The following is a 144,179-nucleotide window of genomic DNA, read 5'->3' on the forward strand; positions in this document are numbered from 1 at the left end:
ATAGCCAAGATGAGGCCAGGATGAGGTCATAAAGCAACAGGAGCCAATGGATTACCAGCCGAACTATTCAAGACTGGTGGCCAGATGCTGGTCAGGAGCATGCAGCAGCTGATAAGTACAATTTGGATAGATGAATGCATGCGCAATGATTGGAACCTCAGCATCCTGTGTCCCGTGCACAAAAAAGGAGACAAGACGATATGTGCCAACTATAGAGGAATAAGTCTCCTTCCCATCGCATATAAAACGCACACTGGATATGTGCTGTGTGCTGATTGAAGCCAATGGTCAATGACATCATCGGACCATACCAATGCGGCTTCAGACCTGACAAATCCAACATTGACCAGATTTTCACTCTGCGCCAAATCCTGGAAAAGACCCACGAAAAATACATCGACACATACCGCCTATTTGTCGACTATAACGCCGCATTCGACAGCTCTATCCGTTCAGAGGTGTTTAAAGCCATGTCTACGTTCGGCATTCCTGCAAAATTAATACGGCTATGCATGATAACTTTAAGTGGCACAAGGTCAGCAGGAAAGGACCTATCGGAGCCCTTCAATACCGAACGAAGATTCAGACAAGGTGACAGTTTGTCGTGTAACCTTTTTAACATCCTGCTGGAAAAGGTCATACGAGACGCAAAGGTGAACAGAAATGGCACTCTTTACACCAAACAACACATGTTACTCGCCTACGCCGATGACATCGATATAATGGGTCGAACATTGCGAGCGGTAACAGCCACCTTTGAACAAATTGAAAAGGAGTCTGCCAGTAAACGGCGAGAAGACCAAGCTGATGGTATCAACGCGCAAGACGTCCAGTAGACTCGGACCAACTGTGGAACTTGAGAACTACAGCTTCGAGGTAGTTAAAGACTTTATATGCCATGGTACCGCCATAAATAAAACGAACGACATCAGTTTTGAAATTCGGAGAAGGATTGTGATGGCCAACAGATGCTACTATGGTCTAAGTAAGCAGTTTAGGAACAAGGCCACATCTCGCCAGACCAAACTCACACTTTACAAGACGCTGATACTACCCGTGCTATTATACAAGACGCTCACACTTTACAAGACGCTGATACTACCCGTGCTAATATATGAATCAGAAGCATGGATACTTGCTCAAGCAGATGAGGCAGCTCTGGGGTGTTTGAAAGAACAATTCTCCAAAAGATCTATGGGCCGATCTGCGTCGACGGCGTCGAATGAACCACAAGCTTTACCATTTATACGCGGACATCGACATAGTCAGTCGTATTGAGCTGCAGCGACTACGGTGGCTAGGCCATGTTGTGCGGATGAATGAGAATGCCCCAGCTCAAAAGGCATATTAAAACGAGCCTACTGATGGTTCCCGTAGAAGGGGAAGGCCACGAATTAGATGGAAAGACCAAGTAGAAAACAACATCTTGGAACGTGGTCTTCCAAATCGGTGGATTTGCGCACAAGACCGACGCGCTTGGAAATCTTTTTTAAACTGGGCTTATGGAACAAACGTTCTGTAAAAAGCCTGCTAAGTAAGTAAGGACGAACGGACATGCATTAATCGACTTAAAAAGTGATTCTATATTCTTTAAAAATCCAAGACTCTTAGGACGCTTGAAAAAAATCTTTAAAAAATTCACGCCTCTTATGTGGTTGGAACAAATATCTTTAAAAGTCCACGCCTCTTAGGATGCTTGGAAAAATATTCTTTAAAAAATTCACGTCTGTGAAGGCCATTGAAAGGAAAATATTTCTCTCAAAAATATTTTCAAAGCAATTGCCTCAATGCCGCCTTTATTCTAACTGCTGGCCATTTGTTTATATTATCCGTTCATTTATGTTATGCTATGTATGTCTGTATGTATGCCTTTCAGTTTGTCCATCTGCAGCAGATAAGGCAATAACAAAAAACCCATAGCATGGGTATTTTGTTGTTGTCCAAAGGAATTCCAAATAAATTAAATGTTGTAGCTCCTCTAATGCACAACAGAAGAACCACGGGAGAATGAGCGGATTTTAATCTGAGAGAGCATAGTATCATGACGGAGTGAGAGAGACCTCAATCATTGTGGGCGAACAAGTAAACGACCTGCTGCTGCTCGTATCTCTTTCGTGTATCTATGAGATACATTTTTGTGTGTTCACTGCTCTTTTTGTTGTCTGCCGCTCAATGAATGTGTATGGCTGACTCTTTGCCGTTGAGTTGATTGAACGTTGTATCTCCCACTGTGTGGGCATGCAGGCGAGAGTGTGTGTGCATGTGTTTGGAAATAGCCAAGCACGCAGTAATCTGTATGTATGAGGATGACAGCGCCCCCAGTTATAACGGCCAATTGCTAAACTACCAATGGAATGCTGAAGTGAGTTAATGCGCTTGTTATAATATCGATGTTGCCATTGTTGTTGTTTTTTTGTTGTTGTTGCTACTCTGCTGTCGTTGTTCGTTCATGTAAATGTGTTGTTGTTGTTTTTCATTATTCCATGAATGTTTATTTGTATTTCAATTTACGCAGTGAACTTTAAAAAGAAATTGGATGGAGGAGTAACAAAAACAACAATGGGGGCCAATAAAATAAAAGAAGAAAAAAGGTTCTCACCAGCAACCCCCGCTCTCGTAGTTCTTAAACTTATCGTTCATAAATCGTGTGGCTCGTCCGTCGTCTGTCGGTCGGGCTTCTTAATAAGAACGATTTTATTTTGTTGCTTTATTGCTATTTAGTCCACGATTTTAATAATAGTTTGTTGTTGTTGCTGCTGCATTGTTTTGGTTATTATTATCGTCTTTATGTTTTAGTAATCCCAAAAATTTTATGTTGTCGTTTATATACCCTCCACCATATATTCACCAGAGAACCAATGATGTTCTCCGTGTATAGATCGCGATAGAACTCGCAATATTTCATAGAGGTATCACTCCTAGGATGTTGGTATTCAAAATGGAATATAATGGAAAGTTTCTAACACATTTGGCTGTAACTTTTTATTTTGGATAGCTAATCTTTTAACAAATAAGTACCCATATATAGGTCCACTTTTTATGGGCGACCAACAGAGGTGTGGATTTATTAAAGAATACTTTTTTCAAACGACCAACAGAGGCATGGATTTATGTACACTAATAAATAGGACCAGTCAATGACTTACTAACTGACTGATATGCTGACCGACTGAAGCTAGAATCTTGAAATTTGGGGTGAGGGTCACTCTCGGTCCAAAGGGGTCATATAAGGCTGGGTTTCTGAAAAGATGTACCAGAACGGCACGAAAAGTACTATTTGTGTTTGGCGAAACGGTGGAGCTAGAACTGTTAAATTTGAAATTAGGGTCACAGATGGAGTGTAGAATAGATGTAGCAAAGGGTTTTATTGGACATTCGAACTGTAAGTATCCGAAAAGTACTAAAATGTACTAAATTTGGTACAATTTGTAGCATGTGAATTGGATAGTGCTAAAAACTTGAAATTTGGAATGCGAATTAAGGTTGAGAGCTAGGGTCGATAAAAGGAGATGGGTTTGGAAGTGTGTAGTCATGTATACGAATAGTACTAAACAGTACCAAATTTGGTACAATTTTTAATTGGAGGTACAAATGGAGATTAGCTTTGCCGCTGGAGTGTTGGATTGGAATATGTACGTAGTTTTGAAAAAATTTTACTTATGTGTACGAAAAGTACTAAATCGTACTATAATTAGTACAATTTGGATTTGAATGAACCAATAAAACTGGGATCCTAAAATTTTTAGTTAGGATCATTGTTGGGATGTAGGATTGGGTATGTAGGAAATTTTGAAAATTCGTACTAATGTGTACTATATCGTACCAAATTTGAATTGGGTGGACCGATAGAGCTGGAATCTTGACATTTGGAGTTAGGATCACTGTTGTAGGCATTTAGGAAACTTTGGAAATTCCTACTAATGTGAAATAAATTTGGTACAATTTAAATTTTGGGTGAAAATTTGTACTGAATGGTACCAAATGTGGATTTAGGTGAACCGATTGACGTTAGGATCACTGTTGCGGTTTAGAAGTGGGTTTTTTTAGAATCTTTTGGAAATTCGTACTAATGTGAACTAAATTTGGTACAATTTAAATTTTGCGTGAAAATTTGTACTGAATGGTACCAAATGTCGATTTGGGTGAACCGATTGAGCTGGAATCTTGAAATTAGACGTTAGGATCACTGTTGCGGTTTAGATGTGGGTTTTGTGGAAAGTTTTGGAAATTCGTACTAATGAGTACTAAATTTGGTACAATTTAAATTTTGGGTGAACAAATACTGCTGAAATCCTGAAATTTGGAGTTAGGGTCACTGTTGGGTTGTAGGATTGGGATATGTAGAAAGATTTGGAAATGTTGTACTAATGTGTACAAAATGGTACCAAATGTGTATTTGGGTGAACCGATAGATATGGAACATAGAAAAATTTGGAAATAAGGTTACTGTTGGAGTGTAAGATTGGAGTATGGATTTAGTTTTGGAAATTCATACTTATGGGTACAAAATTGTACTAAATTTGGTACAATTTGAACTTTTGAATTAGGTTCAATGTTGGGGTGTATGATTGTACTATGTAAAAAGTTTTGAAAATTCGTGTACTAAATGGTACCAAAATTGGATTGGTCGTTAGAGCTGGAATCTTCACATATGGAGTTAGTTACTTTTGGGGTGTTGGATTGTGGTATGTAAGAAGTTTTGGAAATGTCCACTAATGTGTACAAAATTGCCCTAAATTTGGTACAATTAGAATTAAGAGTGAACCGAAATAGCCGGAATCCTGAAATTGGGTAATAAAATTCCCATTTGTTTGCATGATTTAGGTAATAATGAAAATTTGTACTTATGTGCACTAAATGGTACTAAACCTGAAACAAATTCGATTTAGGTGAACCAATAGAATCCTGAAATTTCGAATTAAGATTGGGGTATGTGGGAAGTTTTAAAAATTCGTACTTATGATTGTTGAAGTAGGTAGTTTTGGAAATTTATTTTAATGTGTACTATATGGTACTAAATTTGGATTTGGTTGAACCTATATTTGAAATTTGGATTTTTTCAAAATTTGTATAACAATAGGTAAGTATAACAGAGGGTAATAATGATACCAAATTTAGTATAGAGCTAAATTTCTGTTTCAGTCAGAATTGGTGTGTAGAGTTGAGATACGGAGTTAGTTATGGAAAAACTTACTATAAGAGAGCATAGGTACTAAATGGTTCTAAAATGTTAATAATAGTCGGTATTGGGTTTTAAATACTTCCCACATTCGCTAACAAAGTAGCGGGCATATGCTAATTAGAGAATATTTTTTAATCGACCAAAACTTATCAATATAGGTCCAATTTTTAGTGTATTTCCCAAAATTTCGATGATTTGGGAAGTTTGGGCTGATTTCTAACCCAATTTTTTATAATTTAGTACTGTGGGTTCTCATTGGATAACAAATATTCATACCAAAAATTGTCAATGAAGGTTCAATTTTTATGGTAGCCACCATATAAGGGTAACTCCAAAATGTCGGCAAATTGGGGAGTTTGGGCACTTTTTTGGCTACCTACTAAAAATGTACCATTACATAGCCCTCATAAAAAGATTTCGATGTCTACCCCATGGTATAAGGTATATAAGTCCGATTTTTCCTATTTTGGTTATAATAATCTTTATGTTAAAGTATTCCCAAAAATTATTTGATGTTGTTATTTGAATAAAATAATTTAATAATAAATAATTTCTTCACGATAGCCGTAGTAGAAGTAGTCACTGTTGTCGCCTTTTCAGTAAGGCCCAAGCAAGTTTTCTTGTATTCTTGATTTAGCTAACATCCCCCGCCAGTCCATTGCTCCACTCACTTGGCTCATTTGTATGCTTCGCGTGCTTGTTTAATGGCAAAACTATGACGCTGGTATGATGGTATTTTTGCAGGTGTTGAGACATGCCGTTCGTTTGGTTCTCTTAATGGAAAAGAAAAAAAGAACAAACCAAAAACAACAAAAATAAAAATATCAGCCCATAATACAAACGGGGCAGCAGCGCGCCAGCAGTTCCCCCCAACAACATTGATGGTGTTGTAATTTTATCTCAGCGCAAAAAAAATGAAAACAACACATTCGTACACACAAACAATCAGCACAAATATTTAAGGTTAAATATTTGCAAGTTTACTACATGCATACCTCTACCTACTTACTACTACTACTGACTGCTGCTACTACAGGTCCCGCTCAGACCCCAACCAGCTTGAGAAAGAACGAGAGAGAGAGTGAGAAAGAGCCAGCGAGCGTGGTAGCTGATGAGTGAAATTTGACATCTGCAATTAAAAAAGAAGAAAACGAAAAACAAAACTGAAGAGTAAATAACTCCGCAAACAGATCATCATCCGAAATGAGAGACCAAACAAAATTCCATTTCAAAAATTTATTTTTTTGGGGCATTAAAATTTACGATTCCGATGGTAAAGGTCTCTCGTTCGCCAACAACGAACCAACCAACCACCAACGACATTCCAATCTAATAATTCTGATAGGAGCTCAAATAAACCGTTAACCGGCTGTCGGACAGGCAGGCAGGCAGATATTGCACGTTATTATTAATGACGAATATTTGTATTTTTGTTTGCGGTTGACTAGGTTTGTTTTTCGGTTTTTTTTATATTTTTGTTAAATTCCAAAGTTAATTGTTAATTGAGCCGACACAACAACAAAAACATTGTGTTTAAAAGCCGCTGATATTGTTGTTTGTTGTTAATAATCAATGAAATTTTATTTGTTATTTAATCTATTAGGATTAATACTGGGTGTAGAAGGCCTATAGAATAATTTCGAGGCACATGAACCTATGGAATATTTTCTAGCTTTATAAGAAATATGGAAGTTCTTCGAACCATATGAATCCTATGGAAGGTCTTCGGACTCTTAAAGGCCTATGGAATTTCTTCGAACTATTAAAGACATATGGAAGGTCTTACCTCCATTGAACGCCTTAGAAGGTCTTCGAGGAATTTTGAAGAATATTGTTTTATGGACCAAATCAAACGTGAATTTTTCAAAGGACCAAAGGGTTTTAAAGTGATCAATATTGGTCCACTTATTAGTGTAGCCTACACATAACAATATCGATGTAAATGGTGCACCTAAGTCCCTATATATCTTTCGACTGAATTAGATCTAGAATGATGTGTGTTAAGTTTCCTGAAAATCGGTTCAGATTTAGATATAGCTCCCATATATATAGTTTTGTCCGATTTTATGTTAATGGTGCACCAAAGTCACTATATATCTTTCGATTTGCACGATATACGGTATAGCGTACTCAAATAAGTCTAGAATGATTTAGATATAGCTTCCAGATTCAGATTTAGATATAGCTCCCATATATATTTTCGTCCGATTTTATGTAAATGGTGTACCAAAGTCCCTATATATCTTTCCATTTGGACGAAATTTGGCACAGCATACTGAATTAGGTCTAGAAGGATGTATGTTAAGTTTCCTGAAAATCGGTTCAGATTTAGATATAGCTCCCATATATAGTTTCGTCCGATTTTATGTTAATGGTGCACCAAAGTCCCTATATATCTTTCGATTTGCACGAAATTCGGCACAGCGTACTCAACTAAGTCTAGAATGATGTGTGCAGAGTTTCGTGAAAATCGGTTTAGATTTATATATAGCTCCCATATATAGTTTCGTCCGATTTTATGTAAATGGTGCACTGAAGTGCCTATTTATCTTTCGATTTGCACGAAATTCGGCACAGCGTACTGAATTAGGTCTAGAATGATGGGTGCAGAGTTTCGTGAAAATCGGTTCAGATTTAGATATAGCTCCCATATATAGTTTTCTCCGATTTTTTGTTAATGGTACAGCAAAGTTCCTATATATCTTTCGATTTGCACGAAATACGGTATAGCGTACTCAAATAAGTCTAAAATGATGTGTGCAGAGTTTCGTGAAAATCGGTCAGGGTATATATGTATCTCCCATATATAATTTCTTCCGATTTAATGTAAGTGGTGCACTGAAGTGCCTATTTATCTTTCGATTTGCACGAAATTCGGCAAAGCGTACTAAACTAAGTCTAGAATGATGTGTGCAAAGTTTCGTGAAAATCGGTTCAGATTTATATATAGCTCCCATATATAGTTTCGTCCGATATAATGTTAATGGTGCACTGAAGTGCCTATTTATCTTTCGATTTGCACGAAATTCGACACAGCGTACTGAATTAGGTCTAGAATGATGTGTGCAGAGTTTCGTGAAAATCGGTTCAGATTTAAATATAGCTCCCATATATAGTTTTGTCCGATTTTATGTAAATGGTGCACTGAAGTGCCTATTTATCTTTCGATTTGCAAGAAATTCGGCACAGCGTACTGAATTAGATCTAGAATGATGTGTGCAGAGTTTCGTGAAAATCGGTTCAGATTTAGATATAGCTCCCATATATAGTTTCGTCCGATTTTATGTAAGTGGTGCACCGAATCCTCTATATATATATATATTTCAATTTGAACGAAATTTGGCATAGCTTACTCAATTAGGTCTAGAATGATGTGAGCTGAGTTTCATGAAAATCGGTTCAGATTTAGATATAGCTCCTATATATAGCGTTGTCCGATTTTATGTAAATGTTGCACCAAAGTCCCTAGAATGATGTGTGTTTAGTTTCGTGAAAATCGGTTCAGATTTAGATATAGCTCCTATATATAGTTTTGTCCGATCATATGTAAATGGTGCATAACGTCCCTATAAATCTATCGATTTGCACGAAATTTGGCATAGCGTACTGAAGTGAGTCTAGAATGAATGTCTGTTAAGCTTTACGAATCGGTTCAGATTTAGATATATTATATTACGTCAATGTTCTTTCGAAAATGCGGAGTCTGTTAGGAGACATATGTAAAATATACCTAAAGTGGTGAAGGGTATCCGACTATACTACTTTCCTTACTGGTTTTTTTAATATTATTTTTCCAAGGGAAGGTTCAGATTTGGATATAGCTCCCATATATATATATATATATATATATTCGTCCGATATTATGTAAATGTTGCATGAATTAGCCAATATATTCTTCGATTTACACGAAATTTGGCATAGCGTACTGAACTGCGTCTAGGGTGATGCGTGCTAAGTTTCGTGAAAATCGGTTCAGAATTGGATAAAGCTCCCATATATATTTTCGTGCGATTTTATGTAAATGGTGCACCGAAGTCCCTATACTTCCTTCGATTTACAGGAAATTTGACTCTAGTATAATGTGTGCCAAAAATATTTTTTGAAGGTCTGTATAAGATGTGAATTTTTAAAAATAATCCGTGGATTTGGTATAACGTATTTTCATTGGACCCCATACAAAGTCCACGTGACAGTATTATCAAGGTCCCACCCAAAAATTTGCCAACCTGAGTGTCTATAGTTTAGTGATTTCTTTTCTTCTGGCTTAAGAACACGCGTAAGAGTGAATATTTTAAGGGTCCAAGGAACAGAAATAGTAGAGGATTTTCAAAATATTTGTTCTACGACAAACATGGCTTTAAGCGGGGATTTTGAATTAATAATTTTCCAGAACCAACTGATTTACAAGTTTCTGAGGACCAATGCAAAGATCGAACTGATGCGAATATTTTTCCAAGGATTCTACTGAGCGCCGATTTTTAATTAAAATTTTCAATTTATTTGGGGAATATTTTGTAAGGACTATATGTCTAAATGTTTAAGGACCTACCGATTTTTATGAATGACCTATTGATCTGAGCTAAAAAAAAACGTCTTCTTTTATTCATTAGCCTTTTATAGTCGTATTGATTATCTTTCGAAGGTTCCCCCATTTGCAGAAAATGTTTCTACTGGTCCATACATAAATCACCTAACACCTCATTCTATAAAAATGTTTGTTTTTAATATTTCATTCGAATCTTTGTTTTATTTTGAAATTCAAATACATAGGAAAAAATTCCCGCATACACAATTTGTTTACTTTCTCATTAATTGCAACTAATTTTTTCCCTTTAACTGAAACAATTTTCGACATTCCAATAAGATTAGATGAAGAATTCCCAGTAAAATTCATTGTTTTACTGTTTCGGTTTGTTTCAAATCCAGGAGATATACAGATATAACTACTCGTACAACTACAACATTGTAACCAATAGACAAGAAACTGTAATGCTGCGAATGTGGCATGGGTGCCTGATACGTAAATACCATCCCAAAAACAAAAAAAATTAAACACCAACAACAACAAAAAGAATCAGCAGATGCTTTGATAATCACAAAAAATATGAAAATATAAATATAAACATTCATGCATACGTACTATGTACGTACGTACGTTCGTACAAACAAACAAACTGTCAGACAGACAGATAGCAAGCCATCCAGCCAGCCAACAAACCATACACACAGATACACCGATACATACATGCATATCACCAAAGGAATGCGGTTGGTATATTCATTGTAGTCGAAAACAAAATACAAAACACAAAAAATGCAAAACACCGCTCTTCGACTCTCCCCCAACTGAGAAATATAAGCACATACCACTCATACTCATCGAGTGATGAGTGTATGGCGAGCGTCCGTGTGTGTGTTGTGTGCTTTTGTTGCGAGTGGATACAAATTTTGTAACAAAACTGAAAAACAAAAAAAATACAAAATTTATCTTTTTAAACGATAACAACAACAACAGCAGCAGCAACAATACACAAAAATGTATCTTTGTTGTGTATTCCAAAGAAAATACAATTATTTTAAAATCAGTGTTGACAAGTTTTGGATATATAAAAACGTCGTAAATAAAACTCGACAAACTGAAGTGATGGGGAAGATACAAATGATGCAAATTTTTCACAGTTATTACTAAATGCAGGTTTGTATCGGGTTTTCGGGAAATAAAATTATTAGGGTCACTCCTAGTCAGATAAGACGTTCTATAACGCGAAAAGTACAAATAATGGAACCATTTGTATTTGGCAAACAGGTAGAGCTAGAACTCTCAAATTTTGAATGAGGATCACAGATGGAGTGTTGGATAGATGTACCAAATTCGAACTATAAGTATCCGAAAAGTACTAAAATGAACTAAATTTGGTACAATTTCGTAGCATGTGAACGGATAGATCCAAGAACTTAAAATTTGGAATGCGAATCAAGATTGAGAAGTCGGGTCAACATACGAAAAGTACTTAATTTGGTACAATTTAAATTTAGAACAACGAATGGAGGATTCATATTTAAAATACCGTCGGAGTATAGGATTGGATATGTAGGTAGTTTTGGAAATTTGTTCATATGTGTACGAAATGTATAAATGGTACTATATTTGGTACAAATTGGATTTGAGTGAAACAATACAGCTAGAAAACTGAAACTTGGAAATGCTGGTATTTTCGGAAATTCGAACTTGTGTGTACTAAATGGTACTAAATTTGTTACAATTTGGATTTTGATGATCCTATAGAGACGGTATCCTAACATTTGGAATTTAATGTAGAATTAGGGTATGCATGGTGTTTTGGAAATTTGTACTTTTAGGTACTAAATTTGATTTAGGGGAACCGAAAGAGCTGAAATCCTGAAATTTGGAGTTAGGATCACTGTTGGTGTAGGATTGGAATATGTATGATGTTTTTTAAATTTCTACCGATGTGTAATAAATTGTACTAAATTTGGTACATGTTGATATTAGGTAGACCGGTAGAGCTGGAATCCTGAAATTGAGAAATAATATTTATGTCGGTTTGTATGATGTAGGTAGTAATGAAAATTTGTACTTAACGGTACTAAGTTTTATAAAATTGTGATATACGCGATCCGATAGATATCATTTGAAATTAAGTTTACTGTGTATAGGATTGGGCGATGGATTTGAGTTGGAAATAAGATTTATATTGTACTGTTGAGGTGATACTACTATAAGAGAACAAATGTACTCAAATTTTATTTATGGTCGATATTGGTGTGTAGGTTGATTAGGTATTCTGTCATATGCAGATTTCTGTGAACACAACATAATATGTTAAGACATGTTTAACAATTTCCCACATTCGCAAAAAAAAGTGTCCAATGGAAGTAGCAAAAATCTCCATTGAATGGGAATTAAAATTTATTCGGCCGATATTATTCTAATGTGCATTTTAGGCAAATTTCACAAAAATACCAAACGCCCAGAATAAACAAAATAAAAAATTAGAAAAAAATTGCATCTGGCAACGCCGTACTAAGAAATTACTAAATTGTAGCTATATTGTCAGGGTATTATTGCTTTGTGCAGCCCCAGGAGTTTGTAACACCGCGAAATATTGGTCCTAGACCCACCTTTATGTATACCGATCGTCATATCTCAACTAGCTGAGTCGATCTAGACATGTGTGTCCGTCCGTCCATTTGTCCATTATAATTTGTAAACACGATACAGGCCACAGTTATGGACCAATCATCGCGAAATTTTGCATGTAGGATGGGTTCTAGCCAATGAAGACCCCTATTGTTTTTGGTAAAGATCGGTTAATATTTAGGGGATGAAATGGACCAAATACATAATTTTTGTCGGTTTTTCTGGTCGCTCCAGAGGCCGCAATTATGTATGGCCCAAACATCTCGAATTTTTACATGGAGAAGAGGATTTGACCAAGGAATAATCATGCCAGTTTTGATAAAGATCGGTCAATATATAGCGGTTCAAATGGACCCTGAAAACTTAATTTTTTGTGTGTTTTCGAGTCGAATATAATCCGAACATCACAACACAACCCACCGTGAAGGGAATCTGGGCAAATAATTAGAAGGGCTTTACTGAATATTCGAAAATGCAAGGAAAAGGTTCTGTTGACCTCTAATCGGGCAAGGGGATGCAATATCACGAGTAAACATCGGAGTAAACTTCCGCAGAAAGTTAGAATTCCGTGGTAATTGTATAGGGTATCGTATGGTCGGCCCCGTCCGACTATACTGCTCCGCTCACTGGTTTGTAAATAAATTGGTTACGAGAATAATAGACATGTGAGGTTATTGTTTTACAATTAAATACCGAAAACATTTTTAGTACTTGTTTTTAAATCTGTTTATTTGTTTTATTTCAATAAATAAAATAAATTAATTATATTAAAAAATAAAATTAACTACATACACTACAAACTTTTGAACGAGACGGCCGTGTGTTTTTTGTCAAAAAATAAAATATAAAAATTGAATTTTTTTTCATTGAATTTTTGTTCTGAGCAAATTTTCATTGGGATTGGGAAATGAATATTTATCCATTGAGCAAGGACGCTCGCGTTCTTGCAGAGAATATTCCTCCCGATAAAGGTAGCAAAAAAGCGAAATCCAAGACAACTATTGGCAAGCTCTTGCACGATGCTTGTTTTAATGATAATGAATCTGATGATCGAATTGCGGGATATCGCGGTGAAGACATTGTTCAGCCAGACTCATCACATATGGCTTCCAAAAGCAACGATGCAAAACCCACTACCCTTGTAACCAATATTGAAGAATTGCCTTCAATTGACGTCAACAATTTAATGAATGCTAACTCGGAGCAAATTCGTGCAATACCTACTGCAGCAGAAACGGTGTGCAATATGGATCAGGAGGAAAATATCCCGACTGAAGACGAAGATTTTCAACTTGTGCAAAAGAAACGAAAAATTGCAACTATTACCAGAAAACCTAAGGTAGATATGTCCAATTTTGGACTTCATGTTCCAAAAAAATCATCCGAACAGTCGGTGCTGTCAAGCAACAGATTTTCCATATTAGGTGATTTGGATATTAAATCTGACAAAGCATATAATAGGCCTGCTCCTTTGAAAGAAGTAGTAGATAAACCTGATAGGAATAGAAAATCGTTCTGTCCCCCTATTTTTCTTTTTGGCATAGACTTGCATAGTTTGTTAAATGATTTAAAGGCTAGGAACATCGAATTTAGAATTATTAATAAAAGCAGACACAAAAGCAAACTTTATCTACAAGATCCAAATGTTCACACCGAATTAATGAGCCTTCTACGAGAAAAAAAGTTGGACTCGTATTCTTATACTCCAAAAGAGTTGAAACGACAAACCATAGTTCTCCGCGGACTTCTTCATGAAACTCAAATTGATGATATTAAGGCAGACCTAGATATGTTAGTTCCAGATACGGTGCAAGACGTCTCTAAATTTACCACTTCTTACTCTAGAAAAAATGATATTGATACAGGGCTTTATCTTGTAACTCTACTGTCGGGTAAATCGGTATCAGAATTGAAGTCGCTGAGGTATGTATTGAAGCAAAGAGTCTATTGGGAATTGCCGAAAAGAAACTTGGGGGATGTCCAATGCTGGAGATGCCAAAAATGGGGTCATATGTCGCAAAATTGCAATAGAGTATCTGTTTGTGTCAAATGTGGTGAAAACCACGCCAAAGGCGAATGTAAAATCGTTCAAGGTGATGGGAATCTACCCTACTGTATCAACTGTGGGAATCGTGGTCATCCCGCAAGTTTTAGGGGTTGTCCTGAATATAAAAAGTATGTTGAACTGAAGAAGAGAGCTAAAACAGTTGCTTTGGAAAGAAAATCGAAAGTAAATAATAATGTTTTTAATGCTTTATCCTCTATTATACAGCCGGATATTTCTTATTCAGATGCATCCCGTAAGTGTTCCGCTAACCTAACTTCAGGCTCTTCACAGAGACCGAGACTTATTGAAGATTTTTTAAAAATCGCTAAAGAAATTTGTCCCCCTAAGACGATTTCATTAGAAGATAAAATTTTGAATTTCCTAAGAAATTATAAATCAATGTCAAAGGATGAGGCTATACAACAGTGTGTTAGTCTCTTGCACGAAGTTAATATCACTTATGGTCCGTAATATGTTAAATCTCATCACATTTAATGTTAGGTCATTAATTGAATATGGCCGTAAATAAGAATTGTACAAGTTAGTCAACACCCATGATATAGACGTTGCATTCATCCAAGAAACGCACTTGCGACCTGGTGCAAATATTAATTTTGAGGGCTGTCAATTTCTCAGAGACAATACCTCACAAGGGGTAGCTATTTTGCTAAGGAAAAATTACAAGTTCAGTAAAGAGATTATTTCGGGTTTTAGTTTCCCTAGTTTATTTATCTCGATTGATGTTTATATTAATGGCGCCCTTAGAAAAATTTTGCTTGGCTCCATTTACTTACCGGGGAATTCTGATCAATCGCAGATTTCACGTTCTCTGATTTGTTTAGGTCAATATTCCAGGGATTTTGATCTTATCTTTGTTGGCGGCGACTTTAATGCCAGACATGTTTCATGGGGGGATACCATGAATAACATAAATGGGAATAGTTTTTATGATCACCTCCAACAACATCCACATTTCTTTACCAGAATATCTTCTTCTTGTCCTACTTTTCCTAATGGTTCATCATATTTGGATCATTTTCTTATCAGTTCTAATGCTATAGACTTGCCCAATCCTATATATTCTACTTCCTGTTTACCAAGTTTTTCAGATCACTATCCACTCAAGCTTAGCGTTAATCTTCCAAGTGTCGAAATTATTTTAAAGCCACTACCTACTTTTATAAGCTACAAAAATACGAATTGGAATGATTTCAAATATGATGTAGCTCAAGGTATTTTGGACCATTATCCCAATGCTGATAGAAATTTGACTAACGATGAAATCGATCAGTATGTAGATCACTTTACTTCTGTGGTTAATTCGGTCTCTGAATTTCATTCTGAAAAAATTGACTTGAAAAAGACAATTTACAGTATCAGATAGGATAAAACAGCTGTTCAAAATAAAGTATAATTGGCAAAAGGAGCTTAAACGGATTTACCGTATCTCCAATAACAGGCGCAGTCCGGAATATCTGAGATTATCGAAACAGATCCAATTATTAAGTATAATGATAAAGAGACAGGTAGAACTTGAGCAAGTTTCGAATTTCCAAGATAAACTTAAAAATATTAAACCGGGGCCAAAGGCGCATAAGGAAGTTTTTAAGATTATTGGTCATCACAGATCCCGTCCGATAGACAAACTTGCCGTAGATGGTACTGTTATAAGTGATGATTCTGAATGTCTTACGCTTTTAAAATCTTTTCTATAACATTTATAATAACGCTGCTAGCCTCCCTTCTGTAAGTGAAGATTTTGTAAACGGGTATATTGCAAACGTTCCACAGAACTGTCACGTATTTTCCAGTGATTCAGATGCTAGAAATCAAACAGGATGTGTAAATTTAACAAATTTAAATGAAATTCTGGCTGTTGCTAACACTATTAAAAATAAGAAATCTTTCGGAATAGACAAACTTTCTAATTTCACAATTCTTAAGCTTCCAACAAAGGCCTTTGAATTTCTTACCATTATCTTTAATAACTGCATTTCAAACGGCTATTTCCCAGAATCTTGGAAAGTCTCTAAAATTGTTCCCATAAAGAAAAAACACAATAATGATGACATATCTAATTTGAGGCCTATATCCTTGTTATCTAACATTGGTAAACTTTTTGAAATGATTGTACGTATTAAAATGGATGTAGGAGTCACTTTACCGTATATACCTAATTCACAGTTCGGGTTTCAGAAAGGACATTCCACAGTTGATGCAATGACTAAATTCACAAATGATATTGTTCTGAACCTTCGTGAAAAGAAGTGTACCGTTGCAGTTTCCCTAGATGTTGAGAAGGCCTTTGATCATGCCTCCCACTATGGAATATTGACCAAAATGATAAGAATTGGATTCAGCCCTGAGGTTGTTAAATTATTTAAGAGCTTCTTAACAAACAGAAAATTTTGCGTTCTATATAAAAATCAAGTGTCTGAATTGTCACATATAAGCTCTGGCGTCCCGCAGGGATCTGTGCTAGCACCGCATTTGTACAACATCTTAATGTACGATTTCCCTCATACCCAAGAAAACGCTTCGGGTATTCTGTACGCTGACGACTCACTTTTGTACTCACACCACGAGTCACCAGTTTGTGCTACTGACAATATCTCACAATACCTGCATAATGTTAAGCAATTTTATGATGAATGGGGAATCAAAATTAACACTTCCAAGAGCGAAGCAATTTGCATTAGAAATGCATCTGGAAAATGTAAACGTTCTGTAGTTCCCGAGAGTAAGAATTTAAAACTGGCATTAAATGGCATTGAAATTCCCTTTAGAGACAAAATTACGTACTTGGGAGTAAAGTTTAACAAACTATTTAAATTTAATTCACATGCTAGAAAAGCATTAAATAAGGCCCGAGGAATTTTTATTTTATTTTTGAGAATTCTGAACAATAAAGCTTTGATTGCAAGTACAAAATTAATGTTGTACAAGACATGTATAAGGCCTGTTATTTTGTATGCCTTTCCTGTCTGGTTTAACATATCACCAATTGTTGTGAAAGAGCTAGAGGTTTTTGAGAGAAAAATTTTGAGACTTTGCATCGGAAAAAATTTTATATGTGTCAATAAGAGATATTCGAATAATTTTATTTATGAAAATTCAAAATTGCAACGTATGTCTACCTATATCTGTACGATCTTGGATAAGTTCAATGCAAGATTAGAGTTTCATGAAAATGTGCATATGAATGAAGCATGTAATAGTCAAGTGAACATTGGTTGGTATAACACAAATTATCCATCACCTATAGGGTATAAGTACGAGTCCGAAGCGGGTATTACCCAGTTTTACGAAAAGGCACTGACCGGTACGCATCGTGGGTAGTTATTGATTTACCTACTTTTACTTTTTTGTCTGTTCATTGTTTTGTTTTATTTTTGTTTTGTATCATTAGTTTTAAGTTCATAAACCCTGGATAAATTATCCCTTCTTATTGTATTAGTCTCGGGAGCAAGGATGTACGTAACTTTATCTGATGTATACCCACATTTTATGTCTCATTTCATGTAAAAGCTAGGTGCTGTAATGTCTGTCACTGCATTATGATAATTCATTATAGTCATAAGTCCTTCATATTATGTATCTTATTTATATATTAACATTGTTTAAAAAAAAAAGACTCAATAAATATAAACTAAACTAAACTTATTTAATACAATTGTACGTACAGGAAAGAATGAAGTCAAGCTTAAAGCTTGTAGAGTATATTTCCTTTCGGAAAGAACATACCAGTCATCCCGAATAGGCTAGGCAATGAAAAAAAAAAATAAACTAATTGACAAACTATAAAGCCACAGAACAATACATCCAGAAGGGATTAAAGCTATGTCCGCGTTCGGAATTCCTGCAAATTAATACGATTATGTACGATTACTTTAGGGCGGAGGAGGATGCCCTGCACTGCGATCTACATGCAGATGGACTGCGAAGCTGCAGGAACCTACCTCCAGGGGCGCTATCGCAGTTAATGGCAGCTGGTATACTGTTTGTGGATGGAGAGTTGTAGTTTTACCACAGGCGGTACGCAACGATGGATGTGGAGAATATTGTATATAGTAATATACAATAACTGGCTTTATTAGGAACTTAATTTTCCATTACAAAATAAAGCCAGCTTGTATACATGTAAATATTTTTGTAAATAGTACTTTGTAGTCTTTAGATTTAAGTCGATTTAAGTTATTAGTTTTATGTATTCTCGCCCATTCTTTAACATTGGCACAAGTTTAGCTGTTAAAGTCGGAAAAAAACTTTCGAAACCCTTCAATATCGAACGAGGGTTCAACGCGTAAGATGTCCAGTAGACTCGGACAATCTAGAAAACTACAGCATTGAGGTGGTAATTGATTTCATCTACCTCGATACATCATAAATAAAACAAATGATAACAGTTTTGAGATTCGGAGAAGGATAGTATTGGTCAACAGATAAACAATTTAGAAACAATGTCAACTCTCGCCAGATCAAACTCACACTCTACAAAACGCTGATAGTACTTTCGCAAGCAGATGAGGCAGCTCTTGGAGTGTTTGAGAGAAAAAAGTCTACGAAAGATCTACGGGCCGATATGCATCGATGGTGAACATCAGCGTCGAATGGACCACTATCAATGCCATTTATACACGGACATTGACATAGTCAAACTTAAGTCCCATTTTTCAACAATATATAGGCTTTGTAAAAATATTAGGTTGTGCAAAGTCAAAATATTACGTTCAAATTGGATAGTCCTTTCGCATGATATTACAAAATTAATATTCAGCAAAATGTTGAGCATTTTGTGTGGGATGTGTCAGAAATAGTGGGCCGATATTCCTCATCTTTGAACTGCATCATCCAAATTTTACGATGTGCAAAGTTTGGATGAAAGCGGTTACTCTCTTCGAGAGTAATCGTACCCTTACCGCGTGAAAATTTGACACAAAATATGAATTCAAAATACCAAATTGTAGGGAATTCGGTTGAAAATGCGCTCATAAACCTCAAAATTCCGAAATTTTGAGGGTATGGGTAACCCCAAAAAATCGGAACAATATTGATAATTCTTGGAGCGAAGATTTGGCCAATTCTTGTCCAAAATCCTCATGATCCCCATTTGATAATTTTTATTAGAGAGATTTCATAGCAAATGGGAATCCCAAATTCAATCGAAAAATGCGATCAAACCCACAAAATTACATACATTGGATGGTACCGTTACGAACTTCACCTGCCTGCAAGACAATTCGATTCAAAATTTTGACGATCTACTCAATTAGTTTTGAGGCTAGAGTGATTACAACAGACAGTCGGACTTGTGTCGAGGGTATAATAAGGGAAAAATCGCCAAATAGGCATCACAGTTCAAACTGGCAATAAATGATGACTGGTAGGCAAAGTATGCAATGTACACATACTGAGTGAGAGAGGCGGAGAGCGAGAGCACACGAGAGCGAAAATAATTGCCCTCAACAAGATCTTCAGATACAATTTTGTGCCTGATTTTGGTATTTTATAGATAAAAAACACTACGAATGAGTAAAGTATCTGAGAGTGAAGTATCTACAAGAGAGCGAGCGAGAGAATGAGCCAATGGAGGCACATTGGAACAAAATATTTGAGTGTAACGGGCAAATACAATTCATTTAGTAAACGGCTTCACGGCACGGCGTAACGCGTAACGGATGGATGGATTAACGTGAGCACACTGCTGTTTTTTTTTTATTAAAAAGAAAATAAATAAAAAAGAAGAAACACAGAAAAAAATAAAGAAACAACATACATGAAAGAATTTATTGGAATAAAAAGAAGTAAAAAAAATCAAATGAAATGAAAAATAAATTAAATTAAAAAATATATTGAGTGAAGAATTGTTTATATTGAAAAAAAGAAAAATTAATGGAAATAAATATTTGATTTGTGAAGCAATAAAAATTTTGTGATCGAATGTGAAGCTCTAGGGGCTGCGTGTGTTATAAAAGAAAAAATTAAACAATTTTTTTTCTGTCTGTGAATGGAATGGAATGCAGCAAAAGAGATAGCGAGCGCGAACCCCGCCGCCGTTACAATTTAAAGTAAAATAAAATCTATGTGCCAGAAAGAGAGAGACAGAGATTTTTGTTGTTAAAATTACAGCAAAACATATCTCCTCACCACACCACACCGCCGCAACCAGCAGCAGCACCAGCATTGATTAAGATCCCATTGTGCACAGACTCTCCTCATAGATACATACAATCAAAGCAGCAGCAGCAACTTGAAAACTACAAACACCAACACACACATACACACGTGTACTCTCATATATAGGCAAACTAACAAAGTTGTATGCCAGCCAGCTATCGAGCAATAGGAGAGATACAAGTCCGTTTTATAGATCGTCGATGTTGTTGTTGTAGCATGATGAGATCGTTATTTGTTATTGTTGTACAATTCAAGTAAATGTTAAGATACAACAACAATACTTCTCGATGTAATCGTTGGAGTTTTTTGTGTAACAAGAACAACAACAATAGAAAAAAATTAAGAGGAAGCCAAGAATTTTTCGATATCGTTTTGAGAAGAGTGAAAAAGTTCATCTGAATAGAAAATTAGAAAAAAATAATTTTTTGTTTTGAATACTACAAAAAATAAAAGCAAATTCCAAAGAAAAAAGCAACAGAATTTAAAAAAATACACTAAGTGAAACAAAGTGATTAACTAAGAAAAAATATAAAAAATAAGGTCAATATTAATTGAAAAAAAAGAAATAGAAAAATATTTTCAAAAAAATCCATAAAAGAGAGCCTAAAAATTTTTGTGAAAAAAATTTACAATATTGGAAAAATATCCAACCAAAAAGCAAAGTAAAAAAAATATTTATGTCAAGAAATTAGTGCCCAGTGATAATGAGCTCGCTCTAGTGTTGTCCAACCTAAACCGATGAAATATGTCATTAATCTTCATGTGGAGAAATTAATATTTATGACAAAAAATATACATATTTTTTGAAAACAAAAATAACCTCAATACGCATACAAAAGGTGTAGAAGGTGTAGAGGAAACAGAAAAAAATAACAAAAATAAACCAAACACAAAACGAAATTTGAAAAAAATCGGCGCGCACCTTTTTTCAAAACCAGCAACAACAACAAAATCCGAAAAAATAGTTTTTGTGATAACAGCAACAACAACAAAAAATCAAAAATTCAAATAACGTTTTTTCGGACGGTCCAAAAAAAAACGAACAACACAAAAATAAAACCAAACGAAGCAACGGTTTCAAACGCGTTTTCAAACACACAACAAAAAAATTTGGCCAAAAAAATAAACAACAACACCAAATGTGGAGGTTGACAAAAATGCGGTTGTGAAAATTTTCGAATTTGAAACAAGTTTAAACGATTTATTGTTGGCCAGCAGGCCCAAACCAAACAAACAAGCCGATTATCAACAACGTAACTATAATGGGGTTTTAAAGTTCCAATCCTTTAAAGAGCGAAACGAAATACCCCAAAACGAAAATTTTGCAATAATGACAACAAGTGAACATATTCGGGATTGACTAACTGGCACTTTTCGTTTATTTTGGCAAAAGATCACATATTTTGGATTAAGATCTTCAGCTTTGGCGAAGCAGCACACCATCATTATTACTATTACAACACATTTAGTTGGTGTTGTTCTCTTACAAATATTATTTCTTTTACTGTTGACAACGTGCAAAATTTTCAAAATTGAAATTATGCCAACTCTACAGCAACTAGCCAGCAGCAGCACACACCACCAGCAGCAACAACAACACCAACAGTATCAACAATACAATCACAGCCAACCGCAACCACCACATCAAACAACATCGTTGACAAATGTAGCCGCCATTGCATCAACGCAGCAGCACCATGCCAACAATTTATCCTCATCCACAACGCATATTTCTCCACATCCTTACCAGCAACCGCCTCAACATCATCACCCGCATCAGTACCAAACAACGTCACAGCACCAGCACCACCACCACCAACAGCAGCAGCAACATCATTCATCCCAGCAACATTTACATCATGGTGAATTCCCGCTGCCCGATGGTTGGGATATTGCCAAGGATTTCGATGGCAAAATCTATTATATAGATCATAATACGAAAAAGACAACGTGGCTGGATCCGAGAGACCAGTAAGTACCCTCAATATTATTTTATTAAATTTTTAGCATTTTTTAGGAGGGAGAATTTTGTGTATTAAGAAAATAAAAAAATTCAAATCTATAGAAAAAATTCAAAATGAAGTTTATAGAAGGTTTTCAATACGAAAAATTGGGAACTGAGATTCTGCGAATTTTTTCTATAGAAAAAATTATAAACTGACGTTCTGTGATTTTTTTCTATAGAAAAAATGCAAACTAAGGTTCTCCGAATTTTTTCTATAGAAAAAAATGCAAACTAAGGTTCTCCGAATTTTTTCTATAGAAAAAAAACAAACTAAGGTTCTCCGATCTTTTTTATAGAAAAAAAGCAAACTGAGGTTATGTGGCTTTTTTCCTGTAACAAAATTTTTTTATAAAAAAAATCACAAACTGAGGTTTGGTGATTTTTTTCTATAGAAAAATTTAAGACCGTAATAGAAAAACTTAGAGCCAAGGTTCAGTGAAATTATACAAAAAAAATTTGACCCAAGGGTCTGCAATTTTTTTCAAAGGAAAAAACATAGACCCAAGTTTATGAATTTTTTCTATAGAAAAAAAACTTAGACCTTAGTGGCTGACATTTTTTCTGTAGAAAAAGGGTCTGCAATTTTTTTATAGAAAACAACTACGAACAGAAATTATCCGATTTTTGTTTTATCAAAAACTACGACCAGAGGTCTCCGTTTTTTTCTCCATAGAAAAAACTTCAACCTAAGGGTTTCCGATTTGTTTTCTATGCGAAAAAGACTTTGAACTGAGGATATCCGAATTTTTCCCATACATTTAATTTTAAGGGGGGTCTCCGAATTTGTTTTCTATGAAAAAAAAAAAAAACTTCGACCTTATAGAAACAACTTTGGCCTGAGATTTTCCGACTTTTTTCTATGGTAATAAACTTTGAACTGAGGATCTCCGAACATTTTCCCATAAAACAAATTTTCAGAGGGTCTCCGAATTTGTTTTCTATAAACTTCGATTTGAGGATCTCCGAATTTTTCGATAAATTTAAAAAAATAGGATCTGAAGGTCTTCGAATTTGTTTTCTATAGTAAAAATGCGATCTGAAAGCCTCCGAGTTTTTTCTATAGAAAAAATTAGGAACTGAAGGATTGTTTGTTGTTTGAAAAATCTTGGCACGGAGGTTCTGCGAATTTTTATCTATAAAAAAAAACTTAGACCCGCAGGTCTGTGATTTTGTTTCTATAGGAAAAAAATCGATCTGATGGTCTGCGAGTTCTTTTCTATTGCAAACAAATTGAGAACATAAGTTTTCCGATTTTTTCTATAGAAGAAAATTGAGAACTTAGGTTATGCGATTTTCTTCTAAAGGAAGAAAAATTGAGAACTAATGATCTGTGATTTTTTTTAATAGAAACAGGTCGTAGATTTTTCCCATAAAGATCAGTACAAGTACAAAAAAATACAACAGGTGTATTCTATAGAGAATAAATTCAAAAATTTTTCTAATAGTAAAAAATTTCTGAATTGGGTTTTTGGGATTTTTTCTATAGAAAAAAATGAGAACTTAGGTCATGCCATTTTTCTTTTTAAAAAGGAAAAATTGAAAACTAAGCTTCAGCGATTTTTCTATAGAAAAAGAACATCGATTTATCTATAGAACTTAGACCCAGAGCTTAAAACAAAGAAGGAACAGAGAGAGGTTAAAACAAAGAAGGAACCGAGGTTTTGCGATTATTTTCTATAGAAAATAACTGAGAACTTAGGTTCTGCGATTTTTTTTCCTTAAGAAAACATTGTGAACTAAGGTTCTGCAATTTTTTTTCTATAGAAAAAGGTCGTCGATTTTCCTATAAAGAATAATACAATCTACGGGTATTTGTCCGATTTTTTCTGTAAAGAAAAATAGAATCTAAGGGCATCTAAATTGTGTTCTATAGAAAAAGGTAGGACCTAATGTTCTTCGATTATTTTCTATGGAAAATCGAGGATCCATTTAACCTAGATTTTTCTAAAAAAAAGAAAAACCTTAGGAGATCCTCAGTTCCTACTTTTTTTCCTCTTCATATCCCAAGGTCCTATTTTTCTATAAAAAAATTAAAATTTTTCGAGGGTCTATTTAAAATAACTACGATGTGAAGTTTTGCGATTTTTATTGAAAAACCTAAGTCCTCGCAACTTCGTGTTTTTGTCTAAAGAAAAAATGTATAGACCTCAGATACCCCTGTCCATATAAAAGGCATTTTCATTTTTGTATTACAACAGCATATTTCCCAATCTGAAATAATTTTTGCAAAATAAAATTTCACCATTTTTTTTTTTTTTTTTTTTTTTTTGTACAGAAAAGAAATATTGAAATTTCAATTCAAAAAAATAAATTGCATAACATTCAACGGGATGACCCCCTTTGGTACAAATACGGATAACAAATATTTCCCATAAATAAAATTAAGGCCCCTCACTCACTGTTGATGGTGTGAATGTGTGTATTTTACAGTTTTTTTTTGTCGAATTGTTGTTTTTAATAGAAGCGGAAGGCGAAAATCCAAATTACAACCAAAATAATTGTAAACATTTTGTTTACTTTCAAAATGTTGTTGTTGTAGATTGACTTTTCATTTTAGCCAATTCTCCACCACTTCATACATACCACAAGTTTATCTGACTGACTGTCTGTCAGACCGGCCGAAAAAATATTTTGGGCTCAAATAAACCAAGCAATTGTCAGCCAAATATGCCAGCAACACATTCACATGTGGTGCGCTCTTTTTTTTTTTGAGGCAGTCATTCACTCAGTCAGTTAGACTTCTTGTTCGGTCGATCGGCTGACTGGCTGGTATATTTGTTTGTTTGCCTCACTTAAACTTTTCGGTTTACGTTTTCATGTAATTGTAAATATCTCTGAGCAATTGTAAGATTGCGGTCGGTCGTTCGTTCAGTTCAATTTACAGAGATCGATGGTGGGGTGCTGCTATGAGATCGGGGGCAGGGTTCTGATGGCCGCCGTTGTTGTCCCCCATCGCTTGTTGTGTGTGTGTGTGTCTGCCTGTGTATGGTGTTTAGTTTTGCAAGTTGTTCGCGTTTAATTTTAGCTCTATTTTTGTCTTAATCATCACATCGGAATGTTTTCGCTTCAAAAGCTTTTTGTTGTTTTTTTTTTTATTTTTTGCTGCTTCTACTTCACTTCATTTATATTGTGTGTGTGTATGGCGTTTTTTGTTTATTTTTCGCTATGTTGTGTTCATTTTCAAGATTTTGTTTTTTATTATTATTTTATTTTTTCATACAAATACCAGTAGATTTCCGATGCGAGGAGCAAGAGAGTCGGAGAGGTGATAAAGGTGAAGTGAGTGATATGGAATGAAGTATCGCCAGGCAAGTACGTATACGTTAGTACGTACGTCAGTATGTATGTTTGCATGGCTTACACACATTGCCAACAACAGTAACAGCAGCAGTCAGGCGATCTCAAATGATCGTCGTTGCCGTCATTGTCATATTTGTGAAACTAGTCAAAAGAGCGAGAGATACTTCAAGTTTTTTGTTGTTGTATTTTTTTCGCCAGCCATTCCATTCCTATCCAGCCATGCATTGCACATGCATACAACTTTTGCATGAATGCATGCAGATCTAAGTATCTATGAGTTGGCGAGAGTGTGTATGTATGTTGGCTTTGAACATATTTCTGTGCTCAAAAAAAAACGAACACACAAATAAATTGTTGTTGTGTTTAAGTGTTGGTGAGCATTTTTGCCGTCTCTACAAATAGTTAAAAAAAATGTTAACAGATAGACAAATTCCGCAATACACCAAAAATGTGTAGAGTGTTTTGTTGGTGTTGTTGTAGTTGCTTTTTGAATATTTGGTTGTTGACTTGTTAGCTTTGTTGTTGTTGTTTTTGTAGCAAATAATTTTAACTGTCAGCCTATTTGGGCAATTTCAATCAGCGTTCGAAAATAAACATTATGGTACCGTTCCATAGTGTTCTGTACCGTACCAAGGTGGATAGGTACACTAAAATAACGTACTGTACCGGTACACAAACACTAAAAATATTTTTAGCGTTACTGTTCCGGAGCACAACGAAAATCTTAGCGTACCTGTTGCGGTACACTAAAAAATCGTAGTGTACCGACAGCGGTACACTAAAAATCGAAGTGTACCGGCAGTGGTACAGTAAAAATTGTAGTGTACCGACTGCGGTACATTAAAAATCATTGTGTTCCACAGGTCGGAACACTAAAAATGTTAGTGTTCCGCTGGTAGGAACACTAAAAATATTAGTGTTCCACTTGCCGGAACACTAAAAATCGTAGTGTTCCGGCAGTGGTACACGAAAAATCGTAGTGTTCCGGCAGTGGTACACGAAAAATCGTAGTGTTCCACTGGTCGTAACAATAAAAATCGTAGCGTTCCACTTACTTGAACTGTACTGGTAGTGTACCATACACGCATGTTTTTTTTTTCTTTTTTTGTAGGTAAAATGAGATCAAATAATAAAAAATAATACTGAATATAACTTTATTTGCAATTACAAAAGTGAAAATGTCCATCTGAAATAGGTATTTTAGCCAGTTTTTGTGACAAAATTATACAGCTGGGGATAAAATGTTCATTAATTTACACAACGAACATGATTTTTCCCATAATATTGGGAGATCTCCTTGTAAAATGTTAGTACGAAAACATTATTTCTTAAAACAAATATATCTGCATCCATCTATGATTCATACTTTTAGGAAATTTTAGCAAAAATATTCAAAATTTGGTGATTTTCACACAATCAACATAATAATTACCTGCTTATTCATTAAAAGAAGTGTACAAATCACGCGGATATGAAAAACATATTTTTATGATTTTGGGATAAATATTACAAAACCACACACAGGTACCATATCAAAAACGAATTTCATATGCATATCCATTATTGGAATATTCTTCCTTTTTATGATTTTTGCACAGGTAGTCTTATGCAATACATTTTTCCGATCAGCGCAATCGATTATCATCAGAGCATCAGATTGAATTTTCACTAGACGAGCTTTTTTATTTATAAAATATTTATTATGTTAAACGGTTGATGCTAATAAAATATTACTAATTTTTAATAAAATATATAAAAAATTAAAAAGTTTTATATTTATTAAATCTATTGAAAAACAATAAAAATATAAATTTTATTCATAAAAAAATAAAATATAACAACTACATCTTTTTGTGTTCCGACAAATGGAACCCTACGATTTTAAGTGTTCCGTCAAGTGGAACACTACGATTTTTAGTGTTCCGCCAAATGGAACACTACGATTTTTAGTGTTCCGACCGCGGTACGCTACGAGTTTTTAGTGTTCCGACCGCGGTACACTACGATTTTTAGTTCTCCGACCGCGGTACACTACGATTTTTAGTGCTCCGACAGCGGTACACTACGAATTTCGTTGTGCTCCGGAACAGTAACACTAAAATATTTTTTAATGTTTGTGTACCGGAACACAAACGCTAATTTTTTTTTAGTGTTTGTGTTCCTGGTACGGAACACTACGATAGTGTACCGTTTTTTTGCGAACACTGATTTCAATGGACATTGCTTGCAAAAAAGCAATAATAAAATATTTTTTGTTCAGTTTTTTTTTTTTAATTTTTCAGATGGCAACAACATTTTTTCCATTTGGAGTGCAGTTTTAGTTGTTGTTGGAATTTTTCTTGTATTAATATATTTTTGGTATGATACAATACTTCATGATTTAGAGGGGACTTTCAGAAATTGATTTTTTGTATAGAGGGTCTATAGAAAAATCTTGGAACCGAGGTTCCCCGATTTTTTTCTATAAAAAAAACTTGAAAACAGAAAAAATTTCGAAATGAAGTTATACGGATTTTTTCTATATAAAAAACTGAGAACTTAGGTTTTGAGAATGTTTTTCTATAGAAAAATTTGTTAAGTGAGGTTCTGCTATTTGTGTCTATAGAAAAATTTGGGAACTGAAGTTCTGTGAATTGTTTTCTATAGAAACAAATTGAGAACTGAGGTTCTGTGAATTTGTTTCTAAAAAAATTGAGAACTGAAGTCTTGTGAATTTTTTTCTATAGAAACAAACTTCGAACTTAGGTTCTACGAATTTTTTTCTATAGAAAAAAGCTTCGAACTGAGGTTCGTCGAATTTTTTTCTATAGAAAAAAGAACTTCGAACTGAGGTTCGGCGAATTTTTTTCTATAGAAAAAAAAAAGAACTTCGAACTGAGGTTCGGCGAATTTTTTTCTATAGACAAAAAAGAACTTCGAACTGAGGTTCGGCGAATTTTTTTCTATAGAAAAAAAAAGAACATCGAACTGAGGTTCGGCGAATTTTTTTCTATAGAAAAAAAGAACTTCGAACTGAGGTTCGGCGAATTTTTTTCTATAGAAAAAAAAAGAACTTCGAACTGAGGTTCGGCGAATTTTTTTCTATAGAAAAAAAAAGAACTTCGAACTGAGGTTCGGCGAATTTTTTTCTATAGAAAAAAAAGAACTTCGAACTGAGGTTCGGCGAATTTTTTTCTATAGAAAAAGAACTATAGAAAAAAGAACTTCGAACTGAGGTTCGGCGAATTTTTTTTTTCTATAGAAAAAAGAACTTCGAACTGAGGTTCGGCGAATTTTTTTTCTATAGAAAAAAAGAACTTAGAACTGAGGTTCGGCGAATTTTTTTCTATAGAAAAAATGGGAATTTTTTCTATATAAACAAATTGGGAATTGATGTTCTGCAATTTTTTTCTAAAGAAAAAAATTGGACCTTAGAGTCTGTAATTTTTTTCAACAACAATTTGGCAAATAATTGTTCATATAGTATGTAATATTGAAATGAAAAATCTCAGTTTCATTTACGCCAAATATTTTTGTTGTTGTTTGTATTTTTGTATTCTTCACATTTTTACAACACCAACAAATCAAGAGAGAATAAATACAACGAGGCAACGTAATAATGCGCATACCAGCACGAGGCTAATGCTGACGTTAATTTTTCAATTTGCTGAAATAATATAACCAAAAAAAAAATACGAATAAAAACAAAATATTTCTGTTGAATATTTCCACTGTTTATAGAATAAAAAAGATGGACCATATATAATACATACACAGGGTTCAATGAGTGTGTGTAGATGTATGTATGAGAAATGTTAGCGGGTGATTGGCAATTGAAAATATTTTTTTTCTAGATTTATGAAATGGAATCTTTTTTCTGTTGAGGGGGATTTTTTTTTTTTTTTTTTTGAAACCGGCAAAACAATGCCAACATTCCAATCCATCAGACATTTCGACATTATTATAATAATAATAAAAGAATACAACAAAAATATTTTCAAATATTTTTAGGAATTATTATATTTGTATATATGTAAAAATAAAATGGGAATTCATTAAAAATATATATGTATGTGTGTATATGTATATTTTAATAACGATGATGATGTTGAAAAAAATTATATGACGACAAAAGAATCGAAAACCAGACCATCAGACCATCAGAGTCAAACAATCAAACACATCTGTTGGCATAACACCAGCAAAAAATATTCATATAAATATTTGTCTTGTTGTTTTTGTATTTTGTCTGTATTCAATTTTGAAATTCCTTTGAACAAAAACAACAAAACATATTAATACTAATAATAATATACAAAATGTATACATATGTATATAAATATATTTTTATATGTTGTGTAGCGTCTTCTTATTCTCGAGACGTTTGTATTATTTTTTTTTCAAATTCTAAATAAAAATAGGGAAACTTGTTTTGTGGTATGTGATTTGTATGTGTCCCTCCCTTCTTTCTTCTCTCCCCATACACATGTCTGTTTACCTATCTATAATTCTTTCTAATCTGGTATTGAAATTGACAAACAAGTTGTTAATATTTCTTAAATATTGAAATAAATATTTCGTATTTTTTTCAGTTTTATTTTTTTTTTTTTCGTTCATAAATTTCTTGAGTGTTTATTTTTATGATTGTTTGTTTGCGTTTTGTGTTTTTTGCCGACTTTAACGTAATCTGATCTTAAATGTCATTTAAACCGGGTTCTTCGTATTTTTTCGTTTGTTCTCCTTTTTTTGCCAAAGCATAACTTTGTGAAAAAATTCTTTTTTTTCGGTATTATAAAAAAGTATATCTCAATCACGTTGTAATCAGGTGCATTTGTGTGTACAGCCATCATTATTATTATATGTCACATTTTTTTCAACTCCAGCTTAATTGTCATATAATAATATCTCTCTGCAGGAAGGAAGTAATTATTTGATAAATAGCATTTGCTAATTAAATGTAACTGGTTTTTCGAAAGAAAAAAATATAAGACAAGGTCCAAACAGCATACCAGTGTGTGGCGGCGACTAATTAGAACGGGTGTGAAGATATTTTTTTGTTATTTATTTGAGCATTTTTAAAGTGGGTTAGGTAAGATCAGTTGATCTCCAAGTGGTACAAGTTTTTGGATGTTGAGAACAAAAAAAATAGATAAATGAATGAGGAATTAGTTCCGAAAGGGTTGGGAGATTTGAAGTAGAGTTCAGCGAGTTCACCGATCGGAACTATTTTTCTCGTTCCTTTTCTAGAAAGAAACTAGTTCCTTCGCTTCATTTAGTTCCTACTCACAGGCATTTCATTGAATCTCTTTTGTTTATCGTTGGTGTATAAAATAAGGAATTATTGACATGTATTTAACAATGTGGCAGCATCTGAAAAATGAGCGACAAAGAACGAAGCATATGGGAATAATTGAATGAGATCAGAAAAAGGAAAATACTAGAAAAATGAACTAGATAAACTAATGGAACTATATGAACTAAAGACTTAGATGATAGTTCCGATAATTCCTTACTTTGAATAGTTTCCAAGAGCTTATCCTTCTAGAACGTTCCAACTTGGTTCACATGGTTCCTTTCTCGAAATAGTTCTCGTGAATTCATCTATGAATATTGAAGCCCTTTTTATGCTTATTAATGTTCATTTTCCTTCAATCGTTCTTTGGTACACATCAGTTAATTCAATCAATGAACAGGAATAAGAACCATAGCAACTAGATGATAGTTCCATTTGCGGAATAGTTCCATTGAACTATAGTTCAATCCGGAACCACACAACTCTATGGGAAATGAATAAAATTGATATGGGAATAAAGAAATGAAATGAATGAAATGAATAGTAGGTTATGTTCAAACCTTAATCGAATTATGAACTACATGTTCACTATACATATAAAAGATCTGTTGAAAATATTGAATATATTTCATTTATTCATAGAACATAAAATGAAATTTCCTTGGGAGTTTTGAATGAATTGCCGAATTTTTTTCCTAATTCTGAACATAAAGTTCACTTTTAACCTACTAGAGTTGGGAAAATCTAGTTCACAGAGCGGATTGATCGATATTAAATTGACGAGCAAATCTTTATATATTTTTAAGAATGTGACAGCATCTGAAAACCGATAACGAATGAAGAATATGGAAAGAAAGGAAGGAGATCACAGAAAAGAGCGAAGAAAAAAGAACTATACGAATTAAAAACTGAACCTAGTTCCTATCGTTCCTTTATGTGAATATTTCCAATGAACTAGTTCGTTCCGGAACTACCCAACTCTATTACTTAACACCAATAAATATTGTTATCCAATAGATATTCGTTCGAAATTAAAAACAAAAAACCTCTTTGCTTCAGCTCGACGTCTCGATTTAAAAGTAGATGGCAAATGTATTCCTTTTTTCTATGATGGCTAAATGCAATCCACTCCTCATTGAATGATCACCCGAGTATCAAATCGCGCAACAAAAATGTGGAGTTAACAATCCTGTTCGTATATTTTTCGGTTCACTCGAAAGGAACTAAGTCATTCGTTTAGCTTCATTTCATTTTCAGTTCATTTTCTTTAAATCATTCATTGATACACATCAATTAATTCTAACCATGAACGGAAAGATCTAAATGAATGATTGGACCAAAAAGGAGCTAGGCGAACGAGGGCAAAATTGAACGATTGGAGCAATAGCGAACTAGATGAAGAAATGAACCATCGGATCTAGAATCGATCGTTGCTTTTGCGGAATACTTCCATTAAACTAGTTCGTACCAGAATCGAGAGCATAATTGAACGTCTGGAGCAAAAGGGACTAGCTGCGAATATTTGTTCGTTTAGAAAACTTAAGCGGCGATGAAAAAATGTGTATTTATTTTGGTGAACCGAAGACCTTTCTATTGACGAGTTATCTGAAAGAATGGATTATTTTATGATTAAACTCTTTAATTATTCCACGTTCAAATATTCCAAAACTTGACCATGTTTCATATTTAAGAAAAAATGTCTTCTAATCTCAAGAAAATAAAATGAAAGTCTGGCGTAGGTGTCACCATATTGAAAGTAAATATCGTTTCTTCTCTATGTAGGCGAATCTTATCAAACCTTTTAATGGTGTTTTTTACAAAAACCTCTTAAGCTGATGAACCACTTTTTTCCAGCACTTTCTATTATTTCTTCTCTATTCTAATAGAGCTTAAGAAATGTCCAAGAAGAAGTAGAAGTAATAAAAGGAATTATAAAGAGGTGAATACCAATGGACAACCAACAACAGCAGCAACGGTAATGCCGTAAACTTCTTGCGTAAAGCCTAAGAAATGTTTGTTGCCGGTCCAGAAACCTTGTCACATTCACTGTAATACTGGCATATTGTAATGGTGTTGGTATAAGCCAAATAGAAACAAAATCGGTGTGTGTGCATATATGTGGAGTACAAAGTTGTAATATGGCCAGGCCAATCGATGTGTCCAAGAGAGGATTTAGAATCAAACAAATGCTGGGTGATAGCACCATACTGTAGTTAGATCTATATTCCACTACCATGTATGGCTGGCCAAGTCTTAAGTATGGCCAAGTCCATACTTAAGACTTGGCTATTATGTACCTGCAAACAAGTGGTTGGAAAAAACTAACTAACGAGCAAAGGCAATAACAGGTGCATTTTTTTCTATTTCACCAAAAACAAAATCCAAAACACCTTTTGCTACAACAACACACTATGATGGCAGATTTTATTGTAGGTGGTTTTTAAAAGGGGGATTTGTAGATTATTTTTTCCATTTATAAAGAAATTTGTGTAATTTATTTTATGAGGGGGCGTTTATCGTTCGTTCAGCTACCTAAGAAACACACAAAAAGGAAGAAGGCGTTTTCTTTTTTCTCAAGTGGGAAATACTAATCTGCTAAGAGAACATCCTTTATTCTTTGGCATGGCGGCTGTTGGAAATCTTTGTTGTTGTTTTTTTTTCATGTCATTAACACCCGGTGTCTATTTTTAGTGAGTTCCGGAAGTCAACCAAAAATATGTGGGATTTTTCATTGTCGAAGATAATCTAGATTTTATGATTATTTAGAAAGGAGTTATTCGGAGAGGATAATGGATTTTTTGAGAGGATTAATGGAAGGAGTACTGTGGATTTTTATAAGATTTAAGGAAAGTGTAGTGTGTCATAAATTTATTTATGATATCTATTATTCCATATGGTATCCACATAGAGATTAGCAGGCAAGATTGAGATTTTGATTTTTTTTTTCGAAGAAATTTGTCTTTTGGGAATGCCATACTTTTTTGACAATTAATTATATGATTTTATCTTACTAGAATTTTCCACAATAATAAATTATTTCATTGTTTTCTATTTCACATTCCCATAGAAGAGAAGCAACATACAAAAAAAAGTCTCAGAGAATTTCCCAAAGAACTGAAGCATAACATTTGAAAACCCTTGTTCCCCCCTCTGTATGGAATCCAAGTATATTAGAGGAGATCATATTGCATTAATGAAAACTTTTCCATGCTATGTGCAATAAAATTGCAACAAACACACATACATTACATACTATATGTGTTCTAGATTACATATATACACACATCATATATGTACATATATTCTATGATAAGTAAAATTAAACTTAGCGCGCATATTCTTAGATATAACTCTCCGTGTTCTCTCCTTCCTTCCCTCTCTCTTTTTCGGTTCATAAATCCAGCAAAAATGGCTGAAATATTGCAAGACACGCTTATAATTATGCGCATTTTCTATAGTAGCTGCTGTTGCGAATTCTTATTTTTCTTCTTCTTCTACTCGTTCAGAACGAACGAACGACGCGGCGAACAAAAATGAGACCGGGATTGTAAAACTTGTAAAATTCACACACAATATATTATCATTAATAAGAGGAAATAACACAAATAAGAATGAAACTGAATGCATGGCAGCATTGCCTGGCATTGCATAGAAGATGTGGAGCCAAAGAAAATATATACAGACACACACATACACACAGAAAAATATATATTCCGAGATGGTATGGCAGCGTAAATTACAATGCAAGAGGCCTGAAGACTGCAATTGAACAGATGCTGTTTTTTTGTTTCATGACAACAACAACGACGATGATGTATGGTTCAGAAAAATGTTCTAAAATATGTTTTATACCATTGTGAGGCGGCATATATATTTATTTGGAAAATAAATTTTTTATTGAATATAATTCCCATTAAGAGAAATCAATATTGGGATTCAATTTTACCTTTTCATTCGTCAAAGATTCCCTTCTTTCCTCTCACATTCTCTTCCTGGCAATCTATAATTACTATTTTATGAATTACATTCATAAAATGCAGAAAATCGAACATTAATCAATTTTTAAGAACACTATTCACAATATTTGTGAATGACTTTATTTGACTATAGTCGAGTTTTACTTGTACATTAAAATGTCAAAAAGTCCAAGACTATGTTTAATCAAAATTTTTTTCTCTTTCTCTCTCCGACAAAAACAGTATTCTCTCTCTCTTTCCGGCAATCTGTAATATTAATTTTATGAACTGCGTTCCTGAAATGCAGAAATGTTTACATTAGCCAAACTTTATGAACACTATTCATAATATTTCTGAATTCGGCTACAATCGACATTTATATTTTATATTAAACATTTCTATCTCTAAAAGTCGAAGACGATTTTTAATCAAAAATTTTTGTCTCTCGCTCTCCGACAACAAGTAGTCATAATATTATGAATTGGGTTCGTAAAATGCAGAAATCCGAAAATGAATAACTTTTTTGAAAAAATTAAAAGTAATGGGCGTGGTTTTATGATGAGAGAAATAACAAAGTAAATTTATTGTTAAATATATTTTTTTTTTGTTTATTCTAACGAGAAAAACAGAATTTATAGTTTTATGAATTCTGTTCCTAAAATGCAGAAATCCGAACATGAATAACTTGTTTCGACTAGAATTGTCTTTATATTGCAAATTAAAAGTAGGGGGTCGATTTTTTATCATGAGAGAAATCACAAAGTTAATTTATTGATAAATACTATTTTTTATTTATTACTAAAATATTTTTTATATCTAGTTAACGGAGTGGATCGACTTTATTCATTTCCTTTTCTATAAAGAAACTAGTTCCTTCGATCCATATTGTTACGACTCCTAGATAGTTCATTTGAATCTCTCTTACATCGTTCCTGATAGTTCCGTGTTTATTTGTTAGTGCATAAAATAGGTAAACTAATTGACAAAGGAACGAATTTAAATAAAGGAACTAAAGAACTGGACCTAGTTCCGCTTGTTCCTTTTTTGGAATACATCCAATGAACTGACATATCCCAGAGGATATTAATTCATGTTGATACGGAAACGGTTTCCAAATCAAGAAAAATAATCCCAAAAACGTTTTAAAATTCATTTAATTGCAAAAATATTTTTCATTAAAAAAAATGTCTATTGCAAAATATTTTCCCCCAGCAACTTATTTTTCATTTCTACAAATTTCATCAGATTTATCAGCAACAGCAGTGGAAAAAAAAACAAAAAAATATTACCAGTTACCTGTAAAAGCGTTAAAATAAAATGCCGTAAAACCGCATTCCTTTTTTGAATGAAATTTTAGTTTTTTTTTTTTTGTATTTTTTCCACTTACCACAATTTTCAACAAAATTTTCAACGTTGAATGGTTGAATTTTTGTTTTCTCAATATATATGGACACTACTATACGTCGAGGGTAAAACTTGTAGAGATACCAAAGAGAAAATACAACTTATTACATACTCGTTTTGTTGTAATGTACAGTGTGTATTGTTGGTGTTGTTGTTGTTGCTGTTATTGAAGCTGGGATAGATCTATAACCAGATACATTTTATATAAATGTATATATGTATGTATTTTATATATATGTTTATTGCAATGTATAATAGCATCGATGCAAGCAAGCAAAAAAGATAGATGCATTCAATGGATACTCAATGGAATGCAATGGCTAAATAAATGGCATGTTATTGCAACAACCGAACAAACATCGACATACAGCATACGTACATTAGCTAGCTAGCCAGTAAAGTTAGCTGTTGCTGCTGCAGCATCATGCAATGCAACAGTTGCAACAAGTATTTCCACTTTATTGTACAGCGCAAAAAAATGAATATGTACAAACAAAATGCTGTAGACAAGCAAGATTTTTTTTGTTTGCGCGAAAGAAATTCAAAAAATTTTTTTTAAAAAGAGTAATATTTTTACAAATTAAAACATCCGAAATCCAAATTAAAACTTTTTGAAAGGATCTTTCCTCCTCCACTAGGATTTCCACCCTTATGGCAGAATTTTTATTGCTGCTATGTAGATGATGATGATCTGATATATTCTGTCCTAGATGGCGGTACTGCCATCTATAGTAATCTAAAAGCAAAACCCCTTGTAATTGTTTTTATTCCATGATAGAAGAATATTGATCTGTAGTAACATGACCTAGCTGACGGGATTGCCACCAATCGTTTCCTAGAAACAATGTATCCTTTGATTTTGCGCAATGGGTGGTAACTTCATATACACCATGGGAAAAAATACTGAACCTAATAATGGCTCCAAGAACTGGAAAAATAATTTCTGTCAAGAAATGTGGTTAGGTTTTGTCCACAGTCCTTATCAAAACATTGTAAAAAAATATGACCACAATCCTTGGACATTATTAAATAATGTTTCCCCTTAAGGACTCTGTAAAAAATTTGACCACAATTGCCGGAAAATATATTTTTTCCTTAGCAGAATATGTTTCCCACTATCTCTCAAAGAGTTGACTTTTTTGTTCTGAATTTCAAATCTAGCAGTTCAATATCCTCAATTTTAATACTTCTCTTCCAGTCAAATTTTTCACTGTCAAATTCCAAAACCCAAAACTAAATCGTTTTATCACAAAATAATTGGATAATAATCGTTGCCACCCAACCTATTATTATAACCCAAAAATTCTTTTGAGAATTGGATGGAACTCCTCTCCAAATGCTACTAAAATACAAACATACTTACATACACATATCACGATCTAATAATTCAAATATCGATTTGTAATAATTCAGCTGTCATTCGGTGCACAAAAAAACACACACACACTCACAAATCCTTTAAACTATGTTTGATCGAACAACCAAGTAATAACATTTTTTATAGTGGGGCACATATAGTTTGGATGGTGGTGGTGATGGTGGACATATTATGGACTACTAATATGTATGTAATTGATGATAAGCTGTTGCATGTTGCACTAGAGCACATAGCTATGGAATGCTTTTTTCTTTATGTTTTACATTTTGTTTTGGATTTCTTCGTTTTGTGCGTTGAGGCTTCCCCCCCTTTTTCTCTCTCACCCTGGTCATACCGATGTTTTGTACAAACTGCTGTGTTATGGTATGTATGTCTTCTTATGGTGTTTAACAAACGTGAGCTGGAAATTGAGTTTTACCACCACCACTACCAACATCATCAACATCATGGCCAGAAGATACAATCATACACACACATACATACTCACATAAAAATAATACGCAAAGGAATTTTTATAATAATTTTTGTTGTGTGTTGTACATTGAAAATTGATCACGGTGTAATGCAAGTATGTATGTAAGTTGGGTATGGGGAATATTAGGGTGAACGGAATTGAAATCATTTAATTTTTGGAGGGAAATAATATAACAAAAAATTCTGGAGAAGTCGGAAATAATAAGGTTGTGTGTATATGTCAAACTTTTTTCAATGGGAAAAAATCTGAGATCTTTGGGTCTATGTTTGTTTATATAGAGAACACTTGGTTTCAACGCTTTTTGTATAGAAAAAAGTCACAGACTATTGGGTCTATAAAAAATAATCCCGAGACCTTGCCTATAAGTTTTTTTTTCTATGGAAAAAATTCACAGACCATTGGGTTCAAGTTTTTTCTATAGTAAGCAATTTGGAGATCCTAGGATTCATGTTTTTTATATAGAAAAAAAATTCGGAGACCCTTGGATTCATGTTTTTATATAGAAAAAATCGGAGACCCTTGGCGGGAAATAATATAAGTTTTTTCCAAGGAAAAAAATTCGCTGACCCTTGAGTCATAGTTTTTTCTGTAGTATAAATTTCGTAGACCTAACCCACAACTCTGTAATATACCATAGGTCCCTCAACATATTTTCATGTAACAACAACAAGAAAAAAATAATAAATTTTTACATCAACATTATTTTTTCTGATGGCTGCCTATCAAGGCATCAAAACTATTTGAATAGAAAAGAAAAACCAAAAAATCCTTGAAATTCCTTTTCATTGTTTCGCTCCAACGCACACACTCACACACAATATTCAAGTCAATCACTCCATCAGACATATCGCCAGTCAGACGGGTGCCAACCTACCTAGCCAAGGTATGTCGTGTATAAATTTTCATCAATGTCTGTCTATCCACAAAAAAAAAAAAACATATAAAACATTTATCATGGTGTGTTACCTCAAGCAAACATTACATATAGACATACATACATAAATATGTATCTCCTGTGACTCCATGGTTTTGGTATTTTTTCGGATTTCGTTCCTCCCTCATTGGCCTTTTGTGATAAATCGCCCGAAGGAAGTTACCAGCAGATGTGCAGCAATACAATGTTGTTGGAATTTTTTTGTCGTCATTGTAGATCCAGTCCAGTGTGTGGGACAAGTATTCGATGATGCACTCAGGCACGCACGCGTAAATACAATTTTTTATTATTGTAGATATTGGAGCGCAAGCTGCTAATTCAGCCAGTCGAGAAATAAGGCACCAAACAAAAAATCGTATGGAGACAAAAAAAAAACGGTAGGACCTTAAAACCGGCAGCATATTTTTGAGATTATATCTTGAAGTTTACTGTGAGGGAGCATTTTTTTTAATGTACATATATACATACGTATATGTAGGCATATAGATATGGCATTGCTTGGTATTCTTTATTATAGTGTAGATTATGTTAAATCCTTTTGGGGCATAGAAATATTTTAACAGTGGGTCCAAAGAGATCAGAAAAAAATCTCCGGATCTCAGTTCGCAGTTTTTTTCTATAAAAAAATTCGCCGGACCTCAGTTCAAAGTTTTTTCTATAGAAAAAAATCGCCGGACCTCAGTTCAAATTTTTTTTTCTACAGAAAAAAATCGTTGAACCTCAGTTCGAAGTTTTTTTCTATAGAAAAAAATTCGTCGAACCTCAGTTCGAAGTTTTTTCTATAGAAAAAAAAAATCGCCGAACCTCAGTAGAAAAAAAATCACAGAACCTCAGTTCGAAGTTTTTTTCTATAGAAAAAAATACAAGGAACCTCAGTTCGCAGTTTTTTTCTATAGAAAAAAATTGGCCAATCCTCTGTTCGCAGGTTTTTTCATTAGAAAAAAATTAGCAGAAACTCAAAGAAACTAATTTTTTCTATAGAAAAAAATTCTCAGCCCTTTGGGTCTTAATTTTTTCTATAGAAAAAAATTCACAGATATTAATTAATTTTTGGATATTAATTTTTTCTATAGAAAAAAATACACACCCCCTTGGATCTTAATTTTTTCTATAGAAAAAAATTCACAGACCCTTTGGTCTTAATTTTTTCTATAAAAAAAATTCACAGACTCTTTGGTCTTAATTTTTTCTATAGAAACAATTCACAGACCCTTGGGTCTTAATTTTTTCTATAGAAAAAATTCACAGAACCTTGGGTCTTAATTTTTTCTATAAAAAAAATTCACAGAACCTTGGGTCTAATTTTTTCTATAGAAAAAATTCACAGAACCTTGGGTCTTAATTTTTTCTATAGAAAAAATTCACAGAACCTTGAGTCTTAATTTTTTCTATAGAAAAAATTCACAGACCCTTTGGTCTTAATTTTTTCTATAGAAAAAAATTCACAGACCCTTGAGTCTTAATTTTATCTATAGAAAAAAATTCACAGGATCTTTGGTCCAACTTTTTTCTATAAAAATAAAACCCCGTCCCTTTGGCCCATTTTTTTCAATAGAAAAAATCGCAGAAATAGAAAGAAAATGCTCAGACCATTGGGTCCTAGTTTTCCTATAGAAAAAGTCGTTGACCATCGGGTCCTAGTTTTTTTTATGGAAAAATAATCTTTGGCCCTCATTCTGATACAGATATTCCTTCCCGAAGTTAGCAACTGGAAATTCCGAAAAATGCCACATAAAATTTAACATTTCTTGTTCTTCTTCTTGTTACTCTTTCCATTCTGCAACCAATGTGAATAATATCTTATGATTTTTATCCAGTAGCACATAATTTTTTCTCCTCCACCTCCTCCTCCTTTTTTATTTCAGTTTCTTCGTTGGTTTTTTATCATTACATTATTGTTGTTGTTGTATGGGCTTTTGGGGCTATTGTGTATGGCCTTAAAACATCATATTCGTTTTGTTGGTGTTGTAGAATTTTGATTTTTTTGTTGTTGTTGTTGTGTTTGAGGCCTTTAAGCCGTTGTGCTGATATTGTTCGTGGTCATGCATATTTTTGTTGGTGGGACAGGCTGGCTTGTCTGACAGCCTGACGTTCGTTCGCTATCCATACCCGAGTGACTGGGTGAGTGCCTTGACTACTACTTATAATTCTAGTATGGAAGGAGGAGGATGAGAGTAGTAGGAGCAGCAACAACGATCGGAAAGCAAATGCCTTTGGGGTAGAGAGAAGCTTCTTCTACTCGTTCGACTTTAATCGCATTCCCTCGAAACAACATGGCCCCCAAAGTCATATAATTATGACTCTGTTGATAACTTCAACAGATATTTTAGGTTTGGAAACATAAGCTTTGAGGTTTAACTTGAAACTGTTTGGGCACATTCCTTAGTAGCTTGGGCTACGCCAGGCAGATGGAGTATGAAGATGGTGTGGGGTTGGTGCTCTTGGTCTTGTTGTTTCTTGTATTGGTGTTTCATATGGATTGATCTTCTTTTTTCCCTTGAAATTTATGATCAAACCCAAATACAACAACAACAGAAAAACAATAAAACTATACGATAAGGTCGTGTTGTTGTTGCTTGGATTTTGTTTATGTTTATCGTATGGACATGAAGAAAATAACCCAAGAGTAACATCACTATCAGCATACATTGGGAATTGCCATAATGATGGCAGCCAGGAATGGATGGACGGACAGACGGGCACACAACAAATGTATGTCTGAACGAACCGGACGGACAGTGGACGAAACAAAATATGTTCGTTCACATTTTGTATTGGAACAGAAAAGAATGAATGCAGCAACAGAGCATTTTATTGCTGTGGGGGCAAACGACGATGCCCAACGATGTCGTCGTCGTCGTTTTGGGAAGCGAATTCACTTGAAGTGCATATGGATGTGGTTTGCCTTTAAGACTGCATTCTTGAAATTCTTTTCAATAACAACCGAAACCCATAATTTAGGTTACCTTTTTTTTGAGAGTTGTTGTTTTTTTTATTCGTTTGCTGCTGCTTCCCCCAAAAACCGATTACTGGGATGTGGTTATTGGTATTTTGTTGTGTCTTCCTCTTCGAATGGTTGTTTATTTGTAAATATGTGAAGAGGATTATTTGTTGTTGTTGTTGCTGGGGCACTTTGTTTACATTCGAACTCTTATCGAATTTCACATAAAGTTATTTTTGATTTCCAAAGTATGTTTGTATGTATGTGGATTATCATGAAAGTATAAATTATCATTTCATAATTTTTGGAATAAAAAAATGCATTGGAGTTTTTTTCTTTTTGGATTTTCTATAAAGGAATGTTGCCTTATCTGTAAAGCGGATTACGAAAAAACAAAACATGAATCTTGTGACTCTTACCAGAGGAATGCCAATGGAAATGGATTGCTCAAAATATTTTTGAGATAATAATTCAATAAAAAAATAAAATAAAATTGAAAATGGAGCAGGTTTTAAAATATTATGATAAAATAAAATTTTCTATTCATTTAATGTAATGGAAAAAAAATGCTGACTCATAGATCAACATTTTTTCTATAAAAAAAATCAAAAAACCTTAATTTTTCAACAGGAAAAAAACGCAAAATCATACAAAAAAATCACCGAACCTCGGTTTGAAGTTTTTTCTATAGAAAAAAATCGCCGAACCTCAGTTCGAAGTTTTTTCTATAGAAAAAAATCACCGAACCTCAATTCGAAGTTTTTTTTTCTATAGAAAAAAATCACCGAACCTCAATCCGAAGTTTTTTTCTATAGAAAAAAATCACTGAACCACAGTTCGAATTTTTTTTCTATAGAAAAAAATCACCGAACCTCACTTCGGAGTTTTTTTCTATAGAAAAAAATCACCGAATCCCAGTTCGAAGTTTTTTCTATAGAAAAAAATCACCGAACCTCAGTTCGTTTTTTTATAGAAAAAAAATCGCCGAACCTCAGTTCCAAGTTTTTTTCTATAGAAAAAAAATCGCCGAACCTAAGTTCGAAGTTTTTTTCTATAGAAAAAAAATCGCCGAACCTAAGTTCGAAGTTTTTTTCTGTAGAAAAAAAATCGCCGAACCTCAGTTCGAAGTTTTTTTCTATAGAAAAAAAATCGCCGAACCTCAGTTCGAAGTTTTTTTCTATAGAAAAAAAATCGCCGAACCTCAGTTCGAAGTTTTTTTCTATAGAAAAAAAATCGCCGAACCTCAGTTCGAAGTTTTTTTCTATAGAAAAAAAATCGCCGAACCTCAGTTCGAAGTTTTTTTCTATAGAAAAAAAATCGCCGAACCTCAGTTCGAAGTTTTTTTCTATAGAAAAAAAAATCGCCGAACCTCAGTTCGAAATTTTTTTCTATAGAAAAAAAATCGCCGAACCTCAGTTCGAAGTTTTTTTCTATAGAAAAAATCACCGAACCTCACTTCGGAATTTTTTTCTATAGAAAAAATCACCGAACCTCACTTCGGAATTTTTTTTCTATAGAAAAAAATCACCGAACCTCAGTTCGAAGTTTTTTTTTCATAGGAAAAAATAGAACCACCTTCGTCCCAAGTTTTTTTTTTCAAAGAGGTTTAGTTTTTTCGTTCCCATATTTTGTTATAATACTTCTTCCTTCATTCCATCCATCAATTACGCATATAGGTAGATATAAAATGTAATTGATTTCTATTCCATACTGCAACCAATGGCAGCAACAAGCAACAATGTTGCCAACAACAGGCAATCGTCGACCATCATCATCAAATTGCAGGTTTTGGAAGACAACGACCACAAAAAACCCCAAACAGGCTAGGTGGCAGGCCATGGAGCTGGTCAACCAAACAACCACCACTTACATTCCCGTGGTATCCACAATGATCAGAGCCAACACTTCCATCTTGGCACATACTCAACCCAATCGTTAGAGTAACCAGCATTACAGCACCACAATCAACGCCAGCACCATCCAACCAACCAACCTTCCAACAACAACATGATCAGTAGCCCAGGAGACAGGCAGGCGGGCGGCAGTTTGTAATAGCAACATTTGTTTGTTGGTGTACAATAAGCTCGCGCGTAATTACATTTAACGATGTTGTGTGAGTGTGTGTGTGTGTGTGTTGCTTGTATGTATTTTCGTCGATCAATGGTGGCTGGCTGAGTAGTGTTGCTGTTCAGGTTGTTGCTGTTCGAACACCATAGTCCATAGTCGTCGTCGCCACCGTCGTCGACAGAGTACCAAAGGAATGTGGTTTTGACAAGTTCTTCTAAATTTATACAAAATAAAAACAACTTTGCTATTTCTGCTATGCTGCTAGGTTGCTGTACGACGATATATACCCGCTGTCGTTGTTGTCCACCAACCATTGCCATAGTCGATGGCTTGGCTTATACAAACAGTATACCCCACCTCAATAAAGTCACCAATGGCAAGGCATAGTCACAGTCAGATACAATACAAAAAACCAAACACATATTTTACATTTATCTAGTCTTGATTCTTATAAATATGTAGGTAGGGTTGTATGTGTGTATATCGACGAAAACGCATTGCATTCATTTAAAACACTGGGAGAAAAAGTTTAAGGATCGAGGGTCTTAGATTTTATTCTAAAATCACTTGGACTGTGAATTTGTTTCTTGGAAGTGATTTTTTTCTATAGCAAAAACTTCGAACTGAGGTTCGTCGAATTTTTTTCTATAGAAAAAAAACTTTGAACTGAAGTTCGTCGAATTTTTTTCTATAGAAAAAAACTTCGAACAGAGGTTCGGGGAAAAATTATTTTTTCTATAGAAAAAAAATGAATTGAGGTTCAGCGAATTTTTTTCTATAGAAAAAACCTGTGAACTGAGGTTCGTCGAATATTTTTTAAAGAAAAAAACATCGAACTCAAGTTCGGCGAATTTTTTTCCATAGAAAAAAACTTTATACTGAGGTTCGGGTTTTTCCATAGAAAAACCCTGGTTCTAATGGTCTGCGGTTTTCTTTCTATAGAAAAAAAATAGACTTAATGGTCTGCGATTCTGCAACAGTTTATTATCAATTCAGAGAGGTCTTCTTCTCTGACTTCCCCCCTTGGAAAGAAAATCGAAATGCATTCAAAGTAAATAACCTTTTGTCTGAAATATCATTGTCATGTTTTTCTAGATATGGTGAAAAACTGCTATAAAATAAAATGGCAACATCATGATATGCTATTATTTGTTGTTGTTGCTGATGCTCTTGTTGTTGGTGCTGCAAGCAGTCTTGTAAAAATTACAAGATTTTTCTTAGATGACATCAAAGGAAACGTTCTTTTTTCCATCATCATCATCACCATTGTCGTCGTCACCAGCAGCAACAACAACAAATACGTACTAAAAAATAACAAGAATACTCAATAGATACCAAATAGTAAATATGGTACTTAACAATAATAACAACAACAAAAAAGCAAGAATAGCACACAAACCGGCTTAAAAAATGCACAAGAATTGCAGAATAACAGCGACAGCAGCGGTTCGAACCAGCACACGAATAGCAATTAGATATGTTAACAGCCAAGGAGGTGGTGGGGAGAGGGTGATATGAAGGGGGGAGAGACGGGCGAGAAACCCATACAAATGGTGGGGGGAGAAGACAAACTTGCAACTAGAACAAGACAACCAACTATGTACATACTACATACAGACATAAATACATGGGGGTATGTACACATACATGTGTTTGTAGGTATGTACATTTCATGCCAGAGGAGTAGATATGACAATGTGTACTCCAAGAACAGAATCTACAAACATGAACTCCATCCATGTATGATGATGAGATTGTTCGTCTTGTTGCGGCTTCAATGACTGATAATGTTGACAACGATGGTGATGATGATGAGTTGAGGAGAATCAAGCTTCTTAACAAAAAAAAGAGCAAGAACAAGCTGCATGAAAACTATGAAGAAAACGACAAGAAAATCTGACAGGCATATGTCAAAACATATATCAGAAAATAAGAAGCAAAGAAATGGAGAGCCGGGTTAATTTCATGTGAAGATTTTCAATTTCTGCAATTTTTTTTTATAGAAAAAAACTTCGAACTAAGGTTTGGCGAATATTTTTCTATAAAAAACATCGAACTAAGGTACAGCGAATTTTTTCTATAGAAAAAAACATGCGAACTGAGGTTCGGCGAATTTTTTTCTATAGAAAAAAATTTAATAAGCAAAAATAAATTTTCCTTAAGAATATTTTATTATCCATGCATGTGTTTGTGCAATATTTTTTTTTTATTTTTAAAAATAATCATGATTGAAATCAACAACTCAATTATGTTCTTATTGTATGCGCAACGTTGCCTGGTTGACTGAATGACAATCAATATGAATATATTGTATTTTTTTTAATATTTCATACATGTATACATGATACTCTACCCTCGCGCTCAGTCTCTCAGACATCTATCCATCCAGTCAGTCAGCCAGCCAGCCAGCCAGCCAGCCAGCCATCCATCCATACACTGTCATTAACAAAACAACTGTTGCGACCTTCACATACCAGAGCAAACGAATTGTAAGTTTATTTAATTTCATTTTTTTCATTCGAGCTTCAATTGAATACACGCTACATACGGTACATATAGTAAATTTCAAATTGTAGAATATTTTTTGTTTAATATTTAAATACAATGGAAAAATTAACTTTATGTACGGTGTATATGGGGGCCAGTTGTATGACCATTCATACAAAACCATTCAACCAATAATCTAAAATAATATTTTTTTTTTTCAAATGTAAATTTATGAGAGTGTAATATGAATGCCGATATATATTTGCAAACAACAATACTCAACTGTAAATACATACAAATCTACTAGAACTATACTCATATGAACAAGCATTACTAAAGAGAGCATAGAAATACTTTTTTAAGAATTTTTTTTACTGCGCTAATTTTAAAAACACTGACCTGTGATAGCAAGAATTTTTTCCTATAGAGAGAACATCAGAAAAAAGTTCCCACATCAAATTATGGTTGTGGGAATATTTTTCTATTGAAAACAAAAATCAACCTGTGATTGTGGGAATTTTTTCTATAGAAAAATTATCAATATGTTGTTGTCAAATTTTTCTATAGAAAAAGATATCAACCTGTGGTTGTGGGAATTTTTTCTATAGAAAAAAACATCAATCTGTGGTTGTCAGAATTTTTTCTATAGAAAAAACCATCAATCTGCGGTTGTCAGAATTTTTTTTTTATAGAAAAGAAACATCAACCTGTGGTTATCAGAATTTTTTCTATAGAAAAGAAACATCAACCTGTGGTTATCAGAATTTTTTCTATAGAAAAAACAGAATTTTTTTCTATAGAAAAAAACATCAACCTGTGGTTGTCTGAATTTTTTTCTATAGAAAAAAAAAATTTTTTTCTATAGAAAAAATGTCAACCTGTGGTTGTCAGAATTTTTTTCTATAGAAAAAAACATCAACCTGTGGTTGTCTGAATTTTTTCTATAGAAAACCTGTGGTTGTCTGAATATAGAAAAGAAACATCAACCTGTGGTTATGTCAGAATTTTTTTTTAGAAAAAAACATCAACCTGTGGTTGTCTGAATTTTTTTCTATAGAAAAAAAACATCAACCTGTGGTTGTCTGAATTTTTTTCTATAGAAAAAAAACATCAACCTGTGGTTGTCTGAATTTTTTTCTATAGAAAAAAACATCAACCTGTGGTTGTCTGAATTTTTTTCTATAGAAAAAAACATCAACCTGTGGTTGTCTGAATTTTTTTCTATAGAAAAAAACATCAACCTGTGGTTGTGGGAATTTTTTCTATAGAAAAAAACATCAATCTGTGATTGTCAGAATTTTTTCTATAGAAAAGAAACATCAACCTGTGGTTGTCAGAATTTTTTTCTATAGAAAAGAAACATCAACCTGTGGTTGTCTGAATTTTTTTCTATAGAAAAGAAACATCAACCTGTGGTTGTCTGAATTTTTTTCTATAGAAAAGAAACATCAACCTGTGGTTGTCTGTATTTTTTCTATAGAAAAGAAACATCATCCTGTGGTTGTCTGAATTTTTTTCTATAGAAAAGAAACATCAACCTGTGGTTGTTTGAATTTTTTTTCTATAGAAAAAAGAACATCAACCTGTGGTTGTCTGAATTTTTTTTCTATAGAAAAAAGAACATCAACCTGTGGTTGTCAGAATTTTTTTCTATAGAAAAAATGTCAACCTGTGGTTGTTAGAAGTTTTTCTATAGAAAACACATCGACCTGTTTGTTTCAAAATTTCTATAGAAAAAACATCAACCTAAGGTTATCAGAATTTTTTGCTATAGAAAAAAAACATCGACCTGTGGTTGTCAGAATAATACAAAAAACTTGGAACCAATGATCTATGTATTTTTTCATTAGAAAAAAGTTGAGCCTAGGGTCTATGATTTTTTCTTAGAGTCTCTGTGTTTTTTTGGAAAACACCTCAGATTCTCAGATTCCATAAAATGAACTTCTTATAGATTTTTGATCTTCTATAAGACTAAGGGGTATACCAAAGACTCCCCCAAAAATCCGTCGACAATTCCCTCTCTGGCCATTCTTTTTGTTATTATGAGAAATTTTTAGTAAAAATCAATAGCGCCCCCTTCAGTTATTAGAAAGAAAAGTGTTTGTTGTCAGGTGAAACCTTAGAAATGTTCTGGTTTCGTTTGCTTTTGATATTGTCATTCTTGTTTTTTTTGTGTGAATGTGTGTAATTCTGGGTGTCGTTTTTTGTAAGATAGCGTAACGAAAATGACCTGTTGGGAAGACTTTGAAAAGTTAAGACGACTTTCTAAGAGGCTAAAAAGGTTTTTCTTTTACAGCAACAAAAAAATGCCCACAGTGAGGTCATTAGACCCACCAGTGGATAAGAAAAATATTGTTGCAGAAAATGGTCAGCTTATCGTCATTGGGAAAAATGTTTTTAAAAGCCAAAAGAAAAATAAAATCCAGAGTTCCAAAGGCCTTATATTTTGGCTCAAAAAATCTCTCTGTAGTTATCCCCTTCAAATTTATTATTATTTATTATCATATTGTTCCTTTATGGTAGGTCCCAACAAAATTGGGTCCTCCATTATCGATAACTAAAATATATTCCATTATTTTTTGGTCACCGACCCATATCTATATTTTTCGGAATCACTGTAAATATTTTTTTTTTTATTTTAATTCCCCATCCTCCTCTCTCTCTCTCTCCCCTCCGAACCAAAAATAAAATTGACCTTTGTTTTGGGTCATTTATCACAAAGAAACCACCAACAACAAAAACAAAGCGATAAACTATTGTCCACTTAAATACATGCATTTAAGTATTTAAGCCAATTTAAAGAAAAGCGAAAAAAATAAGAATGACATACAAAATCAAATGACTTAAGTTAATTTATTTCTTATTGTCCGGCAACCACCAAACCCCCCTTGATCCGCCTCCCTACGACAGCTTAAGTAAATTGATGCAATTCATTAGTAAATTACAAGGAATTTACTAAGACAGTTTGTTGTTGTTTTTACTATTATTAACAACAATTGTTTCAATTTTATTTTCAATTGTTTATTAATCTCATTTTGAAGAGCTTGGTAGAGGAGGGAAGAGGAAGGAGCAGCAAAAAAATAATAATAAAAATATTTTATCTCGAATGATGCAGATATGAATGAGAATGTGAAGTAAAAAAGGCAGGTACTTGTATTTATTTATACTTAATAACCCAGGGAACAATTTGGCTGGGGTTTTATAAGAATGAGAGGAATTTTCAGAATAAATATTTAAAGGAAATTTTGGATTTGAGTGATATTGTAGGGATTATTTTTATATGAAAATATTAATTTATAAATATAAAACAATTAATTAAATTTATCAAGATTTTGAAGGGGAATTATTTAGAACGTTTTGTTTTGTATTAAAATTCATAAAAAAATTGAAAGCTCAATGCTTATTTCGGTTTAATGTCACGATGTTCAGAATTTAAGGTATGGGAGTTTTTATTGATCCCACATTTTATTTCACTGGGTGTAAATATATATATATACCTACATATATATGTATACCTATATAAATTACACATACTTGAGGAATGTTTTTTGTTTTCTTTACATTTTTTTATTCAACTTTTGTTTTTGTATTTAATTTGTTATTGTTCTTATCACTTGGAAACAAAAGTCAACCTGAATGGATGATTATTTGTCGGTATGAAATGTTAAAACGTTAAATATTGACGTCATATCAATAATATTTGTGTTATAGGAATTTGTGTTTTTTTATTCTTGTTATAATCGTGTTCAAGATCACGTCAACATGTCTCGAAAATTAAGTCAATTATGGCAGAGAATTCTTAAAAAATGCGAATGAGTGAGAGTGGGATTTAAATTACATTCCATTTAATTATTGATATTTTTTTAAGAAAAATTCCAAATAAAAAAATTTCCAAATTTGTTAAGAGAAAAAAATATTTAAGAAAAAAAATTCAGACAACCACAGGTTGATGTTTTTTTTTCTATAGAAAAAAATTCAGACAACCACAGGTTGATGTTTTTTTTTTTTCTATAGAAAAAAATTCAGACAACCACAGGTTGATGTTTTTTTTCTATAGAAAAAAATTCAGACAACCACAAGTTGATGTTCTTTTTTTCTATAGAAAAAAATTCAGACAACCACAGGTTGATGTTCTTTTTTTCTATAGAAAAAAAATTCAGACAACCCAATCTGACAACCACAGGTTGATGTTTTTTCTTTTTTCTATAGAAAAAAATTCAGACAACCACAGGTTGTCTGACAAGCACAGGTTGACATTTTTTTCTATAGAAAAAAATTCTGACAAGCACAGGTTGACATTTTTTTCTATAAAAAAAAATTCTGACAACCACAGGTTGATGTTCTTTTTTTCTATAGAAAAAAATTCTGACAACCACAGGTTGATGTTCTTTTTTTTCTATAGAAGAAAATTCAGACAACCACAGGTTCATGTTCTTTTTTTTTATATAGAAAAAATTCAGACAACCACAGGTTGATGTTCTTTTTTTTCTGTAGAAAAAAATTCAGACAACCACAGGGTGATGTTCTTTTTTTCTATAGAAAAAATTCAGACAACCACAGGTTGATGTTCTTTTTTTCTATAGAAAAAAATTCTGACAATTACAGGTTGATGTTCTTTTTTCTACAGAAAAAAAAATTCAGAAAACCACAGTTTGATGTAGAAAAAAATTAACTAGAAAAAATGACAACTAAAGTTTGATGTTTTTTCTTATAGAAAAAATCCATAAACCATAGAACTAAGTTTTTTTCTAAAGAAAAAAATTCTGAGACCCTCTTGTCGATGTTATTTTTCTACAGAAAAAATCTGAGAACCACAGATCTTAGAACTTCTTATACATTATCTTCTTATATCTCACTCCCCCTGGTGTAACTAACCGGACTTTCCAATTAATCTTTTTTTTAATTTTACCCCCCATGCTCTACCATAAAATATGTCAACATAATCATAAAAATATATAATTTTTTTTTTAAATTTCAAAATATTGATGTTTATTGTTCGTATTGAATTCCATTTAACGAAAAACAATGAAACTGATTGTTTTCTTCAGCTTCTTCTTGCCTTTCTTGACCATCAAATTGACACCTACATACAAAAAAATATATTGGAATTTATTCATTGATGTCTGCTGTCGTTATTGTTGTTGTTGGGTCTAATACCATTTTGGTAGTGGGTGTCATGCTGTTTTAGTTGAATGACAATTGATACTCTCCAAGACAGGCAGGTAAACTTTAAAGTTTATTTCATCGTCGTCATCATCATCATCATTAAATCCTAAGAAAAGAGTCAGAAACCTGCCAGCTAATGGTCTCTTAAGTCGTCACCAATCATTTCATTTTCTTGTGATAATTGACACCTACTTAAGTTAACAAAAGACCAGCAAAACCCTCCAAAAAGAATCCACCACTAGACAAGGCATGTCTATCTACCTACATTTTTTTCTTTCATTCGAAAGACAAGAAAACGGATTAAAAAAGAATCGAAGCCATTGGCAACACAAAACTTCACATTCCAAAGGAATGGTGTTATCTATGGCTGGGGATGGGTGGGGGAAGGGGAGAGCTAAAATAAAATAAAAATGCCAAAACAAAATAGAAAAAAAGTCGCAGCTTTAATTTGATTTTCTCCTCCAAGTTGTTTGGCGATTGTGGGTTCGGGTGATAATACTCTCTTTTTTTCTTGAGTGGAGTTTTTAATTTATTAATCAAAAATAAACATGCCAAAAACAAAGCCAGTCAGCCAGCCATTCGGTATTGGCGACTATCAAGCAGAAGAAGAAGCAGCAGCAGACTGCAAACGACAACGTTAAATGTTTGATGATCGCAGTTCAATGACTTTGGGGTCGGATGGATCGATCGATCCACACACAGCTAAGAAAGAGTTTGAAATATTCAAAATAACAACAACAAAAATGGGGAAATATTTTTATTTTGAAATGCAAGCGTAGACAAAAAAACCCCAAACTCTAGACTACAAATGTTTTAGTTATTTCCGTTTTGATTTATAACAAATATAACAACAACAATACCAACAAAAACTAGACAACGAATAGTCATAAAAATTGAAGAAGATTACAGCAAAGGTAGGTTGGGTGGAGTTATAAAATAAAACCAACAACAACAAAACAAAGGCATAGGAAGTACAACAACAATATTGATTTGTGTGTATGTTCTTTTTTTTGAATTTTTCAATAGAGGTCAATTGTCATGAAGAGGAAGAAGAGCTGGCGTAAAGGTATTCACAGGAAATGCCTTAATATCAGTCAGCATTTGTTTCTGTTGTTCGTTCGTTTTTTTTTAGAATATTTTTAAAGAATTTTTTACCCCCCTTGTTAACGATATTTTTCTACCGCTCTCTCTCCCTCTCTTTCATAGAACACAAATATTTGTGATAAGATTATTTCAAATTTTATTTGGTTAGTTTAACAAAAAAAAGAAAAAAACAATAACGGCCTTTAATGTGTATAATTTGATTAAGCTTGAAAATATTTTTCTATACTAATTTTTTTGTCCCAATTTTTTGAAATTGTTTTTTACGATAAGCGAAATATTTTTGTTGTTGGTTTTTTTTTTTTGCAAATTCATTAGAAAAGAATTTGATTAGAAGGCTTAAAGAATTGAATGAAAATATTTGTCTCAACAAGTATCGAACAAAAATATATAAATTTTGGAACTTTTTGGTAGATTTTTCAAGTATTAGGGGTCTGTTATTGAAATCCAATGTTTGTTCTTATTCCTCACAGCCAATGAAAGGACATAACACATTTAACTAAATAATGATAAATGTGTTATGTCTTTTCATTGGCTGCAGCATTCTCAGGGATGCAGAGTCGAACTATTTTTCGCCAGACCCCGATTCCAATGAATTTTTTTGTTTTAAAAAGTCCAAGTTCCACATTCCAGCCCATAGTTTTATTTATAACTTCTTGGTCTTTGAGATATGGGCTTTCACATACTTTTGTATTAAAAAAACTGTTCATATTTTTTATATTGGGGAAATTTCGAAAATATTTGTCCGAAGTCCAGTTAGTTTTTTGAGTCGTACTTGGAATCTAGCAAAAATAAAATCGGACTCCGCAGCCCTCGATCGTACGATTTTTGGGCAAGAAGTCATTACATGATACATGATGCGAATACAACAACAAATCCACCGAAAATTATATACGCCTACCTCCCGAAATTTCAAAATTCGTAATACTAAGTTGTAAAACCCAGAAAGAAGATATCCTAAGGAAAATATCAAAATAATTCCTTCGGTTATAGAAGTCCATGTCTGTTGCCTATAGATTATTATCTCTGCATTGTAGCTATACAAAAACTTCTGTCTATTGATTATATCTAACGTTCATAGACCTATTTTTTTTGTAAAAAATCAATAGAAGGACTCCTGTCTATAGAAGAGCAGTGAGATGTGTTCTAGAGTACCCCTAGAGTACTCCAAAATGATTCTGTCTGTGGATGAATCATCTGCAGTTTATAGAAGACCTACAGAGAGTGTTCTCGCTATATAAGTCCTGTAGAATGGGAATTGCATCATGCCTACAGATAACACATAGAAAGTCCTTAAGGACCTATTGAAGGCCTTCTGTGTGTATAGAAAACCTACAGAAGGTCTAATATCTTATATACAGAACATCCGCGGAGGTCTTCTAAAAAAATCGGCCATAAGAGAATCATCTTCAGTTTATCCAAAACCTACGGAAGTGATGATCTGTCTATAGAAACCCTTTTCGTGTAGTTCTGTATAACCTATTTTGCCTACAGACAAAATGTGGAAAGCTCTAAAGAACCTGTCAAATATCTCAGGCTTCCATAGAAGAGCTTTGGAGCGCAATATATCAGTAGAAGATCCATTTGAGATCTTCTGTATATAGAAACCCTAATTAAAACCAGTAAATATTGTCCCAGTAGAAAATCAGTAAATATTCTGGCTATAAAACGCCTGAATATATTCTAATGATCTGCCATAGACCGGTAGAAGACATCTTGTCCATAAACGACATATAGAAGGTGTTTATATTCTAGGTGTCTATAGAAACGACATCTATAAATTACCTTTCGTGTCCAGAAAATCTATATAATCTTTTTTGCCTACAGAAGAAATTTCGAAAGTCCTAAAGGACCTGTCAAATGCCTCATGCGTCCATAGAAGAGTTTTGGACGCCTGAAGACCTAAATATCTTCTAATGACCATCCATAGGCCTGTGGAAGGTATCTTGTCTATGGGAGAGCTTTAGAGGGTCTTATTCTATAGAAGATCACAGATGTTCTTCTGCATATAGAAGACCTGGAAACAAGCAGTATAACTTCTTCCTGTAGAAGGTCATTAGAAAATAGTCAGGATATAGAGGACCTGTTGAAAGATACTCAGCTTACTGCAAGTAAGATCTTGGGAGGTTTTTTTAAATGTTTTTTCTTTCTCTAGAATAAACTATTTTCTATATATAAAGTGTTTCGCCCATAAGGGAGATATTCTGGCTATAGAAGATTTCTAGAAGGTTTTCTGCATAGAAAATATCTGCAGCAGGTCTTGTGTAGATGACCGTCTGTTCATAGAGGAAATTTTGCGTAAAGAAATTTTTTACAGCATATTCTGTTAATAAAAAACCTGTCGGAGGTTTTTAGTCTATAGGAAGCCTGCATAGAGACTTTCAAAAGATATTATGTAGAAGGTTTTCTGTCTACAGAAGGGCTACAGAGGGTTTTGTGTGTGTCTATAACCTGTCAAAGGTCTTCTCACCTTCATGCCATACAAGTTCTGTGGAAGGCCACCTGCGTATAGAAAAAGATATACTGTATATAGGGTCTGTCGGAGGCTTTCAGTTCATAGGTAGCCTGGCACAGGATTTCTATATAAAGACATTCTGCCGAACTTCTCCTACCTATAGTAGACCTGTAGGTGGGTTTCTGACATGTAAAGAGGCTTGTCTATATAAGGCCCTTATAATGGCTTCAATGTATAAAAATCTAGTAAAAACTCTATTCTATGAATTGAAAATCCTTCCCTATACATATAAACTATAAAAACACCATACACACATTTGTTTTCTCTTTTTGTGTTGCTCCACCCTCAACACCCCTCTCTCCCAAACAATTTTTGTTTTACTTTTCAATTTATTTTTAATTACTGTGTGAGTATTAAAACGAAACGAAAAAAAACTCAATTCTAAATACCAGAAATATTTTTCCCAAACGTGTTTATCGCACATGCTAATGTTGTTGGCAATTTGGCTAACTAACTGCCTGGCTGACTGACGGACAGACGGACAGAATGGTATGCCAGCATTTTATGATTTATTTATAAAAATTTTCAAATTTCGTTAAACACATATTTTGTGTGAGCATTTTTTTCCATTTCGCTTGCAAAGAATTCTTGGAATCTAACGTCAGCAGCAATGGTACACACAGGTGGACAGGTTTTTTGTAGAATTTGTTTTTTTAGAAATTAAAAAATGCGCAAAAAAATTATGGATATTTGTATTTTTGTTTTTTTATAATTTCAATGGAAAAGGCCCCGGGACCTAAGTGATTTATTTATGTCGTTTTTATTAAAAAATATGACCTTCCAAATATTCCCATTCGCTTATATTAATCTTTTCGGCCTAAATCAATTTTCTGTTATTGTTTTTCGATAGAACTTCTGTTCTAATAGACCTCTTAATATGAAACAACAAATTGTTATCGAAATTAATTAAAAATTCATTTAGGGTATTTTTAAGCACACAAATTATAATCACTAGGTCACCTTTAAAAATGCCACTTTGTTTTCGTATGGCTGGTCTGTTTGTTTTTTGGAATGTGAATAGTTTTGTTTATTGAAGATTTTAACAAGAAATCATTGATATTCTTTAGCTGAAAAATAACATATTTTGCGCTGTGATTTCTATTTTTTTTTTTTTTTTTTTTTGTTTTTGAGGAGGGTGACACACACTCATTCATTCCCTGGCTAAATCACTCACTCACTGAAGACAGGGCCGTCGTTGTCGGTACAGATAAGAAACCATGTCACGTCTTCTTTATTTTTGATACGCATGAATGACAAATATTTATATTCAATGTAGTCGGCTTTGGCTCTGCCTATCCCCCAAAAAAAATTATTATGAGTATGGTATTTTCGAGGTAATTTGAAAATAAATTCAAAACAATTTGTTAGTTAATATGTTTTAATAATTAAAAAAAAATTAAAACGCCTTCACATAGTGTTACTTTATTAAAATAGTATTCAATTTTTATTTCTTAAATTATATTTCTTTTTATTATCCAAACATTAACTTCTTCCTTATTTGTCATAAATATTATAATAAAGACACCATTTAATTCCCAAGTTCCATTTGCGGTATTATTGCGTAGATGTTGACATTATTTTGCATAAAAAAATTCCGATAAAAAATCCAATGAACATTTTTTATAACAAAAAACCCCAAAGCTAAATAACATGCCGATATACAAACAATAAACGCAATCACAACACGCTTGCACGAGCATACACTCACTCACACACACCCACCCACACACAAATTAATTAAAACGTTTAAAAATTCATAAATTCTCTAATGTGTGTTAAACATATAAAAAAGATTTAAATTCCATTTGATTTCCACAACAACAACAATAGCAACAACACCACCGCCCGACAAAGACACAAAATGTTTTCTAATTCACCCACTTGAAAAATAACGCGACTACATACATACACACACGCGCATTCATTCAATATAAACAAAAAAAATTATACATATTTCGAATCTAAGAAAAAAAATGGAAATGAAAAAAAATAAATAAATATTTTGATAAAATTTCTAAGAATTGCAAAATGTTTATGTTTACTTAAAGCGAGATCTTTAATTTTATATGTATGTATATAAATATAAATACATACTTATATGTAAATTATTTTAAATTTATTTTATTTATTTTATTTGATTTAATAAAAAATCAATAGAAAATTCAAAATACCCTCTAGATGGTTTTCCTACACATAAAATGATGTCCATGGGTCTGCCATAGACAGAAGTCCCAAGAGAGGTCTTCTACACGCAGAGTAACTTATATGTATATGAAATCTTCGGCAGACCTTCTATTGGCAGGAAAAGATCTGCAGAAGTTCTATATAAGAAAATCTCCTACCATAAATTCCTCTTCCTCTATAAACCTCCTACAGTTCTATATAAGAAAATCTCCTACCATAAATTCCTCTTCCTCTATAAACCTCCTACAGACCTTTTGCCGACAGAATATCTTCTGTATTTTTTTCTATATGCAGGAGATCTTATTCTGTATTTCTATGTACATAAAACTCTTACATACCTTCCACATTTAAAATACCTTCTAGATGGTTTACCTATTATGTCCATGGGTCTGCCATAGACAGAAGTCCCAAGAGAGGTTTTCTACATGCAGAGTAACTTATATGTATATGAAATCTTCCACAGACCTTCTATTGACAGGAAAACATATGCAGATGTTCTATATAAGAAAATCTCCTACATACCCTCTATTATAAAATCTCCTGCATAACATCTTCAGATCTTCGTCTACAAACATCCTACAGACCTTTTTTAGAAAGAACATTCTGTATTTCTATGCACAGAAAACTCTTAAATGCCCTCTGCAGACTGGAGAACTTCTACTGGTATCGTATATGCAGCAAATCTACTACAGACAGTCTACAGACGTAATGTCTTCTGGAGATTTTTAATATACACAACACCATACGGGGCTTCCTTTAGTCTAAAAATCTTCGACAGACCTTCTATAGACAGTAAATATTCTACAGATATTTTATATGCAGAACTTCTATGCTCAGAATACCTCCACCACTATGAACAAAATATTCTATAGGCATAATACAGGACAATTTTAGACCCAAAACCCCTTCTACAGCCTTCCAATAGATTGAAACCCTTCGACAGACCTTCTATAGGCAGAATATCTTGTATAGATATTTTTTTGTCAGATTGCCTTCTACAGAACTTCAATAAACAGAATATATCCGGCTCTAAAAACAGAATATCCTCTAGAGGTCTTCTACAGACAGATGGCAGATGACTATTATTCTCTAGACAGAAAATCTTGTACAAGCCTTCTGTAGATAGAAGACCTTTTATAGCTCCTCTATAGACCCAAGATCTTCTATAGACAAAAAAAACTTCCTGTAGTCCCTCTGTAAACAGAACGGCTTCTACAAATCTTCTATAGCCAGAATATATTTACCTTTAATGAATATCCTCATTAAATGAAGATCTCCCACATGTCTTCTATTAGAAAACTAACTTCTACAGGATTTAAATACCAAGAGACCATCTACAGGCCTTCAGCTGATCTTCCTTAGACACTTGATCTTCTGCCGCTTTTCTAAAGACTGAATACCTTGTATACATGTTCTATAGTTCAAATACATCTAACACATTCTCTATGGACATTCATAAGTCTTCCGGAGGCAAAAGGCAAGGTCTTCAAGGGGCAGAATACCTATTCTGATAATCTTTAGATACTACCTGTAGGTCTTCTATAAACTTTTCACAAATCGTATATAGCAACAGGTCCTACATGAAAGATGAAGATCTTTATCAGGCCTTCTAGAGACAAGAAACCAATAACAGTTCCTCTATGGACGGGAGAACATCTGTAAAATATTGTCAGTTCGTATACTGATAGAATATCCTCAAATATTCTATATAAAGAAAGCCTACTTCAAGACATACGATATAAGGCCTTCTTCTGACTTTCTACGGACAGAATATCATCTCCAGGTCTTCTACAGACCTTATATACACAGACGCCCTTCATCGGTTCTTATAAAGAAAAAAATACATCCTCAACACTTCATAAATATTAATGCCTTCTTCAGCGCTCATACAAGACAAAATAACAGCAGATCAGACTTTTTCTTTAAGGAACACATTTTTCCCCATTTTTTTCTAACTATTTCCTAAAGGTCTTACATACGCAGACAACCTTTGCTAGGTCTTATACTGAAAAATAAACCCTTTTTTACTCCTCTAAAGAATGGCCTTCATCAGAAGTCCTGTAGTCAGAAGAACTTCTCTATATTTTCTGTAGATATAAAAAAAACAGAAAACTTTTTTAGATGTCCTCAGGGCAGAAGATATTCTCAACATTTTCTCTTTAGATACAATAACTTCTTGAGGCCTCCTCTAGGTCCTCTTCGTGCGTATTAAGGGCAGAATAACATTTAAGATCGTCTGTGAACCTTCTATACATAGAGGATTTTCGACAGGTTGTCTTTTTCAACTCTTCCTTCCTTCTACAAACCTTCTATCAGTTGTATAAAATTTTAATAAGTCGTCCATAGGCCCAAGACCTTACACAGGTCTTCTAGCAAACTGAAATACTTCTACGGGTCCTATATAGATAAAAAAAAATATTTCACATGCCTTCCACGGATCTCCTATTGAGAAAAGATCTTCTGCAGGTTTCCTATAGGCATAAGACCTTCGGAAGGTATTCTCCTCATAGCAAATTCATGGAAAAAATCTCCTTTCAAAAAATAATCTAACACGCTTCGTTTTTTTCACAACGTTAAGCCCACCTACATCCCACTGGAATGTGGCAAAAAAATTATCATTTAAAATTTTTTTGATAAAAAAAAAATTCGCAGAAACTTAAACCCCATCATATCTTGTATAGAAAAAATGTTAAGTAAATATTTAAATTAATTTTTTTCTAATGCAAAAAAAAAATAAATAAAAACTAACAACAACAAAACACAAACATACGTGTAATTCTCTTGTTTATCTTCATAGAGAAATAAAGTCAACAAAAATGAACTTTTCAAAAACCAAAAGGAAATAGCAGGAATTTTTATGAGACTATAATGAATTTGAATTGTTAATCTTATCAGAAAATAAAAACATTTTTTTTCGTTTTTTTCTCTTTTGGGGTAAAATTAATGCTAAATAAAGCAACGGAAGGTTTATTTTAGCCACACATAAGGAGGAAGACATTGACGAAATACTCAGCTTATCTTCAATTTGGGAGTCATAACAAAAGCACCAGCAAAGAAATATATGAAGTAAAATGATGGAATTTCCATTCATATCCATTTCATTAACTAGAATTTTTATACGATTTTTTTAGAAGATATAATTTTGTTTTCCTTAAATGATGCTGCTGATGATAATGATAATAAATAATAATCTTTGCTAAATGACATTTCCGCTGATGGCCAGCTTGGTTGGTTGGTTATTATTTTTTTGGCATAGTCTGATTGCCTTAATCAGTGACATACTGGAAATAAAAATAATTTATGCCAGGCAGCCAAACAAGTTTCGATATTTTTAGACACATACAACAGAAATTCATAAAAAATTGCCAATATAAATTCCAAAATAAAAAACACAATTTGTTTTTTATTAATGAACCGGAAATATTTAAATGGCTCTGGCATCTTTCTCTCAAAAAAAAAAAAAAAAAAAAACAATTTTTTTATAAAACACTTTCGTTATTTTTATTTTATTAATAACATTTAATAACAAATTCCTTTTTTTTTTCTTGCAGATATACCAAACCCCAATCATTTGAAGATTGTGTCGGCGATGAGCTGCCCATTGGCTGGGAAGAAGCCTATGACCCGAATATCGGCCGTTATTATATCAATCACATTGCCCAAACCACCCAATTGGAAGATCCCCGCCAAGAATGGAAAAGTGTACAGGAACAAATGTTAAGGGATTATCTATCGGCGGCCCAAGATCAACTGGAGAATAAACGTGAAATGTATGACATTAAACAACAGCGATTGCTAATAGCCCAAGAGGAATATAATAATTTGAATAAATTGGCCGCCAGCAGAAGTAGTTGTAAGTAGAAAATATTAATTTTTTAATAATACAAACGTAATGTCTTCTGCAGATTTTCTATATACACAACATCATCCATAGGCGGCTTCCTATAGTCTAAAAACCTCTGATAGACCTCCTATAGACAGTAAATATTCTACAGATCTTCTGGGGGCAGAAGATCATCAAATGCAGAAATTCTATGCTCAGAATACCTTCACCACTATGAACAAAATATTCTGTTTTAGACCCAAACCCGTCCCCGACCTTCTATAGGCAGAATATCTTGAATAGATATTTTATTGCCTTCTACAGAACTTCTATGACCAGAATATTTCCGCCTCTGAAACAGAATATCATATAAAGGTCTTCTACAGACAGAAGGCCTTCTGCTAGTATTCTATAGACAGAAAACCTTCTACAAGCCTTCTGTAGATAGAAGACCTTTTATAGCTCCTCCATAGTCCCAAGGTCTTCTATAGGTCTCAGAAAAAAAATATTTTTTTCACTTCAAATCAATTTCGTTAGAAGGCCTTATTTTTATACGAACATCCTATTGACAGCTAAAAAATATACGGTCTTGATAACATTTTTTCCTAGACTGAAGACCTTGTTCAGGCATTCTACGGGCAGAAGACCATTTTCAAGGCTTTTATTGACCTTAAATACGCAGACGACCTTCGTCAGATTTTATACAGGGAAAAACTTTTCAGCCCTTGCATAGAAATGTGCTTCTTAATGACTTCTATTGAATGGAGATATCCTTGAAGTACTTCCGGGATTGTTATTCCACATAAAAAATCTGTAACATCCAAGTTTTCCCTAGACAGAAGACCTTTAGGTCTCATCTCGAACTCCTCTGTACGCCGTCTAGCTCTCTTATATTTCTGAACAACAAGGGATTCCCTTTTTTGTAAACCAAAAGAATGGCATAGGTCTTTACAGTAACCACAAGGAGCACAAGTTGGCAACCCTTAACGTGAGAACATCGTGAAATAGAGCTCCGTACTACACAAGTCAAATTTAATTAAAAAAAACTGGCAAATATTATCGATTGTCTTTTCAAAAATATATCTTCATATGTTTTAAAAACTATTTTTTTCGGGTAACATCGAGAATGCCTAGTAAAAGTAGAAGAAGTGTGAAAAACAATCAAATATTTTGTGGACAATGCAATCTTGTTGTAAATGAAGAAGAAGAGGAATCAATTGAGTGCGACAAATGTAAAAAAATTCTTCACGTTGTGTGCACTAAGCTGAACAAAAGGGAATATCAACATCTCTTAAAAAATGAATGTGAAGATTTTGTGTGTCACCTTTGTAGTGAGAGTAGTAGAAGCCTTCAAACTGAGCTGAACTTAATAAAAAGAGAGCTAAAGAAACTGGATCAGTTAACAGCAATGCATGAAACTATGAATTTCATGTCAAAGCAATATGACGAAATACTTAAAGGAGTTGCTGAAAACAAAAGAAAATTAGAAATAATTGAAAAAGAAAACAAACATTTAAGAGAAGAAGTTAAAGACTTGAGAAGTTCTATTAAATACATTAATGATGAGAGAGTAAAAAATGATTGCATTATATCTGGTGTTGTAAAAACTGATAATGCTACGGCAATGGAAACTCTCATGAATTTAACTAAAAGTGCTGGTGTTGACATAACCGAAGAAAATATTGAAGATGTATTCTTTATGAGAAAGAAACAATCGAAGAATACTGCTCAATCGATTGTTGTTAAAACGAAATCAAAACAAACGAAAAGCAAGATCATGTCGATGAAAAAGAATTTAAAGGAAAATGAAGAAACAAAAAATGTGTACGTTAATGATTTTCTAAGCCGTGAGACTATGATTTTATTCAATTATGCCAAATCATTAAAGAACGTTGGTTTTCGCTCCGTTTATGCTGCTGGTGGGAAAGTGTTTGTAAAACGAAGCGAATTATCGAAGCCCAGAGTAATCCGTAATGAGGATGATGTCAATAAATTACTGCTTGAAGCAACAACCCATAAAACCAATCGAGAAAGATGCCAAGATGAAGCTATTGATGAAGAAGAGACATATCTATCATCGTAAATTTTATAAACATTCTTTTTTTTTTTTTTTAATAAGTGTTATCAACGTTGAATAAAATCCATTTTTCTTTTTTTCTATGTCAAATAATTACTTTAGCGAATTTGCATTATTTAAAAAACATTTACAAACTCTGAATAATATACCTTTCAAAGTAATGTCAATAAATATGAGAAGCTTATCTTCCATTAATAAATTTAATAGGTTCAGAACATTGCTATCGAGTTTGTCAAAGTTGCCTTGTGTTGTTTCTGTGCAGGAAACTTGGTTTAAGAGCGAAGTTTCTCAAATATATAACATAGCTGGTTACAGAGCGGTGCACTGTTGTAGAGTTGATGGGTTTGGAGGAACTTCTGTATATGTTAGGAATGACATAAAGTTTGATATTATTTTGTGCGAAAGTCGTAATTTTATAGATTTTGTTCAAATCAGTTTGGATGAAGTTAAATGGCTTGGTAAACCTGTAAGGCTTGTTTCATTTTATAGATCCCAAAAATGCCCAACCAATTCATTCCTTTCCTTTGTAGACGAAACGTTGAACAACTTTGGGAGATATCCATGTATGTTTGTTGGAGATGCTAACATAGATATGTTAGACGATAATGCATCAAATGCCATTTCAAGTTTACTTGCAACATACGATTTTAAAAGTTGTCATTCTTTGGTGACAAGACCCGTAAGTGGTACAAGCATTGATCACATTTATTCAAATTTTGAAGGTATTTCCGATATAGTCTCTGTAGAGTGTGAATTGACTGACCATAACATCGTTTACTTTTGTGTAGGTAATTCCATTGTGGATCATGCCAGTAATAATAAAACTTACTCTTTTATTAATCAAGATAATTTGATACGTTGCATTGAACGAGATTTACCTATGTTTTGTATTACTGGAAATCCATCGGTTGATATGGCCAAGCTAATAACCACAATTCAGAAATGTTTGGAAGAATCTACAACTATTAGAACCTGCAACCGATCAGGAAAATATAATATTACTCCTTGGGTAAACGCGAATTTGAGAAAATTAATAGAATTTAAGGAAAAGTTATTAAAATCCAGACGTAAAAATAAAGGCGGTTATTTAATAGAAAAACAGCTTAAGTCTATAAGTAAAATTATAAAGAGATCTTGCAGAGAATCAAGAAGTAATTATTACAGTTATAACCTTGAAAGCCTACGTAGCGAACCAGCCAAATGCTGGAAGTTTTTAAACAAAAATCTTGGTAGGTCAAAGGAAACGAAGGACATTAACATCAGAAGAGGTGACGGTACCATGATTTCGGATGATTTTGAAAAGGTCAATACTTTTAACCAATATTTCTTGGATTCTGTGGAAGAATTGAAAACACGCATTGCTCAGAATGGTAGTGATTACTGGAACTCAATGAGAACTGTAAATTGAATGAATATACATATTAACTTCAATTATACAACCATACATGAAGTGAAACATATAATTCTTCAGTTATCAAAGAAAAGTAGTTCAGGTTACGATAATATTTCTCAAAAAACTGTTTCGCTATGCTGTCACTTATTAGCTCCATATCTTGTGACCATTTTCAATTGTATGCTAGACAAGGGTGTGTACCCTGATGCTCTAAAAATACATAAGATTATACCGATTCCTAAAGAACCAAATGTAAGTTGTATCAACAAGTTCAGGCCAATAGCTGTTTTATCAGTTTTTACAAAGGTCTTTGAAAATATATTATGTAAACAGATGACAGACTATCTTGAGAATAATAACGTACTTTGTGATTTTCAGTATGGATTTAGGAAGGGGTGTGGAACAGAAGAAGCTACTGTTAATTTTATTGAAACTGTATGCAATGGATTAGATGATGGTGCAAAAGGCGTATGTGCAATATTCTATGACTTCTCAAAGGCTTTTGACCTTGTGGACCATGGAATTTTGTTAGAAAAATTAAGATTTTATGGCTTTAGACAAAATGCTTTACTAATATTAAAAAGCTACTTGGAGAATAGGAAACAATTTGTTGAAATTAATGGCAAAAAAAGCTCAGAAGCATGCGTTGCACATGGCGTACCTCAAGGAAGTGTCCTTGGACCGTTACTTTTTAAGTTGTATATCAATGACATAGCAAACTTGGGTTTATCTGGGAAAATGTTTTTGTATGCGGATGACATTTGCCTAATTTACCCTTATAAACATGAAACAGTTGTAAAGATATATATGGAGCGTGATGCTGCCTTAATTAATGAGTATGCACAAATCAATAAACTTTTTTTTAAACGCAAATAAAACGAATATAATACGTTTTAAACCGCATGTTGACAACAATGGTGCATTCAGTATTAATGTTAATGGTACTCAAGTTAGAGAGGTATATTCTGTAAAATATCTAGGCCTATATTTGCAAAGTAATTTATCATGGGATTACCATATTCAACATGTGAAGAAGAAAGTGTCAGGAGCTTTGGGTCTTTTGTATAAGTTTAAAAATAAGTTTAATTATGAAACAAAGTTATTGATTTACCAATCATTGATACATAGTCATCTAAACTATTTAACATTATTATATGGTTTCCGAAAAAGTGTTGAATTTAATTCGCTGTCCAGATTGCAAAATAAGGCTTTAAAAATTGTGGCTAATCTTCCAATTTTATACCCAACTAGTCAACTGTACAAACAGGTGTTTCCTTCTGTTATGCCGCTATGTTGTATTTTCAAATTGCGGTTATTACTGTATATGTATAAATGTATTCATAACATAGGTCATCACACTATTAAATTTTTGGTGAATCAAAACGTTTTTAACACAAGAAACAGCACAAATCTGAGGGTAGCTCGGTGTAGAATTGAACTAACTAAACAAAAAATTTCGTATATAGGATGTTCAGAGTTCAATAAACTACCTAATGAACTGAAGAACCTTCGGAGAATATCATTATTTAAAAGCGAAATTAAAAAATATATTTATGATGAAATGGATAATATTTTTATTTAACTTCTATGATAAATGATCAATATTGTATTATTTCACTTTAAGTACAACTTTTGTATAAATTTGTCAACTTTAAGCCTCTATAATGTCTTTATGATGCTGAGGCGTAGATTGAAATGTGTTTATAAATATGTACTTATAATATATCTATTAAGAATAAATTTAAGTACTGAATTGTATAAAGTTTTAAATAAAAAAAAAAAAAAAAAAAAAAAAACCTAATCCTGACAAAAAACAAAGCCTATCTTTTGGGGTTAAGGAACAACCACATTTTTTGAAATAAGGAATCTGAAATTTCGCCTACGTTTTTCTCAAAACTACAATTTATCTAATTCCCTTTTTATTCCTTCTACAAAAACTCTAATCAATTTTATTTTTTTTTTCTTCCCCTTCCAGTATGTTCCTCAACATCCTCGATGAGTCGACATGATCCCGAATTGCTGCGAGCCGATTTGAAATTGGCCAAAGAACGTGTCTGCCAGCTGAAACATGAACTAAATCACATTACCAGCGACATTTCGTATACACAACGTGGCATGAATACCCTATATTCGGTGGGTGAGAAAATCAATGCCCGGCAAAATGGTTGTTATGACATAGCCGAGGTGCAGGCGATTCGCGAAGAAATGCTAAAAGTTCACAAATCGTTGGTGTCGGGCGAAAAAGTACGCGAAGAATTAATACGTAGTCTGGTGCAAATAAAGAATGAACTTAGTCGACAGCAGATCAATGAAGAAAATGCAGAGTTGCTGAATGCCTCATCACCCTTTGATCGGGTATGTGTTGCGTCACAAACGGACCTGTGTGGTCCAGGGGATAATCTCAATAGTGGAGCAAGGTTTGCTGAAATGGCCAAAACAAAGCTACAATATACCGAATGGCGTAAACACATTCGACGCCTGCAACAGCAATTGGCCGATCATGTGGAACGCATAGAACCTGGTCAATTGGAATCCGATAAAGATCGGATTTTGTTGATTCAAGAGAAGGAGAAATTGTTGAATGAGCTGAATAGCATATCGCTGAAGTCCCGCACCCCCGAAGAAATCCACATAATACAGGAGACACGAAGAAAACTGGAAGAAGATTTGAAGGAGGCCTACGAAGCTACCAATCAACAAATCAATAATCGCCTGCGTTTTCATGAAGAGAAGCAACTGCTTTTGGATAAATTGCAAGAGGCTTTAAAATCCACAAAAATGCTGGAAGAACGTTTAAAATCGTTCTCCTCGGAAAGTACATTCTCTATTAGCAGTGGCTCAAGTTTGGGTTCTTTGTCGACGGCGAGCAGTAAAAGTGCTCTGAGTTTTACAGATATTTACTTGGATCCATTCACTGTAGATCCACAAATCGATTTGGTGGATTTACATCGTCGTTCACAGCGGCTATTCCAACAACAACAGCAGCAGCAACAAAACCAACAACAACAGGTGCAAGCTTTACAACAAACCGCCAGCAGCGAACATGTACTCGTCGGCCATCATCCCCAACTCCAGCAACAGCCATCATCCGAAATCTCCCTGTCTCCGCGTAGCAGTCTATCGATGGAAACACCACCCGCATCTCCCATGAAATACAACCCCGCCAACGAACAAAATGGCTCACAACAGCATTTGCTCAAGGAAGAGCCAACCTATGCCAATGCCGGAGCTGTCCTGCAATCGTTATATCAACAGCCCAGTCCTGGGGGTAATCGTACACAAACAAATCCCTATGATTTGGACTCGACCGTATTGGATTGTATGATGCTGGAGGCCAGATTGCAAAAATTGAATATGTCCGCACCGCTGAACTTGGGTGCACCTCTATCACCAATTTCCGAAAAACCTTCACTGCTGGATTTACCACAAGAAATGCTAAGTCGTTCATCGTCCACATCGAATACTCGATCCGTTTCGGCGGCAGTTAGTAATGAATCTGTGGCCGGAGATTCGGGAGTGTTTGAAGCTTCGCGGGCACATTTGCCACGCAAGGAATTGGCTCAAGTTCAAATTGGTTTGAAATATCTAAAGAAGGAGGGGGTGTTGGTGGTGTCACTGGAACGTGCCAATAATTTGTCGGCGCTATGGTCGGCCTCAACGGAGAACTCGCAAGTGTAAGTAAATCATGTTTTTACAACCTAAAAAAGAAGAGATGTTAATTGTTGTTGCTTTTTCTCAATAGATATCTACGTGCCGCCTTACTGCCCAATTCCCTGACATCAATACGCACAAAAGCCATGTCCGACTTCCAGAAACCCGTTTTCAATGACACCTTTGCGGTGCCAATTTCCTTGGGTAAACTCTGCACCAAGAGCCTGCATGTCACGGTGGTCAGTATGACCGGCCAAAAGGAGGAAATTATTGTAAGTCCACTTGTTACCCTAGAAATACAGAAGAATCGTTAATTATTGATTTGTAATATTTTCAGGGCACTGTCCAAATTAGTATGGCAGAATTTAATCCCGATGACTCCACCCTTAAATGGTATAATGTGTTGAGTTCGAAATTCATGCCCACCTTTGAGCCCATTGATATGCCCTCAACAAGTGCAGCAGCGGCGGCAAATCATCATCAGCATAGCAGCACGGTAAGCGGTAGTTCTGCAAACAGCACCACCAATGCCACAACACATGCCTCTGCCTGCAAAGAAGAATCTTCCGATGAATCGACAATAACATCCTCCCAAACATCGACACTAACCCGCAATCAGGCACCACCCTTTGAAATGCAGGCACAAATTGCTGAAGATTTAAGAGAAAATCTCGGCCTGGATGATGAGGATGAAGAGGAAGACGATGATGATGAAGACGAGGAGGAGGAGGAAGAAGAGGACGAAGAAGAATTGGAGGGTGCAATTGGAAGTGGTATGTACAGAATACTAAGGACCGAATTGTGTTAAAATAAATACAAAATTAAATTTTCATTTCTTTCCTCTTTGTAGATTTCACCAAAAAAATGTTAGATGCCTATATGGACAACATGAAACAGGAATATGTTGATAAGGAAACCAACACCGAATGTGCCTTCCCCCCAGAAAAATCTCGTTCTCAACAGGCCCAACAGGCGGCCGATGATAGACCCGTTAAGAGATCACAAACATTTACACCATCTGCGGCAGTGGGTAAAAGCCGTTACATTTGCCGTTTAAATCGTAGCGATTCCGATTCTGCCATGCATTTTGGTGTTACGCCACATCCTTTCCATCGTGGAGCCGTTGAAAGGAGATCACTGAGATTCCATACCAAGGCTCCCAAAACTGCCACAAGTATGTATTGATATTAAAAAAATCGTAGGGAAAAGGAATTAATTTAAATTCTCTCGTCTTTGTAGAATTAAATCATACTCACATACCACGCACCAGTTTGGACCTGGAATTAGATCTACAGGCCCAGCATAGTAAATTAGATTTCCTTAATGATCAAATTGCTAAATTGCAAAATTTAAAAGAAGCGTAAGTAGAACTTTGATCCCCTATTTCTGTAGTAAAAATATTTTAATAAATTTCCATTTTTATGACAGTTTGGAAAAGGCTAGGGATAACAAAGATCCCTTGATTGCCGCCTGGGCCATTGAAAATGAGGAATTCCAACGTTTAGTTGAACGTGCCGATCCCAATAAATGCCCCGAGGAGAAACAGTTACAAAAGCTGCTCATGAAAACCACCAAGAAAATCTATAAATTGCGCAAAACAAAAGTACCAAAGGGTTGTCCGGATTTAGTGTCATTCAAGTAAGTGTAAAGGTCAAACAACGAAAACCCACAGGGAAACCTTCAGTGAAGACTAAAGAGACCACAGGTCTTTATAAAGACCAATTGGTCTGCATAGAGACCACAGGTATTTATGAACACCAAATGGTCTGTATTGAGACAACAGGTCTTTATAAAGACCAATTGGTCTGTATAGAGACCACAGGTCTTTATAAAGACCAATTGGTATGTATAGAGACCGCAGGTCTTTATAAAGACCAATTGGTCTGTATAGAAACCACTGGTCTTTATAAAGACCAATGTATCTGTATAGAGACCACTGGTCTTTATAAAGACCAATTGGTCTGTATAGAAACAACTGGTCTTTATAAAGACCAATTGGTCTGTATAGAGACCACTGGTCTTTATAAAAACCAATTGGTCTGTATAGAAACCACTGGTCTTTATAAAGACCAATGTATCTGTATAGAGACCACTGGTCTTTATAAAGACCAATTGGTCTGTATAGAAACCACTGGTCTTTATAAAGACCAATGTATCTGTATAGAGACCACTGGTCTTTATAAAGACCAATTGGTCTGTGTAGAGACCAAAGGTTTTTATAAAGACCAATTGGTCTGTATAGAGACCACTGGTCTTTATAAAAACCAATTGGTCTGTATAGAGACCACTGGTCTTTATATATAAAGACCAATTGGTCGGTATAGAGACCAAAGGACTTTATAACGATCTTTTACATTTTTTTAGGTCTTCTATAGAAAAAGTGTTCCATAACTAATATTTTTTCATCTTCTTTCCATTTGCAGAGAGAAAATTTCATTTTTCACACGTAAAGGTTTATCGGTACCAGAATTACCAACCGATTTTATGCTATCCGAAGCCGATCCCATTGAAGAAGAAGAGGAAGTTGAAGATTTACCAGAAAACCAAAATAATTATATTGTAGAAGAGAATGACGACGACGAAGATGATGATGAGGATTATGATGATAATGCCGCCGAAACAGCAATTGCCATTAATACGGCTCTCGTAGCCAGTAGCATAAGAAACAAGAATCTCAATGAGAATCATATTGGTGGCGCCAGTAGCCGAAGACAAGCGGCTACACAAAATGCCACCAATAAATTGCTAGCCGAAACTAGTAATAAAATGAAAGCATCCGCAGCAGCAGCAACAACATCAACTACCACAACAACAACAGAAAATCACCAAAACACCAAAGATCAGAAAGATGGTAATAATAGTGATGCCGCCGATAAACAACGTTTTGAATATGTAGTCGATCGTACTTATGGTGTTGAAGTGTGAGGAGCCTCTATTAAAAACAAAAATTGTGTTGTTCATATTCATTCAATTGGAGAAATTTTTTTGTAAAGTGTTTTGTGGCACAGATTAAATAAATGTGCTGGCCAACAAAAAAAAAACACGTTAACATGCTCTCACACACGCTCAAACACACAAACTATCCGGATGGCTGGAGCAGTGGTTTTGAAATACTTTTGCGTAGAAGAAAAAAAAAACTGAAAACAGAAAAAAAATGAAACAAAACTGAAAAATTTGTATTCAATCATAACTAACTACAAAAGCGAGAGAGATCAAGAGATAGATAGTGTGTAATAGAAACAAAAAAAAAAAAAACAGATAAACAAAACAAAAACACGAAATAACAAAATGTTATTTTGCAAACTATTTAAACAAATAAAGCCAGAGATTATTATATAAGCTAAAAGCTAATGTTATAGGAACTTCCCTCCCCAAAAAAGGAAAAAAACTCCATAGAAAAAAATAATTAAATTTTATGTGGAATTAAAATACAACAGCAGTTGTAGAGAAATGTGTCTATTGGATGTACTCAAGAGTATGGAATACATTTTGAAATATTTTCCATTTCATTTTGGGTATAGCTTGGAGATGCATTGAAGTTTTGAAAAAGAAAAAAAAATAAATGTATAATTTTTTTACTATTTAACAACCCCTACCCCCAAAAACGAACAAAATATGTAATGAAATTGAATTTTCGGGAAAACAAAGCAATACTAATTTCAAAATGCTCTATATTATGTATTTTGATGATGCCTTGTATCCCCGGAAATTATTTCATTTTATTTTAAATTGTATAATTTAAAAAAAAAACTGCTGTAATTTATTGTTTTACTATAGAGAAAAACAATTAAAAAAAAACAAAACTTGTGCCTTATATTGAAAATATTTAATTTTAGTTAATGTAAATTTGTTCTCTGAACTATATATAAATAATACAAACAAAGAAGAAACAAAAATTACAAAACAAAAAAACAAATCCCTCATAAAAAAACTTCCCCAAACTGTGCATATTTTTTTTACTCAAAAATCTATAAACTCCCCCCTCCCCAAAAAAAAAAAAACAAACTGAAAATAAACAAACCTGTATTCCTAAGACTTCAAATTATACGAATGTAATTTATTTAATTAATAAGAAACAAAACAAAAAAATAATAACAAACAAATTATTATTATAGTTGTAAGGTAAACAAATGTAAATATAAAAAACAACCAACAAAAAAAGCAATTCCCAATTACCCGCCTTTCCCCAACACACACACATTTTACTAAACATAAAATGTTAGTTTTTCATTTAAGCAATATAGTTTAATCATTTTACATACATATTGAAACAAAAAAAAAGAAAAACAAACCACAAACAAATAGAAAAAAAAAACAAATAGCTTGCGTTTTTGTTGAGCTTTCATTTATTGGATATATATATTAACATTTCTAAAAAACAATTCTCTGACTATTATTTTCATTTTTGCATCATAATATTTAATTTTTTGTTTTGTTTTTATATTATTATTAATTTCCCATGCCCATAATACACCCCAACCACTACCCCTCCTCCTTTTATGTAAATTTGTTATTTTAGTTTTTAAACAGACCACACAAAACAATTTTGTATAGCAAACAAAAATCATACTCTCCCCCCCAAACAAATAAACAACAAAAACACAAAAAAAAAACAGAAAAGAATCCTAAAACAAAAACTATTTTATATTGTTAATTTTTTAAAAACTTTAATTTTAAGGACTTATAAATAATTATCTATATTAAGTAAATTTATTATTTAATAACTTTTTTTGTAATAAATAAAGTAGTTTTAATAAAACAAAACAACAAAACAAAATTACACAAAAACAAATTTCAACTGTTTATATTTTGTCATATACATAGATATTCTAGGAAGTCGGCTTATCCAAATATATTTAATTTATAATCTTGGAATGCCTTTCTGTGTGTGCCTTTTTTGATCGGGCGATAATAACTTTTTTTTTTGATAATTATCCCTTGAATTTGAAAAGAACTAAATCAAAAGAAAAAAATCTACTCAAATTAGATTAATAATAATTTAATTATACTACGCTGAGCATACATATATATTATTGTCTATATTATATATATAAAACTATATATAAAGAATCAAAACCACAAAACAAAAACACAAATCAAATGTATATTGTATTTTGTGCAATAAACAAAAAATCTGTAAAAAAAAATATAAAACAAAAAAAATTAAGTTGTGAAAAATTTTTATTAGAAAAAAATATGGAGTAAGTATTGACTTCGAAATAACGGTATAAACACCAAGTTTTATTGGAAAATGGCCAATCTCATTTATATAGGACTGACCAATTATAAATGTCCAGACGAAACGACTCCTTAGAATATTGAAATTTTAGATTTGCGGTGATATAAACCTGGGTTTGTGAAAATTCGTGCTACAATCGTATGAAAAGTACGTATGCCTAGACAAAATGGCTGAAGCAGGGATGCGAAATGATATCATTCAAATTGTACTAGCTTTCAATAAAAAGTGTACTTTTTCAGTTCGATTGTACTTTTTGTATATATTTTTTAATAAAATTTTTATTGTTATTAAAAATTAATAAAAACATACATGAAGAATTCATTTTTATACACACATAGATAAGATGAACAGTTAAAAATTAACAAAAAGGTATACATAAATGGTCTTAAATATAAACATTGTTTTTATTCGAAATAAAATGATCAATTAAGTACAATTTATTTGCAACATATTCTTATGTATCGTTAGCAGCACGACTTCAAGAAATTCTTTGTTTAGATAAGATTTGAAGCAGTCGAAGCATGTAGTCTGTTATGAAAATACCCTTTTCACATTTGTAGATGAATGTGGAATATATAATAACCCTCTAAAAATTGTGATATATAAGGAAACATATTGTCGTTTTTAAAAGACTTAATAATTTCTACATTTATTCTGGCATCTTCAGACTGCATTTCTAATTTGATATTATTTATAATTTTTGTACATATTGTAAGAACAAAAATAACAATAACCATTAAGGAAAGTAGTAAAGTCGGACGGGCCGACTATATGATACCCTTCACCACTTTGGGTATATTCAACAGATGAAACCTAACAGATGTCGCATTTTTAAAGGACCAGTAAAATGAAATTAGATCCGTAAACATGTCATTCTGTAACCGATACTAAATTTTTCAATTTGGTCAGATATAGAAGCTATATCTAAATCTGAACCGATTTCAGGAAACTTAACACACATCATTCTAGACCTAATTCATTACTCTGTGCCAAATTTCGTGCAAACCGAAAGATATATAGGGACTCTGGAGCACCATTTATATAGCTATATCTAAATCTGAACCGATTTTCAGGAAACTTTATACACATCATTCTAGACCTAATTCATTACGCTGTGCCAAATTTCATGCAAATCGAAAGATATATAGGGACTTTGGCGCACCATTTACATTAAATCGAACGAAAATATATATGGGAGCTACCATCTCAATAGGTTTCGTGCTTGGGCCAAATAAGTGCTTCATCCAAATCATAAATGCGACCTGTACATTTTTCACAAAAATACATATACGGACGGACGCACGGACATGCATAAATCGACTCAGAAAGTGATTCTATGCATATTCTCAAAAGAAACCATGTGTCTATCTCGTTTCCTTCTGCCTCTTACAAACATATATATAAAGGATTATACTATTCGATAACTGTGAATCAAAATAGTTAAACCATTTTTTCAGTAGAAACTCCGATGAAATCGATGGCGGTGAATGAATGGTAACTGTTGAAACATTTTTGTATTCAAAATCTGTGTACAAAACTAGTAAGGAAGATTTCTTAGTCATAGCTTTTGGACAAGGCTGAAGCGTTTGAACGTCGCCTTTTCCAAGGAACATTGACATGAAATTACATGAAATCAATCCATACATATGCTATTTTGCAACAACGTTTATTGCAAAATAAAGTGTATATACCACGCAAAATACACGCACTGTTCAAAATTTAATCTGAAATATATTTAAGCTTGTCTGCATTTTAACCAATTTCAACAAAACGCAATAACGCTATTTTAGTCTCAATTTGATACGTTGTGCAAATGGTGGCATGTCAACTTGTTTGACAAAATAATAAGAGATTGATGACATGCATAAATTACTTGAAAAATAATTAATTTATATATAATAAAAAGTAACTATTCTACAAAATTGTGTGCCAATCGGACAAACACTTTAATGTGCCACAGTTTACATAAAATACAAGAAAATATTTTGCCCAAAAATATGCAACAAATTTTGTTGTTTTAACACACATCATTCCAGACATAATTCAATCGTCGCAAATTTCGTGCAAACGAAAAATCAGTGTCGAAGTGATGTTGGTGCACCAGTGATGCCTTAAAGAGAAACGAAATTATATATGGGAGCTATAAATCTGAAAAAATCTAAATCTGAACCGTTTTTCCCCTGAATCGTTTTTTTTCTGAATCGTTTCGCTAGTTCCGCTTAAAATATCGCTGCTGTAAGTGAAAGTGCTGTCGAAGTCCCGAATGTGTCGATTTCTCGTCGTTCTCAGGAAATCACACTGTCTTACAGCACATTATGGCGTATTTTGCATTTAGATCTACACCTATATCCATATAAAGTTCAGCTCAGGCAAAAACTGAAACCAACTGGCAAATCGCATTATTTCGGGAAAACTTTTTGTTCGACGAAGAAGCACATTTCTTACTCTGTGCATGTGATAATAAACAACATTTGGGAACCTTCACGTAATTGAAGAGAGATCATTACAACCAGAAAAGTCAGTGTGTAAATTATTTCTTCGGAAACGACGATTGAAATACTGTCTCCGTAAATTCGGAGCCTTATGATCATATGATAAACGTCTTTTTGACTTCATTTTTAGAATACGATTTGAAGAATATTTGATTTCAACAAGACGTGCCACACAACTCGAGCGAATATGACTCCGTTGCAAGAGACATTTCCTGGTCGCATAATTTCTCAAAAGACCATCTATGCAGATAAGATAAACCTTCAAGTCCTAAGCACTTACAAATCAACATTCCACAGTCACAGTTATGACTGAGATACCGTCCAATACGTGTCAAAAAGTGGTCGAAAATTACCTCAAGTTATCCATGAATTCCTTGTTTTGTAAAGTGTGACAATTTGTTTGTTTGAGTAATCGAAAGAAATTGTGTACCACTCAGAATTAAAAATACGTTTCCCGGAAACGATGCACCACGCCATTGCAGTCAAAGAGAAAAGTCGAAGAAATTCTCGGTAGGAAGATAATGCAAAAAACATAATACCAAATTACAGCCAATTTGGTTTAAAAAATCGTACCTAAAATCCCCAAAACTCCGAATTGTGGGGGGACCGTTATATGGGGGACATCGTAAAAAAGTTTACCAATATTGATAAGTTTTGGTTTAAGATGTGTCACCCAATCAAAACTCGACATACCTAATTACAGTCAAGTCGGTTAAAAACGTGACAAAAATTACCAAACAAATTTTATTGAATCAATTCTGATTCGAATTGAATTGATTTTAACATTTTATTATTAGCAATTCTATTTCAACTTTCTTGAACAAATTTCAAAATTGTTTTATGTTTAATAAATTTTAATTATATTATTGTTGTTTAATTCATATAACAATAAATAAATAATTTCATAAGGATAAAATTGTATATTAAAATTTTTGTTCATCTCCATAGCACGCAAAAAGTAGGGCGTACTCAAATAAATGTCGAAGACTATATTATTTTCGCCGTAAAATCCTTATAATTAATATTTCTAAAATTTTCTTGTTGGGTTTCAATATAAAGATCGAAATTTAACGTCTTTCATTTTATTGTTACCAAACATTAAGCAAAAAACTCTTATATTATAAAAAAATTGGGAAATATGAATTCCATCTTCCAAAAAGCAAGAATTTAAATTCAAAATTCTTATTTCCCAAATTTCTTTTATATTCTTTAAAATATCCATTCCTCTGAATAATAACCAGGACCGAATGTATGATATTCTCTCTTTATTATTACAAAACAACCCTTCAAATCCCATATTTTTAAAAAACACTCGTCTCCGAATAATCATCAACATAAATCCGTTCACCATTTCTTTGTCAGTAGAGTTTCTTCCACGGTATTATCTCCCATGAACGTACAATGTGGCGACCAAAGAGAAAATCTTTCACCTTGTTCATAATATAAAATGAAATGCCAAAGAATGAAGCGAAGTACAACCAAAATTGTCCCAAACGTTCCCAAATACTTAAATGATAACGAGCACCCAATTGCAGTATGTCAATATCCAATTGTATACACAGACCATCGGCTGGAGGTCCTCTACGAAAATAGGTTTCTTGAATATCCAATTCAAAAAATGCTGGATTAGATTTTAATTGATCCAACAGCGATTCCACACCGAATTGTTTAATACTCGATGAATTGCTTGAAATATTTAAATGCCGGAACTTGGTTTTGACATAACGCCCCGGGAAGGGGCATGTAAATTCCACATATTGTTTGAGTACTAAGTCGGCACGTATGTTAATGACACCACTGGCTAATTGCGAGTCATAAGGTATGGTGATGTGTTTGATGAGTACAGCAGGGGGTGATAACTCACATTTGTGCTGGAAATAAGAGAAATGTTTATTTAGATATAAAATAAATTAATGTTATAATACCTACCTTCAGAGATGCCTCAAAAAACAAAACTATATCAAATCCCAATAATTTCTGCTCCAAAGTTTCAAGTTGTTGGGTGAAATGTACACGATCTAATGTGCCATCATAATCCAAATCTTCCGTCCAGTACTGGAAAGATAAAAAAAAACAATTTTTTAAATATATTTTTAATTAGATTTTTTCAAAACTTTTCTTACCTTAGTACCATCACAATAATCAACATTATTTTTATAATTAATTGCATTGTTCAATTGTGGAAATGTGCTGCAGACTATCAAATTATTGTCTTCCATTCGAATATCACCATAAAATATCGACTTGAATTGAAATTGCACCTTTGGCTGTTCATAGAGAATCCGGGACTCAGCAATGCCAGAATATGGACTTAGAAGTGACACCATTAGCAGTGGAATCAAAACCGAAAGTGCAAAAAATGTCAACACCAACATTGTCGCTGCCGAACATATTGCATTTTTATACACAATTGCGGTATTTGTTGTGTGTAGCGGAATAAATTTCATTTTTTACAATACAATTCGACTTTTATTTTTTTATGAAATTTGTTTATTTTTTTAGTCTACTCCAAGCTATGCGTCTTTATTGCATTAAGTTTTGGTTTCTTTTGGAAATAATTTTTCGTATTTCTATAGCAACGGATTTCGATTTCGTTGCGGTTGGCAACGCACAAACATGGCAACTTGTCAACGGGACAGTGGAACAATTTACTAAACAAAAGTTTGTTTTCCCGTTATGGTTTAATGTAAATTTTAGTAGAGACCATTGCTGGTTTCAAAATATACAGGTTTGGTTATTCATTTTGTAGTTTCAAATCTAAACACATATTAAACACACATTCCATGATAAATCTTTATACACTTCATTCAACACCCTGTGATGCAGGGTATTATGTCTTTGTGCATATGTTTGTAACAGGCAAAGGGAATTGAGATAGACCAATGGTTCGGTCTGCCCATGTATTCTTGTGATCTAATTGGATTGAATTTGGCACAGGTCACTTATACCTCCCAAGGACGAACCCTATTGAAATTGATGAAAATCGTTACAGATTTAGATATAGCTCCCATATATTTTGGTTTCCGGAAAAAGAAATCCATTATTTTTATATAAAACCAGTAAGAAAAGTAGTAAAGTCGGACTGGGCCGACTATATGATACCCTTCACGACTTTGGGTATATTCTACATATATATCAAAACATATGTAGAATATATTTGAACCGATTTCGGGGAAACTTGCCAGAGACTAATTTATATTACATCAGTACGTTGTGTCAATCGGCCTAGCTATGGATCTTTTCACGAAGTTTAGCAACATCATTTTAGACTTAATTCAGTACCCTATAACAAAATTCGTGCAAATCGAAAGATATATAGGGACTTTGGTGCACCAATTACATAAAATCGGACGAAAATATATATGGGAGCTATATCTAAATCGGAACCGATATTCACGAAACTTTGCACGCATCATTCTAGACCTTATTCATTACGCTGTGCCAAATTTCGTGGAAATCAAAAGATTTCCAGGGACTTTCGTGGACTATTTACCTAAAATCGGGCGAAGCTATATATGGGAGCTGTATCTAAATCTGAACCAATTTTTACGAAACTTAGCACACGTCATTCTAGCCTTAATTCAGTACGCTATGACCAATTTCGTGCAAATCGAATGATTTTCAGAGATTTTGGTGCATTAATTATCTAAAATCGGATGAAAATATATATGGGAGCTACATCTAAATCTGAACCGATTTTCACGAAACTTTGCACACATCATTCTAGACTTAATTAATTACGCTGTGCCAAATTTCGTGCAGATCGAAAGATATTTAGGGACTTTGGCGCACCATTTACCTTAAATCGAACGAATATATATATATATATATGGGAGCTATATCTAAATCTGAACCGATTTTCAGGAAACTTAACACACATCATTCTAGACATAATTAATTACGCTATGCCAAATTTCGTGCAAATCGAAAGATATGTAGGGACATTGGTACACCATTTACATTAAATCGGACGAAAATATATATGGGACGGACGCATGTCCGTCGATTTAAAAATTGATTCTATGCATATTCTAAAAAGGAACCATGTGTCTATCTCGTTTCCTTTTGCCTGTTACAAACATATGCACAAAGACATAATACCCTGTATTTTATCATTAAAGACATTTTGTAATGCAACGAAAATGATAATATTCTCTTGGCGGACTGTATGTCGGATGCATTAAAATTTTCCAACCAAGATACCGAAGTTTCTGGCGAGTCACTGCAGATGTGTGTGGCCTAGCGTTTTCCTGGTGGAACACGACTGCTGACTTTCATTGAAGTTTATCGTTGGTGCTGCTGTGCTGATGCGAGTGTTCTCTCCTGTTCGAACAATCGTAATGTATCATCCTGACGACGAGTAAAATGATGTGATGTTGTATGAATATCTCCTCATTATTTGATGCTGGATACGATTCCTTTCACACTCTTCTTCCCGAAATTCTGCATCCCGTATTCTTACTTATGACAAATGTGCCATACTAGGAATATCGGAGGAACTTTGTTCGTGATAGTTGCTGACTTTCATTGAAGTTAATCGTTGGTGCTGCTGTGTTGATTCATTTCATATTCTAGGTATCTTTGTTTTTATATAGACAATCTATTTTCAAACATTTGTTTCAATTTTTAATATTTGTTTTTTTTTCGTTAAATGTCTCGGACTTATTTTAGGTGTTTAGCATTGTACATTTTCTAATTTTTCGAACCTTTATGTATAGCCTCCATATGAAAATCTCGGCCGTAAAAACTTCCGAACCGAGCGAACTTTCCGATTTTTAACATGTTTTTTATATATATTTTGTTTTTGGAAGATGTTTTTTTTTTAATATATTGAATAAGAATATTTACTTTTTACTAAATTTCGATCAACAACAAAACAGAATATACCCAATGTACAAAAAAGTCACTGACGAAGAGAAATCAAATCAATGCTATAGAGAAAAGTCAATGTTTGCAATGAGTCATTGTAATTAAAAACTCCAATTGATTTGAATCCAACGTAACATGCGTTTCAAATTCGATATGGCGATATAAATAAAACGACACAGCAGGCAAATTGAGTTGGCATTACAGTGTTACCTAAAATTCGACGTACGCGATCGAAGTTTTGCACCATAATTGTTAAACAGAGGTATTTATATAATAACACCCCTCAAAGGCCATATACGACTTAAAAATAGTTTCAAACACGAGATGTCACCAAATATCAGCGGTCATAAAATCAATAGTATATCCAATTTATATTATATATATTGTTCCTCTGTATGAATACGGTTGTTATACCCTCAGCCTTATGGCTAATGAGGGTATATACACATTGATACGGTGAAAATGTGCCTCATCGTAATAATGGTTTTAGACCCCATGTTTCTTTGGACCAAATCCGTTGGACCAAGTCCGTTTCCGCATGTCTGTCTGGCTGGTGCGCACGATAACTCTCAAGGGGAATAATCGATTTCATCGAAACATTGCACATATTACTATTTCTTCCAAACTTAGTTTAAGTTCGAAGCTGGGGAATAATTAACTTTTTAATAACATGCAAACGCACTATCCGATTTTAACGAAACTTTGCACAACATATTATCTTTACCTAGCCTAGATCAAGTCCCGTCCCGGACCCATTGGTCCACTCCTTATGGTTCCTCCCCCGCAGAGGGTCAAAATTTTAAATACATATAAATTCAAGATTGAAGATGGGACCCATTGGCCCACTCCTTCTTGTAACTCCCCCATAAAATAGTCAAAATTGTTCCAAAAAATTATATTATATTAACATGCAAACGGACTATTCGATTTTAACGAAACTTTGTACAACGTATTATCATTGCCAAGCCTAGATCAAGTAGGAAGATGGGATCCATTGATCTTCTGGTACCTCCACCACAAATGTTTAAAATTTTCAATATATATACATCCAATATCCGGCGAATGGAATGTACAATTTGAACAAAACTTTGCACAAGCCTAGATCAAGTTTGAAGATGAACCCATTGGTCCACTCCTTCAGATACCTATTCCACAAATGGTCGAAATTTTCAATATTTATAAATCAATTATCAGGCGATTGGAATGGCCGATTTGCCCAAGCCCAGATCAAGTCTGAAGACGGAATCCTTTGGTGCACTTCTTCTGGTTCCTCCCACACAAATGGTCTACATTTTTCATATTTATGAATCATGCGAATGGAATGTCCGATTTGAACCAAATTTTGCACAATTTATTATCTTTACCAAGAATAGATCAAGTTTGAAGGTTCACTCCTTCTGCTACCTCACCGACAAATGGCCAAGTTTTCAATATTTATAAATCCAATATCAGGGGAATGAAATGTCCGATTTGACCCAAGCTTTGCACAAGGCGAATGGAATGTCCAATTTGAACCAAATTTTGCACAATCTATTATCTTTACCAACATAGATCAAGTCCTATCTGACCTCTCCTTTGGTACATTCTACAGCATAATTAAACATATAACTTATATAAAAGGAATAATAAAACCTGTGTATAACTCCGAAGACTTCCTTTGCAAACCATATGGTGAGGGAATATATCTCTCGTCAACACCGACTGACACTTTTTTACTTGTTGTAATTCATAACATGAAAACCTCGCCATCTAGTGCTTGATTTGTGAATTTTGTATACACACGTTTTTTTTCATAAATACAATAAATCGATATGAAATTTTGAAAAATCTATACTTCGTAAATTCTAAATTTTTAGAGGGTGTACGAATACAGCTCACATATACTGTATTTTCATCCGATTTCATGTAAATAATATATAAGTAAATGAAAGTCTAGAATAAATTGTATTTAGTGTTGGCAAAAGTGCAGATTAAAATAAGAATCTTGGGAGGCCCCCTTGTATATAGCCATGGTGGTAGAGTATCATATATTCGGCCCCACCCGACTTTCGTTTCTCCCTTTAAAATGTCTTTATGCTATGAAAAATACTTGTAACCCGCATCGGAAGATAATGGCGTGTGAATACCTAACTGTTACAAATTCTTAAATTTTGAATTTTATACAATTAAATATACTTCCTAGGGTACATACACATCAGATCTTACACCAGCTTATCACTTGCTCATGGACATAGATTAAATAAATTTTGAAATTAAATTTAAATTCAAATTTAAAAACTATTTTTTATCAAAGAAATTCTTTCACTAACATACATTTAATAAGAGAATAAAAGAGAATCCCATTTTTGTTTATACTCTCTTAATTTTGGTTGCCAAAAAAACCGAATGCAGTAAAACCAGTTAATACCAGTAGATTAACAACACACGTCCGTCAACTCTTTTTGTGGAATTATTAAATTAATTTCTCTAAATGTGTCAGACGATGTTTTGAATTATTAATTTGTTTTTGTTTTGTTATTGTGTTTCTATTAAATGTTTACAATTCCCAAAGTAAAAACATTTTGATAATGAACTTGGTCAACATATCTCTAATATTTTGCCAGACATTCGTTCGTTCGTTGCCTATCGTAATTGAAATGTTTCGATTCGAATACATAAATGAAATAAACATTCAATTCTCAATTAGCTGGCTGTTATTTTTTCGGTTTTTTGTTGAACCAATGTAGTATTAAATAGTCAATCGAAGAGAGCACGTGTGTCTGGCTGGCTGGCGACTAAGACGACGATGAATAAGCTAACAAAAGAATAAAAGCACAGCAGCAGCATTATAGTGTGTTGTTTTCACTGCTCAGTTAGTTCCCCCCATTAGTTGTTTATATAAAGTTCATTCAGTGTATCTCTCACGGTGTGTGTTTGTGTGAAAGAATTGAAAGAATAGTGTAGAAAACAAGTGTAAATATTTATTAAGGAACATATCGACAACACATAAAAGCAACAACAATGAATAGGACACGTAGAAAAGTTGTCCGTCCAAAAAATCCCTTTTCAACGGCAAATGTCTTTTCACGGTTGAGTTTTTGGTAAGTAGAAACAGTCAAGGACAATGTTCAACAACATCATATCTCGTTTGGAAAAGTACATGGTCGAAATGTTGATAAAGAAGAAATCGTCGGGTGTTTTTTTTTTTCACTACAATATTTGACAAACAGCTGGTCATAGTAAAAAAGGGGTGACAACAGCATAAATAATCTGATGTTGTTATGCGACAGATCGTCTTTGTGTAATATTGTTTTTTTTCGTTCTCAATTCTTTTTGGGATTATTCGATAAATTAAACCGTTATTGAATTCATTTAATAACAATTAGTTCGATTAAGAGCGCACACCATTTTTTTGTTGGAATTGTAAATACACTGGTGATCAAAATTATAACAACTGAAATATATGATCTGTTCCAGAACCTGCAAGAATTTTATATTAATGGAAATTGTTTTCGATGTTTTCTTTATAAATTCGAAAGAATTTGCCTTTTTTGTGTTGGGGATCATACACATAATAAATTTTCTTTAAATTATCGGAAAATTTAACATATTTCTTCACTTTTAACCATGGTTTAATTATTACTAGGTAGGGCATAGCTACCATCCGATTACAATTTGTTTTCCTCAAGGTGGCTTATTCTATCAAATCAAAATACATATTCTGTGTATGTGTGTGTATTGTTTTGAATACTATGTCAATTAAATTAAAATTTATTCAAATTTTATTGAAATGAAAATAATTTTTACTGCTTTCGTCTGGAATAAATTACTTTGTTATAGTACGTTTACATTTAACCGGATTTCGTTAACCCAGTGGGTTTCAATTGTCATTTTCTTTGCATATATGTCAAATAAATCCTCATAAAGTAGGTTAACCCGGTAAAAAGTTCTAATGTACAAGGAGTTTTATGGATGACACGATGGGATTATGGGAATAAATTACAACCTTCCATTAATTATTCTCGTTTTTATTACTTAGTATGTGTTTTAAAAAAAATGTCACAAAAACACAACAACCTGTTGCGTATATTTATTTCATATTTAGCAGAAGAAGCCACAACCTACATAGTTGATTTTTTGTTATTCTCCTCAAACTGTCCTACCTCATATTGTTCTACCATGATAGCTACTTTCTAATAAACATTTTCCTCTCAGACTTTTCTAATAAATGTTAATATTTTGTTGGATATATTTGCTTTAAAATGTTTATATAGTCCTTTGCTGTCATGATGTCATCATAAAATCATTACATTATCATTACAGAGCCTCCACCATATTTGATTGGGAATGCGATTATAAGGAGACAAGTTCGTACTGTTGTCTCGCCAAAATTTTTAGGCGTACATCCAATATTTTTTATATTGAGTTTGGACTCATCCGTGAACGGAGCAGTATAGTCGGACGGGTCGACCATATGATACCCTACACAACTATCACAAAAATCGAACTTTCTTCATATATCGCGATATTTGCACCCCCTTGACCGGTTATGGAACAGCTAAACTTTCTGACCCTGGCATATTTTTTTTATCTTACTATCCCGGGGTGAATTTTGGTCACTTTAGGTTTTGGAATAGACGTTCTAAGTATTTGGTCAGATCCCCTTCACCGTGTAAACATCATGTAAAATTCCATAGCAATCAGCACATAGCCTAATACATAGCCAACTTTAAATATTTATGTATAACTACCACATTCGAGTATATACAACAATATAATTGATATCACTTTAAAGACCAAGCACTCCTCTTGGATATACCATCAACTTCTCTGATCTATGTTCTTCAGGAGTAAATATGCAGGAGATGAAAAAACTGCAAACAACTGCTGTCATTTCTAAGCCCGACAGCAGTTAAAATTATTCCAGTGACAGCTCATTACATATATTGTTTACAAGCATTCAAAAGCATTTTGGTGAGAATTTTCCAGAAAAAATGTTATTCTTGGTGGAATTCAAGCGTGATAGTGTGATGTATTTATATTTGGCTGGAAAACCACAAGTGATTATCATTAGAGCACTCTAGCATTTAAATGTGAATAAATCCTTTGTGTCTTGTACCATCGCTCGTTACCGTGATACTGGTAGCGTAGCCCGACGTCAAGGAACTGGACAGAAGAAAATGGTTCGAAAAGTAAAGATGCGACTTGATCGAAACCCGCTTCGCAGTGAGCTGAACATATCGCAATATTCCATTCGGCAAATATTGAAATATGAGCTCGGGGTAAAGCCACTGAAGAGATGCTTCGCATGACCGAATTTAGTTTTCTCTGATGAGAAAACATTCGTTGTCCAGCCGTTTGTAAACAAACAAAATGATCGTGATTACTTGCCAAAGAGGTCAGCTGAAAATATGCTCCTTCGGTTGGCCACCAGAACTCAAGCGCCGCCCATGGTGTTGGTGTGGGCCGCCATAATAGCCGCTCGTATTAATCGACCGTGGCATCAAAATAAATGCCTAATATTATCGCAAAATTATTTTGGAGGGTGTATTAAAGCCTTGGGCACGCAAACATTTTGTCCGCAGGCCTTGGTCATTCCAAAATCTCCGGATACCAATCCGTTGGACTATTGTGTCTGGAGTATTTTGGAAAGCAATGTTGACACTAAAAAATACCAAAGTGTCGATCACCTCAAGCAAGCGTTTCGCCGGGAATGGGCCAAAATACCGCAGAGCAACATTCGGACAGCGTGTGACAGTTTCATTGGCCGTTTGAAGGCCATAATTCGTGCCAAAGATGACCAATTCGAACAAGTCTAAACTTATTCTAAAATTTGATGCATTTTTGGAAATTTGTTGCTTTCATTCAAAAAAATTTAAAAATTATGGCGTTTGACTTTGTTGCAGTTTTTTATCTCACCATGTATACGCCATAGAATATAAATTTTGCCATTTTTACAAAATTCCACTAAATATTGACCGATCATTATACAAATAGTCCTGTTTATTCCCTGGCCACCTCCCCTTCTCAATATAAAATTTCGTGGTCGAGTTATGACGATCGGTATACATAAAGGTGGATCCAAGACCAATATTTCGCGGCATTACAAACTCTTGGGGCTGCACAAAGTTATAATACCCTGACAACCTTTTGTGTATAAAAACAATTCTCCTCTAGAAGTTAAAAAGGCCTGTTTTGCACTTTTTGAAAAAAAAATCGTATTTGTTTATTAACGCATATGGATCTTTAAATCCAATTTATTCGATGTAATTTCGCACTGTTTGAGGTGTGGCATGAATTCAAAGTTTCAAAATTCAATCAGTTGTACGCCACTTACAGAAGGATCTGTGCATATTTGACAATGTAGTAATGCACAATGTCTTCTTCAGAACTTGGAATGGTTTAAATTCCGACCCGCTTTATTAAATTGCTTACTTTTTTGTAACTTGATACGACATATTTCGCACTGTTTGAGGTGTGACATGAATTCAAAGTTTCAAAATTCAATCAGTTGTACGCCACTTACAGAAGGATCTGTGCATATTTGACAATGTAGTAATGCACAATGTCTTCTTCAGAACTTGGAATGGTTTAAATTCCGACCCGCTTTATTAAATTGCTTACTTTTTTGTAACTTGATACGACAAGTCTTTTTTTCAAATTTCTGTAAAGATTTTAAAACATTGTGTGCATCTATTACAATTTTCCGTTGTTCGTCTGAAAGTTCGCTTGATTTTTTACCCATATCGAGTTTCTCGAACTATTTTGTAACGGTTGCACTGAATTTGATATATTTTAATAAATAACACAGTCCTCAACAGGGAAAGCACTGAAATACAATTTTTTTCACATATCCTGTTAATTACAACAATAACATTGATTTGCCATCTGGACGAATAAGTGGTTTGTTAGCAGTATAATGCAAACAGCGCCATCTAGCTTTTAATCCATGAAACAGAATGTCACATTTTTGTGTCCTTTTTCTTTTTTATATACGAAATAAATTTCATACCTTTTTTTAGAATTTTTAATGATTTTAAGGTTTATCATTGGTGTGCGAATACGGATTTTGAATACTGTATGTTTCTGGTGTCTCTAAATTTAATTATAAGTCCACTTATTCCCGATAAACGGAAATTTAGGGTTCAAAAAAGGACAACATAATTTCTTGTAGGCAAAAAAACCTCCATAAACGAATAAATAAAGTAAATCATTGAATAATTAAAACCATTGAATAAAGAAAACCATTGCATAATGAAAACCATTGGTCTCCAAAATCTATGATGATTCCCTTTAAAAGAAACAAGATTTTTTTATAAATACAAAAAAAATCAAAACAAAATATTCTAAAACATAAACCAGTAATTTCCGCCTCAAGTCGCTTTGATCAACAATTTGTCATAGAGATTAAGTATAAATAAATCCGCATATAACCGCAAATGTGTTTGAGAGGGAGTTATCGTTAAAAATAAGTTGTGCGTATCAACAGGATTGCATTTCAACCGAACGTCATAAAGAACATTAAAATTATAGAGAGAAATAATACGATTTTGTGATGAAATATGTTGTTCTCTAATCGAAACTATATTTAAATCTACAGAAATTCAATGACAAACAAAAAAAAACAACAACAAATAAAAAGACCTAAGCTTCAGTATTGCAAGGCTAATGCAAGGTATGGTGGAGAATCAATAATGATGTGATTTATTTACTTTACTATGTACAATATAAACATTGGTGGGCAAAATTAAATGGTAATGATTTTTTTATTCAACTTACCCCTAATCTTTATACGCATGTGATAAAGCTATGCACAAAACTTTTCAATTTTTTACCGATTGCAAAGGAACTTTGTGGCTAGTACTCGTCGGATCGTTTCTAATAGAACTAAATTTGATCATGCTAGGCCTTTTGGTATTGAGCTATAAAAATTGATTTGCTCGAAATCCTATGTTAAATCGAGATAATTTCAATTACAAAACTGTTTCAGCACCAAAACAAGGCATCACATCTCATAAAAGCAGTTCTTACTCAATTCATTTCATTATATGATTTATGAAATTTACGATTTTTCAGATATTGATTGAAAACTTCGTTTAAGCGCAACGAGTTTAATTTATCCGAAGTTCTTTTAATTGAAAATTCTGCTTAAGAGAAAATTTTTTTCTGAAATTAGGCGAAAACCGAAACCGAATTCGACTGTAAATAGGCTCTTTTCTTGTTTTTTAAATCATGTGAATGCCATGAAATTGTCATAAAATCTGAAGTGGCAACAGGCAACACATATATGTTTACACAAATCATCTAGCATATCTCAAAACAATTCTACATGATTTTGAAATAGTACTTTCATTTATAAAATTTCCATCTAAATATTACAAAAAAAAACCTCCACCCATTTCTAATAATTTTGCCCGATACTGTGAACATAAAACAACATTTATGTTTAATCGAACTTGGTAACTGCAAACAAATTATATAAAATTAAATACGATTAAATGAACTTGAAGAGTTTTCAAAAAAAAAAAAAAAAAACGGAATGCACGCTATTTTTTAAAGGAAAAACACGTTTGTCGTTTGCAGATAAAGAAAAAATCATACTTTCTAATGTTTAGATTTAACCTTGATAAGGGAAATGCCAAATATTATGGTGATCGTTTAACGATAACAGGTGCTCGATTAATGCGGAGTACTAGAGCGTAATAAATTAGACGGTTATCATTAACATTGGGTTATTTATTAGCATTTTTGGGTAGATTTTTGTGTTTTTCTTTTTTTGTGTTTTTGCCAGGAGATATGCGGCCGGTTAAAACACCCACAAAACTGGCTAACGCTAGTACAGATAAACTAACATCGGCAAATTTTGTTTTGGTGATTTTTTGTTTGTTTTTAAATTACCAACAATTTGATGGAATTTGAAGAATGGCATAGATAATTCGTTGATCTAAAGAATTTAATTGTTATGCGATCCACAAAAGTACCATTAATCATATCAACTTATATATACTACAAGGTAGGGGAATAAGAAAATGCAACTTAGCATTTAGTGCTCATCGAGCATGGACGTACGCAGGGGGGCGGCCCGAAATGAATTTTTTCACAGTAAATTTATGTTGCAACAGCGATTTCTTTCATTTTGTACTAATTTTGCTTTTACATAGAGAACTGCATATGCCAGGAGAGCTAATCAACATACACACACATGTGTTGACCATAATTAAAATTTTGTACCATATAGTTTCTTTGTTCTCCCATAATATGTATTTCCAAAACTACCTCCATATCTTCCTGTGAAGAGCTGCAGGTATTCTTCTTCCTATGGAAAACCTGGAGGTATTCTTCTTCCTATAGGAGAAGAGCTGGATGCATTTTTCTTCCTACCGGCAGGTATTTTTCTTCATATAAGAAAGCTGGAGGTATTCTTCTTCCTATAGGAGAGCTGGACATGTGTTTCTTCCTGTGAAAGAGCAGGAGGTATTCTTCATGGGGTAGAACTGCAGGAATTGTTCAGCAGGTATACTTCTTCCTGTGGAAGCGCTGCAAGTATTCTTCTTCCTGTGGAAGAGCTGCTGGTCTTTTTCTTCCTGTGGAAGAGCTGCAGGTATTCTTCGTCCTGTGGATGAGCTGCTGGTATTTTTCTTCCTGTGGAGAGGAGAGCTGGACGTGTGTTTCTTCATGTGGAAGAGCAGGAAATATTCTTCCTTGGGAAGAGATCTTGTAATACTTATTTCCAAAACTAATTCCAAATATCATGATTTAAACTCTATAGGTTCATCCAAATCTTAATTTTACCAATTTTAATTGACATAAATAGAATAGAAATCATATTTCCCAATTTCAGGATTCCAGCTCGATCGCTCACTCACTTCACTCAAATCCACTTTTGGTACCATTTAGTACATAGTACAAATTTTCTCCAAAATTCTTACGACCCTAAACCTTGAACGTAATCTAGTACAATGTTGAAAATCAGCTTGGCTAACTTCAATGAGAAATTGCAACAATTGTGTTTAGAGGCGGATGATTCCGCTACCAAGATATGATTGGTCTGTGTACCGGTTTATTTTTCTGACTAGCATATGCCCGCTACTTCGTTAGCGAATGTGACAATTAAATTATTCTCACATATCAAAATATATAATTTTGCTTTTACATAGAGAACTGCATATGCCAGGAGAGCTAATCAACATACACACACATGTGTTGACCATAATTAAAATTTTGTACCATATAGTTTCTTTGTTCTCCCATAATATGTATTTCCAAAACTACCTCCATATCTTCCTGTGAAGAGCTGCAGGTATTCTTCTTCCTATGGAAAACCATTCTTCTTCCTATAGGAGAAGAGCTGGATGCATTTTTCTTCCTACCGGCAGGTATTTTTCTTCATATAAGAAAGCTGGAGGTATTCTTCTTCCTATAGGAGAGCTGGACATGTGTTTCTTCCTGTGAAAGAGCAGGAGGTATTCTTCATGGGGTAGAACTGCAGGAATTGTTCAGCAGGTATACTTCTTCCTGTGGAAGCGCTGCAAAGTATTCTTCTTCCTGTGGAAGAGCTGCTGGTCTTTTTCTTCCTGTGGAAGAGCTGCAGGTATTCTTCGTCCTGTGGATGAGCTGCTGGTATTTTTCTTCCTGTGGAGAGGAGAGCTGGACGTGTGTTTCTTCATGTGGAAGAGCAGGAAATATTCTTCCTTGGGAAGAGATCTTGTAATACTTATTTCCAAAACTAATTCCAAATATCATGATGTAAAATCTATAGGTTCATCCAAATCTTCAGGATTCCAGCTCGATCGCTCACTCACTTCACTCAAATCCACTTTTGGTACCATTTAGTACATATTAGAACAAAACTTCCTACATATCCCAATCATAAACCCCAACAGTGGCCTTCTAAATTTAGTACACATAAATCCAATAGAAATCATATTTCCCAATATCAGGATTCCGGCCCGATCGCTTCACTCAAATATAATTGTACCAAATTATATACCATTTAGAACACATAAGTATGAATTTCCAAAACTTCCTAACTTCAAGATTCCAGCTCTATCGGCTCACCAAAAAACACATTTCAACAAAAATTCAAATTATACAAAATTTAGTACCCATGTATATGAATTTTCAAAACTACATCCATACCCTAATTCTACACTCCAACAGTAACTTTATTTCCAAACTTCAGTGTTCAGCTCTATCGGTTCACTCAAAACCACATTTGGTGACATCTAGTACACATTAGTATAAAACATCCTACATATCCCAATCCTACACCCGAACATTGTATCAAATTTAGTACCATTTAGTACACATAAGTACGAATTTCAAAAACTTTCTACATACCCCAAATCCTATAACCCAACAATGATTCTATCTTCAAATTTCAGGATCCCAGCTTTATCGATGCACCCAAAATTCAAATTGTACCAAATCTAGTACCGTTTAGTACACATAACTCCGAATTTCCAAATCTATCTCCAAATGTCAGTGGTCCAGCTCTATCGGTTCACCTAAATCCAAAATGTACCAAATATTGTATCATTTAGTACTTTTCGTACACATAAGTAAACAATTTCCAAAACTACCCACCTAATTATCACTCTCCTACACTCCGACGGTAATGCTGATTTCAAATTTAAGGATTCCAGCTTCATCCGTTTCTCCAAATTCAATTTGTACCAAATTTATTACACTTTAGTACTTTTCGTATATTTGAGTACACGTTTTGAAAATCACCTCCTTATATCGACCCTACTTATCAACCTTTTAATTTGCATTCCAAATTTCAAGTTTTTAGCTCTATCCATTCACATGCTACGAAATTGTACCAAATATAGTACATTTCAGTACTTTTCGGATACTTATAGTTCTAATGTCCAAAAACACCCTCTGCTACATGAATTCTACACTCTACACGGTTCTCCAAATAGTACCACATTTAGTACTTTTTACATTTTAAAGATTTGTTATCAAAAAATGTTTTATTCTTATTTTCAGGTGGATGAGAGATCTATTTGGACGTGGCCTCAAGGGACCTATACACGATGAAGAACTTTATCAGCATCGCAAAAGTTTAGACAGTGAAAAAGTTACAGAGAAATTCAACCACCTATGGGAAGATGAAAAGAAAAAGAAAAATCCCAGTGTTGCGCGATTGATCGCCAGAGCCTACGGTTCGGTATTTATACCACTTGGTATACCCGTATCAATATGTGAATCTTTATCAAAGTAAGTCAACATTCTCTTCTTGAATCTGACAAAAAAATAATTCTCCACCCCTATTTTTACAGAGCTCTACAACCATTATTTCTGGGTGGCCTGGTATCATATTTTGCCACCGGACAAACGTCGATAAGCAAAGAGAATGCCTATATGTTTGCGATTGGCATTGTTGTATGTTGCATCATGCGGGTCATGTTACTGCATCCATACGTTTACTATCTCTTTAATTTGGGTACAAAAATTCGTCTAGGCCTCTCGGGTCTTATGTATCGGAAATGTCTGAAACTTCCCAAAAGTGCTGCCAGCGATCGGCTACGAGCCCGTGCCATTAATATTCTATCAAATGATTTGAGTTCATTCGATTATGCACTCAGTTTTCTGCATGATGTGTGGAAGGGTCCGGCCGAATCGCTGTTAATCGGCTATTTAATGTACAAGGAAATCGGACTGTCAGCTATTATTGGTGTCGCATTTATGTTGAGTTTTATACCGCTACAGGGTTGGGCTGCTAAAAATGCCGCCTATTATCGCCAAAAGACAGCGGAACAAACCGATTTGAGAGTAAAGCTGATGAATGAAATCATTCAGGGTATCCAGGTGATCAAAATGTATGCCTGGGAGAAATCATTTGCCAAAGTTGTGGAAGAGGTTCGTCGCAAGGAGGTTAAAGCTATTCGCGGTACATCCTTCATCCATGCCACTTTATGCTGTTCTTCGATGATTTCACCGCTGTCGGTATTCTTGGCCCTGGTATCGTATGTTTATATGGGAGATACTTTGACGGCAAAGCGGGTCTATACCGTCTCCTCATACTTTAGTATGCTGAACGAGTCAATGGTACACTTCTGGCCCCTGGCAATAAAGTACATCTCGGAAGCACTGGTTTCTTGCCGCAGATGTAGAGACTTTCTATTAGATGGTGATGATGATGAAGAAGAATCTCCCCCACCACTGAAGAATAAGGAAGAGGAGTTCATAATCAACAAGAAGAAACACTTGGAAGCCAATGGCGGAATTGAGCATGCTGAAAATGTTCCCCTCACTGCCGGCGCAAATAACCAAACTAATGGCAGAATTGTTAATGTTGATGCGCCTAGTAAAGGTATTATATTACGCAATGTAAGTGCATCATGGGATACAACGGAGGGATATAAAAACAAGGCCGTCGATAATTTGAACTGTGAAATTCAAGAACGCACCTTGGCTGCTGTGGTTGGTCCCGTCGGCTCTGGAAAATCCACATTTCTCAATGTACTCTTGGGTGAATTGGAAATTGATTCCGGCGAAGTGTTGATAAATGGCAAAATCTCATATTGTTCCCAGGAACCATGGGTATTTGAGGGTACCATACGAGATAATGTGGTTTTTGTGGAGGACTATAATGAGAAGCGTTATAAAAAGGTCCTGGAAGTATGTGCCTTAAATAGAGATCTTGAGTTGATGCCGAGAGGAGATTTGACAATGATTGGTGAACGTGGTGCTAGTTTAAGTGGTGGCCAAAGGGCACGTGTTAATTTAGCCCGTGCTATATATCGTAAGGCTGATATATATCTGTTGGATGATCCACTATCCGCTGTCGACACTAATGTCGGTAAACATATATACGATAAATGTGTTAAGGAGTTCCTATCGAAGAAAATATGTATACTAGTCACACATCAGTTGCAGTATTTGTTCGATGTTAAACATCTAATACTTATGGGTTCGGGTAGTATCGTGGCCCAAGGAAATTATAGGGAATTGAGAAAATCAAAACAATTCCAATATTTGGCTCAGACGCACAAGGAAAGCATGAGCGAAACGGCAGGTGATGCGGCGCGTGATATACGTGTACGCACTTTGAGTGAAACGGAGAGTATTGCAGAAAGTGTCCATGGCCTGTTGGGCCCCGATGAAGATCCCGTCGAAGATGATAACAAGGAACAGCAAGCAATTGGTTCCGTTAAGCTGGGTGTCTATTTATCCTATTTCAAGGCATTGGAAAGTTCATTCTTCCTTTTCATTATCTTTGGTCTTTTCATTTCGGCTCGAATTATGTTGAATGGTGTCGATTATTTCCTATCTAGATGGTAAGTGGAAATCATTTTTTTAATAATATTTCCCATATACAAAGTTAATTTCCTTACCCAATAAAATGTTCGTCGATGCCATTTTTTCTTGTTGTCCTTCAATTTTTTAATCAATTCCCTTCTCACCTTCCCTCTCATCGAATTTTCAGGGTCGTCTGGGAAGAAAATGTCGGCCACCTGCAACTCGATAAGTATTTAAATACTACAGAGGAGCCGATACCATCGAATACAACCACAACACTGGACAGTGGTGAATATGAGGAGCGCAAAAATCGTATGATTATATATTCGGTAATGTTGGGTTCGGCACTAATTGTCTTTATCCTGCGTACCTTCGGTTTCTACACAATGTGTTTGAGAATTTCATTGAAATTGCATGATCGTCTATTTCGTGGTATTACACGTACCACCATGTACTTTTTCAATACAAATCCATCGGGTCGTATTCTCAATCGATTCTCCAAAGATATTCGTACAGTTGATGCTGATTTACCACCCACATTAATGGATTGTATATCGGTGAGTAGGGAAAATTAGTTGTATAAATCTGTAATGATACTAAGTTGTTTTTTTATTATTCTTATAATTCCAGTTCGCCATCGACATTTCCGGTGTAATACTTATTGTGGCCATTGCAAACTATTGGCTTCTCCTGCCTGCTTGTGTGATCTTGATGTGCCTGATTGGCATCCGTTATGTTTATACGATGACAAGTCGCAGTGTTAAACGTTTGGAATCGATATGTGAGTATAAATAAAAATAAATTGTGCAAAAAAAATCAAAAAAATTTATGTAAGATCTTCTATTCCCTATTGAAATTTTTTCTAATTCCAACAATTCGATCTTCAAATTTATGCCATAGAAGAAGGTCTTCTATCCCGTATTGAAACTTTTCTAATTTCAACTATTGAATCTTCTCTTTCCTTTCCAGCTCGCAGTCCTGTCTATTCGCTTACAAATCAAACATTCCAAGGTCTATCCACCATTCGAGCCTTAGAAGCTGAACGTGCCTTAGAAAAGGAATTTCATAGCTTCCAAAATTCAAACACCTCAGCATGGTTCCTGTTTATTTCCTGCAATCGAGCCTTTGCCCTATGGACAGATGTCATCTGTTTGATCTATATCACCTTGGTAACATTCAGTTTTCTCGTGTTGAGTTCACATTTCAATAGCGGTGAGGTGGGTTTGGCTATCCTGCATTCGACAACAATGATCGGAATGTGTCAATGGGGTATGCGTCAAACTGCCGAATTGGAAAATCAAATGACCTGTGTAGAACGTGTTATGGAATACATTGACCAACCACCCGAATCGGCAATGGAGACGGAAGAAAAGAATAAGCCCAAAGGAGAATGGCCCACCGAAGGTCGCATTGAATTTGTCAATTTCAAAATGCGTTACAATCCTAACGGAGATTATGTCTTGAGAAATCTAAATATGGCAACAAGACCATTTGAAAAAATTGGTATTGTTGGCCGAACTGGGGCGGGAAAATCATCAATTGTTCAGGCTCTATTCCGTTTGGCGAACAATGAAGGTGCCATATATATTGATGGCATTAATACCGAACAATTAGGCCTGTACGATTTGAGAAGTAAAATCTCAATTATACCTCAAGATCCTGTACTATTTTCGGGTACCTTACGTTACAATTTGGATCCATTGGGTGTGTGCAGTGATGCTGATATTTGGAGAGTTTTGGAAGAGGTTGAACTTAAGGGTCATGTTTCAACAATGATAGGCGGTCTCAATTGTCCCATGTATGATGGTGGTGCGAATTTCAGTGTGGGTCAGAGGCAATTGGTTTGCTTGGCAAGATCAATTTTGCGTAAAAATAAAATCCTTATTATGGATGAAGCCACAGCCAATGTGGATCCAGAGTAAGTATTAATATATATTACTTTTTACGATATGGGAAGCTCTAAATAATTCTTTTAATTTTTCCCCTATTCAGAACGGATAAACTTATACAAAAAACAATCCGCACGAAATTCTCCAATTGCACTGTCCTCACAATTGCCCATCGTCTACACACCGTCATGGATTGTGATCGTATTTTGGTCATGGATGCTGGTCAAGCCGTTGAATTTGGCCATCCATATGAGTTGCTGCAAAAACCAAATGGTGTTCTCCGCAGTCTGGTCGACCATACAGGATCGTCGGCAGCGTCGGGTTTATTAAGTATCGCGGAAGAAAATTATAAATTAAAAACACAAGCTCCTAGTAATGAGAAAGTCATTACAAGCTCACAATAATAGTATTTCATAGAATATAAATTAACGAATTTATAGTAACAATTTTTTTAGGAACAATGTACTTACAATGTAACTACTATATACTTATATATTGCCACTTCCAACACATACATAGTATGTACTTATTTATACAATTTTGTTAGCTATACATATATATTTTTAAATGGTTTTGAATTTGATTTTTTATAATATGGTGAAAATAAACAAAAATATACACAAATTTTACAAAGGAATTTAATCTTTTAACGGTTCAGATTTAGATATAGCTCCCATATATATTTTCGTCCGATTTATGTAAATCGAAAGAAGTATAGGGGCTTTGGTACAATTTGCATAATGGACTGAAATAAGTCTAGAACGATGAAAAATCGGTTTAGATTTAGATATAGCTCCCATATATATTTTCGTCCGATTTTATGTAAATGGTGCACCAAAGTCCCTGTTTATCTTTCGATTTTCACGAAATTTGGCATTGCGTACTGAATTTTCTTTAGAATGGTGTGTGCTAAGTTTCGTGAAAATCGGTTCACATTTAGATATGGCTCCCATATATATTTTCGTCCGATTTTTTAAACTTCGCACACGTTTCGTGAAAATCGGATCAGATTTAGATATAGCTGTCATATATATTTTCCTCCGATTTTAGGTAAATGGTGTACTAAACTGTCCGATTGATTTAAACTTCGCACACGTTTCGTGAAAATCGGATCAGATTTAGATATAGCTTCCATATATATTTCCCTCCGATTTTAGGTAAATGGTGTACTAAACTGTCCGATTGATACGAAATTTTGCACAACGTATGTTATGCGACGGGTTTCGCTGTTGGTTAAGCGGCTCATCAGGCATATTGGGATATGTGTTTTACAAAGGTCGTATGTTGATAACTTATACTTATTCCGCCCTGGTGCGAAAATTGCATATGCGAATTAAATTCAAATTTGTCAAAGTTCGACATTTGTCTTCATTCTTGAAACAGTCATTTTCAAAGCAGATTTTTGTTGTAGCGATCTTTTAAATAATTTCTGGAAGGACATTGCGGTAGAAAAGGCGAATAAAATATTAAAAAAATATTAAAAACACCGAAAATGGGAGATCTTAATTCGAAAATTGTCTGCAAATACCTTTCCCTCCAAATACCCGTAGAAAATTACAGTCACTTCGGTAAAAAAATTGCGGCTAAAATCTATAGAAAAATAGCCAGCACCATTAAATGGGAACACGTCAAAACAATGACCAATCTTCAAGATCGGCTTCAAAGATCACAAAAAGCCACAATAAAGGCATTTCGGTGGGAAATTGAAAATGTGGCAGGTGATGTAGCAGCTGATCGACATTCCAATTTCATTCCAACTTCGTCTTACAATGACATCGGCAGAACCCATAATATGTACTGCAATAAAGCCGGTACTAATTTCAGAACCTTTTTTTTCGAAACTGTTTCTGAACCTGTAAGAATCGGAACAAGTACCGTTCAAGGCCCTGATTAAAAAGGCAACATTTATCTTGAGGAAGTTTACACTTCTCGGGGTTTTGAAGTAAATATATATGGGCAATATTGCCAATTTTTTAACATAGCTGAAGCGGAGGTTCACCCCTTTATAACTCGGGAACTACTTAAGTATACGAAAAAAAGTGAATAGTTTTGGGTTAATTGATCTGTCATTGCAAACTGTTCATGATATTGACCTCCAAACTTTATTTTGATGGAAGCTGTGTCTACTTTAATGTAAAAAATGTGTAAAAACAGGTTGAGGCGAACCAGTTTTTTTATGTTCTCTATCGATTTGTGACTAATCCACTCATTGCACGGTCTTCGTGTCAAAATAAAACTAGAAGCCAACAAAATGGGGACTACGCCCCTTATGTATCATTTTTCAAAATTTTAACTGCATCTACCTTTAAATGATGCTGACATTTTGAAGCTCGATTTTGAGTGTTTTTTTTTAATTTTACTTCTAGCTTTAATACGCAAACAGGAATTTATAAAAATCGATTATAAGATTATTGTAGTCGCGAATCTGTGTAATTTGATATGTATTTTGTGTATGTAGTATGCACAGCTTCAGAGTAGAACTCATCCGAAGGTGCGAATTTTGTGCGATCAAATTTCTAAAAAACCTATTTTTCGGGCTAAATTTTTAGATCTGTCAACTGAATGATATGGGTTCCCGCGATCAATAAGGTTTTTTACATTTCGGATGATATAAAATCTTCTTCGTGAAAATCCATCTACTAGAACGGCGGGAACTGGCCTTCCAAAAACACGAAATTTGGAAAAAAATGTTTTTGAAAATATCGCAGATTTATTTGCGTTTTCTGTGTATCATTTCCGCTTCAATAAATGTCCTCATACGGATTTTGATCTTTTTCGAAAAGAGAACTTTAAAAACTTCAGCCGAAAGAGAGATGTACGCAATTTAACTCAAAAATAGATTTTGCTGGCACATCCATGGTTCTTAATGGACCACATTGAAATGGTATAGATCGATGTATTTTTTTAGGGTGCACACCGAAATCGGATGCGCGTTAATGGCATATGGAGTTTTCGGAAATTATTCGTGTTTTACGATTTTTTGGGTACTTTAATGTAACGTGCGGCACATCTTAGCCGTCAAATGAAATTTCGCAAAATATACATGGATTGGAAGATAAACTTCAGTACTTCCTGGAAACCGCATGCGCATCAAATGATTTTGAGAATTACACGATTTAGACGCAATTTATCTCAAAAATAGTGTGAGCTGGCACATCCATGGTTCTTAATGGACCACATTGAAATCGGTATAGATCGATGTATTTTTTAAGGGTGCACACAGAATACGGATGCGCGTTAATGGCATATGGAGTTTTCGGAAATTATTCGCGTTTTACGATTTTTTGGGTACTTCAATGTAACGTGTGGCACATCTTTAGCCGTCAAATGAAATTTCGCAAAATATATATGGATTGGAAGATAAACTTCAGTACTTCCTGAAAACCGCATGCGCATGAAATGATTTTGAGAATTACGCGATTTACATGCAATTTAAAATGTATATTTAATATTATTTTATGATTTATTCCTATTTATAGAATTCTAAGATTTATCGGAAGGGTCTTGATATAATCCGCAAGGCGTATACTTATACACAAAAAGTGATTATTATTATATATGTCAATTTTTCGGCGAAATTCGGGTAAAATAGCAGAATAACCCCAACATTTTTCTCTGAAATTTCTTGTATACAATTAAAAAAATAAATATGATGACATTATTTTTTCGAACCAAAAACAAATATTTTTCCTCAATATCTTGTTTTGTTGTCGCTTTGATTTAGAGACCGCTACACGGACTTGTGTGATTTTGATATCATTTGATTCGCCATCGTGTTTAGATTATGTAGATATTTTTAAATTAATTTTTAGGTGTGTGTATGTCATTAATATAATGAAAATATTAATGTTATCTGCTATATTTTCTTTTATTTTTCTCATATTTCGCGAATATGGGCAACTTTTTCGCGATTATTATAATATATTCATATTCTTATTTTATGGAGGAAGATATATATCAACGTTTTTGGTCTATATAATAAACGGCGTAATTTTAAGATTTTTTTCTTATGCCCAAAATTAAAACCTCGATAACTTTTTCGCGCATCAACCAAAAATTTGATCGCGAACGGTTTCGGAGTCAGAACATTTTTCTCTATATGTGTACCAAAAATCATAGATGTGCCGCAAAAACAAAAAAGCTGATTTTTTGAAAATGGAATATTAAAAAATTGGCAATATTGCCCATATATACCTTCAGCCTTTTGGCTAAGGCAAAAATGTGTCTCATCGAAATATTAGTTTTAGACCCCATGATTTTTAGGACCAAAACCGCCCGTCTATTTGTATAGCTGGTGCGAAAATTTGCACATCTTATTATTTCTTGCAAACATAGTTTAAAGCCTAATATGGGTATATCTGTCCACACCCTCGGGTACTTAACACACAAATTGGTCAAAATGTTCCTGAAAATTCTGACTTTTGCATAACCTAATATATTTACATAGATCAAACATTTCAATATTAAGCTAATGGAATATCCGATTTGATCCGTATTGTTTACCTCGAAAAATTGCTTTCAATCTCATATAGAGTTCGAAGATGGGAAAAAAACCGGTCCACTTCTTCTGATACATCCCCCACAAAATGACGAAAATGCTTTTCATAATAACATGCGAAAAGAACATCCAATTCAAACCAAACTTTGTACAAAATAATATTTTAATCATGCATGTACATATATTTTTGGGAAATGGGCCTCCCCCACTTATGGTCAAAATTTTGAAAATTAGTTTATCTAATGATATGGAAATATGCACATCGTAATATTTATTTCAAACTTAATTCAATTTGCACAACTGGATATTTTAAGCATGTGGAAGATAGGATTTTTTGAGTCAACTCCTTCAAGTACCTCCCTCGCAAACGAAAACTATTTTGAAAACTTTTACATCCCATATGTAGCGAACGGAATATCAAATTGAATCCAAAATTAAGCATTGGTAATATGTTTATCTTATATAGATTAAACTTGAAGATTGGAACCATTGGTCCACTCTTGTGGTACTTTCTCCACAAAGTGTCAACATTTGAAGAATTTTAATCCAATGTCTGATTTGCTAATCGTAATATTTTTCCAAACCTACATTAAATCTTAAGATGGGGGTCTACAGGGAAACCACTATGGCCAACTCTTTGATAAAAACGTATACCTTATATTTTGTTATTTTTTTAGTTGCGACCTACACTAATTCAAGAATGTGCCCTTAAAATTTCAAGTGAAAATCACAGCATCTATTGAAGATATAGCCGATTGGGCACGATAACTCAAAAACGAATATACCAACCCCTTCCAACTTTGCTTAAATACGAGAAGTAACTTCAGAAAATATATTTGTCATTTTTTCTTCTTGTTATTAGCATAAATACCAATTTTCATTACTATACATACAGATACTGCAGAAATAAAAACCGCAAAATCAAAAATGTCGTCGCGTGAGTGGCCGAGAAAAATCCTTCACAAATAAAGGATATGCCAAATTTTGAAAGTGCAACTGTGGAAGTGCCCACATACAAATTTACAAGCTTTCAACATAATACTCTTTCATTTGCTGAAGCTGTTGAAGTCGTCTTATACAGAATGTCGTTTAAATAGAAAGGTTTTTGGGGAGAAAGCAATCGTATGGCTACGCTCCTCTTTCTTAAAAAATTCAATGGTCAAAACTTAATTTCGGACGATATGAAATTGTTATACAAAAGCCGCAAGTAGTCCTGATTACAACGATGTAATCTTGTCCACAATTTCTAAAATGTGGGTCTTTAAAATGTCGTTATTTAAAAATGAGTATTATTGTGAAGCGGCTGATTCTGATCATTAGAAATAAGTACCTAATGATTTCCAATGTTCGTAGTTTGTCATTAAATACAAGATTATGCTGTCCAAAAGGTTAAAACAAAAATTCCCGGCCACTCTGAACACCGACAAAAATGCGATTCTGTTGCAAAGCGGCAGCGAATCTTGAGAAAAACATAAAATTACTTCGATCTAATCAGGACATTAAGGACTGTAAAATGATGCACGACTTGGACCTAAATACGACTTGTTTCATATCTTTTTTATGGTTCTTTGGAAATTGTAAATTTTTGTAGGTATTGCAACAGAGCTTTTATTGATGTTACCAAATGCAATTTGTCTTAAATTTTCAAAATTTACTCAATATATAAAATAAACTATACTCACAAGTATTTTAGAATAATGTCCTTTTGCCACTTTTCACTTTACTATAGAAATAATCATTTAATTTCCTTAATTACACACATATTTTTAGATATTTGCCCGTATTTTAATTTATTATTTTCACAACGATGTATTTACGTTTACAAAATGCCATATCAAGCCCTGTGAACCTTCCTACATTTATATAGTGATTGGCAACATTTATTTTGAAATGACTAGGGATTTCAATTTGAAATTAAAAATCTTAAATCCACTTGTCTAATTGTGTCATAACATTTTTATAATATCATATTTTTATAATGACATTGTTAAATGTATTACTAAAATACAATATTAAAACATATTACAATAAAATATTTCTTTTTTCAAAACTCCCATAATTTCCAAAAATCGATGCTCAAATATCGATTTTACTTTAATGTCATTGACATCGACTCTGTCGATAAAACATAATCGAAAGTCGAGCTGTATACCCCTATATATGACAATATACGTGGCTGAGCAATAGTATTTGATCGGACGGGGAAAAAAGCCAGAAAATCTTAATAAAATAATTATTAAACATTAATTTAGTGTAATATAAAGAAAATACAATGAGGAAATTATCGCTGTTAGTAACAATATTTGCTCTTATGCAAATGCTTTGCGGTACCCAGGCATTTGTTGTGAATGTTGATGCCCACAATGAAGAATGCTTTTTCGAGAAAATCGAAGCTGGAACCAAATTTAGTAAGTTGAGAGAAAACCGAAAGCTACACAAGTATGAGAAAGTATTACTAACCGAAATTATTTATAGGTGTAACATTTGAAGTTATCGATGGTGGCTTCTTGGACATTGATATCAAAGTGACTGGCCCTGATAATAGCATCATGCATCAAAGCGTTAAAGAATCATCGAGCAGATTGACATTTGCCGCTGTTACAACGGGTGTTTATACCGTCTGCTTTGACAATTCCAAGAGCAGCATGACACCGAAAATGGTTATGTTCTCGATTGATGTTGGAGAGTCGCCACATCGTGTTCCCGGCGCACCCGGTGAAGATGAAGTTGGTCACACCAAATTGGAGGATATGATTCGTGAATTGTCGGGCACCTTGACCAGTGTTAAGCATGAACAGGAATATATGCATGTAAGTAAAGGAAATCGAATATGTTTTCTAAAAGGGAATAATAATATTTTTAATGTTTTTTTTTTCAGGTTCGTGACAAAATCCATCGCTCCATCAACGAAAGCACAAATTCCCGTGTCGTTTTATGGTCCACATTTGAAGCCTTAGTTTTGGTTTTGATGACTGTGGGCCAGGTGTATTATTTGAAACGTTTCTTCGAAGTGAAACGTGTTGTATAGAGACTGCTGTACAATACGGATTAGTTTACATTTTCTTTTTTATTAAGTTCTTTTCTAATTCCACCACACAGCCATTACATTTCTTTTTCTCTCATTCGAAATCTTTAAGATGTGTGAATCAATCAAACAAGTACCGACTCCATTTTGTGTTTATTCTATTTCATTTAGTAAAGAAACAAAAATATTGAAAAACTATTTTGTAAAACAAGTGTTTTTATTATTTATTTACATATGAATAATAGTGTTAGGTACGTGGTCGATCTTCGAAGTTCGAAAATTTGTAATCTTAATTAAATTTCTATTAATCCAATATCAAGTGAATGCAATGTCCGACTTGAACCAAACATTGCGCAAGCTTAGATCAAGTTTGAAGATGCGACCCACTAGGCCACTCCTGGTACCTCCCACACAAATGATCAAATCCAATATCAGGCGAATGGAAAGTCCGTTTTGAACCTCGAGATCGACGAGTTTCATCTTCGAAAATGATGTATGTAATGTAAGCATATTACGATGTACAAATTTTCGATGCAATTGGATATTCCGTTCCCTGCATATGAGATGTACAGATTTTCAAAATGTTGACCATTTGTGGAAGAGATATTAAAAATAGTGGACTGATAGTCCTACCTTACAACAATATGGACACATAGTTAAAATTTTAGATTGTCCAGAGTTTATTTCAAATCGGATAGTTCGTTGTTATAAAATTAATATTCAGTAAATTTTAACCATTTTGGCGGGGAGGTATCAGAAGGGTCAATGGCTCCCATATTTTAACTCGATTTAAGTTTGAAAGAAATATTACGATTTTCACATTTTGCATCGAATCATGTTATTGGATCAACAAATTTTGAAATTTTGTATGGAGGCCTTATACAGACAGAAGACCTTTTATAGACAGTAAACCTTCTTATGGTGGAGGCAATGGAATGAATGGTCCGACATTATACAGGCTTGGTAAAAATATTAGGTTGTGCAAAGTATGATATTAAAAAATTAATTTTCAGCAAAATTCAGACCATTTTGTTTTGGGAGGTACCAGTAGGAGTGGACTTATATTCCCCATCTTCGAACTTGATTTAAATTTGGAAGAAATATTATATATATTTGGATAAAATCGGTTCTTCCTTTTGAGACAGATACACAGATGGACGGACATTTGTAGATCGACTCCAAACTTTCTGAAACGGATTTGGTCAAAAGAAACATGGGGTCTAAAACCAATATTTGCGTAACAAAAAGGTTTATACCCTCATAAGACACAAATATCGCCGAAAAGTTCAATTAAAAAATATATGTCTACTTTGTGGGAGAGGTATTCGAAAGATTGGATGTTTCCAAATCAACAAACTTGGTTATATCATACTATATATACCCTGACTAGTCTTAAGGCTTAAATTAACTAATATTCGTTATATTTTTTTTATCCGACTTTCTTTTGAACTCTTCTTTAGGTTAGGGATGTACGGTTGTTAGTAACAACCGTCCACTCGGAGACTATTGTCCTCTGTGATCATCCTTTATACCTGAAAAGAGAACGGAAAGAGAAGAGTGAGTGGAGAAGGAGAGCATATGGGCGGTTATTTAAGCCATTTCTTTTATTATGTATCTACAGCGAAGAAGTTCTTCGGCGAGAGAATTCAGGCCAGATATCTTTTGAGATTCAGCAACCAGGTTCTCTCGACCATCTGTTATGGACCACCTCGTCGTAGAACAAGCGGATTTTACCAATGAAATAGCCAATGGGTGGTTGCACCGATCTCTGAATCGGAAGATTGCACGATTATGAGCCCCCTCGAACAAGCTCGTCGGCTATCTCATTCCCTTCTATGTCACTATGTCCTGGAACCCAACATATGTTAACTATCCGTCGTATATCATTCAGAGCGGACTTGTAATCAAGAACTGCTTTTGAGTTTATAGAATAGGACTTCTTTACTTACATTCCATATTATTTATGCAATAATAATAAAAACAACTATAAATGCATATATATTTTTTTAAACAAAAGTAAACAAATCTATTTTTTACTATTTACTTATTTTTATTAAATTCAATTCATTGCATACAGATAAACATTAAGTTATAATGACAAAAGCTTAGGGCAACTATTGGTCATATATTTTATAAATATATGACTTTGTACTTCAGTTTCCATATTAGTTAACTAATAATAATAATAGAAAATGAAGAAAGAAAACTAAAAATAGATATTCGTTATTTTCGTAAAAAATGAGATGATCGAGAATGAAACACAAAAAAAAAAAACAATTCAATTTAATTAATAAAGTATCAGTCAATAGAAAAAATGTTTATAGATAGAATAATTTATTCGAAAGCTCTTCGGCTGGAGCTCGACGTATATTCTGGCCAACAAGATAGGCCATTTTGTGAGCATATTGACAGCAAGCCGGGATGCGTATGGTACCGGGCCAATTGTAATACATAAAACAGAGTTTATAGCTTAGACGTTGCAGAATATCTGGACTGTAGGCAGCATCATCGCGGAGCACAACATAATGGGTGGGTGAGACGGTACCTTGGCGTACCGCTTGGGATACCAAAAAGAAATCATAATAATTGGATCGGGTAATATTCATATCGACCACTGTGCCCGGTGGAGGATTTTGTATGTTACCATTGGCAGTGAAATAACGGGTATTGATACGTTTTTGGGTAACAATAAAGGTAATTTTAATCGGTTGTTTCAACAGCTTCATGCTGGCCTGTTCGAACTGGGGTATTTCATAATTTTCACATAGCGACAACTGGCCATCACCAACACCATCACGATAAATGATAACATTGTCGGGATAAACACCATTCTCTTTGTGATATGCTGACAGGGCGGAGATGAATGAGGAGCAGAGGCCGCTTACAATTTCCTCCCTTTTGGTTTGTATAACTGCCTTGCTGTACCATCGGGAATAGGTTTCATTGAGTGAGGCCACAAAAGCTGCTACGGAATTGCCCTTCTGCGCAGCATCATGATATGAATCGATGCCACAAATCATTACCTTGCGGAATGGAATTTTCACCGACCACAAGGAACCTCCCAATTTGCAATTCATTTGTAGAATAATTTTCTGGACAATCGAACGATTCTTGGCATCATTGCTAAGGGTACGGGCATTGATCACTTGCGATGGTACAGGCATTTCGGCACAGCATATTTTCTTAATGGCCGAATAACGATCCTCACGATTTGTGGGTGATATACAAACCACAATTTGTGTCTCCTTTTTAATATTCTCACGAAGGCCATTGACAAAGGAGTCGACACGATCGTTGGGTAAAACAACAACTTTTGGTTTCAGCACTTTCATACCAAAGGCACGGGTACATTTCTCTACATGATCTAGGAAAGACTGAACCACTCTGTCGTCATTTTTGCAGTGGAGTATAACCCAATTCGTAATGTTGACCACATCTAGCAGCTCATTACTGGTGGCATATTTGGAAAAGTCGGCATTCGCCCCAGCACCAAATGATTTCTGGGCAAAGTAGATTTTCTCCTCTTCAAAGAGTCGACCATTTACAGTCTCATAGGATTGTGTAAGCGACAAACCCCAATCTTTGAGTATCTGGGTAGCCTCGGGCGACTTATTTATGTTCGTGTAAAACTTTTCCAAAGCCTGTAGACGTTGATTGGGTGAAATACGTGTAAAGGTGGCAATTTCACGCATCAGTCTAAAATCAGAACGCATTTCATCACGAAGACCAGTTAGGAAGCAAATTTCCGGAACCAAACAGAAAACAATATCTTCACTTTGATCGCTGTTGGCATGTCGTTGTTTCTTTATGCTCAGCAACAGGGGTTGCTGCTTGTCCCTTATATTAATGTTGTGATGCTTAACGTAGTAATCGAAGTAGGAGATATTTCCATCCTTTGTGGGAAATGTGGACAAGGGATTCTTGTCAAAGCAAATGTCGTCAATACGATAGGTACGGTTATTGTACCGAGTTATGACCACACTGCCTAGCAGAGATTTCTTGACAGCCTCCTGGAAACCGTTTGGATTACTTCGATGTATATCAATCATCATATCGAGCACCGTCTTTTGACACAATAGTCTGTGCGAGACATCGCAACACAACATAAGGCCACCTTCATATTCATCCACAGCCGTTACATATCCTGGCCACACTTCCAACTTTTGTTGTGGTATAATCTTTGGCGATGTCGGATCAAATTGTTTCCGATCGAAGCGTACATAATGTAATGTCTTCATAACACGATCGAACAGGACATTATAAAGATGAATGCAGTTCTTAAGCGTCTCCCTACGCTTAAACATGACACGAATTTCAATTTCCGAATTATCGGCAGCACTCTTGGAAACATACGTGGTCAGTTTGTTGGGCAGCAAAATGGGTAGGTATAGCGTGACACCATCAAAAGTCTTAACACCGCCAAATTTATCGCGATGTTCATTTAAATACCTCATGCGCAAATTGGTCGAATCCACATTCGGTGTGAAGCGTACCTCATACACAAATACCCCCTTATCGGGATCGGAATGTAGGCGTATATAATTACAGGCCAATCTAACGGGATGTCCCTTGCTGCCATGTGTATTCTTGACGCTTTTGAAAAATGTCGATCCATCGGTTTCTCTCATCGTTTCGGCAGTGTCTTTATCCTCGGAGGTAACCGTGGTGGCATGACTTTGGACATCTGGCAATTCAACTTCCTCCGAAGTGGTTGTTATTCCCGTTGTCTCGAATTGTTGCAGCTTTTGAAATAGCAAAGCACGTCCTCTACCACTCCCACCACCTCCTCCACTACTACCCTCACCACCACTACTGCCTCCACCACCAGCAACACTCAACGATCCCGTTAGCGATTGTGTATCTTCAAGGAATTTACTACGTCCACGACCGCCCAGTGACAAATTCGAGCATGATGACGCCAGCTCATCAATTAATTTACCACGACCCAAGCGACGATATTCTCCCAAAGACAATGGTGAATTCGAACCTAAGCCACTATCTTTAGCCGATTTACCCGATAACGCATCACTGGATGATTCCGTGGATAGGGCTGTTTGTTCTAGCAAGCTTAGGAAACTACCACGTCCTTTGGAAGACATATTTTCCCTTTAGGTTCGTTTAACTTCAAATCGAATTTCAGTCCGCAACGAAGATCACTGCCCGCAAATTTTCTAATCTATTTGAATTTGATGCAAGACAATCTGCCTTTGTATTTACAGTAATGTTAGACGACCTAATTGAACTGCGTTCAATTTTTTTATTGGTGGTCTGGCCACATGACAAATTGTGGAAATGTGTTATTATAAAAATGTGATGTATTTTTTTTTTTAATTTTAAAGGAAAATCGTAAACAAGGTTTTGGAACAGAAGACATTGAACTTATTTGGTCTGCAAGAATATAACATTTTTTTATTACGATAGTAATTTTCCCCTTATGATATCGAAGAAAATAGTAAAAATTAGTATATTATTACATAATGGGAACAGACCAATTTTATGGAAATGGTTATTTGTAGGACATTTACATTACAATTGATAGACAGTTCGTTAACCTAGTGGGTTTCAATTATCAATTCCATTGTATACATGTCAAATAAATCCTCATAGATTAGATTAACCCGGTAAAAAGTTGTATTGTAAATGCCGTTTTATATGAAATATATAGTCTTCGAATTTGCCTCTGCAATATTTTGGTTTCGTGAAAGTTTTATTTCAGAATTTTAACAATATAGGTTCATGTCATTTTCGGCCGACCAAATCTATCAGGAAAAAAATTAATTCGCTTAAATTTGCCTATACATTTTTAGTCTGTTCCTGTACTACAACAATTTACCATTTGTTTACAATTACAATTCGATACCATAAAGGAAAAATTGTTATCGTAGTAAAAACTAAAAAAAATCTTGATTCTAGAAAATTGAAACATGTAGTATCAAGCATGGTGTAATAATTCAAGATGCATTACCACTTCAGAGTTGTTTTTTATTATTTTCTCCAGTTAATTCTATTATTTTTTGTAACCACGATTCATCCATTGCCATATCGATTTATTTTCTTTCGTTGTTAACCCAAAAACATCGAATAATCGACAACACTCAAATCTCATCTATAGAACCCTAACTGTCACTTTGTCAAAAAGGTGTGTGTGTGTGAGAGAGAGCGAGTTAGTTTTTGTTGCGGGTTTTTCATTAACAAAAAGGAAAATAATTGTATTAACTAAAAAACAATAAAAACTATTTGTAATATAACCAAATAAATCATTTAAGTGTGTAGAAGTGAATTTAAATGAAATACATTAGTGATATATTGTGGAAAAATAAATCTCTCAACATAATAACGCCCATAGAATATCAATAAAATTTTTATTATACAAATAAACAAAAAACGAATCAACTGCTAAAAAACATCAAGTGAGCGGTGAGAGTGTTTGTTTTTGCAGTGAGCAAATAAACAACAAAAATAGGAAATAACAATAAAATAAAAGTGAAGTGATAAATTATTCGCGTTTTTTGTTAAACGAGACAAATTTTAAATGAATTTTGTGTGTATTTATTATTGCGAGTAAAGAGAGGTATTTCAAAATAGCCCGAAAATCATCCATTGCCTGAAGCTCAAGTTGCAGTCGGAATAATCAAGTTTGGCAGTAAAGAAGCTGCACATTGAATGGTGGCTGCTTTGCTGGATGGAATCACAGAACAAGTGTGTATTTGTTGCCGGTTTTTTTTCAAATGTTTGAAGGATTCTGGGTATAGAATACAATTAAGTGTTTAATATATATATATATATATATAAATGTCATCTGGTAAAAGTTTTTGACAAATGCAAATATACCGGTCTTGAAAATTTTTGAAATTTTTTACCACTCTGTTTCGGACTATAATCTTGTTTCGGGCTATAAAGAATTGGTGTTACAAGTGACATGTATAACAGAGGTGTTTGGTCGATTTTTTGCAATTTTTCCTATTGACACCGGCGAATAAGTCTATTTTAGGGCAACGTCGCAGTTTTGAAAATTTTGCCACAGCTGTCATTTCTCAGAAAGTATTGACTTCTTCGACAAGATAAATACATTTTTGTAATCAAGCACTTATACCGATTGAAATTGATATCCACATTTCCTTAGAGATTTAAAAAAGAAAAACAGGTGTCCCAGCGTATTTTTGGCTGCTTATATCTCCGTAAATATGTATTGTAACAATTTCAAAACCATACGCGATCGGGCCATAAACTAAACATAACCACTATGTAATACACATAAATTTCAGAACGATCCGAGTCATTGCCATAACATTGGAACTTTAATGTGTTTGGGTTAATGCCTAGTTATGGCTTGCCCTTGAATCGTTCCAAGTTTTCTGACTTTAGTCAAGATTTAAAGCCCGATTGCGAGTAAAGCCTAATATTCGGAATGACTTACAAGCAGGTATAAACTAAGAATGCATCCTGTTTTCTGTGGTCCATCTTGATTTTTTTAAATTTATCAAAGATTGTGTTTCCGCTTATCTCGAAAATATAAAAGCCCATACTTATCGATATATGAGCGTCTGAAGTTCCGAAATTCATATGATATTTCCATTGAATTATTTTTAAATAAAAATTATCCAAACTAACAACAGACATTCCCCCATTAAAATAACATTAAAATAATCAGGTCAGGAATTCAGATCAGATTCAGATTTTGAAAAAAATAGTGAATCCTGCCAGAATGCAGACCTCTGGGATGAACAGGATGACTCTTCATGAACCCAATAGACTACTTACAAGAGCAGATGAAGATCGTTTCTGCCCGTTAACAACACAAACTGTCATCGATGCAATTTTTGTTTGGGTGTTGCAAAAACAGTCATCCGATCCATAACCTTATAGACGTTTCCGCGTCAGTGGGGTTTATGATCCGAAACGACCCGGGTCTTACTCGGCCCATTGTGTAAAAACTGTGGGGCTGCAACAACAACTACCCCATGGATAGGAGCATGCCAGAAAGGATTTTCATGCTCTGGGGAGAGAATGAGATCCAGAGGTACAGAAGAGAGCATCAAGCATCGACAATCCTGTGTATCAGGTGTAGTTCCAAGAGAGGAGGGGGGAACCATACCGCACGGGACCTCATTCACGGAAACATCCGCTAGTTTTCCGGTCGAGTAGTGACCAATGATTTTCATCGATCTTACCATCGGGGTCAGCTTTGCTAATGATGGGTGCAGGACCGCCAGCGAGGGTTCCATAGTTGCTTTGTAGCACTCAATTTTCAGTAGCTGTTTGCCTCAGGGCTGAAGGACGACGGGTTCCGCTTCGAAGGACCCACACCCACAGCTGATATATTTTATGTCACCTGTCAATTCGAAGGTAGAATACTGATGACAGTGACATCAGCATCATACTCCTCATCTGACATTGGGATATCATCTCATATGTCAGTTGGGATGATCTTGTGGCTATTACGGTAACTGCTGTATTTCTCAATGAGTCTGAAGAGGGATTCATTTTGTCCGGTCAAATTTTCAATTATGTCGCCCAAGTTCGACGCAGCGTCCTACCATCAGGGTCAGCTTTCCCAATGATAGTTGCTGGAGCCCCCAGCGAGGGTTCCATTTAGGGCTCCATAGGCATTTATTTGTTTAGGACAATGCCGCTACGGGTTCTTGAGGTGTGAAAAAACATCCTTTTTCGGAATTTTGAAATTTTAAACCGCATTTTCCTCGGAAATGGGATTCAGGCATCCTGGCGGAAGAAACAAATCTATGTAGAAAATTATCGATATTGATTCCCAACAGAAGTGGCTGTAATTTGGCTTTGTGGATTCCTTGTAAATAAAAACAATTCTTTCTCATCAAACCTACATCACATGTTTTTGAATATTTAAATCCCTTGCCCAATTTAAATGTGCTGGCCGATTTAAATAGAATTTGAATGTGCACCCCTTCAGTTTACATGATAAAGACATTAAAGATGTAACTTAATCCGACTTCAAGCAATTGTTGATAGCATATTTCTTAAAAACTTTTCATTTTCAGGCAGTCTCCAAAGTCATAATCAGTTACTAAAGCAATCAACTCCTAATTCAACATCCTACTGCAATTTTGGTCAGTGGTACACTTCTTCCAAGTCAAAAACATTTTATTCAGACAAAACTCAGACTTGAAATCCTATTCAGGGTTTCCTACATGTTTTAAGGCCCTTCACATAACCCATTATTTATTCAACTGTCCATCCAAACCAACGAATGTAAAGTTTGAACCGAATCCGTTCGCATGATATAAATACCGCTCGTAAAGCTGTTCGATATTTTTCTGTTCCCTCCGCAAAAGAAACTGGATCATTCATTTGGTTAATTGGGTAAATTGGGTCGGTGAATAATAAAACTAACAATTTTAACGGGAGCAAAAAATAACGACTGGAGCAAAATAAATTAAATGAAAGAACTGGACCCACTATTGATCGTTCCTTTTGCGGAATAATTATTCTAAACTAATGACACAATCCTAGTTACTCCCTCACAGAGTTTCCGCGCGTACCAACCAGACATTCTGTCTGACACGGTTTTCACCAAAGTTCTCGGGTTTTAATTAATATTTCGATGAGGCGTAATTTAGTCGTATTAAATGCTGAGAGCTTACATCAAAACATTTCCCAATTTGGTTTCATTATTGCTTATCAACAAAGGAACAATTTATTTATATTTAAGTATATCAGCATATGTATGTATTATTAACGTGTGTGTGTGTTTACCACAATTTCCTCCTTATCTTGTGTGTGGCAAACACTTGAATTCGACTTGTATCTATTTTGGCACTTGATCTAGTTTTTCTTTCTATATTTTGTGCCGAAGCCATAACATTTCTACCGGAAGAATAACATTACAGAAAAAAACTAAATACTAATGGCAACCATTTTTGTTAAGTGGGTGTCAAACAAGTTTCCATCCTCATTCCCCCACACCTGCCAATAACATCTCCCTTTTCGCAAATTACAAATGCCAAAAAAAAAACCGAAATCACATTTCCGATACAAAGCCATAGAAGACGGAAAAATATTTTATGTTCTAGTACTTTAACCGATATCGGAATGATGGTGGGCATGATGCACATACACACACATCCAATTGTGCGAATTGAAAATGCTCCACTCCAATCTAGTGAATACTTGAAGTACATACATTTATGTACATATCTATTTTGTGTCAAATGCTGTTTGCAAAATAAAAACGGGCCCAAGAGCAGCAGCAACGAACCACCAACCCAACCATCCATTTTAGTTAGTATACGGTATGGATAGATACTATTTTGTAGTATGTGCCAAATAAAATATAGATGCACTCTTCGTACTTTTTTCTGTAGTTAGTACATTCAGTTGTACCTACCTACTTACATACATATCTTCAAGAATGCACTCAATAGTAAATTATGCTAAAATGTCATTGTGCACCCAAATTGCAATACATAACATAAAAATGTTGCTTGCACCGGAGAGTATTTGGGAAAGAGAAATGGATACTAAGTATTTCAACGGCACAATTTGGACTCTCCATGATTGTATCTATATTTCTTTCCAGAGATTTGTTATAGAATCTCATTGAGAGTTGCATGAAGTTCTAGAGATGCCAGATAGAGATATAGAAATATTAAAAGAGGTTTAGCTTTTAAAATGGAATTAGCCTTGAAATATTTCTTTTTTAAATCCACGCCTTATATAGGACTAGAAAAAATATTCTTTAAAAAGCCACGCTTTATGGAGGCCTTCAAAAAATGTTCTTTAAAAATCCACGCCTCTTATGGGCCTTGAAAAAAATTCTTTAAAAAATCCATGCCTTATAGAGGCCTCGAAAAAATATTCTTTAAAAAATCCACGCCTTATAGAGGCCTCGAAAAAATATTCTTTAAAAAATCCACGCCTTATAGAGGCCTCGAAAAAATATTCTTTAAAAAATCCACGCCTCTTATGGGCCTTGAAAAAAATTCTTTAAAAAATCCACGCCTCTTATGGGCCTTAAAAAAATTCATTAAAAAATTCACGCCTCTTATGGGCCTTAAAAAAAATCATTAAAAAATCCACGCCTTATAGAGGCCTCGAAAAAATATTCTTTAAAAAATCCACGCCTCTTATGGGCCTTGAAAAAATTCTTTAAAAAATCCACGCCTTATAGAGGACTTGAAAAATATTCTTTAAAAAATCCAGCCTTATAGAGGCCTTGAAAAAATTTTTTTTAAAAAATCCACGCCCCTTATGGGCCATGAAAAAATATTCTTTAAAAATCCACGCCTTAAATACTTACTTACTTAGCTGGCTTGTGACAGAACTTTTGTTCCATAAGCCGAGCTTAGAAAAGATTTCCAGGCGCTTCGGCCTTTTGCGCAGTTTTTCCAATTGGAAAGACCATTTTCAGCAATGTTGTCTTCGACTTGATCTTTCCATCGTATTCGTGGCCTTCTCTTCTGTGTGAACCATCAGCTGGTTCGCTTTTATATGCCTTCTGGGCTGACCTAGCCAATGTAGTCGCTGCAGCTCAATACGTCTAACGATGTCGATGCCCGAGAATAGCTTGTACAACTCATGGTTAATTCGACGGCGATATTCACCGTCGACACATATCGGCCGTAGATCTTTCGGAGAATTTTTCTTTCAAACACTCCAAGAGCTGCCTCATCTGTTTGCGCAAGTACCCATGCTTCAGATCCATATAACAGCACGGTTTGTATCAGCGTCTTGTAGAGTGTGAGTTTGGTCTGGCGAGAGGTGGACTTGTTCTTGAATTGCTTACTCAGGCCATAGTAGCATCTGTTGGCCATCACAATCCTTCTCCAAAGTTCAAAAGTGATGTCATTCGTTTTATTTATGGCGGTACCAAGGTATATAAAATCTTTAATTACCTCGAAGCAGTAGTTCTCAAGTTCCATAGTTGGTCCGACTCTAATGGACGTCTTGCGCGTTGATACCATCAGCTTGGCCAGGTACTGCCAGACACACTTTAGCAGAGCCCTTTTCAATTTGTTCAAAGGTGGCTGTTACCGCTCGCAATGTTCGACCCATTATATCGATTTCATCGGCGCAGGAGAGTAACATGTGTTGTTAGCCCTTTTCTGTTCACCTTTGCGTCTCGTATGACCTTTTCCAACAGAATGTTAAAAAGATTACTCGACAAACTGTCACCTTGTCTGAATCCTCTTTCGGTATTGAAGGGCTCCGATAGGTCCTTTCCGACTTTATCTTCTGACCTTGTGCCACTTAAAGTAATTCTGCATGGCCTTATTAATTTTGCAGGAATGCCGAACATAGACATGGCTTTAAACACCTCTGAACGGATAGGGCTGTCGATTGCGGCTTTATAGCCGACGAATAGGTGGTATGTGTCGATGTGTTTTTCGTGGGTCTTTTCCAGGATTTGACGCAGAGTGAAAATCTGATCAATGGTGGATTTTGCAGGTCTGAAGCCGCATTGATATGGTCTAATGATGTCATTGACCATTGGCTTCAATCGTTCACACAGCACACTGGATAGCACTTTATATGCGATGAGAAGAAGGCAAATTCCTCTATAATTGGCACATATCGTTCCAATCATTGGACATGCATTCCTCTAGCCAAATTGTAGGGGAGAGGGGGGCACCTTTGAACGTGGGGCACCTTTGAACAGCGCTCATAAAATATTGGTTTAATATTTTTCCGACCCGCAACCACATTTTTGTATATGGCAATCCTGTTCTCTATATGCGTAAACCACTTTGGCTTGCTTTTTCAGTTGTCGAAAAATTGTGCATGGGTGACCATGTTTTCTCAGTGTCATTGTAAACTTTTATTCATTTGGTTGTAAGGGCGCAGGAAGAATTCTGTGATAGTTTTCTTTCGTCAAACAAATTTTTTGCATTCCAACAAGCATTTCAAACATAACTAATGTAATTTCTTTCATATATATTTATTACAAAAAAAGTTATTATAAATTTCCGTAAAATGCCATGGGTGGGGCACCTTTGAACATGCCCATTAAACTCGAGTAAAAAAAAATTAGTTTTTAACTTCTGGCTTCGATTTCTCAAAATTTCAAATGGGATAATAAGATTACGAAATTTACTGTATTTTTCACCATATTAATTTTTGTTTTTAAGTCATTTTATGTTTTAATAACTTTTGATCTAATTTTTTAAATTTTGAACATTTTTTATATATTTTTTTAATGAATTAATGCATTTCTGATATGTATGAACAAATACATACATATTTTAACATAAACACTGTAAAACACCATGTCGTTCAAAAATGCCTTAGCTGCCCCCCTGGGGGGGGTGAACACTTTGAGGTCCATTAAAACAGTAATAAAATATATTTATCAAGCTTATAGTATGTCATATGTATATTCATTTTAAAGGTTACATATGTACCTATTAGTTAAAATTTATAAGAAACCAAAAATTATAAAACAAAAAATTTTATAAGGCTTGAAAGCAAAAAGTGTTCAAAGGTGCCCCCCTCTCCCCTACTAATCAGCTGGTGCATGCTCCTGACCAGCATCTGACCACCAGTCTTGAATAGTTCGGCTGGTAACCCATCGATCCTCCTGACCTCATCTTGGCTAGGTGATACCAGAAGCTTTTCAAAATGCTCCTTCTAGATCCTCAACAGTCTGTATCTGTCACCAGGAGGATGTGCCTGCACCAAAGCCTTCGGTTTGGTGTTTTACTCGTTGGTAAAATTTTCGAACTTCATTGTGACTTCTGTACATCTCGATTTGCTCACGATTACGTTTTTCTTGTTCTTTCTTTTTTTTCTGAAAACACGTTTCTCCTCTCTCCTTTTCTTCCGATAATTCTCCATCACATAACGTGTTGCTACTGTCTGCACGGTTGTCCTATACGCTTCGTTTTTTCACGTCAGTTGCATTGCGACACTCTTGATCGTACCATGGGTTTCTTGGTGGTGGTTTTTGGTACCCAAGTGTTGCTTTTGCTGCAGTATGTAGGGAGTGGGAAATTCTTTGCCATTGTGCTTCTATAATATTATCGGGACAACAAGTGCTTTCGTTAAGCAGGTGGGTAAGTTGAGTTCTATAATATTATCGGGACAACAAGTGCTTTCGTTAAGCAGGTGGGTAAGTTGAGCGGAGTAGGCTTCTGCTATCTGTTGTGTTTGCAAATTTCCGTGTTACATTAGATCGCACCTTTGCTGCAACATTAAGACGACTACAAGGTAGTCGTCCGAATCGATATTCACTCCTCGGATCGATCGAACGTCTAATACACTGGATGAATGTTTTCCGTCTATCACAACATGATCAGTTTGATTTCTTGTTGCTTGATCAGGAGAAATCCATGTAGCCTTGTGTATATCGAGATGCTTGAATCTGGTGCTGCTAACTACCATGTTTTTGCTGACGCGAAGTCAATCAACCTCGTACGCCTGTTACAGTCCTTGAAGAAATTCACACCTCATATAGGCCTTGAAAAATCCACGCTTCTTATAGGCCTTGAAAAAATATTCTTTAAATAATCCACGCCTCTTATAGGCCTTGAAAAATTATTTCTTAAATAAACCGCCCCTCTTATGATCTTGTAAAATTAATTTCCCGGAAATTTATTTTTCATTAAGACTCCTTTATACCGGTTAAAATAATAAATCACATTGGCAACTCTAATCAGTTCATTCTACTTGTATTTTTCCCATTTGTTTTCCTTTTGTTTATGTTTTATATTCCCAAAGCGCGATTCTCATTTGTTCTCTCCCATCTCTAACTGTTACTAACATTGATGAATTCTCATTCTCCTTTTTCCCGTATGGGGTGATGTTTCTCGGCTTGCAAAAAAAAAAAAAAAAAAAAAAAACCCCACCATCTGTTGTTCTCTTTCTCTCTTTGTTATATCGATATCTATCTCTGTACTGTGAAGTTTTACAAAAACAAATAGAACAAAGCCGGGGAGAGATTCTTTGAATGTTGTGGTTGTTGTTGTTGTTTTGCAAATTGACGTCGATTATGGGGCAAGCTTTGGTTTTGGTTTAAATTGAGAAGAGCAGTTTTTATGCATACCAACATATATATGTCGGTGTTTGCTTCGTTCTGTTATGGATGTGTATCCACGCAGCCGAGCAACAGACAGAGACCCCAACCTGACACAAAACAAAAACAAATTATAGCCAGTCAAAAAAAAAAAAAAAAACTACAGCGCCCCAACCAAACATCCATTCAACCATTGAGATACGACGACGACGCCGTCGACAACAACGACAAATATCTCCCACACGTTTCGTGTTACGAACATCAAACAAACAGCTCCAATGTCTGTCTATGTGGTGGCACACACAACAGTAACGTGTCGGCAAAGGTAGCATTAACGCGCAATTGAGAATTGTAGGTCGCCGTTGTCGCTATTCGCTACCACTCTAGATTTTTTGCAATAATTTCTGTTTTTTTTTGTTCTTGTCTTTTTGCGGAAATACACACCAATATTTTTCGTTTTGCAAAAAGAAAATATTTTTTCTTTAAAAGAGGAGAAAAAATGTATGTGCTGGAAAAGGAATTTATTTAAAAATTCTTTAACAAATTATACACAAATTTGCAAACAAACAAAAATGTATGTACGTATGTATTCATGTTGTGTGTTTTTGTGTGTGAAAACCAATAAATTTCAGTAACGACCAAATGATTCATAATTATGCTGCCTTCTAGGCATTTAATGGCTGTTGCTATCTATCTATCCATCGTCTGTGTGTGTATGTTTGCTGTGGTTAAAGTTCCATTAATGAACGAACAAAAAAAGAAAACTTGCGATTTCTTTTGAAGAGGGGCACGTTTTTTGTTTGTGTGTCGGTTAAAACAAAAAAAAAAATATATATATATATATTAAAAGTGTTAAACGCAAATATACATTACCTACATTAACATTTATGAATTTTTGTTGTTGTGTTCTGATAGTGGTTAGAAACCGCTAAAGCGCCAATAGCTACAACAACAAAGTAAATACATGAATAAATGTATGTATGCGTATTACCACAGTGTATAACTATTTTTTTTACCTCTAGGGTCAGAATATATGTTCTATATTATTTCGACCGTAAGCAAAAAATATTATTTTTCCATAGTTAAAATTTTGAGAAATTATTCATATTTCGGTGAAAATCAAAATCCGAAGAGGTGTACACACGAAGTGCTCGAAAAAATATTCTATAAAAATCTACGCCTTCTGGGCAACTCGTAAAAATATTCTTTTGAAAAATCCACGCCTTCTGGACTTCTTTAAAAAAACCCTCTGTGGGTCCCTGAATAAGTATTCTTAAAAAAATTAAAATTCTCTGTGGGTACTAGAAAAATATTCTTTAAAAAATCCCCGCCTCTGTGGGTCCCTGAAAAGGTATTCTTTAAAAAATTCAAAATCCTCAGGGGGTCCCTGAAAAGGTATTCTTTAAAAAATTCAAAATCCTCAGTGGGTACTTGAAAAATATTCTTTAAAAAATCTACGCCTTCTGGGCAACTCGTAAAAATATTCTTTTGAAAAATCCACGCCTTCTGGACTTCTTTAAAAAAATATTATTTAAAAACCCTCTGTGTGTCCCTGAATAAGTATTCTTAAAAAAATCAAAATTTTCTGTGGGTACTAGAAAAATATTCTTTTAAAAAATCCCCGCCTCTGTGGGTCCCTGAAAAGGTATCTTTAAAAAATGCAAAATCCTACGGGGGTCCCTGAAAAGATATTCTTTAAAAATGCAAAATCCTCAGGGGGTCCCTGAAAAGATATTCTTTAAAAAATTCAAAATCCTCAGTGGGTACTTGAAAAATATTCTTTAAAAAATCCACGCCTCTCTGGTGGTCTTTTGAAAAATAATCTCTGAAAAATCCACGCCTCCGGTCCTTTGAAAAATATCTTCTAGAAAAGCCACGCCTCTGTTCGTCCTTTGAAAAATATTCTCTAAAAAATCCACGCCTCTCTAGGTCTTTTGAACAAAATATTTCAAAAATCCACGCATATCTTGACCATATGGAAATATATTTGAAAAATTCCTTTAAAAAATGTAAATCCACACCTCTGTTGCCCTTTGAAAATATATATATATATATATATATATAGTGATCCCAAATCCATGTTTCAGGATTCCAACTCTATCGGTTCAAATTGTACCAAATTTAGTACACAGTAGTACGAATTTATAAAACCTCCTTACCACAAACCTACGCCCCCATAGTGATCCTAAAGTTTCAGGATTCCAACTCTATCGGTTCACCCACTATTCAAATTGTACCAAATTTAGTACACAATAGTACCAATTTCCAAACCTTCATATAAAACCCAATCATACACCCCACACTGATCCTAAATCCAATTTTCAGGATTCCAACTCTATCGGTTCATCCAATATTCAAATTGTAACAAATTTAGTACACATTAGTACAATTTTTCTAAAACTTCCTACATAACCCAACCCTACACCCCCACAGTGATTCAAAATCTAAATTTCAGGGTTCCAATTCTATCAGTTCACTCACAATTCAAATTGTACCAATTTTAGTACACATTTGTACAATTTTCTAAAACTTCCTACATATCTCCATCTTACACCTCAACAATTAGCCTGACTCCAAATTTCATGATTCTAGCTCTACTGGTTCACCTAAAATTCAAATTGTACCAAATTTAGTACCCAGTATTAATTTCTTAAACTGAATCCTGACCCCAATCCTACTCCTATACAGTGTTCCTGACTCGAAATTTTATTGTTTCCGCTCTATCGGTTCACCGAAATCTACACTCTGACGATAATGTTAATTTCAAATTTCAGGATCCCAGCTCGATTTGTATCTCAAAATTAAATTTGTACCAAATATAGTAACATATAGTACTTTTCGTACACACGCTTTCAAAGCAATCTCCTTAGCCCTAATTCGCAACCCTAATTCGCTTTTCAAATTTCAAGTTTTTAGCTCTATTTATTCACAGGCTACGAAATTGTACCAAAATTAGTACATTGATGAATCGTTAAATCACAGTCAGTCAATCACTTTACTCTTTTATTAGTATGGATATCCACGAATATTTTACAAAATCTACGAATGTTGGTCCTTAAAAAATCCACGCCCCTGTTGGTCCTTTGAAGAAATATTCTTTAAAAAGTTCATGACTCTCTTTTGGTTCTGAAAAAATATTCCTTAACAAATCAACGCCTATGGATCCCTTGGAAAAATATTCTTTAGATCTCTCGTTGCTCCTTTTCGTTCCTTTTTGTTTTTACAAATAATCTCTTGTGTTTTCTTTTCTAATTTTACACCCGCTTAGAAAATCAACAACCATTAACTACTGCGACCTTAAAGTTTAATTCAACAAATCCAGAATTCCTGGAAATTTCAATTAAATCCAGTACATATTTTGTTGAGTTCATCCTCTCCCCCAAATAACATGCAAATGGCATCCTTGTTCTATACATACATATTTAAATATGTATGTTTAATTTATGTTTATATATGTATATGGGTGTTCGCACTTGCCGATTCTATTGTTGGGGGGCACAGACAGTTTACAACACTCTCAATCCATGCAAGCGCCCGCCACCAAGCACCACCCTATCATCTGCCCATCAATGTTGTGGATTTCTCTCCTTTTGGGTTCGTGTTGGATGTCGGTCGACTGTTAGAGCGCTCTCCGGCTCTCTCACTCTCAATTTATGTTATGTTCATTGAGAAACAAATATTTGGTCGGTCGGTGGTCGGTCGGTCTTGTGACGATGACAACGAAGAGTTATCATTCAGTACTATTACGACGGTGGCAAGTATAAACGGCACAAATTTACGACGACGGCATTAATTCAGTGGCACGCCCTTGTATTCTATTTGTTTGTTATAATTTATTTTTTTTTGACAAAGTGCAACAATAGCAGCAGTGACGGTGGCAGTTATAGTAGCGCTGGGTGCACGGACATATCTGCCCCAAGTAACTGAGTGTTGTGTTTGTTGTGTTTTGCCGAGAGTAAATATAAAGGGTGTGCTTGTGTGTGTGTGTGTGAGTGCGGGTGTGTGTTTGCTGTTGATAACTTGCAATTTATTGTGTTGCTTTTGAATGACAACAACAATAACAATGTAATAAATAAACAAATATATAATTTTTAATAATACAATAAAATAATAAGTTGACAACAAGATTTTTTTTTAATAATTTATTTTTAAGTGAAAAATTTTACCATAATTTGTGTGTATTCTGTTTTTTATTCTGAAAATTGTTTTTCTTTCTTTTTTCCTTCCCCTCTTCTTTAGATTTGCAAAATAAAAAAAAAAAGAAAATACCATTGAATAGTGCGCTGAATGTGTATAAGTAAAAATAAAGAAATAACAAGAAGAAAAAGAAAATAAAATAAATTGGTGTCAAGAAGAAGCATTTGTCTTCCAATAAGAAAACCAACAACAAAGCGATTTGCAGAACAAAAACAAAAAATATATATAATGAAAAAAATCATTTAAATCTCATCTCATAATGATGGGGATATGTGAAATATGCCAACATCAACAACAACTGCAACTACAACAAAGACAGCAACAAAAACAACAACGACAATGTCTTCTCTATATTCTGTGAAACAACAACAACATACTACATGTTCTTTTGATTGTGAAATAAACCGCGAAATCTCCAAGAGCATTAAATAAATCCCACTGGGAGTGAAGCAAGCGAGAGAGAGTGTGTGTTTGTGTGTAATTCATTGTTTTGTTTTGAGTGTAGGTTATTTGCTGTTCTGAGAGGGCAAAGCAACATAACCACCAGCAAGAACATCATTATTATCACATTAACAGAGAGAGAAAGAAGGAGAGAGAGAGCACCATTACTGTGTTTTTTGTATTTACTACTACGGCTCTCCCAATTAAAGCTCTCTGTTGTTATGCCTCCCAACTAACTCCCCCAAAACGGTAAACAACTACAACTGAGCAACAACAACTACAAGCATAACATAACATTTGGCGTGTCATATCGTGTTTTACCCAAACAACATCCATTGCAAAGTGTCGCCTGTTGTCTTTCTTGTTCTTTGTTGACAGAAAGAAGAAAAAAAAATACTCTCGTGTTCGTAGAACAAAAAACTAAATAAAATTACTCCATAAAACAAAGAAAGTGCAGCAATAACACAAACAAAAATTAATAATAAAAAAAACAGCAAAAAACCGCACAAATGAAAATGGTTGATAAGTCATCAAAATTAGATAAATATAGCGCCAATATGAATGCTTCTACATCAGCGGCGGCAGCTGCCGCTGCAGCTGTCGGTGGCGGCAGCAGTGGATCTGCGGTTGTTGGTCTCAGTAGCGGCGGTGGTCATAGTGGTTCGAATATATCCACCGGTTATTATTATCATACCATGCAGCAACAACAACAGCAACAGTATCAACAATTGCAACAACAGCAGCATCATACTAGCAGTAGTACTAGCAGCCATCAACATCATCAGAACGGTCAAAAACCAGTTCCAATGAAATTATTTGCCGCTTGGGAAGTGGATCGTACACCACCGAATTGTATACCAAGGTAAGTGGAACTCAAATAATTTAAATTCGGATATTGTGAATCACCGATAAAAAAGAAGTGAAAGGAGGGAACAAAAGAAAAGTGTGGTAGAAAATGTAGAGAGAATTAAAAATATCCCTTGTGGGCATTCAACCTCACATGTCGCAAAGGTCGATTTATAAGCGGGCGTATGAGTAATATTATATAAAGATTTCCGTACTCATACAACCCATGGTACGCTCGATACATATTCTTGATCAGAATAAAATCCAATGTCGATTTACCAGTACCGCACCATATTCCGTATTTTAAAGGTAGCTTTTTAATTTGAAGTGACTGTGACTGGCCTGATTTTCGATACAGCTCCCTCATAAAGATCCCCCCTCATTTTCGGAATTTTTAAGATTTTAGCCGCATTTTCTGTTGAAGTGGCGGTAATTTGGCATTCTGGATTCTCGGAGGATGGAATACTTATTTTCATGATTTGACTTATCCCACATATAAAATTTTCTAACCATTTCTGGTGTTATGAAGATTTTTGCTGCCACCAACATAGCTATAATTTGATATTCCGATTCCTTAGAGATCCTCATATAAAGGTCCTGCTCTATTCTGGGTATATGGAACAAACAAGTTTAATTTTGATATCGTGAATTACCGGTAAAAAGTGAAAGGAAGGAACAAAAGAAAAGTGTGCTAGAAAATGTGGAGAGAATTAAAAATATCCCTTGTGGACATTCAACCCCACATGTCCAAAGGTCGATTTATAAGCGGGCGTATGAGTACCGCACCATATTCGGTATTTTAAAGGTCGCTTTTTAATTTAAAGTGACTGTAAGTTGGTATTCCCGGAGGCTATGCAGAATATTATCAATATAGGTTAATGGTTTGAAGTATCTCTAATGTAAAATTTCCGGTCCATTTTCAATATTTTCAAGGCAATTTCCCACAAATATTCGGATTTGCTACATTTTCTTGTACTTAGTCATTCCAGCTCCATAGTTCCCATATGATGGCCTGATTTTCGATACAGCTCCCTCATTTTCGGAATTTTTAAGATTTTAGCTCATTTTCTATTGAAATGGCTGTAATTTGGCATTCTGCATTCTCGGAGGGTGGAATAACTTTTTTCATGATTTGACTTATCCCACATATAAAATAATTTGGTATTCCGGGTCCTTAGGGATCCTCATATAAAGGTCCTGCTCTATTCTCGGTATATTGAAGGTTGTAGCCTCATTTTCACCATTGAAGTGGGTGTAATTTGTCATTCCGGGATCTTGAAACCCCACGATGTTTTGTTAAGGATAACCTTCATCCTCAAAGTGTAAATATTTTATATGGTTTATAATCCGGCATGGTCATTGGACCTAACTTTTTTTGAAAATGAAGTTGGATTGGGGCTACGTATATGTTTTGAGCGGATTATGATCCGACGGGGCCATTAGGCCTTACTTTTTCGAAAATTAGATTAGATCGGACTAGGTTTTACACCAGCAATGAAATCATTGTTCTTTCGCGGAGTTGATTATATGTGTTCTTGAACAGGAGTTGATTATAATTACCCATCGATATCTTCTGGAAACCAGTTATAAATTGACGTATGAGTAATTTAATATGTACGTGTATTACGTAACTCATACAACACAGTGGACGCTCTATTTTTCTTCTGAATATAAATTATCTACCCTCCACCTTAAAGCTAACGAACATACTTATAATTTGATACGATCAAAAATGTGCCCCCATCGAAATGCCAGTATTAGATTTCAAGTATCTTTGGACCAAATTTGTTTCCGACAATTTGTAGTCGGTTTGAGGGCGCACTATGGTGGCGCGCGATTACTCTCGAAAGTAAGTAACCGAGTTGATACAAACTTAAATCAAATTTGAAGAAAGAGAATGTCAATGTCTACCAAAAATCTGTCATATCCAATGATGAATCCCATCGATCTACCCCTTATCCAAAAGTACGGTGCCCAAGATCACCTGGCTATGTCGGAGTCGTTGTATAGGTGGATGTTTTTATATTTGTGCTGATGTTGAGATTCCTTGAAGACAATCGGAATTTTAAATAAGTCTTAATAGAAGACATGAACTGTTTTATCGACTAACCATATTGCAAAGTTCTTAAAGCGTAGCCAAATATCTAACGTTATAACTCTGATTTTTATTCATAAACTATTCACAAAAAAATTAGAATAGCTCTGCTGAAACTTTTATAAAATACTCATAAAAACTACGCATAAACAATTCTTCAACAAATTCACACCTAAAATATTGCAGAAGAGCAGTTAAAAACAATTTTATAGACGAGCTGAAGGTCTTTAGCTCTGTTGGACCTTTTATTAAATATTAATAAATAAATCCTCATCGATAATTCGCATGAACCAGCTGGTCTTTAAACTCTCGGTTTGAGTTGGTCCTTTTGAAGAATATTCTCTAAAAATTGGTCCTTTGAAAAAATTGGTTGGTCCTTTAATGCATCTAAAATATTCTATAAAAATCGTAAATTATATCAGAACTTTTTATATTCTATTTAAAACTTTAACCATACATTACCTTAATACCATTAACTAAGCTGGCACTAAATGAATACGAATTTCTCAACAAATGTTGTGGCACAGAACCAACCAAGCCAAAACACACACAGACACGTATCCATTCAAATCCAATCCACCCAAACATTTTAAACATGAAACAAGTTTAGGTTTAGAAGAATAAAAAAAAAATAAATGATACAAAAAACAAAACACAAACGACACAGACGGATAAAAGCCGGATTATCTTTAAAGCCTGACAGATGCACACAAAGAGTACATTTGTATGTGTGTGTGTGAGTATGAATGTGTTCGGACCGTTTTAGGCCGTATTTAACACTACAAAGTGTTATTTAACTGTCTCCATTGTTTCGGTAATGTTTTTTGTGTGCGCTTATTCTCAAACAGAAACCGAAACTGACAGCCAAACAACAACAATAACTGCAACAACTGAGAGATGAATTCATAAATCTTTTCATGAATTAGATCATTTGCTGGTGATTGAAATGTCTGTTGTTGTAGCACATGTTGTTGTTGTTCTTGTTTCTTATGATTTTAATTAATTCGCAATAAATAAAAAAACAACAACAAATATGAAAACATGACACATACAAGTATGTGTCATATGGTATGTAATGTGTGTGTGTTTGTTTTTTGTTTGCGGTTGGTGTACGTCTGGTTAATATTGTCATTGAGACAGTTCTAAAAAAAGTACACGCGGAGAAAAAAACCGTAAAAAACTGAAAGTAAATATGTCTGTAAAATAGTACCCAATAACCGCAATATGACTTTAAAATTAAATATTTTTTTTCTTACAGAAAATATTATTTGAGATAAGGTCTAAGGGTGGGAGATAAGTGAGGTTCTGATGAGTGGAAGGGTAGATTTTATAAGAGAATTGAAGACAAGGGATTTTTTATATACTTGCTGAAGGGACTTGGATTCCTTATAGACTCCAGGTCAATGGCGAAAGCCTTATAAGCGGATTGACGATAAGTGAACATATACAGGGTGAGATGAAAAAACTGCAACCATCTTCAGACTGCTATTATTTCTAAGCCACTCATCCGAAAGCTTTTAAAATTTTTCCAGTGACAGCTCACTATATTGTTTACAAGCGTACAAAAGCATTTTGGTAAGAATTTTCCAGAAAAAAACTATTCGTGATGGAACTGAAAGAAAATAGACTGAAAAGAGCTAAAGAGCATGGCCGAAAGTGGTGAACTGCCGAATTTGGTTTTCTTCGTTGAGAAAACATTCGTTTGTAAACAAACAAAATCATCGTGTTTACTTGCCAAAGAGGTCAGCTGAAAATGTGAATCTTCGGTTGGCCACCAAAACTCAAGCGCCGGCCATGGTGATGGTGTGGGCCGCCATAACAGTCGATGGTAGCTCTTCGCTCGTATTACTCAGAATAAATTCTGAATATTATCGCAAAAATATTCTGGAGGGTGTATTAAAGCCTTGGACACGCAAATATTTTGGCCGCAGACCTTGGACGTTCCAACAGGACCATCATGAGTGCAATGGTGGATGCGCCACCCAATAATGGTAAAATGAGGTTCCTCGCTTCATTTCCAGTTCACAATGGCCACCAACATCTCCTGATACCAATCCGTTGGACTATTGTGTCTGGAGTATTTTGGAAAGCAAGGTTGACACTAAAAAATACCAAAGCGTCGATCATCTCAAGCAAGCGGTTCGCCGGGAATGGGCCAAAATACCGCAGTGCAACAATCGGGCAGAGTGTGATGGTTTCATTGGCGGTTTGAAGGCCATAATTCGCGCCAAAGGTGACCAATTCGAACAAATTTAAACTTATTCTAAAATTTGACGCTATTTCCGACATTTTTGCTTTCATCAAATAACATTTAAAAAAAGTGTAAAAATTATGGCGCTTGACTTTGTTGCAGTTTTTTATGTCACTCTGTATAGAGAAGTTTAAATTCAAGGGGCCGTTATAGAAGATCTGAAAGTCATGAAATTTGTTGTTATTGGATTTTGGTGCCTATAATTACTTTATTTGACATGTAAATTTAAATTTGGAGCATACCTTTTGAATATTCGACTACGAGAGCTTATGAAGCATTAAGTCGCAAGTTCTACTCATTTCATTTTACAAAGCCTCAAGGCAAAATTCTAATAATTCCAATACAAATCCATAACCGAATTAATATTTCATGAAATTAGTAATTGTACATTGGATGTGCAAATAGGGATCGTATGAGTACTGGCATAAACCATACACAATGGGCTACGAAAGTAAACATGTTTCATGGAATCTTTGGGTGCGTATGAGTAGCGACATCAATCATACGGAGGGAGGAGATGATTATATGTTATAGAAGATATGAAGGTCATGAACTTTTTATGGACGAGCTAAAGACCAAGGAATCTTTATAGACGTGGAATCTGATGGCCAGGAATTCTATATTGACGACTATAGCATAGAACCTTTATAGAATTTAAGACGAACTTAAGGCCATTGAGTCTATATAGAGGAATTTAAACGGCAGAAATTCTTTATAGATGAACCGAATGTCAGGAGTGTTTTGAAGAAGGGAGTCTTTATATAGAAGAGCTGAGGTGTGTGGGACATTTATAAACCAGCCGAAGGTCAGGGAGTTTGCATAAACGAGCTGAAGTTCAGAGAATATTCACAGAAGAGCAGAGTTCCGAGAAGTTTTCATACATAAACGAACTTAAGAGTTTGTAGACCCTCTGCTGAAGAGCAGGTTGAGTCATAGATGAGCTGAAGGGAGTCTTCATATAGGAAATGAAGGAAATCCTTACAGATGATCTGAAGGAAAAGTAGTCTTTATTGATGAGCTGAAGGCCTGAATGTCTTTATAGAAAGCTGAAGGCATGAAAGTCTTTAAAAACAAGCTGAAGGCCAATCAAATGTGTATAGTGGAGCTGACGGCCAGAATGTCTTTATTGACGAACTGAGAGTATTCATAGAAGAGCTGAAGTCCAAGAAGTCTTTATACAATAACTGGCGAGCAGGTGGAGTCATAGACGAGCAGAATGGTGGGAGCGGAAATAAATCCTTAAAATGAGTCCTGAAAGTCTGAAGGACATGGAGTATTTATAGATGAGCTGAAGAGCAGGGATTCCTTAAAGATGAGCAAGGGTCAAGGTAGTCTTCATAGGCGATCTTAAAGCCTGACAGTCTTAACAGAACAGCTGAAGGTCAGAAGGATTTTAAAGATGAGCGGAAGTCCAGGTATTCTTTGTACATGCACTGAAGTCTTGAGATTCTTTATAGACCAACTAAAGGCACGATAGCATTTACAGATGTACTGAATTCCCTCTCTTTATAGAGGTGGTGTGGGGCAGGGAATCCCCACTTCAGTTCGAAGGCAGGGAGTTCTTATAGACCAACTGAAGATCTGGAATAAAGACTTCCTGGTTAAGATGAAGGGAGTCTTTAGAGACAAGCTAAATGCTAGCAAAGCATTGTAGAGCGTTAAGTCTTTCTAGACGAACAGAAGGCTGGGGATCGTTTATAGACGTTCTCAAGTCCCATGATTTTCCAATAACGAACTGAGAAATATTTAATAAGCAGGCTAAAGACAAGAGGATCTTTGTAGGCCGAGAAAAATACATTACAGAGATTTTTTAGAAACAAACTGAGGGCTACGGAAACTTTGTAGGCCAGTGAGTCCTGAGAGACAAACTGATGGCTGGTGAGCCTTTTTAGAAATTCTGAAGTCCCAAGATTCTCCAATAACCGAGAGAGATTTTATAAGCGAGCTAAAGACAAGCGAATTTTTGTAGATTAACGGGAGACCGAGAAAAATACATTATAGACCTTTTCTCTAGGTAGAACATCGTCCAAATATCCCCTATATACAGAATACCTTTCAGAATTTCTCAAGTCCTTTCAGTGGATCTATATAGATGGAGAAACTATCTGATGTCCGGAGGTCTTCAGTATACAAAAAACCTCATGGAATAAATTAAAGCTAAATGAGATAGTTTACAGATTTCCAGTTGTCTTCTATTATATTTAGAAAATACGTCCAGAATAAATCTATAGCCAGAAGAAGTCGTCCACAAATGAAAGGGACCATGAAGGGTATTTTTTCATGCACTCAAACCAATTGTAGAAGGAAATGTTTCCACTCCGATTAATGGGGACATCTTCTAACCTTTTTTCCAATGCTCCAACAGCATCTTCTGGACACACATATTAGAAAACATCAATTTCTCTTCATGTGCGGATATATAAAATGAAGTCATTAGGTACTAGGTCATGGCTGAACTTAGGATTATCCGTCGATTTCATGCAATATCGGATGTATACTGTTGCAATACAAGGGTGCGTCTATCGCATGGTAAGTCATATGACGATCTTGCCACATTCCAAAGGTTCGCTATAAATAGCAGATCTTCAAGAGGGCCACAATATAGGAATTTGTATTGGTATTTCGTTGTAAGAAATATTCCCACTGAGGCTCCTTGAACAAATGTTCTTTTAAAAATCCACGGTCGATAAAAAAAATATTATTTAAAAAATCCACGCCTCTGTGGGTCTTTAAAAAATGTTGTTTAAAAATCCACGCCTCTGTGGGTCTTTGAAGGAATATTCTTTACAAATCCACGCCTCTGTGGGCCTTAAAAAATATTCTTTAAAAATCCACGCCTCTGTGGGTCCTTGAAAAAATTGTGTACACAATTTAAGCCTCGGAAAAATACACTTTAAAAATTCAATAGTCCGGCTATAGAATACCTCGTTCATAACTTCGTGAGAAGGTCACCATTCTATAAGTCTGATATATATAGAATTACTTCTTTTGGTCTCTTATATAGTTTAGACATCAAATTTTCTATAGACTCCATAAGTACACTTTTACCTGTCTTTTATAGAGCATTCTGTCACTCTTTAATATCTTCTATAGCCCTTCTCCTTATCGAGGGCAGAAAATCGGTTATACTTCTTCTCAAGATCTAATATTTTTTGTAGAATACTTATCCACGCAAATCTTTTGTTTATTATCATAGCACCGAACACAACAAAGCTATCAAATACAATATTATGGACATTCTTGACGTGACAGCATCTGAAAATAATAATTTTGAAAAGTATATCCCTTCAATCTACTTCTGCTTGTTCTTCTTCTTCCACTTTTTAGACGCTGTCATTTTGTTTATATTGCATATTTAAGTCAACATTTTCAGTTGGCTTTCAGTGTAAACGCTTAAATAAGACAACAACGTCTATTGCTGCTGTTGTTGGTATTGGCATTGTTTTTGTTCGTCAGTCATAACAAAATAAACAAAAAGTTCAATATTGAAAACCGCACATGTGGCCACTTGTGTTGTCATTCAAAATCATCAACAATGAAATATATATTTATATTAGATGGGTAATATAAATATATAGGCAGTGGGACCCAGAGAAATAGAGATCTTAAAATTATGGGTAATATTTTACTAACAACCATATTCGTTCCGCAACAATTTTCTACAAGTGGATTGTCTCTAACGTAGATTTCAATTGTTGATATCGTCCATGCGACTTATTATATCCCACTGTATGTGTATAGGGTATACATCTACATTTCCTATATGTAAAATACTATATTTATTTTGTTATTATAATAAAAATAAATTTGTACTTGATTTAATTTAATATTCAACATGTTTGCATAGTTTATCGGCCACCACCACCATCACCAACAGTGTAGTCCATCAATCTCTGTGTTCGCCTGACCAAACACCCGTTCATCGTACGTACATATCTATGCATAAATAATTCCTAAACAAAATAAATTCACTTATTTATCTATCACTTGCAGGATGGTTTTATTTTGTTTTCCTAGTCATTCATTCTCTACAATATTTTAGCAAGCATATAAAATCACAGTGTTACGAGAAAGGAAATATGTGATATATGAATATCAGCCAGAAGATTTTTATCTTTAACAAAATATATTCTTTAGAAAATCTACGCCTCTGTGGATCATTGAAAAATTTTCTTTAAAAAATCCTGGCCTATTGAGGTCTTTGAAAAAATATTCTTTAAAAAATCGAAGTTCCTGCGGGTCTTTGAAAAAATATTCTTTTAAAAATCGAGGCTTCTGTGGGTCTTTGAAAAAATATTCTTGAAAAAATCGAGGCTTCTGCGGGTCTTTGATTTTTTAAATCCTCGCCTCTGTAGGTCCTTTGAAAAATATTCTTTAAAAAATCCACGCTTCTTTGCAATAGAAGACCTCGGTCAATAGAAGACCTCTGGAAAGTCTTCTGTCCATATAAGACCTCTGGAAAGTTTTCTGTCCATAGAAGACCTCTAGAAGTTCTTCTGTCCATAGAAGACCTCTAGAAGGTCTTCTTTCCATAGAAGACCTCTAGAAGGTCTTCTGTCCATAGAAGACCTCTAGAAGGTCTTCTGTCCATAGGAAACCTCTAGAAGGTCTTCTGTCCATAGAAGACCTCTAGAAGGTCTTCTGTCCATAGAAGACCTCTAGAAGGTATTCTGTCCATAGAAGACCTCTAGAAGGTCTTCTTTCCATAGAAGAAGGCCTTCTGACTGTAGAAGACCTCTAGAATGTAATATGTCTATAGAATACCTCTAGAAGGTCTGGTGTCCATAGAAAACCTCTAGAAGGTCTTCTGTCCATAGAAGACCTCTAGGAGGCCTTCTTTCCATAGAAGACCTCTAGAAAGTCTTCTTTCCATAGAAGACCTCTAGAAGGTCTTCTTTCCATAGAAGACCTCTAGAAAGTCTTCTTTCCATAGAAGACCTCTAGAAGGTCTTCTGTCCATAGAAGACCTCTAGAAGGTCTTCTGTCTCTAGAATACCTTTAAATGGACTTCTGTCTATAGAAGATCTTTAGAAGACCTTCTGTAAGCCTCTAAAAGGTCTTGTGTCTGTAGAAAACCTTTGAAAAGCCTTCTATATACAGAGGAGTTAAAAAAGTTGTCTGTTTATATATCTCTGGAATGCCTCTAGGAGGTATATATTCTCAATATTTTATTAAGCCCCACCACTGTTCCCCACAACACCATTCGTCCGCATTTGTTTTCAGCAGTCATTCATTTTCGTTCTGTTCCGCCATCATATATAAATAAGAATTGATTTGCTAGATTTTGCACAGCAATGTTGCAACCAAAAACACAACAACAACAGCAGCAACAAAGAACAAATGTACGTTCCGAACAATTCTCATGTCATCATAAATATTTACGAGGTCTAAGAACATGTGAATGCTGTGTTTTTTTCCTTCGTTATTTTGGGTAGATTTCCTCTTCGTCATCGGATCGGCCGGCACGGTAGGTAGGTAGATAGGTACATAGCTGCCGCAGTTCATTCTTGTTGAACAGCACAACATGTGCGGTGATGTAGGGATTTGCTTGCAACAAACATTTATTTGTATTCCCATAGCAAAAACACACACACCCGTCATTTTTATTCAACCATATACGGACGGCGGCTACTGCCCAGAAAACAAAATCTGATGTTGATGCTAGACGACAGACTTTGTGCCCAAAAAGTTCAAGGTCTATTTAAATATATGTGCTGTTTTTTTTGGTACGGCGATGTTGTCGTAATTCTCATATCATCTAATACATATATACATGTAGTAAGAGATGAGAGAGTGTATGTGAGATGCTGTGTACATATCTATCTGTCGTAAACAAAAAACAACGACCCAAATTGGCAATGTCTTCTAATAAAAGTGTGACAATGGATGATGTAGCCTACTCCCCCAGCATCTTCCTCCCGCAAGCTTCAACTTTAAATGCCATCCTCATAATACACAAGTTCAAAAGTTTTTCGCACAATCTTTCCTCACATATGAGGGAGAGTGCCACAGAGAGCTGGAGGTGGGAGAGGTAAAAGCAAAGTTTCATTTTTTTTGGCAAAATTATGTGACAAGTTTTCTTCTCGAGTGTGTGTGTTGATGTTTTTCTTGTTGTCGTTGTTGGCGTGCCAAACAAATAAATGTTAAACGTCACTTTCTGCCGGTTATAAATCGGTTTGTCTATAAATATTTGTTAAGATTTGCGTACAATATGTTCATCAATTATTATTTGGGTTTCCTTGCAGAAGAGTGGGGTAGGATATGTGAGAGTAGTGGTGTATATTTACTTTCCGGCCAATTTGTTGCCTTTCCTTCAAAGTATATCATTTGAAGGAACTTGTGTATCCATCTTCGTCCTCTCATTGCCATTCAGAGAGGATTTTAGTTTTGAAAGTTTTTTTGTGTTTGATTTTCTTTTTTTGTTTCTATGTGTTGTTCTTTGATAGTTGTACCTTTTGTTCAATTTAATTATAATTCTCCATGTATCAGCATTCATCGTGTCATTGATAAATTAGATGATACTCTCCGAATAGTAATGCCTATACCTACAATGATGCCTATGGACGGACGGAACGGTATCATTGTCTACTCAACGAACAACTGACATTTTGGATCAATCTATCAAATTGATGTAAGACATGGAGGATGTTAGGCGGCGTAATCTAAACAGCATAGAATGAAGGATTAGAAGAGGAGACCTGTTGAATATTTCTTATAATGGATTTTAACCGTTGATTGATGGCTTCTACTGGTAACAATAGCGTTTTGGTGATTACAGCGAAGGTTTCTATTTTTATTTCTTCGGTTATTTGGCTACTGGGGGTGGTATATTCTTTGATATGTAGGAAAATTTGTCCTCAATGAATTAACTATTTTTCACCCTAAAATTCGCTTGTCTGACAAATCTTTTTTCTGAATGGTACCATTATAGCTCTCCAAAGCAGGACCTCTGGAAGGTCTTCTGTCTAATAAAGGCTTTAGAATATATTCGATCTATATAAGACATTTTTGGTGGTTATCCGTATAAGACCACCAGAAGATGCTTTCAGTCTTTAGAAGATCATTCGTAGGACCTCTGGTATGTCCTCTGATCCTTTTTAAACGTGGCTTAAGGGCAGCGAGCTTTTGTAAACGAATTAAATGTCAGGCGTCTTTATTGACCTGAATTGACCCGGGAGTCTTCATAGACGACCTGTAAGCCAGTCGTTTTTATAGCTGAAGTTCACAGGAAGATTTTATGTTCGAGCTGAAGACCAGGGAATCTTTATAAGCGAGCTGAAGTTGAGGGAGTTCTTGTAGACCATGCAAAACCCTAGGAACTATTTTAAGCTAAAGGGCGGGCAGAATCTATAGGCGATCTGAAGAGAGTTTGTTCAGAACTATATTCGGTTTATATAAGATATGACTTCTGTTCCTTCTAAAACGTAACTAAAGCGCACCGAGAATTTATAGAAGTACTGAAAACGTTCTGTAGGAGTGATTGGGAAAGTATGACTTTATTGGCAAAGTTGAAAACGAGGGTGCCTTTATGTGCGAACTGAAGGCTAGGAAACCTTTACAGACAAGCTGAAGGTCACAGAGTCTTTATAGACAAGTTGAATACCAGGAAGTTCAGAAGGTCTTCTGTCTTTACAAGATCTTGACTTCAGCTTCTTTCTTTACAGAAAACGTGAAGTGCAGGGAGAGTTTATGGACCAGATGAAGTCTAGGGAGTCTTTATAGACGAGTTGAAGTCCTTATAGTTTTTATGGACTAGTAAAATGCCAGACGTCTTTATGGAGTATCTGAAGGTCAGAGAGTCTTTATAGGCGAGATGAAAGCCAATTAGCCTTTATTGGCCATCTGAAGACAGATAATTTTTATAGGTGAGCCGAAATCAGATTTTTATAGACTAGTTGAAGTCCAGGGATTCTGAAGTCTTCATAGGTGAACTGAAGAGAGTCTTTTACCAAATAAATGAAATAATTTCGTTTTTTGTGTGGTACTCAGAACCATTTTTAAAAGCAAAAAATGTAGTCATTATACACTAGCAGAAAGGAACTGAATGGAGTTTTTAGGTATGAGATATAGGGAGTCCATAGACGAGCAGAAGGTAGTCTAGAACGAACTCAAGTGTATCTTAATCGACGAAGTGAATCTAGTATTTATCGGTAAGCTATATCAAATCTCTATGGACTGAGCTGAATCGAGGCTTTATAGACGAGCTCTAGGGAGTCTTTACAGAAGAGCCGAAGGGAGTATTTTAGGCGTGCTGAAGGCCAGCAGTCTTAGCAATAAATGCTACAGGCCAGGAAATCTTTATGGACAATCTGAAAACTAAGGAATCTTTGTAGGAGAGTATGTACTTATATACGAGGTGAAGTCCAGAGATTCGTATTTAGCTGAGAGCGGGAGAGTTTTTTATTGACGATCTAAAGACAAAATAACTTTGTGTTAAAACAATAAACACCCATGAGAAGTCCTTAAAAACAGAAATCGTTCCAGGAGTTCTGTGTATATAAAATATCATCAAAATTTCTATAGAAGATTTCATATTCAGAGATATAAAAGTCTTTTACAGAAGAAATGGTCAGAACTTCTATTTATAAACGATACTCTTGGGTCCTCTAAATATCTCTATCGATAAAGGAAAAACTTCTCAACAATAACTCTTAAGGTTTTCGAGCTCCTGATGCAATTTGATGGAGTTCCGTCTATTTTTTCAAACCTATACTAATAAGCAAATATACGACGTTGTTGATCGTTCTGCTTGTGTTCATTTGTTAACTTTTTTATCTACAAATTGGTATTCTATAGAGAACCTATATCTTCTATGGAAAACCGTTTACCTCTAGAAGGTATTTTGTCAATGAACCTTGTCTGCCTATAGATTCTGCAAGATTTTCGGTCTGTAGAGGGACTCTGTAAGGTTACCTATATATAAGACCTCTTGAAAATCTTCTGTGTACATAAAATTTCTGGATGGAAGTCAATATGATTTTTCGAGTTTATATATTACTCTGAACCTTATAAAATCTAGGACCCAAGTAAAAAGACCCAACATTCTTTTTTTCATATCAGACTTGGAATTACATTATCGTGCGAAGTGATTCCAAATCATAATATCATAATTTTTTTTAAAGAAGATCCGAAGGTATTTTTCATAGAAGAGCATGTATTGCACTTTCTGAAATCCTATGAAATATAATTTGCTTTCAAAAAAATAAATAAATAAAATAATCTATATTCTACATCTAAATTGTTTGCATCATCAAAAGAAGCATTCGAAGTGTTAATTAATTACTTCTGATAATTATGACTCACTACAGATGACGTCATATAGTACTTCCAATTTAATAATTTTTAACACTGTCTGTTCCTCGCTTAGCAATTAGCTTCACAATTCTTAATTTTTTTGCTTTGCCAATATTTTATTTCTGCACAAAATTATTAAAATAATATCATATATCATCCATGGATCGATCTTTCATATATACCCATTTTTTTGTTTGATCATTAATATTGTTGAAGTGTTAATTTTTCTTCATACAACGTCAAACAGACAATAAATCAATTGGTGAATGCAAAACAACACTCCGTACCGTTACGGTTGATGAGCACTTCTTCGGTGAACCCATTTCACATTTACAATTTGTGTGCTTTTCTTTATCTCTTCTATCTTTTATCTATTTTATGACCCACAATGAATTATTATTTGCTTTAATTATTGTTGTTCAGATACTCAGATACTCTCTGTGCAGCAACTTGATGACAAATGTTGTTTTTTTCATTATTTGGTTTGTCAAGTGGTAGTGCTTTCAGTTTGTTTGACTTTATTTTGCCTTTGTCTGGATTAACTTCCATGTGCTGTTGTTCTTATTCATTCTCTTATCTAAATAATATAGCGTGAAATGTCATTGAAGCTGAAAGTCGCCTTAAACTTCAAAATCGTACAGGTTGCTTTGTCAGGTTTGTTTTGGGCACAGTGCTTTGAAATGGGATTTCATTTAAGAAAAGAAAAACATATTCATAAGATGACGAGGTCTGAAGACGAGTTGAAGGTCTTCCTTATGACCAAAAGGTCATCTTCATAAAAGTCCAGAAGGTCTTCCTCATAGAAGACCAGAAGGTATTCTTCATAGATGACCAAAACGTCTTTTTAATAGAATGCCAAAGGTCTTATTTATAGATGGGAAGAAGGTCTTCTTCATAGGAGACCAGAAGGTCTTCTTCATAGAAGAACAGAAGGTCTTCTTCATAGAAGACCAGAAGGTCTTCTTCACAGAAGACCAGAAGGTCTTCTTCATAGAAGACCAAAAGGTCTTCTTCATAGAAGAGCTGATGAAGGTCTTCTTCATAGAAGAGCTGATGAAGGTCTTCTTCATAGAAGAGCTGATGAAGGTCTTCTTCATAGAAGAGCTGATGACGTTCTTCTTCATAGAAGAGCTGATGAAGGTCTTCTTCATAGAAGAGCTGATGACGTTCTTCTTCATAGAAGAGCTGATGAAGGTCTTCTTCATAGAAGAGCTGATGACGTTCTTCTTCATAGAAGAGCTGATGACGTTCTTCTTCATAGAAGAGCTGATGACGTTCTTCTTCATAGAAGAGCTGATGAAGGTCTTCTTCATAGAAGAGCTGATGAAGGTCTTCTTCATAGAAGAGCTGATGAAGGTCTTCTTCATAGAAGAGCTGATGAAGGTGTTCTTCATAGAAGAGCTGATGAAGGTCTTCTTCATAGAAGAGCTGATGAAGGTCTTCTTCATAGAAGAACTGATGAAGGTCTTCTTCATAGAAGAGCTGATGAAGGTCTTCTTCATAGAAGAACTGATGAAGGTCTTCTTCATAGAAGAGCTGATGAAGGTCTTCTTCATAGAAGAGCTGATGAAGGTCTTCTTCATAGAAGAGCTGATGAAGGTCTTCTTCATAGAAGAGCTGATGAAGGTCTTCTTCATAGAAGAGCTGATGAAGGTCTTCTTCATAGAAGAGCTGATGAAGGTCTTCTTCATAGAAGAGCTGATGAAGGTCTTCTTCATAGAAGAGCTGATGAAGGTCTTCTTCATAGAAGAGCTGATGAAGGTCTTCTTCAAAGAAGAGCTGATGAAGGTCTTCTTCATAGAAGAGCTGATGAAGGTCTTCTTCATAGAAGAGATGATGAAGGTCTTCTTCATAAAAGAGCTGATGAAGGTCTTCTTCATAAAAGAGCTGATGAAGGTCTTCTTCATAGAAGAGCTGATGAAGGTCTTCTTCATAGAAGACCAAAAGGTCTTCTTCATAGAAGACCAGAAGGTCTCCTTCATAGAAGAGCTGATGAAGGTCTTCTTCATAGAAAACCAGAAGGTCTTCTTCATAGAAGACCAGAAGGTCTTCTTCATAGAAGACCAAAAGATCTTCTTCATAGAAGAGCTGATGAAGGTCTTCTTCATAGAAGAGCTGATGAAGGTCTTCTTCATAGAAGAGCGGATGAAGGTCTTCTTCATAGAAGAGCTGATGAAGGTCTTCTTCATAGAAGAGCTGATGAAGGTCTTCTTCATAGATGAGCTGATGAAGGTCTTCTTCATAGAAGAGCTGATGAAGGTCTTCTTCATAGAAGAGCTCTGTTCATCCTTTGAAAAATATTCTTTAAAAAATCCACGCCTCTCTGTTCATCCTTTGAAAAATATTCTTTAAAAAATCCACGCCTCTCTGTTCATCCTTTGAAAAATATTCTCTGTTCATCCTTTGAAAAATATTCTTTATAAAATTCACGCCTCTGTTAGTCCTTTGAAAAATATTCTTTAAAAAATTCACGCCTCTGTTGGTGGGTCCTTTGAAAAATATTCTTTAACAAAATCCAAATCTAAATCCTGAAACCTAATATTCCTTCCATAGAAAATTAAGGGGGTGTCCTATAGTGGGCCAAATAAAAAGGTTTCCTCTTTGTGGTTCTTACCCTCCATCTGTCTTGCTATTCCTGATAACTTTCAAATGTCTTTTCATATTTTGGACGACATGAGTTTGTGTGTATGTGTCCGTACTCTTCGTATCTTATCTTCAGATAAAATTAATAGTGTTATACAGAAGTTACTATAAATGACAATTTCCTTATCTTCTTAACGAATTGATTGGCTTCGGTCAACCGAACACACAACTACTAAGGGTTGAATGATGAAAATGATGAATCATTCCGGAAGGAGAGGGGTGTGTTTGGCGTTGTTATGAAATAATGTTGCCAATTTGGTGACTTAGATATACCCACCCACCCTCAACCTTCCCCAAGCAAACTGGCAATGTGTCATACATAGTCTGGAGATGTATTTTTATTATTTTTTTAATTTTGTATGTTTTGTTTTTATCTTTTTTTCAATTTTTTTATATATTTATACCCTACACAACTATGTTGTCAGGGTATTATAGCTTTGTGCAGCCCCAAATGTTTGTAACGCCGCGAAATATTGGTCCTAGACCCACCTTTAAGTATACCGATCGTCATATCTCGACTAGCTGAGTCGATCTAGACATGTGTGTCCGTCCGTCCGTCCGTCCGTCCGTCTGTCCATTATAATTTGTAAACACGATACAGGCCACAGTTATGGACCAATCTTCACGAAATTTGCATGTAGGATGGGTTCTGGCCAATGAAGACCCCTATTGTTTTTGGAAAAGATCGGTTAATATTTAGGGGATGAAATGGACCAAATACTAAATTTTTGTCGGTTTTTCTGGTCGCTCCAGAGGCCGCAATTATGGCCCAAACTCCGCGAATTTTTGCATGGAGAAGGGGATCGGGTCAGAGAATAAGCGTGCATGTTTTGATAAAGATCGGTCAATATTTAGCGGGTCAAATGGACCCTGACTTTTGTGTGAAAAATGACAAAATTTGTATTCTATGGCATATATATTTACTCCTGGAGGATGTAGACCCTAGGAGTTGATAACATATCCAAGAGGAGTGGTTGACCTTTAAATTGATACCAAATATAGTGATGTATCTACTCAGATGTGGGAGTTATAGTCAAATATTTACATGTGCTTACGTATTCAGATATTATTTAGTAATCCATTACCACATTAAAGGGAGAAATATCGCGCTGATGGCTTTGAAATTTTTCATGAAGTTCCAGTTATGGTCAAGAACAACGCCTACAATTTTCGGTGATGATCAGATTAAAATTTTGGGATGAAATGGACCGAAAACATAATTTTTTGTGTGTTTTCGAGTAGAGTATAATCCGAAAATCACAACACACCCACCGTGAAGGTAATCTGGACAAGTAATTAGAAGGACTGTACAAGAGGGGGCTGTACAAGAGGGGGCATATATCAGGAAATATTACTCAGACTCGGAATAAACATCCTCAGAAAGTTAGAGTTCGTGGTAGTTGTGTAGGGTATCGTATGGTCGGCCCCGTCCGACTATACTGCTCCGCTCACTGGTTTTTATTTTATTTTTTTTTCTCATTTTTGTGTCTTTGTTAAATATTTCCTTCAACAAATTTTTGTGGAATGTCGTCGTCGCCTTGATTTGTTTTGTTTTTCTCCTTGCAATTAATGCCATCCAAAAATAAAAAAATCTGAAATTTAATCAAAAAATAATTGAGAATCACAATCTTTTTTTGCTGTTGTCATAAATTGCCATAAATTAAAAACAACGCCTCCGTATTTTATTATTTTGATTTTTCTAATGAAATGCCAAACATTTGTTTGCCTTCATAACGAATGTTAAATTATTTCTATTATTTCAATGGCTGTAACATTTCTTCACATTTTCGTTTGAATTTGCGCTGTATTTGCCATTAACATTGATAGATTTTTGGTTTTTTCAAATAATATAATATAGAAAAATTTTCGTGGGTATTTCCCAAAATTTAAATTCTATTTTTGTCACATTGTGTTTCTAACCTTAAAAGTTAATATCAAATATTATTTGTATACAGTAACAATTTCAATTTCATTTTCGATTTTTTTATCAATGAATTGCATTTCCATTCCTTGATTTGTTGTTGACCAGTTTCTTTTTCATCGACTTGTTATCGTAATATCATCGTCATGTTATTAAGATAATCTTATCTAAGAAATATGACCCATTTTGAAATTTAAAAATAAAATATTTTTCCATTTTAGAGTGGGTAATTGCATTTATAAAAAATCAGATTAAAAGTAAATAATAATGACCAATCTATTCCGCGGCCAATGTAATTTCCCCTTATTGGCACATCTGAAACCAGAACTCCCGACTACGCTAGACGTAACGTATTAGTTTTGAGAAAACTACGTTTGAAGTTTGAGTCGTTATGTTCGGCTGGAGGCCTTTTTACAGTTCGAAAACTTTTTTATACGTTCTTCTGTGCCATTGTAAATTGTCTACCAGTATATTTACACTCAGAGTAAATTAATTGCCAAATACCGGATATTTAGAATGAAAAAAAAACGTTAAATACTTTCAAAATATTGAAATTTTTTGTAAAGAAAG

General features: G+C 34.5%; 6 protein-coding genes across 6 annotated transcripts in view; 4 read left to right on the forward strand and 2 right to left on the reverse strand.

Moving 5' to 3' along the window:
* Window positions 1-13,251: 13,251 nt before the first annotated feature.
* On the forward strand, window positions 13,252-71,622 carry LOC133323610 (protein kibra). Its single transcript, XM_061532526.1, has 10 exons — window positions 13,252-13,683; window positions 22,124-22,539; window positions 61,305-61,606; window positions 67,022-68,720; window positions 68,789-68,969; window positions 69,035-69,470; window positions 69,548-69,871; window positions 69,937-70,057; window positions 70,126-70,335; window positions 71,121-71,622. The coding sequence occupies exons 1-10, from the start codon at window positions 13,252-13,254 to the stop codon at window positions 71,620-71,622; spliced, it is 4,623 nt and encodes a 1,540-aa protein (XP_061388510.1).
* A 6,106-nt stretch (window positions 71,623-77,728) lies between these two features.
* LOC133323609 (transmembrane protein 231) lies at window positions 77,729-78,885 on the reverse strand. Its single transcript, XM_061532525.1, has 3 exons — window positions 78,552-78,885; window positions 78,358-78,483; window positions 77,729-78,299 (listed from the first exon to the last, which is right to left on the reverse strand). Exons 1-3 carry the CDS (start codon window positions 78,873-78,875, stop codon window positions 77,787-77,789), a joined length of 963 nt encoding a protein of 320 aa, XP_061388509.1. The 5' UTR covers window positions 78,876-78,885; the 3' UTR covers window positions 77,729-77,786.
* Window positions 78,886-84,297: 5,412 nt separating this feature from the next.
* LOC133323606 (probable multidrug resistance-associated protein lethal(2)03659) lies at window positions 84,298-97,819 on the forward strand. Its single transcript, XM_061532521.1, has 7 exons — window positions 84,298-84,377; window positions 93,271-93,501; window positions 93,564-95,564; window positions 95,714-96,083; window positions 96,157-96,307; window positions 96,496-97,444; window positions 97,519-97,819. The coding sequence occupies exons 1-7, from the start codon at window positions 84,298-84,300 to the stop codon at window positions 97,817-97,819; spliced, it is 4,083 nt and encodes a 1,360-aa protein (XP_061388505.1).
* Window positions 97,820-104,168: 6,349 nt separating this feature from the next.
* LOC133323605 (transmembrane emp24 domain-containing protein 2) lies at window positions 104,169-104,942 on the forward strand. Its single transcript, XM_061532520.1, has 3 exons — window positions 104,169-104,321; window positions 104,389-104,723; window positions 104,792-104,942. The coding sequence occupies exons 1-3, from the start codon at window positions 104,186-104,188 to the stop codon at window positions 104,939-104,941; spliced, it is 621 nt and encodes a 206-aa protein (XP_061388504.1). The 5' UTR covers window positions 104,169-104,185; the 3' UTR covers window position 104,942.
* Window positions 104,943-107,256: 2,314 nt separating this feature from the next.
* Window positions 107,257-110,037, reverse strand: LOC133323607 (protein argonaute-3). The gene has a single exon (XM_061532522.1). It carries the CDS (start codon window positions 110,035-110,037, stop codon window positions 107,257-107,259), a length of 2,781 nt encoding a protein of 926 aa, XP_061388506.1.
* Window positions 110,038-125,036: 14,999 nt separating this feature from the next.
* Window positions 125,037-144,179, forward strand: part of LOC133323608 (phosphofurin acidic cluster sorting protein 1-like) — a gene marked incomplete at its 3' end in the record, with an annotated part of 105,077 nt that continues 85,934 nt past the window's right edge. The window contains exon 1 of the mRNA XM_061532524.1: window positions 125,037-125,421. Coding sequence (XP_061388508.1) covers window positions 125,069-125,421 — 353 coding nt within the window. The remainder of the gene's footprint in view (window positions 125,422-144,179) is intronic.

This window comes from Musca vetustissima, unplaced genomic scaffold (genome assembly GCF_032173495.1).
Source record: "Musca vetustissima isolate MV318-11 ecotype Yass unplaced genomic scaffold, APGP_CSIRO_Mvet_v1 utg36902, whole genome shotgun sequence".
Taxonomy (NCBI): domain Eukaryota; kingdom Metazoa; phylum Arthropoda; class Insecta; order Diptera; family Muscidae; genus Musca; species Musca vetustissima.

Excerpts from the sequence above, each read along its gene's own strand:
- LOC133323610 (XM_061532526.1), top strand. The coding sequence starts at position 13,252 with ATGAATATTTATCCATTGAGCAAGGACGCTCGCGTTCTTGCAGAGAAT. Across the intron at positions 22,540-61,304 it reads TGGCTGGATCCGAGAGACCA|ATATACCAAACCCCAATCAT; the intron begins GTAAGTACCCTC and ends TTTTTCTTGCAG. Across the intron at positions 70,058-70,125 it reads TTGCAAAATTTAAAAGAAGC|TTTGGAAAAGGCTAGGGATA; the intron begins GTAAGTAGAACT and ends TTTTTATGACAG.
- LOC133323609 (XM_061532525.1), bottom strand. The coding sequence starts at position 78,875 with ATGAAATTTATTCCGCTACACACAACAAATACCGCAATTGTGTATAAA. Across the intron at positions 78,484-78,551 it reads ATTATTGTGATGGTACTAAG|TACTGGACGGAAGATTTGGA; the intron begins GTAAGAAAAGTT and ends TTATCTTTCCAG. Across the intron at positions 78,300-78,357 it reads TTTTTGAGGCATCTCTGAAG|CACAAATGTGAGTTATCACC; the intron begins GTAGGTATTATA and ends TCTTATTTCCAG.
- LOC133323606 (XM_061532521.1), top strand. The coding sequence starts at position 84,298 with ATGAATAGGACACGTAGAAAAGTTGTCCGTCCAAAAAATCCCTTTTCA. Across the intron at positions 95,565-95,713 it reads GATTATTTCCTATCTAGATG|GGTCGTCTGGGAAGAAAATG; the intron begins GTAAGTGGAAAT and ends TCGAATTTTCAG. Across the intron at positions 97,445-97,518 it reads ACAGCCAATGTGGATCCAGA|AACGGATAAACTTATACAAA; the intron begins GTAAGTATTAAT and ends TCCCCTATTCAG.
- LOC133323605 (XM_061532520.1), top strand. The coding sequence starts at position 104,186 with ATGAGGAAATTATCGCTGTTAGTAACAATATTTGCTCTTATGCAAATG. Across the intron at positions 104,322-104,388 it reads CGAAGCTGGAACCAAATTTA|GTGTAACATTTGAAGTTATC; the intron begins GTAAGTTGAGAG and ends AATTATTTATAG. Across the intron at positions 104,724-104,791 it reads ATGAACAGGAATATATGCAT|GTTCGTGACAAAATCCATCG; the intron begins GTAAGTAAAGGA and ends TTTTTTTTTCAG.
- LOC133323607 (XM_061532522.1), bottom strand. The coding sequence starts at position 110,037 with ATGTCTTCCAAAGGACGTGGTAGTTTCCTAAGCTTGCTAGAACAAACA.